This window comes from Phyllobates terribilis, unplaced genomic scaffold, assembly GCF_046119375.1.
Source record: "Phyllobates terribilis strain yellow unplaced genomic scaffold, ASM4611937v1 Scaffold_3__8_contigs__length_932513732, whole genome shotgun sequence".
Lineage (NCBI taxonomy): Eukaryota > Metazoa > Chordata > Amphibia > Anura > Dendrobatidae > Phyllobates > Phyllobates terribilis.
In genome coordinates, this window is record NW_027362763.1 from 668,214,729 (window position 1) to 668,339,923 (window position 125,195).

The window sequence follows — 125,195 nt, forward strand, 5'->3', positions numbered from 1 at the left end:
CACGGGTTAGCTCATGCTAAATTTATTTTAATATAATAGCTTTTCTAATACGGGTTAATTAAAAAGTCCCTTCCCTCTGTAATCTGATGAGACTAAATTTGGGAACACCCAGTGCATGCTGGGATCCTCCAAACAGGAGGTCATCAGGGGGGGGAGAGGCTGCGAACACTGAAACCCTATATCCTGACAGACAATATTTTTTATGGACACATTGGAAAACCATAATAAATGGTTATGAGATAAGTGATCCGTGTTCATGATCAGAATTCTGATATCAGACCTCAGCTGCAGTCGCTGTAAACTGTACAATGATCGTGACAGTCAAAATAATCTGTACAACCTTCTTCAGCTTCAAAAAATATCACGAGCACCTTAAATATTTTTACAGACTGGGCAAAAAAAAAGGGCATTATTTTTACGGACAGTCCTGGAATTTCTGGGCTGTTGGCAACCGCTTTTCTCCAGGCGGCTCCCACCCGTAAACGGTTCCAGGCTGCTCTGCTGGAGGAGAGTCGCATCGCTCTGCATTGTACGCTTTACACGCTCTGCATTGTACGCTTTACACGCTCTGCATTGTACGCTTTACACGCTCTGCATTGTACGCTTTACACGCTCTGCTCTCCATTCTGGACACCATGGTGATAGGACGGTGCACACCGGTGGAGAAGGGAGGTCCTGCAAGACACAACTCTATGTGGAAGGAGGCTGCACTGACTTCTCGGGACATGTTGTATCCCGGCAACTGCAGGACCTGTGGTGATGTCATGGTCATGTGATCAGTCATATGAGGGAGGAGTAAAGTTCTGGAGCTCTTACATTGTGCAGCACTTCCTGTCATGTGACCAGTGTGAAGTTCTACTGTAGCCGCTAAGATCTACCATCTCTATCCCCTTTGTAACTGATCACATGACTGTGACATCACTAGAGGTCCTAAGAGGTCACATCTGATCAGTGACCGGTCAGGGTATGTGCGACCTCTCTCAGTCCTGTATAATTCCCAATTCGTGAGACCCTGTACTTTATTTTAATAGTCGATGGTCCTTTCCATCAGCGACCCCCCGAGGATGGAGCAGGACAGAGACCACATGGCGGCTCGGATATTAGACCTCACCCTGGAGATAATCTACTGGATCACTGGAGAGGTGAGAGCTTCACATCACATCACTCTGATCTCTAGTAACCCTTAGCGATTGTCACCGTACATGTATGGCGGACATGCGCTCTCGCTGTATGGAGCGGGCTCAGGAGCCATGTTACATACCAGCACCCTGGAGTAACTGATTCTATCGATGCCGACTCTGATCACATTAGTTTCACCTCTTACGTGTCACTCTCAAGGAGTCTTCAACATGGCGGCCGTCACCCCACGTGACTGAATCGCAGTCTTCCGTTTGTTTAGCATGTCAGCTGGAGGTCTTCAGCCTGCCAAGCGAAATCTCCTATGAAGCCAATCACTGAGCGTCATAGAAGACCAGCGATTTTACAATACTCCGCAATACTACAGTACTGTAGTAAAAATTTTAAAAAAACTAAAATATTTTAGGAAAAAAAATATAAATAATATAAAATGGAATCCTAATATAAAAAATTAAATAAAGGTAAACATTTGCCATTGGCACGTACTTAATCGCCAGAACTAATAACGTATAAAACTATCCAATATTGTTGAATGGCAAAACTGGAAGAAAAAAAATCGAATTGGTAGAATTGTTTTTTTTTTTAGGTGCCACAATTGCTCTAAATAATGCAATGAGAAGTGATAAAAACATTATATTTACCTCTATTGCATCAGCGCAGCGTGCAAAAAACGAGCCCTCGCACACGTGCATTGACATAAATTTTTAAAAAGTTACGTCTCAGATAATGATGACACAAACCAGATTTTTTTTCTTTGCAATGTTCTGAATTTTTTTAATCACTAAAATATATAAAAATAAAACCTTAACTTGATAAAGCCGTAATGGTACTGAACTGGAGAATCTTATTACTGGGTCATTTTTAGCACACAACAATCACCGTAAGAATCAGAATTTTTTTCCACTATTTTCCACTATTTCATCCACTTTGGTGTAATTCAAAATTACAATTCATCCCAGCAAAAAACATACGGCCATTATCTCGAGCGAAAAATATAATTTCTGGCTCTTGGAAAAAGGGGATGATAAAACGAAAGCATAAAAACCAAAAAAAATCGCCCAATTTTTAAGGGGTTGATAAAACTGGGAAAGGTGAAGGATTCTCGGCCTCTGTGTAGTGATCGGCGTCTCCCCATACACAGGATCACACAGTAGTGAAGACGTCGTCTGGGGAGTGTGTGACCCCCCGTGTGTCAGGAGGGCGGAGCAGGACCCCCAGTGCCATCACCGAGCCTCCACCTCATTCACTGATACATGAGCAGAAGATCCTAGAACTGACCACCAGGATCACTGAGCTGCTGAGCAGAGAGGTGAGCGCTGCCGGGAATGCTGGGACATTGTACAATAACGCCGGGGGAGGGGTCTGCTAATGACGGGTCATTGTGTGTGTCAGGTTCCTATAAGGTGTCAGGACGTCACCGTCTATTTCTCCATGGAGGAGTGGGAGTATCTAGAAGGACACAAGGATCTGTACAAGGACGTCATGGTGGAGAATCACCCGTCCATCACATCTCCGGGTAAGAGGAGACCTTCCCGGGTTGTAGAGGAGAGAACAGGTCTGAGAGTCGTCTAGATTCCCCATCATCTGCTCATCACATATAGACAATGTATTCAGACACTGCGGTTATTTCCTATAGATGGATCCAGTCCGAGAAATCCCCCGGAGAGATGTCCCAGTCCTCTATATTCCCTGGAGTGTTTAAAAAAAGAGGAAGATGTCCTCCAGGATCACGAGGTAAGATGAGATGAGATTCCTAAAAATCCTCTATAGACTGATCTAGAAGCATCTACTAATCTCCAGCCGCCGTGCTGTGCACTATGGGCTTTATTCCATTTAAGCTTTCAGTAGTAGCTACATGATAAAATGTGCAAAAAATTAAAATAATACCATGAGCAGCTTTTCTCTTTTTCGTCACCACAAAGGACTGTAATATCTGCATAGTCAAATCTCTCGAAGTGATAAAAGGCGTCTTTATTGTAAGAGCAATGACTGCGCTGAATGATCTAGAACTGGTGTTACTGAGCACAGCAGCAGTAGACTTACCAGGCGGGTTCGCGCACACGACCGTAAAAATCTGAGTGCTATCAGTCATTTTGACGTATAGCTGTTATCCTTATGTTATTCTGTAGCCCTATCGCCAACGCCCTTGCATGGTGTCCCCTTCTCCCTCCATTCAGGGACGCCGGCTTACTCATCGCCCCGGCCCTCGGCGAGGTCCCCGGCGTGCTCTTGCTTCCTGGTATGCACGCCACTCTTTGTTCCGGTTCCGCACGTTCCCCTGCTCTTAAAGGGGCAGTGCACACATTTGCAGAATGCTCCCAGCTGTCAGTTGGGGGGCATTTTAGTTAAAGTCCTCACCTGCAATGTGTTTCACAGCCAATAGCTGGGAGACATTTTGTATAAAAGGCACCCTCCCCAATAGGGAGGTGCCTGAGCAACCCCTATAGTTCTGTTTAGGTGGTTTGGTGTATGCAACTGTATGTTGCCAGGTCCCCCGTCCCTAGTCTGTTATAGTTTCCCGTATCCTGTGTCCTGTCCCTTTTAGTCCAGTATAGTTGTCCTTGTTCCTGTTACCGCTTCTGTGGAGTCTGTATCCTGAAACCATATTGACGGTAACTGTCTGCCACCATGGGGGCTGAGTGCCCAGGCCAGAACCCTGAACCTGAAACTCCCTCAGCGGCATCTGTACCCCCTGGCCGCATCGGCAGTACCTGCCTACTATCTCGAGACCTATGTCTGAACCTGTCCCAGTGGTGATCCTGTCTACACTGTGTGAACCTGTCCCAGGGGCCATCCTGTCTGCACAGTGTGAACCTGTCCCAGGGGCCATCCTGTCTACACTGTGTGAACCTGTCCCAGGGGCCATCCTGTCTGCACAGTGTGAACCTGTCTGCACAGTGTTAACCTGTCCCAGGGGCCATCCTGTGTGCACAGTGTGAACCTGTTCTGGGGGCCATCCTGTCTGCACAGTGTGAACCTGTCCCAGTGGCGATCCTGTCTGCACAGTGTGAACCTGTTTTGGGGGCCATCCTATCTGCACAGTGTGAACCTGTTTTGGGGGCCATCCTATCTGCACAGTGTGAACCTGTTTTGGGGGCCATCCTGTCTGCACAGTGTGAACCTGTCCCGGGGGCCATCCTGTCTGCACAGTGTGAACCTGTCCCGGGGGCCATCCTGTCTGCACAGTGTGAACCTGTCCCGGGGGCCATCCTGTCTGCACAGTGTGAACCTGTCCCGGGGGCCATCCTGTCTGCACAGTGTGAACCTGTCCCGGGGGCCATCCTGTCTGCACAGTGTGAACCTGTCCCGGGGGCCATCCTGTCTGCACAGTGTGAACCTGTTCTGGGGGCCATTCTGTCTGCACAGTGTGAACCTGTCCCAGGGGCCATCCTGTCTGCACAGTGTAAACCTGTCCCTGGGGCCATCCTGTCTGCACAGTGTGAACTTGTCCCAGGGGCCATCCTGTCTGCACAGTGTGAACCTGTTCTGGGGGCCATCCTGTCTGCACAGTGTGAACCTGTCCCAGGGGCCATCCTGTCTGCACAGTGTGAACCTGTCCCAGGGGCCATCCTGTCTGTGACTCGCCCAGGGGGATATGGGGGAAACTCGGCATCCGGGCCTTTACCTTCTCTTTGTAGGATGTCACGGCAGTCGGCTCCCGGGCCCGTCCTCTGGGGTCACTCTTTAAAAGGGGGTTTTTGTTAACAGTTTGTCTCATGACGCCACCTGTGGTTTCTGGTAATAGGTACCAGCGCTGCTGCAGACCTCCGGGGGTGATGGGATGGCAGCTGGGATGTTTCTGCTCCCCACAGGCGGAGCGGGCCCCCGGGGCAGGGTTGATGAAAGGGATGCAGCTGAGAGGTGGCCCAGCCGGGCCATGGGAGAATAACAGACACGCACACAGGGGGGTTCGCTTCAGTACCTTTACTGGTGTAGATGGCAGGTACGGTCCAGGGTACTTGATAGGAAGGGTGCACTTCTGGACTCTCCCCAGTGAGCGGGTATAAGGCCTCCTGATCCGTTTCTTCCTCTCACTCTGAAGCATCTGACCAGCCTGGAACTAGGCCTAGCTTCTGTACGCTTTCACTCTCCTAACCTGTATGCTTGGTAGTAAGAACTTTTCTCTGGCTACCACTATCCCTGGACGCTGGGGCCTTCATGGTTCCTAGTTCTTTAGATAATTGTAGCTTCAGATTGACCAGGGGTTTAGAATCCTCCTGGTATACCGGTTGTTCCTACTGGGCGTAGAGGACCCTGTTGTCACGCTGTCTCTGTATACTGGAGGTAGGAGGCCTAAGCTGACCCTAAGCTGGGGCCCTGACTAATCCCTCAACCTGGAGGTACTGTTAAAGGTACAGAGGTCCAGGCCGCCAGCGTAACCCCTACCTCCTGAAGATCCCTGCACCTCAGTAATCTAGTCCTGAGAAGGACCCCGATCACAACCAAAGGGAACAAGAAATAATATGCCCAAACACAGTATTCAGACGAACGAGACAGTACAAGGGAAAAACCAAAACCACCTTGCATACAAACAACTTCTCAACTACAACAGAGGGAAAACCAACGGGAAAGGAGATAAATGATAAAGCGAGGAAAGGGAAAAAACACTTCCAAATACACTTATCTCAGCAACTCCAAACACCACGATCCGCTCTGTCAGTCTGAATGAAATGCTTTCACCGACACCTCCCAAACAGACCAGCAGGTATATGAAGGAGTCTAACTACAGAAGTATTGATTGCAGCTGGGCGAGGCTGGACCTCATCTAGCCCAGAGAGAGAGAGAGAATTAACTCCCTCACTGCCGAGAAACACAAAGCACCAACAAGTCAGCTGCGAGAAGTCAGGCTGTGTACTCGTGACGATCTTCGTGGCAACACACCCGTGACAGTACCCCCCCTTCTACGAGGGGCCTCCGGACCCTCAGGGCCAGGTTTATCCGGGTGAGTCGTGTGGAAGGCCCGAACTAATCGGTCAGCGTTAATATCCGACGCAGGAACCCACATCCTCTCCTCAGGACCATACCCCTTCCAATGAACCAGGTACTGAAGGGACCGGCGATTAAAGCGTGAATCAATGACCCTCGATACCTGGAACTCCAAGTTACCATTGACAACCACTGGAGGGGGAGGTAAAAGTGACGGTACCACCGGCGCCACATACCTCTTAAGTAATGATCTGTGAAACACGTTGTGAATTTTAAACGTAGGGGGGAGGTCAAGACGGAATGCCACCGGATTAATAATAGAACTGATTCTGTACGGCCCGATGAACCTGGGACCCAGTTTCCAGGAGGGAACCTTAAGTTTTATATTCCTGGTAGACAACCATACCCGATCGTTCACACTAAGGTCCGGACCAGACACTCTCCTCCTATCAGCCATACGTTTGTATCGGTTCCCCATAGTATTCAGACTCTTCAGCACCCCTCTCCATACTGAAGCGAGTGATGAGGAAAATCGTTCCTCCTCAGGAACCCCCGAAGAGCCCCCCCCACTGAAAGTACAAAACTGGGGGTGAAAACCATATGCCCCAAAAAACGGGGACTTACCAGTGGACTCGCTCCGCCTATTATTAAGAGCAAACTCTGCCAGAGGTAAGAAAGAAGCCCAGTCCTCCTGGTTCTCTGACACAAAACACCGGAGATATGTCTCCAAGCTCTGGTTCATACGTTCCGTCTGACCATTGGTCTGAGGATGAAAAGCCGATGAGAATGCCAACTGCATCCCCCGCCGTGCACAAAACGCCTTCCAGAACTTAGACACAAACTGAGACCCCCGATCAGACACCACCTCGGAGGGTACCCCGTGAAGCCTCACAATCTCCCCAATGAACACCTGCGCAAGAGTTTTAGCATTAGGGAGAGCCGGAAGAGCGATAAAATGTGCCATCTTGCTGAACCTGTCCACTACAACAAGTATGACCGTTTTACCCGAAGACGGAGGGAGGTCCGTAATAAAGTCCATAGACAGATGAGTCCAAGGACGCCCCGGGATCTTCAAAGGTAAGAGGGCCCCAGACGGACGGGTATGTGAGGTCTTAGAGCGCGCACAAACCCCACAGGACGCGACAAAAGTTACCACCTCCTTATGTAAGTTAGGCCACCAAAACCGACGCGAGAGGAGATCCACAGTTGCTTTACTCCCCGGGTGTCCTGCAAAAACTGAGTTATGGTGTGCCTCGATCACCTTCTGTCGCAACTGATCTGGAACAAACAGTCTCCCTGGAGGTCCAACAGGGGCGTCCCCCTGAGCCTCCAATACCTCCTCCTCCAGCTCAGAGCATACTGCCGAGACCACCACCCCCTCCTGAAGGATAGGAATCGGGTCGTCCGTATTCCCGGCCCCAGGGAAACTACGAGATAAGGCATCCGCCTTTACATTTTTTGACCCAGGACGATATGTAACGACAAAATTAAACCTGGTAAAAAACAATGACCACCTAGCTTGTCTGGGATTCAGACGTTTCGCGGACTCCAGATATAGCAGGTTCTTGTGATCGGTGATGACGGTGACCGGATGAACTGCCCCCTCCAAAAAATGGCGCCACTCCTCAAAAGCTAACTTAATGGCCAAGAGTTCCCTATTGCCGACATCGTAATTCCTCTCAGCGGACGACAATTTTTTAGAGAAAAAGGCGCACGGATGCCACTTACCAGGGGACGAACCCTGTGACAATACTGCTCCCACCCCTACCTCGGAAGCGTCTACCTCTACAATGAATGGCTGAGACGCATCAGGTTGAATGAGTATGGGCGCCGAGGCAAAACATTTTTTCAAAGAGGAGAATGCTTGACAAGCCTTGTCAGACCACCTAGAAAAATCCGTACCCTTTTTAGTCATGTCAGTGAGAGGCTTAACCATGGACGAGAAATTACGAATGAACTTTCGGTAATAATTAGCAAACCCCAGGAAACGTTGTAGTGCCTTAAGATTCTCTGGCCGATCCCACTCAAGAACTGCCCGCACTTTCCCAGGGTCCATACGAAAACCGGACGCTGAAACCAGGAAGCCTAAAAACTGGAGTTCCTGTACGGCGAACACACACTTTTCCCACTTGGCATACAGTTTATTATCCCGCAAAATCTGTAACACCTGCCTAACGTGCTCCTGATGAGACACCAGATCCGGCGAGTAAATTAGGATATCATCCAGATATATGACAACAATTCTTTATGTATTGCCCCCACTTGAAGTTTTACGTCATGCACAGCTTGCAAAAAACTTCCCTGCCCGAGAGGCCTGGCATCGATCGAGAATATGGGAATGGGTTTAGCCAACTCACTCAACCGCATACCTTGAACCCGGGCAAACCGAGCATCAACCAGATTAGCCCCGGCCCCACTATCCAGAAGAACAGATATCCTCTCAGTTCTCGTACCTACCACCACCTCCGCCGGTACGAGAAACTGAGACGAACCTAGGGACGAAATACCTACTCCCAGATTGCCGTCCACCACACAACCTGGGATCAACAGTTTTCTGACGACTCTTCACTCTGCAAGGGACGGGATGGACACCCCCCAATAAAATGTCCCTTTCTCCCGCAGAAGAAACACCTTCCTGCCTTATGGCGCACCACCGGTCCCCTCCCCCGAAATGATGTCCCTCCTAATTGCATAGGCTCCTCAGGACTGACCAGGGGAACCACCATATGAGGGGACCTTGTAGGAGGTGGAGTCATCACAGGGGGTAGAGTTATCCCGCACCTCTCCCGAAGCCGTCTGTCCACGCGAATAGCAAGGGCCATAGCGGCTTCCAGAGACACGGGAGAGTCATACTGTGCCAACACATCCTGCAATTTGTCGGATAAACCATGACAAAACTGGCTCCTAAGAGCCGGGTCATTCCACTGGGTGTCCGTGGCCCACCTACGGAACTCCGAACAGAATTCCTCCGCCGGACGATCTCCCTGCTGGATCCTACGTAACTTAGACTCAGCAAGGGAGATCCGATCTGGGTCATCATATACGAGTCCCAGGGCAGCGAAAAACCTATCCACTGACTGGAGAGCCGGGGAACCCGGGGGAAGAGAGAACGCCCAAGATTGTGGGTCCCCTTGTAGGAGCGAGATGACAATTCCCACCCTTTGTTCTTCACTCCCCGATGACCGAGGCCGCAGCCGAAAGTACAATTTACATGCCTCCCGGAAAACAAAAAACTTGTCCCGCCCCCCAGTGAACCTATCAGGGAGAGCTACTTTAGGTTCTGGTCCGGCTTGCTCCTGAGGATGCCAAACCTTGGACCTAACGTCCGCCAGCTCCATGGACAAACTCTGCAATTGCTGAGCTAGACCGGCTACTGGATCCATGGTAGCTGGAGAAAAACTAAGCGGGTCGGTGAAAATGTCACGCTGTCTCTGTATACTGGAGGTAGGAGGCCTAAGCTGACCCTAAGCTGGGGCCCTGACTAATCCCTCAACCTGGAGGTACTGTTAAAGGTACAGAGGTCCAGGCCGCCAGCGTAACCCCTACCTCCTGAAGATCCCTGCACCTCAGTAATCTAGTCCTGAGAAGGACCCCGATCACAACCAAAGGGAACAAGAAATAATATGCCCAAACACAGTATTTAGACGAACGAGACAGTACAAGGGAAAAACCAAAACCACCTTGCATACAAACAACTTCTCAACTACAACAGAGGGAAAACCAACGGGAAAGGAGATAAATGATAAAGCGAGGAAAGGGAAAAAACACTTCCAAATACACTTATCTCAGCAACTCCAAACACCACGATCCGCTCTGTCAGTCTGAATGAAATGCTTTCACCGACACCTCCCAAACAGACCAGCAGGTATATGAAGGAGTCTAACTACAGAAGTATTGATTGCAGCTGGGCGAGGCTGGACCTCATCTAGCCCAGAGAGAGAGAGAGAATTAACTCCCTCACTGCCGAGAAACACAAAGCACCAACAAGTCAGCTGCGAGAAGTCAGGCTGTGTACTCGTGACGATCTTCGTGGCAACACACCCGTGACACCTGTAGGCGCGGACCCGGTGTCCGGCTTGTGTTCTGGGGAGAGCCTAAGATGCTCCTCTGCCCCCATAACTCCTCTCACTCTTCTCCTTGCCTCCGGCTCCACTCTAGGCCCCCAGGGCTTCAGCACGTGCTTTAGGCCCTGGCTGGCCCTCAGCACAGCAGCTCACATGCTGCTTCTTCACTGAACTCTGTGCCAGCACACACACTGACTGCCTAACTCCACCCTCCAGTATATATATCCCTAACAGGCTCCCTCTGGTGGTATGAGGTGGAAGGGTGGAGGTGTCTGCTATGTAATGAGGGCCTCTTGTGGAGAAGTCCATCCATGCACCCTTTTGGGTCCTGTGGCACCTGTGGTAGCAGGGTGCCACAACTGCACAGTGTGAACCTGTCCCAGGGGCCATCCTGTCTGCACAGTGTGAACCTGTCCCAGGGGCCATCCTGTCTGCACAGTGTGAACCTGTCCCAGGGGCCATCCTGTCTGCACAGTGTGAACCTGTCCCAGGGGCCATCCTGTCTGCACAGTGTGAACCTGTCCCAGGGGCCATCCTGTCTGCACAGTGTGCACCTGTCCCAGGGGCCATCCTGTCTGCACAGTGTGAACCTGTCCCAGGGGCCATCCTGTCTGCACAGTGTGAACCTGTCCCAGGGGCCATCCTGTCTGCACAGCGTGAACCTGTCCCAGGGGCCATCCTGTCTGCACAGCGTGAACCTGTCCCAGGGGCCATCCTGTCTGCACAGCGTGAACCTGTCCCAGGGGCCATCCTGTCTGCACAGCGTGAACCTGTCCCAGGGGCCATCCTGTCTGCACAGCGTGAACCTGTCCCAGGGGCCATCCTGTCTGCACAGCGTGAACCTGTCCCAGGGGCCATCCTGTCTGCACAGCGTGAACCTGTCCCAGGGGCCATCCTGTCTGCACAGCGTGAACCTGTCCCAGGGGCCATCCTGGCTGCACAGCGTGAACCTGTCCCAGGGGCCATCCTGGCTGCACAGCGTGAACCTGTCCCAGGGGCCATCCTGTCTGCACAGCGTGAACCTGTCCCAGGGGCCATCCTGTCTGCACAGCGTGAACCTGTCCCAGGGGCCATCCTGTCTGCACAGCGTGAACCTGTCCCAGGGGCCATCCTGTCTGCACAGCGTGAACCTGTCCCAGGGGCCATCCTGTCTGCACAGCGTGAACCTGTCCCAGGGGCCATCCTGTCTGCACAGCGTGAACCTGTCCCAGGGCCATCCTGTCTGCACAAAGTGAACCTGTCCCAGTGGCTGTCCTATCCGCACAGCTTGAACTTGTCTCAAGTGGCCATCCTGCCCTGTTGAGAATCTGAACTAACGTCTCTACCCTTTGGAGTCAGCAGCTACTGCCGGACGTCGCCCTGGAGTGGCACTTAGCAGCTACCTGCGTCACAAGCATGACCTCACTACTAGAGTCTCCAGCGAACACCAAGGTAGCTGCTTAGTCACGCCCATCCAGTGTAAGTCCGCTCTGTGGCTCAGTGACTCCACGAACCACGTGTGCCACCTAGGAACATAACATATTGTATGGAGCCATACACACGTCGTTCCTCAGATCGAGTCGGTGTAACGTGGCGTGGGGCGGTAGCCATGGGTGAGGTACTCGTCTGTTGCGCCCTAGCACGTTACATGAAGGTGGTGCACCACATACATGACTGTTGGGTTTGTTGTCACTGCCGGCAGCCCTGTGGAAACCTCACTCTCAGCTCCCAATTTTTTTATGGAGCTGCAGGAGCTTGGGACCGCTGCCCTGGCTCCCTCCTCTACGTAAGCCCCCAAACATGGGGGAATCAGGACCATTCGGATAGATTCTTCCACGCGATGTGTCACTGCTGCAGACTGTCTCGGGCTCCATCTTTACTCGAGAGACAGCCCCCGCAAACCACCCCCTCGGACCGTCTTCCTTCAGAAATTGCACCCACTCTCCGGGTTGCAAACTCTGAGCATAGTATGGAAAGGGGCCATATGTAGGGACAGAACGGGTGTTGAGACAGTCAGTATGTTTGGTGCATTCTTTTTCTAGGAAGCCGTGCCCCCGATTGCTGTCAAAGCACAGGACCACCTGCTCGTCATTTGTTGGGCCAGGTCCTCAACTCCAGGACCGTTCAGCTGGGCCCATACCTGTCCCTCTGTTTTCTTTTTATTTCATATCACGTCCGTGACCCCCCGCGCTTTGGTAGCAAGAGGCACTTGTCTAGGAGTGGGGACCACTTCCGGGTTAGTTGGGGAACCCAGCAGCATTTGGGCCCCAAAGGCTTCCAGGCGCTTGGCCCGTCCTCGGGCTATGAACCAGGCTGTTGTCAGAGGCTCAGCTTCCTGCTCGTACCCAACCTACGTCTCCTCCATAAGACAGCCCGGCCTCACTTCTGTCTCCATCATCGCCATCAGTTGGCAGAACCGTCCTCGCACAATCCTCTCCTCGACCGGCTCACTCTGTGCCTGACCTCCCTTCACTATCAAAAACTCCCACTCTGCCATCACACCACATTGCTCTTCCTTCCCCGATTTATAACTCAGAAATGTGGCTGTCTTTTTTGACGCTGGTGCCTGTCACTGCTTCGCCTTTCGCTGGGTGGGGTTTTCTCTTGCTCACCATCCCATTTCACTAACTCCTCAGCCTGTTCTCTGGAGTCACACCTTACTGGGCGGGTCTTTTCCTTCCACTTCGTTTTCCTACAATGGCCACTCCTCATTGTCGGCCGGCACTTCCAGTTCCAATACTCCCTCTGGTAGATGTAACCTCTTAAGGGCTGGACACCGCTTCGTGCACTTTCATTACTTCTACACCCACAATGGACGGGACCTTCTTGATATTCTGCGCAACTAACCACCTTTACAAAGTTCATGTTCGGCGCCATCTTAACCCATGTAACGGTCGCCATCCTCTACGTAACTATAGTGTTCCCCACATCACTCTGTACTTCTAGTTGCAAGATTCGATCCTGCCAAGTACGCCAAGTGTAACGTGGTGCGTGACAGTAGCCGTGGGTGAGGTACTAGTCTCTTGAGTTAAGGCGTGTTACATGAAGGTAGGGGTCCTGGCTGGGTGTGTGGACTTATGCTGTGAGGGCGCTACACCCATGAAGTCCACATGTAACTGATGATGCTGGTTTGCTAGGATCATTAAACTTTTTACTGAACAGAAACTTAGGTAGGAATGGTACACAGTAGATAGCGGGTCCACAACGTTATGAATATTTCCTTCACAATACGGAACATTTTCCACACACAGTTTCAATTCCTTCCTCTCTACTGACTTATTCTCTATCTTTACCGTTCCTCTTCACTTCACCACAACCCAGCACGGTACTACAGTCCAGTTTGTAAGAGTCTTATGCACAACCTGCGTTTCTTTTTCCTTTTCGCCTTAAGAAATCTACTTTGCCAGTATGGCCGGTACTTATCTCTTCTGTCTCTGTCTCTCTAGAACTCCCGCCCGAGACACTCTCCTCGTTTTGCGTACTCTGTACTTTTTAGGCCTGTTACCTCTATGAGTTATAAACTCTAGGCCGTACTGCTAGGCGTTCTGACCCAGGACGCATCTCCAATCAGTCTTTTCCTTCTCTTCTGCTTCTCTGCTACTGGATCTCACTATCCTCTGTCTTGGTCTCCTCTCTTGGTAGGGACACCCACGCCATGATGTACTGCTCACACTAGACCTTAGGTCTTTCTTCTATGCACTCTGGACTCTGGGCCCTTACTGACTTTCTGACAGGAAGGTCTCTGGTCCCTTCAGCTTAGCCCCACCCATTCTGGGCTAGCCCCAAACATTAACCCTTGCTATCCCTACTGTCAGCAATTCACAATATCAACATCATTAACGCACATCACACTTTACATTACAATAACGCTTGTTTCTTCAAGGGGGAACGTGGGCAATATGTCCAATTCCTTAAATTGGTCCGAGGAAAAAAATCGAGTTATATCCGAATAACGGGTCGTACTCAGCCATTCATGTCTATGGGTCCATAGAAAAAAATCAGACTGCGTTTGGATGACAGGTGCAGTGCAATTTTCACGGACAGACTGAATGGAGAAGACGGAGACATTTTTTTTTTCTCTTCATCTGCAAAAATTGGGTTACATTCTGATCAAACTCTGATCAGAGTGTGATTAGCATAATTGGCCTGATTTTCTCGGATCAGGAGAAAAATGGTCATGTGACCCTACCCATAAACTGAGATAATTTCATGCCGAAAAATTTCTGTCTGTAAAATACTTCAGTGATGGTTCTTTTTTTCTCATGTCTATACTGTGGGATTCTTGCAGGAAAGTTTTGGTGGAATAATGAGTGGATTTGAAAACCCCACATCAGTGCCAGTGACCGGTAAGAGCCACTCATGAACCATTTATTACTACTTTTATTGTTAATAATTCATTTAGTGCCATGTTATTCCGTCATATTTTTTTTTGCACTGGTACAATGTGATACAATATGGAGAGACGCAATTAGAACGTCAAGGAAGATTTTAGTGCAAATAGCGATTCATAGTGAAGGTTACATGATACCATAAGCCTAGGTTATTATTTGCTGTTTATGGATCCCATGGGGCATGAAACCAGATTGTGGGTTTCCTGAGACTTATGGTCCTATTGGACTGGATATATGCAATGACAGATATGTTATGAACCTTTAAAAGAAGATTTCAACAAATAGACACGAATATTGCTGGTTCCTGCTTTGGATTTTTGCAAGTATACAGGATTTCCGATGTCGTGTATGCACCAGATAGGTCCGCAGACTGCATATATTGTTTCATTGGTTGCAGTATGTCCTAACTGGTTGTCCAGCTGCCTGATGATTTTTTTGGTCAGTTAATGTTATGGATTTAGTGAATGCTAACAATTCATGTCCAGTTGGACCGGCCCTTCCTTTGCGCAATATGGATGTGATGCTGAGTCACTTCTCACAGACCAGCCGTGAGCCGGTATAGTCAAGGAGTCCGAGGTCAGAAGTCAGGAGGGTACGTCATAAACCGAGGGAAGAGACAAAGGCATAGTCAGGTAATGGTCTGAGGTCAAAATACCAGGAAGATAGCAGATCAGAACAAAGGGGTTAAACAGACGGATGGTCAGAACGAGGTGCAAGGTCAGGCAGAGATACATCAATAAAGAAAATACAAGGCACCGAGAAAACCAACCACACTTAGCTGAAGCAACGTCTGGCAGAGGTCTGGGACTAACATTCCAGTTAAGTAGCCGGGCAATCACCTGGGACAATCAACATCTGGAGACAGTAAGTACCTACCAGTCTCAGGACGGCCGAGCTGTCAATCAAAACACTGACCACTCAGCTAGCCCCTGCACCAGACTGGACATTGAGCTGTCAATCAAACTACTGACAGCTTCAGCACGCCCCTGTACCGGATTAAACGGCTGATCCGTCAGTAACTAAATCCCAGACGCACTGAGGGGTGGAATTGTGACAATCAATGAGTATTCTGCTCGTATGATCCTATTGATGGAAATGTTTGAGTGCAAAGGAAATTGCAATTAAATGGGAATGAAAAGGCATCTGTCAGCGCAAAATAACTATTCAAGCCAAGCACAAGCGCTTGGAGCTTCCTTTGCATGGACAAACTGTTAAGTGAAGTTTTTCATTTATCTCCAGCTCACTCTTCTTTGATTCATTTTAAAGCTCCCATCGATCCCCCGCTGAGCATTTCAGCCGGGAACCTGTGGAAGGCCCCTGTTGTTGCCATCTTGGTACTCCTCTGAAGTTCAGCCACAGACTGAGCTTCATTGGAGACCTAAATTTGAACTACTATAGAAAATACTGTATGTTACACGCACGCCGCTAGGTTCAGATAGGGCAAGACAGGTTTCATGAATTCTTTGGAATCCTGGCGGAACCGTTACTCAGGGCGACCATAGGCTGCAACTTCTCTCAGGTACTCAATAGATTCAATTGCTGACCAGACACATCTGACAAGAGTCTTTTTCAACAGTTTAACAGTGGAATTTAATCTGAAGCACGGGCAGTGCAATTCAGGGATATTGCAGCAACAATCTTCATTACAGTACAGTCTCATAAAGCAAGCACAGTAACATCAGTCTCGTAAGTAGCATAATTCACAGATTAGATCTCTTGGCAGCACACTTCTTTGCATAAAAAGCAGGCTTCTCCTTCACAAGGCATCCCAGGACCTTAGGTATCCATGGTTACGTCCACCGATAAAGTGTCAGATAGTTAGCTAGATGCTAGTGGTCGTAACCATGGATACCTAAGGTCCTGCGATGCCTGCACATGAGGTAAGAGACATAGCGAATCAAAAATAATATACTACATTTCTAATTGGAGGTATTTGCTAATATTATTTTTATTACACCTACTACATATTGGGATAGGATCTTGGAGATGGGAATACCCCTTTAACTAGCTTGTTCAATGGATGATTACAATGATACCTTTTTCTGCAAAATGTGAATCAAGTGTAAGATCACTGCCCATCAGCACTACTTCACAGAGGCGGCCTACCGGAGGATTCTCCTGTCCTCCTGTGGGACAGTCCAAGCCTGTACACAACCTGTACAGTACATCTGTATGCACAAATATTAAGCATATGGCAATATGTTGGGATTACATTCTGAGGTATATTATAATAAAGGGGGAATAAGAGGAGCAATGTTTTATTAAAGGGAATCCGTAAGCAGCTTTTGGCTATGTAATCTGAGGACAGCATGAGGTAGGGGTTACAACAATTCAGTGTATCTTATTAGGCTGTGTGGTGTTGTTTACGTTACTTACAATGAAGGTTTTATTACTAGGACATTATCATTGTTCAGACTAGCTGCCTTCTGTCCAGCCATCTTTCAACGCCCCCTCCTGTGATACGCAGCTCACTGTCCATAGCCAGGGTAAACAGAAAGCTGTGGTGTAGGCAGGGTTAGCTTTCTGAGAACTCTCTGATCACCACCATTGCACCCAGTAAACTAAGTGACGCATCGTTGGAATCAGGGTCTATTTTCCTACATTATGTTGCTCTCAGATTGAGGGAACAAAAACCTGTGACAGATTTCCTTTAAAAACTGTGATTTCAAGTCTTTACGGCAAGTGTAAAACGGTATATGGTGAGTACTAATCTCCCTTTGGTAGCAAATTCCAGAAAACTGGTGCAGCTCGAAGAAGTAAATATTAAATATGGGATCTTTAGATTACGGTCGTAAATCCTTAGCAGAACAGAGAGCAAGGGAAGGGTGGTACACAGAGATGAACAAGGAGATAGCGGGTGAGGCATCACAGAGGAGAGCTTGTGGAAGAGATTACGAAGTCTGAAGTGTATTATATAGTGGATGACCAATCAGTAAACGAAAATTGTACATGATCCTGTTTTCTTGCATGTGCATTTTACTTTGTTTTCTTGTTTTGTTTTCATTTGCTAATGAGTTTCTAGATCAAGCTTGATCGATTTATAACTATTATGTATTTTTTTTAATTTTTTTATTTTATTCACTTATCTAGCGCCATTAACTCCACAGCACTTTAAAGACATCATTATAACTGATATTTTTTTATTTTTTGGGAAAATAAGAAATGTTACTTTATTTTCTATTTCCAGTTGAAGACTGGATGACACCCTTCTATGAACAATCTTTTTTATCTCCTTATGAAGAAGTAGAAGAAAACTATAGCACACAAGCGAATTCTATATCTCAGAATGTCCCCGTTGTCTTTCACAGCGGAGATCTGTCCACCCAACTCGTTAGTCACAAGAAATCTTCATGTAATAAATCACCGAATGGCAAACAAAGAACTGAACATAAACAGGGCAAAACATTCCCATCTGGGAAACGTCCTTACAAGAAGTCTAAACTTTCTATGCAAGAGAGAATGAACAAAGACGATAGGCCATTTACATGTTTAGAATGTGGGAGATGTTTTGGCTATAAATCAGTATTTCTTGAACATCAGAGAACTCACACAGGGGAGAAGCCATTTTCATGTCCCGAATGTGGGAAATGTTTTGGTCAAAAATCATATCTTGTGGATCATCTAAGATCTCACACAGGGGAGAAGCCATTTTCATGTTTAGAATGTGGGAAATGTTTTGGTAAGAAATCAATTCTTCGGGAACATCGAAGAACTCACACAGGGGAGAAGCCATTTTCATGTTCAGAATGTGGGAAATGTTTTGGCCACAGATCGGATCTTGTTATACATCAAAGAACTCACACAGGGGAGAGGCCATTTGTATGTTCAATTTGTAGTAAATGTTTTGGCAACAAATCGGGTCTTATTAAACATCAGAAAACTCACACAGGAGAGAGGCCATTTTCATGTTCAGTTTGTGGGAAATGTTTTTGCCAGAAATCAGGTCTTGTATATCATCAGAGAGCTCACTCAGGGGAGAAGCCATTTTCATGTTCTGAATGTGGGAAATGTTTTGGACAGAAGGTAAGTCTAGTGGGACATCTAAGAATTCATACAGGCGAGAAGCCGTTTTCCTGTTCAGAATGTGGGAAATGTTTTAGCCAGAAATCAAGTCTTATAAATCATCAAAGAATTCATTCAGGAGAGAAGCCATTTTCATGTCCTGAATGTTGGAAAAGTTTTGGACAGAAATCATATCTTGTGGAACATCTAAAGATTCACTCAGGTGAGAAATCATTATAACGTTCAGAATGTGGATATGTTGCGGTTTTGGAGATTCATTGTAGGACCTGCTACCTAGTAATGTCTCCTGATGAAGAACTTAAGACTTAGAGGACCCATGTCAGAGAATCTGTGGTAAAATCTTACGATGCTCTATACATATGGCCAAAGCCAATTACTAAATTGGTGTTAGAAGGGGCAAGAAATGATTGGGTCTCATTTACACTTCAACATGGAAATATTGAAACAAACTCTGTTAAAAAAACCCCACTAATCTCATCTAATGACTTTGCCACATTGACTACATGTACAAAACAGTTGGAACATATTCCCTAATCATTGAATATATACGTTTTTATTTTCAGTCCCATTGGCACAGGTGTATAAAATCCAGCCCCTAGCCGTGCAGTCTGCTTTTACAAACGTATGTGAAAAAATAGGTTTTCTAAGGAGCTCGTTGTATTTGAGGATGGTACTGTAACAGGATGTCTCCGTAAGTCAGTGACGTGTCCGCCATCATTAATATTCTATCATCGACTGTAAGTTGTTTTATTGAAAAGTTTAAGAATTTAGGATCGACAGCAACTGAGCCACAAATTGGCAGAATATTCAATATTACAGAGTGAGGTCGCCAAGTGCTGAGGCGCAAGGTGCATAAAAGTTGCTAATGTTTTCCTGACTCAGTAACTACAGAATTCCAGTTTTGCCTCACCACATGTCCACTTCACCCTAACCCATCTCATCTCTAACCTTACTATAGTATTTATCTCATCTCTAATATAGTTCTTTAATTTATCATTAACCACTGGAGTCTTCTAGTGGTGCAACCGTCCCTCAACCAGTCCTCTTTGTCTAGCTTTCACCCCATCTCATTTACTCTCGTTTGCCCCTAAACTCATTTGGTATCATGTCCACCTTGTACTCTCTTACCACCTCTTATCCTATTTGAGCAGCTACAATTAAGCTTCCGACTTCACCACTCTACTGAAACTGCCTTAAGGAAAAATGCCAACAAGCTGATAACTGCTAAACCTAAGCAACGTTAGTCTGTAGTCCTCATCCTAAACCTGTCCTCTGTCTTCAACACAGTCGACCACTCCCTCCTGTTAAATATCCTTTCATCTCTTGACGCTACCGATTTTACCCTCTTCTGGCTCACTTCATACATCACCAACCACACATTTAGTGTCTCCCACTACCACCGCAGCCCAACCTCTCTCTGTTGGTGTCCCTCAAGGTTTTGTCATAGCGACCTTACTCTTCTTCATTTACACCTTTTGCCTTGGGACATTTCATAGGCTTCCAGTAGCATGTCTATTCTGAGGAAACTAAAATAATACTCTCTGGGCCATACGTCATCTCGTCTATGTCTACAATTTTAAAGTGTCTTTTGGCTATATCCACTGTCTTCTCCTGCTTTCTTAAACTCAACGTGTATAAAACTGAATTTATTATTCTTCTACCACTTCGAACAAAACCCCCATCAGATTTTACATTTATTGCAAACGACTCAACAATTTTTCCAGTCTCCAGTAACCCTTGACTCTGCTCTGTCCTTCTCACATACAAACACTTATCACGCCTGCTGCCTCCAACTTAAAAACATTTATTGAATCCACTCTCAAATTTGAATCAGAAAAAATGGCTACTGCAACGGCCTTTTCTGTAGCCTCTAACACTCTGTTTCCCTCCAATCCATCCTTAATTCTGCTGCCTAATTAATCCACCTCTTCCCTCACTGCTCTTATACTTCTACCCTCTGGCAATGCCTTCACTGGCTCACTACTGCCAGAAAATGTAGTTCAAAGTGCTATCAATGTCTTACAAGGTCATCCATAATCTCATAGTATACTGTACACGTCTAACCTAATTTAGTGCTACTCCCCCACTCATAATCTTTTGGTCATTGGTCCTCACAAGACCTCCTTCTTTCGTTCTTCTTTTATCTACTTCTCATGCAACATTCGCAAGATTTCTCGAATGCTTCCACCATACTCAGGAACTAGCTACCCCAACCGATCAGACTCTTCCTGACCTTCAAAGCCTTCGTGAGCCTACAACCTGCATTAACCCTGCTGCTACCCCACTATCATATCAGTTGCTTGTACCCTCACTTACTGTATCCTTCGCTTGTAGATTGTAAACCCTCACGGGCAGGTTCTTAACCCCGGTGTACCTGTCACTCATGTTTAGTTGTACTTGCTTTGTATCTTGTTGTGTATTGTTAAATGACATGTACTGTATACCCTGTTTTCATATGTACTGCTCTTATAGAATTAAGGGTGCGATAAAATAAATAATAGGAAGAAGTCGTTTTTGCTTACTGATATTTATCCTTTTACCCCACGATCAGGTGGTATAATAGTGATTATATTATGGTACTGATGCGGGGTGACACCGAGTCTCAAGCTTCTGCATTTGTTGATAATAATAAGCCACTTAACTTAAAATTTACCAGAACTATCAAGGATTTCCATGTTGATAGTACGTGTGGTGGGAACAAGAAGGCGGAAGAAATATCAGTAATTTCAGTAATATACAGTAATTTAATTCTGAAAGCTCCATCTTATTATCAATACCATGGAATTAAGACTATTCCAGTAGAAGAATTTATCAAGATTAAGAGCAATAGTTCTTATGAAAAACAAAATGTGTAACAGACTAAAGATGGATATTCCACTTGGTCCCTCAATAGAGCCAACGCTATTGTATCATTGCTTTAAACTGCAATAACGGGCGATCAAAACATCGTATTTACCCCAAAATGATGTCATTAAAAACATCAGCTCAGCACACAAAAATAAGCCCTCACCCGGCCCCAGATCACGAAAAATGGAGACGCTACGGGTCTCGGAAAATGGCAACTTTTTTTTTTTTTACAAACTTTGGATTTTTTTTTCACAACTTAAATAAAAAAGAACCTCCACATGTTTCATATCTAAGAACTCATAATGACCTGGAAAATCATAATGGCAGGCCAGGTTTAGCATTTAGTGAACATGGTAAATAAAAGAAAAAAAAAACAATTGTGGAATTGCACTTTTTTTGCAATTTCACCGCACTTGGAATTTTTTTACCGTTTTCCAGTACACGGTATGGTAAACACAAAGGAGTCGTTCAAAAGTACAACTCGTCCCGCAGAAAAACAACCCCTCACACGGCCATATTGACAGAAAAATAAAAAAGTTATGGCTCTGGGAAGAAGGGGAGCAAAAAACGAAAATGCAAAAATGGAAAAACCCAAGGTGGTGAAGCACGTATTAGAGATATTTGCCTTTGTTACATCAGGATGAAAAGTCTTACAGGTGAAATTATACTTCTAAAAGAACATCTACTGTTGGCTCAATTTTCTCTCTTATCATGTTTTTTTTTAGTGAAAAGATATATAGTAGAGATAAATAGTTGACTACAATAGAGTTGTTTTTTTTTTAATTGTAAATTTTTATTGAAAAGAGATTCCAATTTTTTACAGAATATAAAACATAAAGAGAATATGATTACTGGTGAACATGTATATGATAGGTTACATTGAAAAAACAACTTGAACCAGCTATATGGTTTTAATTCTGGGGGGTACTATTTTAAGATGGATAAAGACATACAAGACTTACAACGGATGAGGAAAGGAAGACGGTAGAGTGGGGAGGAATGTAGAAGGGTGTGAGAAGAATTGATTGAGTTTAAGAGTTTGGTAGTCAGATATTCACAGTGGTCCCAAGGAGCCCAGATTAGGTTGAATTTTTCTATTTTATTTCCATTCATAGCATAACGGTATTCATAGTTTCTAACATCTCTAATTCTCGTGTACAGATCCAACAAAGAGGGCGGGGGGGTATTTGCTTCCATTTTGCCACAATTAAACATTTTGCAGCTGTTAGAATATTTAAAATGAGTTTAATAGTTTTTGTTTTAACCTGTGGAAATAGGTAGTGCAAGAAAATCTGAGGCTCAAGTGGTTGGGTCAAACCAAAAATTTGGTTAACTATAGATTGAACGTTGGCCCAAAAGGGAGCAACAAGAGGGAAATCCCAGAAAACATGGAAGGTTGTACCCCTATTTAATTTACATCTCCAGCATAGTGGAGAAATGGTTGGATTTATTTTATTTAGCTGTTGTGGAGTACAATAGAGTTTTGTGGATGTGAATATATCCAATGCAAAACTTGTAATAATATACAGTGGATATAAAAAGTCTGCACACACCCGTTAAAATGCCATGTTTTTGTCATACAAAAAATCCTACTAAGAAGAATAATTTCAGAACGTTTTCCATCTTTAACGTCACCATAATCTGTACAAATCCATTGAGAAACAAACTGAAATCATTTTGAAGAAGCAAATAAAAATAACGAATCTAAAATAATTTGAATCTTATAATCCTCTTAAAATTGAGGATGTGCTTGTATTCAGAATTAGCCAATCACATTTCAATTCATGTTAAATATTAGTCGGTTCACAGCTGCCGTTATTTACAGAGATTTTAATTAATCCCATAAAAAGTTTTGTTGTTCTAGAAGGATTTTCCTGCATTTTACAGTAGAATCCAGGCTACATAAACAGCTGACAACATAACAAAGGGATCTCACTAATGAAAGTTATCAGGAGAAGGACAGAAAAACATTTCGAGGGCATTAGATCTACCATGGTCACTGTGAAAATATCATCAGGTAGTGGTTTTAATTTTGCACAACAGTGACATTACGTTGAACTGCACGTCCCTCAAAAATTAATGAAATGAAAAGAAAAAAATTGGTCCGGGAGGCTGCCAAGAGGCCGACAGCAAAGAGCTGCAGGAATTTCTGTTAAGTACTAGTTTTGTACTGAATGTGACATCAATCTCCTATAGTCCTTATATGTCTGGCCTGTGGGGTATTGTGGCAAGATGGAATCCTTTTCTTATAAAGTAAAACATCCAAGCCCAGCTATGTTTTGCCACAACCTACATCAAGTCTGCCAAAAGCATGTGGGAAACATGTTAGGGTCTGATAAGACCAGGGTTGACCTTTTTGGGCATTATTCCAAACACTGTGTAGCATCGGCGTCTCTGCCCCTTGCTAGACAGAGACGCCGTCCCTCTCACCTCCCCGTTCCCGGCGCGGCGTCCTCCAGCGCTTCTCTCCCCGCTGCTTCCGGCGCGCGCTCCTTCCCCGGCAGTGTGCTCCCCCTCTCTTAAAGGGGCCGCGCGCGCCGTCCTAAGGAGTCCCCGGCCAATTGCCGGAGGACCTCCCATATATAAGGCACCTCCTCCAAAATGGAGGTGCCCGATCAAAGTTGTTTGCACTGTGTCTGATCTTTGCTTCAGCCCTCAGGCCCCGCTGCTAGCCTGACTCCTCGTCCTGCCTGCCAGCCTGTTATCTGCTCGTTACCTGCCGAGCCTGCCAGCCTGCTCACCTGGAGCGCTCACCTGTTACCTGCCTTGGCTGTCTGTCCGCTCACCTGGGAGCACCCGCCTGTTATCTGCTGTGTCCGTCAGCCCGCTCACCTGGGAGCACCCACCAGTTACCTACCAGTTACCTGCCTAGTCTGTCTGCCCGCTCACCTGGGAACGCCCACCAGTTTCCTGCCAGTTACCTGCCTCGTCTGTCTGCCCGCTCACCTGGGAGCACCCGCCTGTTACCTGCTGTGTCCGTCAGCCCGCTCACCTGGGAGCGCCCACCAGTTACCTGCCAGTTACCTGCTTCGTCTGCCTACCCGCTCACCTGGGAGCGCCCACCAGTTACCTGCCAGTTACCTGCCTCGTCTGTCTGCCCGCTCACCTGGGAGCACCCGCCTGTTTCCTGCCAGCCTGCCTGGAGACCTTGCCGTCACTTGCTGTGACCACCTTCCTGGTAAACCTAAAGACTGCTACTTGCCCGGCTTTCTCGAACTGTGACCACCTGTCGGCTACCAGAGACTTCCGCCTGCTTGCCGTGTCCATCTGCCATACCGGTCAGTCCCAGCCATCTGACTCGTGGGAGCCACCTGCTCTCTTACAAGGTCGTCCCCAGAGTAGCACCTGGTCCCTCAGCCCGGATCCTCCCTGGTCACGGTGTCGTTTGCTGCCATACGACCAGGGTCGGTTCGGGTGGATACTTAGCCACGCCCCTCTGGGTCTCTCCTTGCACCTCGGCACAGAGGTTCCACCACCCGGACCCGTAACAGTTTGCTCGGGCCATGGAACCCGATGGCACCCAAGCTCCCTCGCTCTCTGACCTATACCATGAAGTCTCCCGTCAGAGATCCCAGCAGGAGTCCATCCTGAACCACCTGCAGAATGTCAACTCCCGCCTGGACACACTGACTGCTCAACCAGCAACCACCGCTAGTTGCACGACTCGCACCCCGGCAGCGCCGCAGCCCACCAATACCATGGCATCCTGCCCCGGACCCCGGCTTTCTGCACCTCCTCTTTTCGGAGGCGACCCCGCTCAAGCTCGGGGCTTCATAAACCAGTGCACCCTGCACTTTGAACTCTTGGCTCATCAGTTTATCTCCGACCGGGCCAAAGTGGCATTCATCATGTCCCATCTCACTGGGGAGGCACTGGCATGGCTTAACCCCCTGTGGGAGAGAGGGGATCCCCTGGTGTCCAACCTGCCGTCTTTCCTCACTGCTTTCCGGAGAGTCTTCGATGAACCGGGACGTAAGACCTCATCTGCCTCCTCTCTGCTACGTCTCCGCCAAGGGAGTCTCACCGTGGGCCAATATGCCATACGGTTCCGCACCCTCGCTTCTGAGCTTGCCTGGGATAACGAGGCCCTGGTGTTCGTCTTCTGGGAGGGTCTTTCCGGTCGGATTAAAGATGAGCTCGCTGGTCGGGACATTCCTACCATCCTGGATGACCAGGTGTCGCTGGCTACCCGGATTGACATCCGGTTTCAAGAGCGCACCAAAGAGACCACCCGTGAGAGAAAGTTTCCCCGCTTTACTCCTACTTTCCAGAGACCTGTCTCCTCTTCTGTCATTCCCTGGGCGCGCTCACCCGAGCCCATGCAGATAGACCAGACCAAGATGGTCAAATCTCGCCAAGAGTCACGCCGAGCCGAGGGGAGCTGTTTCTATTGTGGCAGTAAGGAGCACCTGATCCTTTCCTGTCCGGAGAGGCCGGGAAACTCCAGTGTCTAGGACCACTCGGAGAGGTCGCCCTAGACAAAAGTAAGTCCTCTCCAACCCTGACTTTGTCTGTCTCTATCTCCTGGGGAGAGAACCGTCACTTTGAACTCGCCCACCTGGATTCTGGATCCGCTGGAAACCTCATCTCCCAGTCTCTGGTTGAGAAATACCGTATTCCCACCAAGTCTCTGGCTGAACCATTGTCAGTCGCCTCCGTGGATGGAAGACTCCTTCCGGTGACCATCCTGCTCGTCACGGAACCCATAACCCTGCAGGTGGGAATGCTGCACTCTGAGGTAATCTCCTTCCATGTGCTACCCGGGCTCTCCCACTCCCTATTGCTAGGTCTACCTTGGCTCCAGACACATGAACCCGTGTTGAACTGGCTTTCCGGTGAAGTACTCCTGTGGGGGCCGACCTGCCAAAAGACCTGCCTGGTTCCGGTTCATCCGGTTCGTCCACCACCTACCCCAGCTAATTTACCCGGTCTTCCGGCTCCTTACTGGCCCTATGCTGACGTCTTCGGTAAAAAGGAAGCAGAGACATTGCCACCTCATAGGCCATATGATTGCCCGATCGACCTGGTACCTGGCGCCACTCCCCCCGTGGGCGTATTTATCCGTTATCTGCGGCTGAAACCCGGACCATGTCCGAGTACATAGAGGAGAATCTGGCTAGGGGATTCATTCGGAAGTCTACTTCCCCGGCTGGAGTCGGATTCTTCTTTGTCAAAAAAAAGGATGGCTCGCTACGCCCCTGTATTGACTATAGAGGACTCAATCAGATCACGGTTAAAAATAAATACCCCCTTCCGCTCATCTCCGAGTTATTTGATCACCTTAAAGGCGCCAGGATCTTCTCCAAGCTGCATCTACGTGGAGCGTATAGCCTGGTCCGTATCCGTCAAGGAGACGAGTGGAAGACGGCATTTAATACCCGGGACGGACACTATGAGTACCGTGTGATGCCCTTCGGCCTCTGCAATGCTCCCGCCGTCTTCCAAGAACTGGTCAACGACATCTTCTGTGACCTTCTTTACTCCTGCGTGGTGGTATACCTGGACGACACCTTGGTCTTCTCTCCGGATCTTCCCACACACCGGAGGGATGTTCATCAGGTCCTGCTTAGGCTCAGGCAGAATCACCTCTATGCCAAATACGAGAAGTGCCTATTTGAGCAGACCTCTCTTCCATTCCTGGGCTATGTTATCTCCCAGACAGGCTTGCGAATGGATCCCGAGAAGCTCTCTGCTGTCCTAAAGTGGCCCCGTCCAGAGGGGTTGAAGGCGATACAGCGATTCCTGGGCTTCGCTAATTACTATCGTCTCTTCATTCCACACTTCTCGTCTCGGACTGCTCCCATATCTGCGCTCACCCGTAAGGGAGCAAATCCCAAGGTATGGCCACCCGAAGCTGAGGAGGCCTTCCTTTCCCTGAAGCAAGCCTTCTCCTCTGCCCCTGTGCTGCACCGTCCGGACTGCAACAAACAGTTCTACCTGGAGGTTGATGCTTCCTCCTCTGGAGCCGGAGCGGTGCTCACCCAAAAGTCTTCATCCGGGAGAATGGTAACCTGCGGCTTTTTCTCCAAAATCTTCTCCTCTTCTGAGCGCAATTATTCCATAGGAGACCGAGAACTGCTGGCCATCAAATTGGCGCTGGAAGAGTGGCGCTATCTGCTTGAAGGGGCTCTATACCCGGTGATCATCTACACGGATCACAAAAATCTGGCATATCTCCAAAATGCCCAGAGACTTAATCCACGTCAGGCCCAGTGGTCTTTGTTTTTTGCCCGCTTCGATTTCATCCTTCATTTCCGCCCGGCGGACAAGAATGTCAAAGCTGATGCCTTGTCTCGGTCCTTCCTGTCCTCCGACCAAGAGGAGGAGCCTATGCACATTATCGACCCCTCCAAGGTGATGAATGTGGCCCCCTTGGATTTGACTCGTCTTCCACTCGGCAAGACGTTCGTGGCGGTTCCTGACCGTGAGAAGGTTCTTCGCTGCGGTCGTTCTTCTAAACTAGCTGGCCATGCCGGCCAAAAGAAGACCTTCCTGCTCATTTCCCGGCATTACTGGTGGTCAATCCTGCGTAAGGATGTGGTAGACTTCGTCTCTGCCTGTTCATCTTGTGGCCGCAACAAAGTTCCCAGACACTTACCAGCCGGTCATCTCCTGCCACGTCCCGTACCTGTTGCCCCGTGGCAACACATCGCTATGGACTTCATTACCGATCTCCCTGTTTCTGCCGGGTGTACTGTCATTTGGGTGGTCGCGGACCGTTTTTCTAAAATGGCTCACTTCATTCCCCTGCCTGGTCTCCCGTCTGCACCTGAGCTGGCTAAAGACTTTATCCGCCATATCTTCCGTCTCCATGGACTACCCATCCACATCGTGTCGGATCGAGGGGTTCAGTTCACCTCACGCTTCTGGAGAGCCACATGTAAACTGCTGGACGTCATCCTGGATTTCTCCTCCGCTTACCACCCTCAGTCCAATGGTCAAGTGGAGCAGATCAATCAGATCCTTACCAGCTACCTCCGGCACTTTGTTAATGCCCACCATTCTGATTGGGTGGACCTCCTTCCTTGGGCGGAATTCTCTTATAATAACCACGAGAGCGAATCCTCTTCCAAGTCCCCGTTCTTTATTATCTATGGTCAACACCCCCGGATTCCGTTTCCCGTCTCCGCTTCTGTGGACAATCCTGCCGCGGAGTCTCTTGTCAGCGAGTTTTCTACCATTTGGGAGAGTACTAGGTCCGCACTTCTTCAGTCCTCCGAGCGGATGAAGAGATATGCTGATAAGAGACGTCTGGATCCGCCTCAATTCCGTCCGGGAGACAAGGTTTGGCTCTCCTCCAAACATGTGCGGCTCAAGATACCCTCCTACAAGTTAGGTCCTCGCTTCATCGGCCCTTTCGAAATCCTCAAGCAAATTAATCCAGTGGCCTACAAATTAAAACTCCCGGCCACCCTACGGATTCCCAACTCCTTCCACGTGTCTCTCCTCAAACCCGTTGTCTTTAACTCTTTTTCCAACAATCCAGGTGCTCCCCCTGCTCCGGTTTTCGCTGAAGACGTCTTTGAGGTAGAGAGTATTCTGGCCACCAAGAGGGTAAGAGGAAAGACATTTTTTCTGGTAGATTGGAAGGGGTTTGGTCCTGAGGAGAGAACTTGGGAACCCAGGGAGAACATCAACGCCCCTCTTCTCCTTGAAAAATTTATTTCTGGCCAAAAAAAGAGGGGGCCTAAAGGGGGGGGGGTACTGTTGCATCGGCGTCTCTGCCCCTTCCTAGGCAGAGACGCCGTCCCTCTCACCTCCCCGCTCCTGGCGCGGCGTCCTCCATCGCTTCTCTCCCCGCTGCTTCCGGCGCGCGCTCCTTCCCCGGCAGTGTGCTTAGGGCGCGCGTGCGCGCTCCCCCTCTCTTAAAGGGACCGCGCGCGCCGTCCTAAGGAGTCCCCGGCCAATTGCCAGAGGACCTCCCATATATAAGACACCTCCTCCAAAATGGAGGTGCCCGAGCAAAGTTGTTTGCACTGTGTCTGATCTTTGCTTCAGCCCTCAGGCCCCGCTGCTAGCCTGACTCCTTGTCCTGCCTGCCAGCCTGTTATCTGCCCGTTACCTGCCGAGCCTGCCAGCCTGCTCACCTGTTACCTGCCTTGGCTGTCTGTCCGCTCACCTGGGAGCACCCGCCTGTTATCTGATGTGTCCGTCAGCCCGCTCACCTGGGAGCGCCTACCAGTTACTTGCCAGTTACCTGCCTCGTCTGTCTGCCCGCTCACCTGGGAGCGCCCACCAGTTACCTGCCAGTTACCTGCCTCGTCTGTCTGCCCGCTCACCTGGGAGCACCCGCCTGTTACCTGCTGTATCCGTCAGCCCGCTCACCTGGGATCGCCCACCTGTTACCTGCCAGTTACCTGCCTCGTCTGTCTGCCCACTCACCTAGGAGCGCCCACCAGTTACCTGCCAGTTAACTGCCTCGTTTGTCTGCCCGCTCACCTGGGAGCACCCGCCTGTTTCCTGCCAGCCTGCCTGGAGACCCTGCCGTCACTTGCTGTGACCACCTTCCTGGCAAACCTAAAGACTGCTACTTGCCCGGCTTTCTCGAACTGTGACCACCTGTCGGCTACCAGAGACTTCCGCCTGCTTGCCGTGTCCATCCGCCATACCGGTCAGTCCCAGCCATCTGACCCTTGGGAGCCACCTGCTCTCTTACAAGGTCGTCCCCAGAGTAGCACCTGGTCCCTCAGCCCGGATCCTCCCTGGTGTCATTTGCTGCCGTACGACCAGGGTCGGTTCGGGTGGATACTTAGTCACGCCCCTCTGGGTCCCTCCTTGCACCTCGGCACAGAGGTTCCACCACCCGGACCCGTAACACACTGCATATTACAAGAAGAATACCACACCCACAGTGAAGCATGGTGCAGTCAGCCTCATGCTTCGGGGTGTTTTTCAGCAGCTATTTCATCAAAGCTTAAGAGGAATTTCACCTTTCACCATGACTATGACCCTAAACAACCTCCAAATCAACAAAATAATGGCTTTTCCAGAAGAAGATGGAAGTTCTGGAATGGTCCAGCAAAAGCCCAGATCTGAATCCAATTGAAAATTTGTGGGTTGACTTGAAGATGATGCCCCCACAATTTAACAGACATGAAGCTACTGAAAGGAAGAGTAGGCAAAGATTGCCAATTCTAGATGTGCCATGTGACAGCCTACCCACACAGACTGAATGCTGACAAATTTAAAGGGTACTTCAACGAAGTTTGTGTCAGGGTGTGCAGATTTATGCAATCACATTACTTTAATTCTTTATCTTACTTTTTCCACCTGAAAAGATTTAATTTTATTTTTCCAATGAATTTGTACAGATTCTGGGTTACCATTAAAGGAGGAAAAAGATCTGAAATGATTCTTCTTGGTAAGGGTATATGGACACTGTCCGGAGCTGCTTGCGGCCCTGACACAGCGGAATAGACTGCGTCGGCTTCCGCTCATTTTATGCAAATAAGCGGCGCCAGTTTTTATTTATTCGCCTGGGGACTTTCCTCATAGAGATTAGGTTTATGGTGAAAGTCCGCATGCAGACCCACTGGAGAAATTGACATGCTGTGGTTTGGAAAGACACGCCGCATGTCCGTTTCCACGGGTCAGACGCATAGTGGATATGGGATTTCTAGAAATCCCACCCACTATGCTGTAACATATGACTGCTGCATGTTTGACGCTGCATAACACGCAGCTTCAACCCCGTAGCGGCTCCTGACCGTGTGCACATACCCTTAGAAATGTTTTACATGTAAAAAAAAAAACCTGTCATTTTAACAGGGGATATAGACTGTTGATATTCACTTGTCCACAATGTCTTGTGCTGAAGTATTAAGATTTCCCTTCACTGGAATTAAGGGGCTGAGGTTGACCAATAAAAAACTAGCCCATAGCATTATCCTCCTCCACCATCTGTACAGCGGCACAATGCAGTCAGGGGGAACGTCCTCCTGGAATCACCAAACCCAGACTCCTCTATCAGAGAAGTGCGATCCGTCACTGCACAGAACACATCTCCTCCACAGTCCAGTGGTGGCGACTTTGCACCACTCCATCCGACGCTCAGCATTGTGCTTGGTGATGTACGGCTTCCCGGCGGGGGTGCAGTGTTTATACCAGAGGAGGTCTGGATTCTGCAGTTATGCGGTCAGCGGAGCGGTGGTGACTTTTCTGCCCTCTGCTCCTCAGCATTCGGCCCGCCGCTCTGTAACATTACGGGGTCTCCACTTTGTGGCTGAGTTGCTGCGGTTTCTTCCACTTCTCAATAATGCCACTCACAGGAGATAGTGTAAAATTTAGGAGAAAGAAATGTCATGGACAGACTCGTTACCCCGGTGGTTCCTATTACAGGATCGTGGTATCAATGAGCTCCGCACCACCGGCCATTCTGTCACATGTTAGTAAAGGCAGACGGCAGAATAGGAGGGCCGTATTTTATATACTGGTTGCAATGCAGACACATGTTATATTCACTGGGGGAAACAGGGCCAGATTTTATACTCTGGGGCAATGGGACCGGCTGTTAGACATGGGGCGCATACAAAGGGCGCAAACACAGTGGACGTGTGTGACACACTGGGCACATACACAGAGCTGGACGAGGTTAGGGAAGCACCTTAGCATAAAGTAGTAATAATCATAATTTATTTCTATAGCGCCAACATATTCCGCAGCACTTTACATTTTAGAGGGGGTTGTACGGACAATAAAAGAAACTCTAGAATACAGGGTGGGGGATTTATATGGATATACCTAAATTAAATGGGAATGGTTGGTGATATCAACTTCCTGTTTGTGGCACATTAGTATATGGGAGGGGGGAAAACTTTTCCAGATGGGTGGTGACCATGGCGGGCATTTTGAAGTCGGCCATTTTGGATCCAACTTTATTTTTTTCAATGGGAAGAGGGTCATGTGACACATCAATCTTATTGAGAATTTCCTAAGAAAAACAATGGTGTGCTTAGTTTTGACGTAACTTTAGTCTTTCATGAGATTTTTACAAGTTTATGACCACTTATAAAATGTGTTCAAAGTGCTGCCCATTGTGTTGGATTGTCAATGCCGCCCTCTTCTCCCACTCTTGACACACTGATAGCAACACCGCAGAAGAAATGCTAGCATAGGCTTCCGGTATCCGTTGTTTCAGATGCTGCACATCTCGTATTTTCACAGCATAGACAATTACCTTCAGATGACCCCAAAGATAAAAGTCTGTACAGATACAGTGAAGGAACGGTCAGGGAGGTAGGAGGAAACCAGGAGAGAGCGGTATATTTGAGGCCAATAGTGCGGAGCATAGTGAGGAGGAGCTGGTAATCCACAGTGTCAAATGCTGCAGAGAGATCCAGGAGATCAGCAGGGAGCAGCGACCATTAGATTTAGCTGTTAGTAGATCATTAGAGACTTTAGTGAGGGCAGTTTCAGTGGAGTGTAAGGAACGGAAACCAGATTGTAAAGGGTCAAGAAGAGAGTTATCTGAGAGAGAGCGGATTAGACCGGAGTGAACCAAGCGTTCCAGGAGTTTAGAGATGAAGGGAAGATTAGACACCGGTCTGTAGTTACCAGCACAGTTTTGGTCGAGGGATGTTTTTATTTTAGTAATGCTGGAGTGTTTAAATGAGGAGGGAAAGATACCAGATGAGAGAGAGAGATTACATATTTTAGTTAGGTGAGTGTTGACAACCAGGGAAAGGGACTGAAGGAGATGTAAGGGAATAGGGTCACTGTTGCAGGTAGTAGAGCGAGAAGATTCAAGGAGCCTGATCACTTCTTCCATGACTGTTTCAGAGACAGAGAGTGAGCTAGATGCAATGGGGGAGGGAGGACCGTGCATGGTATTAGGGGATTGGGAGAAAATTTCCTGTCAAATATGGTCAATTTTTTCTTTGAAATAGCCAGATCGTCAGCGCTGAGGTCAGTGGTCAGGACCTGCACTCTTGGATTGAGGAGGGAATGAAAAGTCTCAAAAAGATGTTTAGGATTGTTGGATAGTGCAGTAATGAGGGTGTTGAAGTAGGTTTGTTTGGTGAGGTGGATAGCGGAGTTGTATGTTTTAAGTGTAAACTTATAATGGATGAAATCTTCCGCCATATTGGATTTTCTCAACAGATTTTCGCCGCACCTGGAGTACCTCCTGTAGGAATCGTGTTTGCAGCGTGTGCCAGTAAAAATTGCCGCTGTGCAATATGTGTGCCTTTGTCAAAGTTGCCTGGAATAATATGTCATCTCTCAGGCTGTGTGCCCACTATGCGTTTTTTAAGCGTTTTGGCAGCAGCAATTCCACTGCAGAAACGCTTAAAAAACGCTTGGTAGAAGGTCTGCCATGTTCCCCAATGATAATCCGCATGTGCTGTGCTCATGCTGCGGAAATTTCCGCTGCGGATTATCATTGCGGAAAAATCCGCAGCACTACCAATTATTTTGCGGAATTGCGGCGTTTTCGCCGCCATTGACTTGCATTGAATCGCTTAATATCCGCATCACTACATGTGCACATGCGGATATTAAGCGATTCAATGTGCGGATGCTACCCGGGTCTGGAGAAGAGGAGACTCTCATCCAAACCCGGGTACCATTGTACCTGTAAAAAAAAAGAATAAAATAAAAAATAAACATTATACTCACCTTCTGATGGCTCCCGGTCTCCATAGTGATGCGTCCTGGCTCTCCGGCAGCTCGTGATAGTCTAAAAGGTCCTGCCATGACGTCATTTAGTCATGTGACAGGTCACGCGACCGCTGACATCGGCGGTCGCGTGACCTGTCACATGACTAACTGACATCATGGAAGGTTCTTTTACACAACTGCGAGACACCGGGAAAACTGGACGCATCGGATAAGGAGACCGGGGGCCATGGGAAGGTGAGTATATATATATATATATATATATATATATATATATGTACAATCTGCATGTACAATCCGCATGTATAATCTGCATGTACAATCCGCATGCCTTTTTTCTGCCAGGGAGATGCAGAAATGATCGGGAAAAATCCTGAGCATTTCTGCATCGTGTGTGTAGCACCCTGAGGATTCGGCTGCTACAGGGGTATTGCACCTCAACCCAGAGGTGTGGTATTCCACTCCCGGGTAAGGATGGAGTGTGGAACTGAGCTAGTAGGCTGCATGCACTACACACATCCCATTTCCGGGGGACAGACCGACGGTACTCCCACTTAATAAATGTGCAGGTACGACCGAGTCTGTCCTTGGCTGGAGTGGGAGGGGGGGTGGAACATCCCAGTAGTGTAGGGGCAGATAGGGGGAGCAGCCTGGGTAAAGCTAGGAGCTCATTGGGTGCTGGTCACCTGAGCTCACACATAGAGGGAGTATATAAGGTGGGAACCATCTTAGATCAGGGTCAGTCTGTGAGACGTCAGTCAGTCAGTCAGTTGTCAGTCAGCCAGTCAGACAGTCTGTCTGAGAGCCTGAGAAGCAGAGCAGAGGAGAAGGAAGAGGGACCCAGAGGCGCAGGAAGAGGGGACCCCAAGAGCCCATAAGAGAGCTAATAGGGTGAAGGGTCGGCAACAGGGTACCGGATCCCAAGCTGGTGGAGGCTACAGCACTAATCCTCAGCCAGAGACCGGAGGTCGTGGGCAGGATCTGCCACGACCACCCACTAAATCCACCCGGAAGGCAGACCAAGAATAGGGTCAGGGAACCCAGAGACAAGGGTTTACCAACAAGAGGCCCGAGGGAGCCGGACTTAGGTGGATCCCTGGTGGGAACGGCCAGAAGAAGGGAGAGTCAGAAAGGAGCTCAGGACCACACTCCGGAGTTGCCTGGGAGTTGACCGAGTCCAGGACCTGGTGGACGCAGCACGGCTCGGGTGGTCACTGCTGTACACAGTGACCCGAGCAACACCAGTAAGTAAAACCCTGGAACTGCATTTTATGCCTCTGAGTCTCTTTGCTGCACCTTCACAACCACCATCCTCCACGGCTGACCCCCTGAGGCTATACCCCTCCCGTTGGGGGTTATACTACCCAAAGCTGCACACACACCACCAGCCTCAGCGGACCCTGCTGCAGCGGCGGCCGTAGTGACCGCAAATCAACGGGTGGCGTAGTCGACATAAAAGAACATCTAGTAACATCTATAAGGACTGCCACACACTGAGTTTGACACCCTGGGCACGGACCGGGTCACAGCCACTCGGAGACTACAACCCCCATCTGATCCGGCTCCGGGTATCCCTAACAGCACTGGCCCAGGGGGCGCGTCAACTTTGGCGTAGTCGGCAGGATAACGTGCCCGCAACAACCGGGTACTGCGTGCCTGAAGAAAAGTTCACCGTTACCTCAAAAAGAAGTCTCCCGCCGGTTCCGGAGGGTCCCCGCCAACGGACCCCATCACAGGTCGTTTCCCGCCGGTTGTCCGCCATTTGCAGCTTTTTCCCGCCATCCATGGAGTTTCCCGCCACTGGGAGACGATTCTCGCCATTTCCAAAGATTTCCCGCCTTGGAAGAGCGGACGCCATTATAGGCGTGCCAGAGGGTGGCAAGAGGCCACCTCCCATCGTGGGCCAGGTCGAAGAATGGCGCCAAAAGCGGAAACCGCGCCCACCAACAGAGACTGTGATGCTGGAAGTGTCCATCAGCGTAAGAGAACTGCCCCTGGAACTGACAATCACTAAGTTGCCCCGGGACCACCCTCAATGTGGGCGGAGACAGAACAAGAGAACAAAGATGGGTGTCGCCTGGAGCAGTCTGGAGAGAGCGCACCCGGAGACAAGACGTCTGGAAGAGAGTCCAGAGAGAGCCTACCCGGAGATGGAGGGAGAGTCAGGCAGCACCGACCCAGTGGTCAGGAGCCTGTTGCAGGTCGCCACTCCAGAAGGCCTGCTGGAGATCCTGGCGCAGCTCCCCGGAGATCGGGAGCGTGCACAGACCGCGCTGGAGGGCCTAGCACGGAGGATGGCCCGGGTGCAGCAGGAAACACTGGCGGAGTGGACTCGAGAGATGGCCCAGCAAGCCGGAGCCCGCCAGCGAAGCATGCCACCCGCAGCGGGGAGCAAGTCCACCTCTGAGGACGGCGAAGGAGGGACGACGGCCGGAGACGGCGCCGCGGAGGGAGCCGAAGAGATGAAGGCAGGTAATGGGGACGACAGCATCCCGTGCCCAGAAGCCGTAAACCTGCCCCAGCTCCCCGTCGCAGAGCCCGAAGCCCCACTCACCGTTCCCGTAGCCGCTGCGTCATCGCTCCAAGCTAGGCCTCAAGCGGCCGGAGCCGCGGCCACGCCCCCTGCTATGTCACGTGCCTCAATCCAGAGCGCGGCCAAGCAGGAGAAGCCACCGACCTGGTCGCAAGGCCGAGTGCCCCCGGGCGCCGCAGTACCAACAGCGCCCTCCACCTCTGCCGAGCCGCCGGCCTGGTCGAAAGGCCAGGAACACCCGGGCGCCGCCGTCTTCACGGTGCCCTTCACATTCAGGGTGCCCCAAGCCTGGTCGCAAGGCCTGGTAAACCTGGGCGCCGCTACCACCACAGCGCCCTCAACCTCTAGAGCGCCGCACCTGGGTGAAGACCTGTTCGCCCAGCATACGTGCCCGGATGGGCAGCCCTTTGTGTGGCCTCCGGAGTTCGTCAATCCCCGACTCCGGAGGGAACGGCCTCTGGATGAGCCCCTGATACCGCCTCCGGCGCCTGTCAAGATGACCCCGCTCCCGCTGGAAGAAGCGCAGTTCGAGTGGGACCCCACCGGAGGAGACCTCATGGGGTTCACTCAGGAAACAAGGGCAGCCGCAGCTGAGCGTGCGGAGTGCTGCCGCCAGCAGTTGGAAGTCTTTGACAGGGAAAGGAGAGAGAGGCGGGTCCGTGAGCAGCGGCTGCAAATACAGAGCGCTGAACAGAAGAGCCGGACCCGGAGGAACCCCCGTGCAGCTCATGGTCCCCGCACCATCGGGACTGTGATTAAGTTCAACCTGCAGCATGGGTGGGGCTTCATTAGAGACCATCATACCCCCGGCGACGTCTTTGTGACCCGCAGAGACGTAGAAAGCCATCTGCCGGAGGGACACAGAGGTCGTGACCTGTATCTAGGGGACGAGGTCACCTTCACCCGGCACAAGTGTGCCAAAGGACCCTACGCCCTCCATGTGCATCGCCTGATGGAGGAGGAGCTGCGGTGTGAGGAGGAGCAAGAGGACCCGGACGGGTCTGAAATAGAAACTGAATCCAAAGAAAGAGCAGGAGGACGCCGTCGTTGAGTACGGTAGAGAAGAGACTGTATATAGTTGCCCGTAGGGGTACCAAAAAACTGTTGCTGCTTAAAATATGTTCCCCGTTGGGACAAAAGAGTGAACTGTACCCGTGTGTCCCCATCCCTTAACAGGCTGAGGACTGTGAACAGCCGTCCTTAATCCCACTGGTCGAGGACTGAGAGCGGCCATATCCCATTTGTATATAGTTGCGCTTCCTAAGGCGCCCTCTACCGGTTTTATAGGAAACTGTTTTCTTCCAAGAGAGACTGTCGCACTTTACTCGGTCACAAGTTGCACAGTGACCGGAGGAACCAGAAGCAAGAATGTTATTTATGAAAAGTTTTATATGAAAAGTTTATTACTGATGATAATATATATGATGTTTTATATGTTGATGTTTATGAAAAAAAAAAAAAAAATTTGTATGTTTTTGGATGTTTATTCTTTTACAGCCCGAGGACATGCTGTGGTTTACCAGGGGGGAATGTAGCACCCTGAGGATTCGGCTGCTACAGGGGTATTGCACCTCAACCCAGAGGTGTGGTATTCCACTCCCGGGTAAGGATGGAGTGTGGAACTGAGCTAGTAGGCTGCATGCACTACACACATCCCATTTCCGGGGGACAGACCGACGGTACTCCCACTTAATAAATGTGCAGGTACGACCGAGTCTGTCCTTGGCTGGAGTGGGAGGGGGGGTGGAACATCCCAGTAGTGTAGGGGCAGATAGGGGGAGCAGCCTGGGTAAAGCTAGGAGCTCATTGGGTGCTGGTCACCTGAGCTCACACATAGAGGGAGTATATAAGGTGGGAACCATCTTAGATCAGGGTCAGTCTGTGAGACGTCAGTCAGTCAGTCAGTTGTCAGTCAGCCAGTCAGACAGTCTGTCTGAGAGCCTGAGAAGCAGAGCAGAGGAGAAGGAAGAGGGACCCAGAGGCGCAGGAAGAGGGGACCCCAAGAGCCCATAAGAGAGCTAATAGGGTGAAGGGTCGGCAACAGGGTACCGGATCCCAAGCTGGTGGAGGCTACAGCACTAATCCTCAGCCAGAGACCGGAGGTCGTGGGCAGGATCTGCCACGACCACCCACTAAATCCACCCGGAAGGCAGACCAAGAATAGGGTCAGGGAACCCAGAGACAAGGGTTTACCAACAAGAGGCCTGAGGGAGCCGGACTTAGGTGGATCCCTGGTGGGAACGGCCAGAAGAAGGGAGAGTCAGAAAGGAGCTCAGGAACACACTCCGGAGTTGCCTGGGAGTTGACCGAGTCCAGGACCTGGTGGACGCAGCACGGCTCGGGTGGTCACTGCTGTACACAGTGACCCGAGCAACACCAGTAAGTAAAACCCTGGAACTGCATTTTATGCCTCTGAGTCTCTTTGCTGCACCTTCACAACCACCATCCTCCACGGCTGACCCCCTGAGGCTATACCCCTCCCGTTGGGGGTTATACTACCCAAAGCTGCACACACACCACCAGCCTCAGCGGACCCTGCTGCAGCGGCGGCCGTAGTGACCGCAAATCAACGGGTGGCGTAGTCGACATAAAAGAACATCTAGTAACATCTATAAGGACTGCCACACACTGAGCTTGACACCCTGGGCACGGACCGGGTCACAGCCACTCGGAGACTACAACCCCCATCTGATCCGGCTCCGGGTATCCCTAACAGCACTGGCCCAGGGGGCGCGTCATGTGCACATAGCCTAATACTGTAATTGTTTGTCCATGATCCATTCGGAATTGTATAGTAATTAAGAGGTATCGTAGTAACTACAGGACCTTTGATGATGTCATGGTCATGTGATCAGTCACATAGGGAAGGAGTAACTGATCACATGCCTGTGACATCATCAAAGGTCCTGTAGTCTCTAAAATGTACGTCTTCCCCATGTATACAGGACTCTCACAGGTAACATTTCCCTTTATTAGCTGATGGTCCTTTCCATCAGTGACCCCCCGAGGATGGAGCAGGACAGAGACCACATGGCGGCTCGGATATTAGACCTCACCCTGGAGATAATCTACTGGATCACTGGAGAGGTGAGAGCTTCACATCACATCACTCTGATCTCTAGTAATAAAGCCGGAAATGACGGGAAAGGTGAAGGATTCTCGTCCTCTGTGTAGTGATCGGCGTCTCCCCATACACAGGATCACACAGTAGTGAAGACGTCGTCTGGGGAGTGTGTGACCCCCCGTGTGTCAGGAGGGCGGAGCAGGACCCCCAGTGACATCACCGAGCCTCCACCTCATTCACTGATACATGAGCAGAAGATCATAGAACTGACCACCAGGATCACTGAGCTGCTGAGCGGAGAGGTGAGCGCTGCCGGGAATGCTGGGACATTGTACAATAACGCCGGGGGAGGGGTCTGCTAATGACAGGTCATTGTGTGTGTCAGGTTCCTATAAGGTGTCAGGACGTCACCGTCTATTTCTCCATGGAGGAGTGGGAGTATCTAGAAGGACACAAGGATCTGTACAAGGAGGTCATGGTGGAGAATCACCCGTCCATCACATCTCCGGGTAAGAGGAGACCTTCCTGGGTTGTGGAGGAGAGAACAGGTCTGAGAGTCGTCTAGATTCCTCTTCATCTGCTCATCACTAGACATGAGCAAACTTGTTCAGAAAACGTTCGCCAATCTCAAAGTCGGCGCAAACATTGCACATTCAGATTCCCGAGCATTTTCCTCAAAATAGCCAAAATTTGGCCAAAGTTCAGTAAATGATCGAGTTTCCACTAATGCTTTTGTTAGGACTTTGGCTAGAATAGTGGTGCTGTAAGATGAGTGGGGGCACGTGTTTGATGAGGGGAGGGGGTGAGGAGAGGTCAGAGGAAGGCGGACTATTATTATTATTTTTTTATTAACTTAATGTGTGGAAATTCCGGCAGCCAATCAGGGCACAGAAACCATCCTCATCATCCAGACACAATGGCTTGTGTTATTGGCTGCCGAAGTCACATGTCCCTCTCCATATATAAAGCGCACATGTGGCTTCGGGGCCATTTTGTCAGAGTAACAGCTTAGAGATGCTGCTGCTGCAAGTAGTCAGCTAGTTAGCTAGGCGGTTTATTGTCAGATAGATCAGATAGCTAGGATCCTGTGTCAAATCGACCTTCCAATCCTTTGTGCTAATTGTGTAGTCCCGCCGCCAGTCCACATTTCAGCATCTAAATCCTTTGTGCTAATTGTGTTTACCTGCTACAGTCGGGGTGAGTGAGAGCCCATCAGCTATTACGGAAGTGGACATTCCTGGTGTTTTTGACCGATTTCAGACACTGAGCACACCACATCTTTCTCAATCCACCATAATATCTCCGCCTGCACCTCACTCACAGTCCAGCAGTTTGTTGTTTTCACCCTACTCCACCCTCTCTCAGCACTGCAGCCAGCCCTCGGTCCCGCAGTTGTGGTCACGTAAAAGATTGTTTCCTCCTGCACATGACAAAGATAAGAGGTTGAACTTCATATTTTCCAATCTGTTGGCCATGGAAATGCTGCCTTTCCACCTGGTGGATACAGACAGTTTCCGAAAGCTGATGGCTGTCGCAGTCCCCCAGTACCAGTTGCCTATTTGCCATTACTTCTCTAAGAAAGCTGTGCCTGCGCTACACCACCCGTTCCTTGAAAAAATCTATGTCTGACAGGGTGTTCAGACCTTCATTGGGGGCCCAAAAGCTGCCCAAACAGTTCAAATTAGGGGCAGACATCAGGGAAAAGTGGCATCAATTGACCCAGAGTACAAATGGTATAATTGCACAGCATGGATGCATGGGACAGGGCCTGGGACAGGACTTGGACCAGCATTTTCAGCTTAAACATTGATCAGTAACAGGTGGATGAGTGACAGGTGTAGGCCTGGTGCTCTGAGAGCCCTGCCAAATTCAGGCAACACATATGAAGGAGACCCAACTTGGAGTCCAAACATTTCCAAAAAATTAGGGGCAGACACGAGATAAAATGGCATCAATTGACCCACAGTAGAAATTTTATAATGGCAGCAGTCAGGCATGGACCATTCACGAGAGAGGATCTGGGCCAGCATTTACAGCTTTAAATTTAAGTTCAAATTAAGAGGTGGGTGAAGGTCCAGTGTAGTCCTGCTGTGTTGGGAGCCTTGATACCTCATGCAACAGCCCAAACTGCTTTTCTGCTCAGCCACACTCAGGTGGCACAAATATCAGCTTCGTAGACTGCAATAACTCGAGATCAATGCAGCACGCTAAAAACTAGGCCTCAAGATACTCCTTCACCATCCTCTCCAGTCGCTCACTACGTGTCAGACTTGTAAGCTGTTCTGCTGGTGCACAGACTGGTCTAAAAAATGTGTGAAACGACTCACAGAAATTGCTTCTGCCAGTTACACTGCTGCTGCTAATGTTTTTGTGTTGACGACTTGACGTTCCTGGGGTTGGAAGTCTAGAACTGTGATGCACACTGTGTGCCTCACTGCTGTTTTGGGGAAGACCACTGTTAAGATTGTCTACAAGCGTGTTTCGATACTCCAGCATGAGAGCGTCCCTTTCTTGGGGAAGAAGCAAATTTACTCTTGTATAGTGGATCTAACAGAGTGGCAACACAGTAGTGAGCACTATTTCTAATCCTAACAAAACGCGCATAATGTTGCAGATAGTGCAGCAAGAAGGCGCTCATGTGTCTGATGCTTCCATGAGGTCCAAGTCCATGGTGTGTTGGTGGTAGAGCAACACTCAAGCTTGCTTCATCCGTCCCCTCCCCTCCCGCCAACCATGGACAACAGAGAGGGGATCATTATCCTCTTCATCTCCTGACTGTTGCGCACCCATCACTTCTTCCTCCTCGTTTTCGTCCATTTGTTCCTCGGCTCCTGCACCTTCAATAACAGTTTGTCTGGTACCATGAGCCCCCCCCCGATCGCTGTACTCCACCCTCCCATGGCACCCGACGACAGTCCGGAACTTAGAGATATTGTTATCCCTTCTGCATCCTCCTCTGCTTCCTCGTCTTCCTCTGGGACCACCACCTCCTCCTGCAGACTATTCAAAGTGTGCTCCAGCATATAGATGACTGGAATAGTGATGCTGATGATGGCATCATCAGCGCTAACCATTTTAGTAGCCATTTCGAAAAAAGGTTGCAGAAGGGTGCTTAATCTGTGCCCACTCCGCAAGCGTGATTTGCACCACGGTCGTACTATGTTGGCCCAAGTTATGGAAAATGACATACTGCACCAGGACTCACCTCTGCTGCCACAGTCGCTGCAACATGTGCAGAGTGGAATTCCACCTTGTCAGCACATCGCACATCAACCGGTAGGCCGAAAGACCTCTGTAGCGATGCAATTCGATGACCTGCAGGTGTGCAAACGGCGGAAGTGAGCACACAGCGACCGTGCTTTCTGCAGCACCGCATCCAGGCCGGGATAGTTGCAGAGAAATTGCTGTACCACCAGGTTGAGGATGTGAGCCATGCAAGGCTCATGTGTGAGGTTGCCCCGACATGGAGCGGCCACCAGGTTTCCACCGTTATCACACACGGCCTTCCCTGGCTCAAGGTTCAGTGGAGACGGCCATTGCTCAAACTTGGCCTGGATAACTGTCCACAACTCTTGATCTGTGTGACTGCGATCTCCAAGACATATTAATTTAAACACTGCCTTACTGCAGTGAGCCCTGGTTGAGCAGTACGGAGGTGGGGGGATTCTCTCTGTACTGTTGGAATGTGTGTCTCATTAAGGGAGAGATTGAGGGCACAGGTGGAGGCCCTAGAAGAGGTGGAGGAGGCAGAAGCTGTGGAAGAAGTGTTAGATACAGAGGTTTGTCCCGCAAGACTTGGTGTCTAGTGGTTTAGTTCACTATCCCTTGGCGGGTAGTGGTTTAGTTCTCCAACCCCTGGTGTGTAGTGGTTTAGTACTGCATTCCCTGGTGTCTAGTGGTTTAGTTCTCCATCCTGTGGTGTGTAGTGGTTTAGATCTCAATGTATCTAGTGGTTTAGTTCCCCACTCCCTGTTGTCTACTGGTTTTCTTCTCCATCCCCTGGTGTGCTGGGGTTTATTTCTCTATCCTTTGGTGTGTAGTGGTTTAGTTCTCCATCCCCTGGTGTGCAGGGGTTTATTTCTCTATCCTTTGGTGTGTAGTAGTTTAGTTCTCCATGCCCAAGCGCCCTGTACTTTTTGTACAACATAATTTTTAATTATATTGCAATAAAATAAAATTTTTATTATTCTTTGAGTCGTTAATACTCCTTGTTTTCTCCTGAGTCATTACAATTACATATGGAGTTTGACTGTGGGTTTGCTAAGGGCAACTGTGCCTCTTGGTTTCCCTACTATATATAATCTGCCACATCTGGGGTTATATTTACTTACCTTTGGTGTGTAGTAGTTTAGTTCTCCATCCCCAAGCGCCCTGCGAACTGCAGACCCACAGCCAGAGTTGTGGCTGAGGATGCCGTGCTTGTCATGGTTGCATCGCTCCGTGTCTGTGTGGGAAGCTGCAACATAACCTCCTCGACTTCTTCCTCCTCCACCTCCTCTGCTGAGCTACTCAGCTGCATGCCTATGGGTTCACACCAAGTGGGATCTACAACCTCATCATCATCCTCTCTGTTCTCCCATCCCTCGCCCTGAGAGTCATTCTCCTCCTCTTCCTGCCCTGACAGCACAGTACAGTCCACGTGAGCCTCAGGTATTTGAGTCTCATCAGGATCACCTCCACCCTTGGGGGTTAACGTCTGGTGACGAGGGTCTGGATTCTGCTTGGACCCTACTTCGTCCAGCCCCAGATCCAACTGAAAAAAAATTTGGGTATCTGTCTTGAGCCTGTGAATCTTTGGATCAGACCTCTGATGCCCTGGAATAGAATGTGTGAACAGCTCTCCAGACTCTCCCATCTGTGGTTCCCCACAGTCAGTTGGACTGTTGTAGAGTTGTGACACGGGGGAAAACAAGGGTAATTGGGGTGCCACCTCTGAGGACTGTACTGTTTGTGATGTTAAGGTGGAGGAAGAGGAGGAGAGGCCACTTGATGCAGCGTTTGCCATCCATTGGAGCACCTGCTCTTTCTGGCCTTCATTTACAAGGCGTATCGCTGCCAAAGAAAGGGAGTCGAGTAGCCCGTCCAGTAACAGAAGTTGTCAAAATGCTGAACAATTCTACTATTTGTACTCTGGGTCAATTGATGCCACTTTTCCTGTTGTCTGCCCCTAATTTAAGCTGTTTTGGCAACTTTTGGACCCCCCTGAATGTGTTGTCCATGCGTTTGATTTTGTCTCCCATTGAATTCAGTGGGATTCGGATATGTTCGGGGAACATCGAAACTTTCACAGAACCGATCCTTGAAAGGTTCCCTCCTCTCTACTTATCACATATAGACAATGTATTCAGAGACTGCAGTTATTTCCTATAGATGGATCCAGTCCAAGAAATCCACCGGAGAGATGTCCCAGTCTTCTAATCAATGACCAATAATGAACCCAAAGACCCATACTAAAAAAAAAATAAAAAATTTGTTAATAAACTTTATTGGAGTCCCCAAAATACTGATATAAACCTATAATTAACTCACCAAAAGAATACTATACTAATAAATGAAAGAATACTAAAAAATTACAAATGAATACAAAAAAATGCATAAATAAATACAATTTTATTAACTACAATTAATTATATACACAAAAATGAAAGAAAATAAAACTAAAAACACCCCATTAAACCCCCCCAAAATGGAAAAGGCAGTGTGGTCAATGGTATATCGCAACATGGCAACAAAATTAATAAAAAATTATATCTATAATAAAAATCCAAGAAAGAGGAGGAGGGATTAAAGTCACTACACAAAGATAGAATCAAACGCGATTATAATCAGGGGACCAAATTTTGGGGTGGAAGGCAGGGTCCTTCCGGAAGCCGGTGCTCCAGCAATGAGGAGTTGCAGTGGTGGAGCGGGATTTCAGGGCCCTCCATTCCCCTCCTTTAGGAACCTGGCGGCTGAGGCCCGGTGCCTGGGGCTGATGTCTGACTGGGGGCCGGGGCCTGGGGCTGGTGTCTGGCTGGGGGCCGTGGCCGGTGTCTGGCTGGGGGCCAGTGAGCGGCGTGTGTGGCTTTCCGCTATGCGCGGCCATCTTTCTGAAGCTGTGATCTACAGGAAAATGGCCGCCCGCGCTACCAGTCAGCGCATGCACCGGCTCAAGCGCGCACACCGGAAAGCCGCACACGTCGCTCACCGGCCCCCAGCCAGACACCGGCCGCGGCCCCCAGCCAGACACCGGCCTGCAGCATCTCACCTATTCTGCTGCCGCTGCCACCGCCGGGTTCCTGAAGGAGGGAGGGAACGGAGGGCCCCGCTATCCCGCTCCACCTCAACTATCAGGTAATCTCTACGTTCGGACCATGAGAAGCACCCCCCATTTTCCTCCAAAATTTTTGGGGAAAAAAGTGTGTGTTATGGTCCGAAAAATACGGTATATAATTCATTGCAGTTAATAAAATTCTACTGATTTCTGCATATTTTTTTTTGTATTGTTTCATTTATTAGAATAGTATTCTTTTTGTGAGTTAATTATACGTTTCTGTAAAGAAGGATAATCACCCGGCTTTGGGGCTGTTCTATATGTTCAGCTTCTAGTTAAAAATTCCAACCTGTCCTATCCGTTTCAGGGACATAGAGGAATACTTTATTGTTTGGAATTTGAAAAAAATTAAAATATTTTGTTAGGGAAAATAAAAAATGTTTGTTTCTTTTTCCAGGTGAATATTGGATGAGAGGCTTCAATGGACATTACCATGTATCTCCCTATTATGAAGTAAAAGATAACAATACCACACAAGATAATTCAGGAGATCAAAATGTGTCCATAGTCTTTCAGAACAAAGATCTGTCCAGTGATACCGCTGATCACAAGAAGCCTTCATTTAATCAATCATTGATTGGCAAACGAAGAACTAGACATCAACAGAATGAAATATTTCCACGTGACAAACATTTAAAAAAGAAATCTAATCTTTCTTGGCAAGAGGCAATTTTCAAAGAAGAACGTCCATTTTTATGTTCGGAATGTGGCAAGTGTTTTAGAAAGAAGTCAGCTCTTACAGAACATATAAGAATTCACACCGGGTACAAGCCGTTTTCATGTTCAGAATGTGGGAAATGTTTTTGCCAGCAAACGGGTCTTGTTAAACATAAAAGGACTCACACAGGGGAGAAGCCATTTCCATGCTCTGAATGTGAGAAAACTTTCAGTCATAAAACAGTTCTTATGGAACATCTAAGAATTCACACAGGAGAGAAACCATTTTCATGTTCAGAATGTGGGAAATGTTTTGGCAAGAAATCAGTTCTTATGGCACATCTAAAAAGTCACACAGGGGAAAAGCCGTATTCATGTTCAGAATGTGAGAAATGTTATAGCAACAAATCCGGTCTTGTTAAACATCAGAGAACTCACACAGGAGAGAAGCCATTTTCATGCCCTGAATGCAGGAAGTATTTTAGTACCAAATCATATCTTTCAGACCATTTAAGAATTCACACAGGAGAGAAACCATTTACATGTTCAGAATGTGGAAAATATTTCGGCCAGAAATCTGCTCTTTCTAGACATAATCTGTTGACTCACACAGCTGAAAAGCAATTTTCATGTCTTGAATGTGGGAAGTATTTTAGTTACAAGTCATATCTTGTGGAGCATCTAAGAACTCATACAGGGGAGAAGCCATTTTCATGTTCAGAATGTGGGAAATGTTATAGCAACAAATCTGGTCTTGCTCAACATCATCATATAACTCACATCGCGGAGAAACCATTTTCATGTTCAGAATGTGGAAAATGTTACAGCCACAAATCTGATCTTGCTCAACATCGTAAGATAACACACTCAGGGGAGAAGCCATTCTCATGCTCAGAATGTGGGAAATGTTTTGTCCACAAATTTGATCTTGTTAGACATCAGAGAAGTCACACAGGGAAGAAACCATTTACATGTTTTGAATGTGGAAAATGCTTTCTCCACAAATTTGGTCTTGTTAGACATCAGAAAACTCACACAGGGGAGAAGCCATTCTCATGTTCTGAATGTGGGAAACGTTTTGTCCACAAATCAGATCTGGTTAGACATCACAGAATTCACAAATTGGAGAAAACGTTTTAATGTTCAGCTTGTGGGAAAAATTTGCATCAGCTATACTACTGTTGCTTATCTCCAACAAAGCAGATAGGTCATCTCCATCATTCGAATGCTGCAACTAGAGTGCATTACTGGACAGAAGGGAAAGTAAAGAATAAGAATGACTTCACAATAAGAGATGGAACATAACCATGCTTTTTTAACTTGCTTTAAAAACGTGTCCTCTTCTACCTAGTCATTAAAGAAAAATCTTTAGACAACATAGCCCCCAATTAGTCTGCATTAAAGGAAATTCATCCAGTAGGAAGGCTGTAGTGGGACATGAGATGAGCGTCACATGCACTAAACCCTCTCCATATGCATGTTTTTGTACCGTTAAGGTGGACAGTCAGATCATTTGTGGTCACAATAACTGGGATAGAAGTTACTAGTATTTAACATGTAGATATGTTAAAAGAAAGAGTGGCTCTAAGTGTTAAATTTTTGGTCGAAAAATGTTTAAAGTCCATAAAGCTAAAGAGGAGTTGAACAATCCATGGATGTTTTACGACAGTGTCCAGTAGTGTTGTCTCTGTTTTTCAATTAAAGGAACCTAACAGCTCATACATGCTACCCGATCCGCGGGCAGCATGTAACATACACTGACTGTCGTTTCAGCCATGCATGTTTGACTCTGAAACGCTGCGGTATTTCAGAGAAAAACATACCTTATAAGCTTCTGTTTCCCCAGGAGCATATGACTACCCACTCCTGTTAAGCGACACGTCTCTCCCTGTGTGCATAGAGAGACCTGTCAATCATTGGCTGAGGGTTCTGAGAAACTGTGGTGGACCCAACATTTTGACAAATCACTTGAGCAATTCGATCTACTTATAACTTTTAACCCCTTTACGACCTTGGACGTATAGGTACGTCCAAGGTCGTCTCCCTGCATTTGATGCGGCTCCGGCGCTGAGCCCGCATTTTTCCCCGCAGATGACAGCTGATCTGATCATGTGCCTCTAACAGCCGCAGGTGGATTCGTGATCCACCAGCGGATGTTAACATATTAAATGCCGCTGACAATCTCTGACAGTGACATTTAACTCGCACGAGCCGGAAACAACATCACAAGAGACGCCCATCGGAGACTCTGTCATATGATCGCGGGGCATCCATGGTTTGTCATGACAGCCGGTGGTCTGCAGAAGACCACCGTGCCTGTCACTGTAAATCACGGGCCGGCTTTCATAGGAGATTGTGATTTATGCAAAACATAGCAGAGCTGAAGCCCTGTCATGTGTATCACATGTGACCAGACGATCACAGCTTCAAGTCTCCTACTGAAGCAAGTAAAAAATAAAAATGCGTAAAAAAAAGCATAAAAGTTCAAATCACCCCCCTTTTGCCCCATTCAAAATCAAAACAATAAAAAAATACACATATTTGGTATCATCGCGTTGAGAAACGCCCGATCTATCAAAATATAAAGTAAATTAATCCGATCGGTAAATGGCGTAACAAAAAAAAAAATCGAAAACGCCAGAATTACGATTTTTTTTGGTCGCCGCAACATTGCAATAACGGGTGATCAAAACATCGTTTCTATCCCAAATTGGTATTAACAAAAACGTCAGCTCGGCACACAAAATATAAGCCCTCACCGGGCCCCAGATCCCGAAAAATGGAGATGCTAAGGGTCTTGGAAAATTACAACTTTTTTTTTTTTTTACAAAATTTGGATTTTTTTTCACCACTAAAATAAAAAAAGAACCTATAAATTTCACTGCACTTGGAATTTTTTTCCCCGTTTTCCAGTACACTATGTCATAAAATTAATGGTGTCATTCAAAAGTACAACTCATCCCACAAAAAACAAGCCCTCATATAGCCATATTAACAGAATAGTAAAAAAGTTGTGGCTCTGGGAAGAAGCAGAGCAAAAAAACGCAAAATCGCAAGATGGTGAAGGAGTTAAATTATGGGGGTTTTTTTTGAAACCCCACAGTGTTTCAGAGTGAAACATACAGTATATGGCTTAAATCATATAGCTAATGAATCATACACGCCACTGTTTTCAGCCATTTTTCGATGTCCTGGTCAGTGGACTAGATCGGAGCAGCCAAAAAAAACAGATGTGGTTAGTGGGCAACAGTTTTCCCAGGTCTGGTGTCAAGTCCCCCCTGGGAGACCATGATTTAGAACAGGGTTCCCCAACTCCAGTCCTCAAGGCCCACCAACAGGTCATGTTTTCAGGATTTCCTTAGTATTGCACAGGTGATGGAATTATTGCCTGTGCAATACTAAGGAAATCCTGAAAACATGACCTATTGGTGAGCCTTGAGGACTGGAGTTGGGGAGCCCTGATTTAGAAGGTCACAACAGGTAATGAATCGCAGGTCCTCTTTAGAAAAGGTGTGATTCCTGTCCTATGCTAATAGATTTAATTTCCATCAGCGCTGAAGGGGTTAAGGATAGTGTTGAGCGAGTATGTTCTATTAACAATTTCGGCGAGTATGCTCGGGCCGAGCTCCGAGTATTTACAGCTGCTCGGTGATATGGTTGAATCGCTCCCGTGTGCATGATTTGCAACTGTTTGACAGCTTTATTACATGTGAGGAATGTCTATTTCTTACACATCCCTCACATGTAATAAAGCTGTCAAACAGTTGCAAATCATGCAGACGGGAGCGATTCAACCATATCACCGAGCAGCTGTAAATACTCGGAGCTCGGCCCGAGCATACTCGGACAGAACATACTCGCTCAACACTAGTTAAGGACTCTTTCCATGCTGGCTGGGAATATTCAACTTTATGCTCACAGCTTTTGCTGCTGCTAATCATCTCCACTCCCTACATATACTAGCTCTGGGCATTTGTACCTAGCTGGGGAAAGATTCCTCTTCCTATGCTAAGTGCTAAGCAGTGGAGTTGGAGTAATAGTTGTAGGGATCTCTAGTGTGCTGTAGTACGTGTTTCTCTCCTAGTCCTTGTTCCTACCTTTCCCTATCCTCCTCCTTATTTTTGGTGAGTGTCTTTATATGAAAGTGGTTTCAGTTATCCCAGTGTGGTTTCCCTTATATTTCTGTCCCATGCCTCATGGGGTGGGGTAGGGGACAGAATAGGGTTTAACAGGAGCATAGCAAAGTCAAAGACCCAGTCCTCTCTATCATCAGGAGTACCCCTGGGACAGGGATAGTCAGGATCCCAGTTCCAGGGACAGTTTTAGGCCCCTCTCTCTTATTTAACCCCTTAATAACATCTGACGTACTAATACGCGTCTGTGCCCTGGGACTTAAGAGCCAGACCCGTATTAGTACGTCATCGCGATCGCGCGCGCACACAGGCTGTGCGGGCGCGATCGCCGCCGGGTGTCAGCTGATTGTCACAGCTGACACCCGATACTATGTGCAGGGAGCGGTCCTGCACCGCTCCCAGCACATTAACCCCCGCGATGCTGCGATCGAAGTCGATCGCGGCATTGCGGGGGCAAGGGGAGGTGATCGGCGATACTCACCTCCTCTTCCGGCTTCCAGCGCAGTCTGCAAAGGCTTCCCGGGTGTTGCCATGACGACCCGATGTCGTCATGACAACATCCGGGTCACCAGAGAGCAGGAAGATTGCTTGGACATGCGCAGTGCATCTCCAAGCAATCTTCACACTGTGCATTTCTGACAGCCTTCATGGCATAGGGATGGTGCTCCATTCCTGTGCCATGCAGGCGATCAGAAAAAAAAAAGTGAAAGTCCCAGAGTGGGACAAAGTAATAAAGTGTATAAACTGTGTGAAAGTGGGAAAAAAAAAAAAAAATGTGCAAAAATATTATAAAAAAATAAAAAAAATAATACACCAAAAATAAAAATATAATGTACCCATCAATAAATATTATTATAAAAAAAATAAAAAAAAAACAATAAAAGTACACATATTTGGTATCGCCGCGTCCGGAAAAACCTGACCTATAAAACTGTCCCACTATTTAACCCCTTCAGTGAACACGGTAAAAAAAAAAAAAAAAAAACGAAGTAAAAAACAATGCTTTATCACCATACCGCCAAACAAAAAATGGAATAACACGCGATCAAAAAGACGCATATAAATAAAAATGATACCGCTGAAAACGTCATCTCGTCCCGCAAAAAACAAGCCACCATACAGCTCCATCAGCTGAAAAATAAAAAAGTTATAGCTCTCAGAATAAAGCGATACTAAAAAATATTTTTTTCTATAAAATAGCTTTTATTGTGTATAAGCGCCAAAACATAGAAAAATGATACAAATGTGGTACCGCTGTAAACGTACTGACCCGAAGAATAAAGCTACCTCATCAATTTTACCACACGCGGAACAGAATAATAAAAAAAAAAAAAAAACAATTCCTGAATTGTTGGTTTTTGTTTATTCTGCCTCCCAAAAATCGGAATAGAAAGCGATCAAAAAATGTCACGTGCCTGAAAATGGCACCAATAACAACGTCAAGTCATCCCGCAAAAAACGAGCCGTCACATGACTGTCTGCCAAAATCTGGAAAAATTATAGCTCTCAAAATATGGTGATGCAAAAACTAGATTTTTAAAAAAATGCGTCTTTTAGTGTGTGACAGCTGTCAATCATAAAAACCCCATATGATTCTGGCATTGCTGCAATCACACCGACCCGAAGAATAAAGTCGTCTAATCACTTATACCGCACAAGGAACGGCGTCAAAAATAAACTCTTGGGTTAGGATTGGGCTAGGGTTAGGGCTGGGTTTGGGGCTAGGGTTGTGCTGGGGCTAGGGTTGTGCTGGGGCTAGGGTTGTGCTGGGGCTAGGGTTGTGCTGGGGCTAGGGTTGTGCTAGGGTTAGGGCTGGGGTTGGGATTTTTTTCAAAAGTAAGAAAAAAAGATGACGATATGGCGACTAGTGTTGAGAGCAAGTGCTCGCTACTTGAGTTTGCATCGGGTGCTCTGGTATGCATTGAGTATCGTGGGTATTTGAGTGACATACTCGAGTCTCTGCCCCATATGCTTCGCGGCCAAAAAACTTTACGGGGATTGCCTGCCATGCACGAGCGATCCCCGCATGTTTTTTTTGGGGTGTCTAATAACCGTGAAACATGCGGAGCAGGGACTCGAGCATGTCACTCGAGCACACGCTGTACATGGTGCATACCTGAGTACCCGATGCAAACTCAAGTAGCGAGCACTTGCGCTCAAGAATAATGACAACTTATTCAATATGATGACCTAATGTAAACAAATTCTGTGCCGTACCTCTGGGTTCAAAATGTTCACTATACACCTTAATAAAATCCTTGAGGGGTATAGTTTCCAAAATGGGGACACTTGTGGGGGAGCTCCACTGTTTAGGCACATCACGGGCTCTCCAAACGCGACATGGTGTCCGCTAACAAATTGAATGGAAAATCGGCTCAAATTGTTAGCGGACGCCATGTTGCGTTTGGAGAGCCCCTGTGTGCCCAAACATTGGAGCTCCCCCACAAGTGACCCCATTTTGGAAACTAGACCCCCCAAGGCACCTATCTAGATGCATAGTGAGCACTTGGAATCCCCAGGTGCTTCACAAATTGATTCGTAAAAATGAAAAAGTGAAAAAAAAAAACACTTTTTCATTTTTATGAATCAATTTGTGAAGCACCTGGGGTTCCAAGTGCTCACTATGAATCTAGATAGGTGCCTTGGGGGGTCTAGTTTCCAAAATGGGGTCACTTGTGGGGGAGCTCCAATGTTTGGGCACGCAGGGACTCTCTAAATGCAACATGGTATCCGCTAACAAATTGAATGGAAAATCGGCTCAAATTGTTAGCGGACACCACATTGCGTTTGGAGAGCCCCTCTGTGCCCAAACTTTGGAGCTCCCCCACAAGTGACCCCATTTTGGAAACTAGACCCCCCAAGGCACCTTTCTAGATGCATAGTGAGCACTTGGAACCCCCAGGTGCTTCACAAATTGATTCGTAATAATGAAAAAGTGAAAAAAAAAACACTTTTTCATTTTTATGAATCAATTTGTAAAGCACCTGGGGTTCCAAGTGCTCACTATGAATCTAGATAGGTGCCTTGGGGGGTCTAGTTTCCACAATGGGGTCACTTGTGGGGGAGCTCCAATGTTTGGGCACACAGGGACTCTCCAAATGCAACATGATATCCGCTAACAATTTGAGCCGACAATTTGTTAGCGGATATCATGTTGCATTTGGAGAGTCCCTGTGTGCCCAAACATTGGAGCTCCCCCACAAGTGACCCCATTTTGGAAACTAGACCCCCCAAGGCACCTATCTAGATTCATAGTGAGCACTTGGAACCCCAGGTGCTTTACAAATTGATTCATAAAAATGAAAAAGTGTTTTTTTTTTCACTTTTTTATTATTACGAATCAATTTGTGAAGCACCTGGGGGTTCCAAGTGCTCACTATGCATCTAGAAAGGTGCCTTGGGGGGTCTAGTTTCCAAAATGGGGTCACTTGTGGGGGAGCTCCAAAGTTTGGGCACAGAGGGGCTCTCCAAACGCAATGTGGTGTCCGCTAACAATTTGAGCCGATTTTCCATTCAATTTGTTAGCGGATACCATGTTGCATTTAGAGAGTCCCTGTGTGCCCAAACATTGGAGCTCCCCCACAAGTGACCCCATTTTGGAAACTAGACCCCCCAAGGCACCTATCTAGATGCATAGTGAGCACTTGGAACCCCTAGGTGCTTCACAAATTGATTCGTAAAATGAAAAAGTGTTTTTTTTTTCACTTTTTCATTATTACGAATCAATTTGTGAAGCACCTGGGGGTTCCAAGTGCTCACTATGCATCTAGAAAGGTGCCTTGGGGGGTCTAGTTTCCAAAATGGGGTCACTTGTGGGGGAACTCCAAAGTTTGGGCACAGAGGGGCTCTCCAAACGCAATGTGGTGTCCGCTAACAATTTGAGCCGATTTTCCATTCAATTTGTTAGCGGATACCATGTTGCATTTAGAGAGTCCCTGTGTGCCCAAACATTGGAGCTCCCCCACAAGTGACCCCATTTTGGAAACTAGACCCCCCAAGGAACCTATCTAGATGCATAGTGAGCAGTTGGAACCCCCAGGTGCTTCACAAATTGATTCATAACAATGAAAAAGTGTTTTTTTTTTCACTTTTTCATTTTTACGAATCAATTTGTGAAGCACCTGGGGGTTGCAACTGCTCACTATGCATCTAGATAGGTGCCTTGGGGGGTCTAGTTTCCAAAATGGGGTCACTTGTGGGGGAGCTCCAATGTTTGGGCACACAGGGGCTCTCTAAACGCAACATGGTGTCCGCTAATTATTCAAGCAAATTTTACAATCAAAAAGTCAAATGGCGCTCCTTCCCTTCCGAGCCCTACAGTGCGCCCAAACAGTGTTTTTTCCCCAAATATTGGGTATCTGCGTGCCCAGGGGAAATTGCACAACAAATTTTGCGGTCCATTTTTTCTTGTTACCCCTGTGAAAATAAAAAAAATTGGGTCTAAAGTAACATTTTTGTGAAAAAAGTTAAATGTTCATTTTTTTCTTCCACATTCAAAAAATTCCTATGAAGCACCTGAAGGGTTAATAAAGTTCTTGAATGTGGTTTTGAGCACCTTGAGGGGTGCAGTTTTTAGAATGGTGTCACTTTTTGGTATTTTCTGTCATAAAGACCCCTCAAAGTGACTTCAAATATGATGTGGTCCCTAAAAAAATGGTTTTGTAAATTTTGTTGGAAAAATGAGAAATCGCTGGTCAACTTTTAACCCTTATAGCTCCCTAGCAAAAAAAAATTTTGGTTCCAAAATTGTGCTGATGTAAAGTAGACATGTGGGAAATGTTATTTATTAACTCTTTTGTGTGACATATCGCTTTGATTTCAGGGCTTAAAAATTCAAATTTTGAAAATTGCAAAATTTTCTAAATTTTCGCCAAATTTCCGTTTTTTTCACAAATAAACGCAAGTGATATCGAAGAAATTTTTCCACAATCATGAAGTACAATATGTCACGAAAAAACAATCTCAGAATCAGGGGGATCCGTTGAAGCGTTCCAGAGTAATTACCTCATAAAGTGACAGTGGTCAGAATTGTAAAAATTGGCCCGGTCATTAACGTGCAAACCACCCGCGGGGCTTAAGGGGTTAAAGGTGTTTTTCCACAAACAAAAGTTGATTTTAATCAATAGATCTTGGAATAATAATAAATTCCACAATTGGATGTGATTAAAAATAATGTTCCTGTGCCGAGATAATCTTATAAATGTGCCCCTGCCGTGTACTGTGTAATGGCTGTGTCTGACTGTACAGGGACATGGTATGATCATACCACATATCCTGGGCATGGGAGGACACAAAAGAGAGTATACAGAGAGGACAGCAGGGGATCGCAGCTGATTCTCTTTGTGAGGTAAAACATTTCCCTGTCTGTTTTTAAACAATGTTTTAATTCAAAGAAAGAATAATTTGCTCTCCCATGCTGTAATGTCTGTATAGTCTTTTGCGTCCTCCCCCGCCCAGGAGCTTTGGTATGATCAGACCATGTTCCTGTACGGTCAGACACAGCCATTACACAGTACACAGCAGGGGCACATTTATAAGATTATCTCAGTACAGGAACATTTTATTTAAACACATCCAATTGTGGAAGTTATTATTATTCCAAGATCTATTGAATGAAATGAGCTTTTGTTTGTGGGAAAACCCCTTTAAGTCCGTCACAGCGTGACATCTGGTCTAATTGGTTTGTGAAAATTCAATTCGCAGCACATACATGCATTCAAGTTCTTGTGTGTTTCTGTTGCAGATTCCTTCTTTTATTCAGTTCTCCTTCTTTTCACAATTTTGTATTCAGTTTTCCAATGCAATGATCACTCTTTTGTTCATGCAAGATGAGGATAACGTTTTTAGGAAATATTAAAAGTGACTGTGGAGACACAGGAGTCTCCCGTGGGCAGAATACTATTCAACACAAGGTGAGGGTAAAACAGTGTGACAATACTTTATTGAACCACCAAAAGACAATAACATATAGAACAGTCCCAGCAAAATACTTAAGATGGTGCAAAATTACAGAGTCTCACCCTTCCTCTGACTCGCCAGGATTAGTGCAGCTGTGACTCAGGGGCTTCCAGGGCCGACTACCCCCACCAGTGGTACCCCGCTGTTGGCGGGCACCCACAGAAAGGAGGTAACAAGCTTAGGAAGCTGACAGTTCATTGAGGTACGTGTCCAGATGACCAGATGGTCCCAACCTGGCTTCTCCAAACGTCTCCATGGGGCCAGGCGACCAGATGGTCCCAACCTGGCTTCTCCGAATGTATCCATGGGACCAGGTGACCAGATGATCCTAACTTGGCTTCTCCAAATGTACTTATGGGGCCAGGTGACCAGAGGGTCATAATCCTGGTGACCAGAGGGTCATAATCCTGGCTTCGCCTAACATATCCATGGGGCCAGGTGACCGGAGGGTCACAATCCTGGCTTCCCCAAATGTATCCATGGTTCCAGTAATGGTCAATGGAGCAGATCTGTGTTCTTCCAGCTGCTGAAGTGGTAAGCTCCTAAGCTGACATCCTGTAGAGTCAAATCTGTGTCCCTCTTGATGGATCCATGTTTCCAGGTTCCTGTTCTGAAAAGTCTCTCTTGGCTGTGATTTTGTAAAGTCCCTCTCAAAAGGATAGGGGTCCAAACATCTGTGGTCAGGGGGAAGGTGGGATTAGTTTAACTCTTATTGTTTGAGCATTTAATCAATCTGTATAGTTCGTCCTTTTCTGTTTTGTGGATCAACAAGCCACAGGGCTCACACAATGGTCAATCAACATATTTAGCAAACATCTATTGTTCAATGACCCTGCGCCCCTGTCTTGCAAAGTTAGCAGACAATAAGTTACAGTAAATATCAACTCAAGTATCAACATCCAGGCTTATGCAAACAATAGTCTGTGTTTCTTGACCAACCAAAGAAAAACACAAATTCAAAAGTCAATATAAAGATAATAGTGTTAGTAGCTGTTTCTCTATAACTATGATTAAATTGAAGTATTGATTGAAAGTCTGATGGAAGACTGGAATCTATGGCAAAGGACAAGGACTTGTAACCACGACCAGGTGGCATTTGTTTCAGAAACGTCCTCTATGTCTCAAGCTTGATCATAAAAAACTGAATTCAGATCCAAGAGGTAGTGAAGATTAGAGATATAAAAAATCGGGACAACCTGCCAAATAGGCCCATAGGAGGAAAGGTCTGCAAAGGTGCATGGGACTTTCACCTGTTTTGATAGGGAACTGGAAGCACAAAGTCACAACAATAATTGAGGCTTTTGTATTGCAATCTAGTAAACATTTTTTTATGATCTGATCATAGCATAGGGGAAAGGTTCCATTAAACTATAGGAGGTCAGGACAAGAAAACCGGTTGAAAAAGTCTTTCAAATTTTTAACTTTTTGTGGTAGGATTGCAGAAGAGGCATCTACCTTCAGGAAGAATCGGTCTATTGGGATCTGGTCCATGGAGAACTATGGTGGAAAGAAAGGCCCTTTTTAACTCTTGAAAGGCTGTTTCAGCTTGAGAAGTCCAGTTTTTGAATTTGACACCTTTCTTTGTTAGCGTTGAGAAGCCATGAGAGACGAAAAATGGGTAAAAATAAAAATTAGGAGTTGTTCATGAACCTCAGAAAACCTTGAAAAGCTTGAATGCTTTGAGAACGTCCCCACTGTAGTACATCAGAGAGTTTCTCTGAGTTCATCCGTGGACCCTGGTCAGATATCACCTATCGAAGAAAGGGCAGCTGAATCTTTTCAAAGAGACACTTCAACTTAGCATGGAGAGTATTCTCTAAGCTACTACAGAGCAAAATGGATATCTCCAAATGGAACATAAGCCAGTAGAATGTTTGTCAAGATACAACACTACACAAAAATAAAGGAGGCCACAAAAATGTCATTTGCAAATTCCTGGATGATAGCTGGGATAATACTTCGACCAAAGGTCATCACTAGATGCTCAAAATGTCTATAACAAGCATTCAAATTAACTCTCTTGCAGAATGAAAGAAGCTATCTCGCAGTGGACATAGCTAAGTAAAGCCAATATCCAATCCTTTGCTAAGAATTACAAAATGAGATATTGAGTGTTGAAAGCCTTCATCCATTCATTGCTCTCACAGATACAAATCAAGTTGTATCTAAAACGTTCGCCCCTTGTATCCTGACAGGTTTGGATATCTGAGGAAGCAGGTACTTGTTTTTAACGAGAATTGGATGTTTCGCCCTCGCACGTGCGGGGGCGAAACTTCCTGGGGGCGAAATGATAGGGGCGAAATGTGCGGGGGGCGAAATGTACCTGGGAGCAAACAGATGGGGGCCAACTGCTGGGGGCGAAACTTCCTATAACCGTTTTTAACAGTGATTTTATTTTACCTTCGGAAATCGATTCAGTCTTCCACTGAACAAAGAAGAATCCAGTTCAATGAAATTATCCTCCTTTTAAAATAAAAAACGTATTCATCTTAAGATAATAATGCTAATGTGAGAAACTTAGGAAGAAGGAAATCTCATTTGCTCTTCAGTCTAACCTGAAAACTACTCTTTTTTTTTCCTGATATTCTGCAATAAATTTGAGAAGATTCTGAATAAAGTCTCCTTTGACATTGTTCTTCTTGTCCTGGAAAAAAAAAAACACAGGAGAAATTAGTGGAGACAAGGAAAAATATCAAGACCTTGGTGGAAAAGCTGTTCCCGACATTAACTACAGACCAACTTAATCTTACATGAGAATTAGAAAAAAAAATCCCATAGGCATAATTAGTTATTCGAAATTAGATCATTATAGATCATTAGTGCATATAACAGGTATTCAAATACTACTTAAGAAATGTATATTGACAGGAGGAACAACAGGAGTAGTTTAAAAATATCAACTTTATTAAATGCAGTTTAAAACTAGAAAGAAGTGGACAGGAAATAGACTACATGGAAAAAATCCCAGGTACAGACCAAAAATCCCAATCAATATAATTAAATGGTAATCACTCAGAATGATATAATTATGGGGCAGGTAAAAGGGTGCAAGCATAGATCTTTAATCAATTTTGCCCTGTATTCCCAGGATAGTATTTGCACCCATATTTACCACAAGTTTCAATAGGAGTGATCCTTACCCATAGTGGCAGGGAGAGTCGGTGTTATGTTCTGCTACCAAAGCTAAGGAAAGAGAGGAGATCTGTCCCTACTATAAGACTCAGCTGAATCCCTACGATGTAACAGGGAACCTGATCCTGCGATCAGACCTGCTAAAGTCCTAATCTAGTCTGTACGGAGACCTATAGATGTGAGGAGGGAATCCCTACAAGTACTAAGGACTGGGAGGAATATGGGACACCTCCTAACAGAAATAGTAGCAGACAGACGAACAAACAAAATAGATAGAACATAGAGGTCCGTAGACCAAGCAAACTAACAGAGTTAGATACAGAGCACAGGCTAGCTAGAAAGTAGATATACAATGAAGTCCAGCAAAGCCAGAAGGGCGGAGCAGGATTAAATAGGCCAACAAGGTCATGTGACCAGCAAAGGAAAAAAAACCTAACAGCAAGGTTCTAACAGTACCCCCCCTTCTAAGAGGATCCTCCGGATCCCCTAGGACCAGGCTTATCAGGAAATCTCCTGTGAAACGCTCTGATAAGTCTGGACGCGGAAACATCATCTGACCTCACCCAAGAGTTATCCTCGGGTCCGAAACCTTTCCAGGCCACAAGATACTGCAAACTACCTCTATACCGTCTAGAGTCAAGGATGCGAGAAATTTCATATTCCCCGTCCTCCACCACCGGAGGAACAGAGGCAGAGGCGTCACCATCCGACACAACAGCTTTTTTTAACAGAGAGACATGAAAGACCGGATTAATTCTCCAGGAGGTAGGAACCTCCAACCTAACAGCAGATTGGTTGACAACCTGAAGCACCTTAAAGGGCCCTACAAACTTGGGACCCAATTTCTTAGAAGGAATCCTCAACCGCAGATTCCTAGAGGACAACCAAACCATGTCACCAACAGCGAACAAAACCTCCTGTCGTTTCCTATCAAAGTAGTCTTTAGATTTTCTGTTGGCCTCCTGAAGATTACCACGCACATCCGTCCAAACTCTTTCCAAATCACCGGAAAAATTCTCCTCCTCAGGCACGGCAGATCCCAACTTGGAGAACGACCCAAACGACGGATGTCTCCCAGAACAACAAAAAAAAGGCGAACAACCAGCAGAAGAAGATGTATGATTGTTCAGAGCAAATTCGGCAAGTGGCAGAAACTCAGACCACCCCTCTTGATTGTCTGCCACAAAACAACGCAAGAACTGCTCAACATCCTGGTTTTTCCTTTCTGTCTGGCCATTAGATTCAGGATGATATCCGGACGAAAACGACAAATGAATTCTCAACCTGTCACAAAAGGCACGCCAAAAACGAGCCACGAACTGAGGACCCCTATCAGAAACAATGTCAGTAGGAACGCCATGAAGTCTGACAATTTCCTTGACAAAGGCCTTAGCGAGAGTTTTAGCGCAGGGCAGTTTGACGAAGGGAACCAAGTGACACATCTTGCTAAAACGGTCCACGACCACCCAGATGACAGTAAAACCCTCAGAGGAGGGAAGGTCAGTTATAAAGTCCATAGCCAAATGTGTCCAAGGAGCACTGGGGACCTCCAAAGGACAAAGCAACCCCGCAGCAGGAGTATGTGAGGACTTAGATCTAGCACATATAGTACATTGGCGCACCCACTTAATGACTTCCTTCTGCCATCCAGGCCACCAAAAACTGCGACCCACCAGTCTCTTGGTCTCAGAGATTCCGGGATGACCTGCCAACCGAGATTCGTGACACTCAACAAACAAATCTCTCCTAAAGGTCCCAGGCACAAACAACCTCCCATGAGGAGTGTTAGATGGGGCATTCTCCTGAGCTTTAAGAATCTCATCTTCCAAAACGGAGTCTAAAGCAGCTATCACAACACCTTCTTGTAAAATGTTTTCCTCTTTCTCAGCACCGACTATGGGAGAAAAACTGCGAGACAAGGCATCCGCCTTAACATTCTTAGTACCAGGGATGTAAGTAACGGAGAAATTAAACCGCGAGAAAAACAGTGCCCACCTAGCCTGACGGGCATTCAGGCGCTTGGCAGCATCAAGATATATCAGATTTTTATGATCCGTAAGAACCTGAACGGGAAATTCCGCACCTTCCAAGAAGTGGCGCCAGTGTTCAAATGCGAGTTTAATAGCCAATAATTCCCGATTACCAATATCGTAATTCAGTTCAGTCTCCGAAAATTTTTTTGAAAAAAAGGCACAGGGATGTAATCCATCCCCGTTATCCTGAGACAATACTGCGCCAACCCCCACAGAGGAAGCATCAACCTCAACCAAAAACGGCCTAGTAACATCAGGCTGCATAAGGATGGGAGCAGAGGTGAACCTCTCCTTGAGATACACAAAAGCTTCAATAGCCTCAGAAGACCACTGAACCGCATCAGCACCTTTCCTGGTGAGATCAGTCAGAGGTTTGACAATACTAGAAAATTTTTTTATGAATTTTCTGTAGTAATTGGCGAAACCCAAAAACCTCTGTATCGATTTCAAACCAATAGGCCTAGGCCATTCCTGCACAGCCTGAACCTTAACCGGATCCATCTCAAAACCTTTGCTGGAGATAATGTAGCCCAAAAAACTAATTCTCTGTACAGCGAACTCACATTTCTCCAGCTTAGCAAAAAGCGAATTGTCCATTAATAACTGTAATACCTCACGCACGCTCCGCCAATGAGACTCCAGATCTGGCGAATAAATCAAAATGTCATCCAAATACACAACCACATTTTTACCGATCAAAGGTCTAAGGATGTCATTAATCAGATTCTGAAAAAATGCAGGAGCATTAGTAAGACCAAAAGGCATAACCAGATTCTCAAAATGACCCACAGGAGTGTTAAAAGCAGTCTTCCATTCATCACCCTCCTTCATGCGCAACAGATTGTATGCCCCCTTAAGGTCAATTTTAGAGAACCACTTGGCCCCCAATAACTGGTTAAACAGATCAGGAATCAATGGCAGTGGGTAAGGATTGCGTACCGTAATTTTGTTAATCTCACGAAAATCCAGACAAGGACGTAAACCGCCGTCCTTTTTTTTTACAAAAAAAAATCCAACCGCCACAGGAGACTTAGAGGGCCTAATGTGACCGGCGGCCAAACTTGTCTGTATGTATTCCTCCAAAGCCTTCCTCTCAGGAATGGTAAGGTTAAATAAACGACTTTTAGGAAGAGTCGCTCCAGGGACAAATTCAATAGAACAATCATAGTCTCTATGGGGAGGCAAAACCTGCGATTCCTTCTCAGAAAAAACTCTCCAAAAATCCTGAATAGGAACAGGCAATTCTCCCCTATCCACAGCTGCAATACGCCCGTTACAACACTTGTCATAACATTTATGGCTCCAGGATTTAATTTCACTGGTAGACCAATCCAGTACAGGATTGTGAAATTTTAACCAGGGCAAACCCAATATTACTGGAGAAGGCAAGTTATTCAACACTACCAAATCCAATTTCTCATGGTGAACACCATTAATAGTGAGAGGAAATTCACTGACCTTGAGAGTAATATTCTTCAAAGGGGAGCCATCCACAGAAACCACAGCAATGGGGGATGATAAAGGTTCAGGTTTTAAATTGAGTTTTTCCACGAATCCCCCATCAATTACATTCAGTGTAGACCCGCAATCAACAAACACCCGAAATTCCATTAATTTTTCCTGAGCAATCGTGGAAGCAGCTAAAAATATACCCTTGGAATTTAAACAGGCAATACGGGCGTGACTGACCATTTTTTTTTTCTTTCTTCATACGAAGCTCACAGCCTTTAATCAAATGACCAGATTTTCCGCAATAGAAACACAAGCCTTCTGAAAAACGACGGTCTTTTTCTTGAGAGCGAGGTGCCACCGATCCAATCTCCATCGGTTCACCACTGTTAGTACACACATTATCATAACCAGAAACTGACATAGCAGAGGATTTGCTCTCATTAACCCTAGCACGCAGTCTTCTATCCACCCGTATAGCTAATTGCATAGCCTGTTGCAAATCCTCAGGTGTAGGATAAGCAATTAGCAGGTCTTTAACCCTTTCACTGAGCCCAGCAAGAAATAGACTTTTCAGAGCAGAATCGTTCCAACCTGTTTGAGTGGACCAACGACGAAAATGAGTACAATATTTTTCGACATTACCTGATCCTTGTTTTAAACGTCTCAACTCAGTCTCAGCTGATGCCACACGGTCAGGATCATCATATAATAGTCCTAAAGCAGAAAAAAAACTATCCACTGATCTGAAGCATGTATCACTAGGTTGCAAAGAAAAGGCCCACTCCTGAGGCTCTTTGCGCAAAAGTGACATTATGAACCCTACGCGCTGGGATTCATCCCCAGAGGACTTGGGTCTCAAACGAAAATACAATAAGCAAGCATTTTTAAATGAAAAAAATTCTCGATGTTCACCAAAAAATAAATCCGGCAAACATACCTTAGGCTCCAAGAAATATGCTCCAGGACAGTTACTCACGTGCTGACGGAGCTCGGCCACTTCCAGAGAGAGTCCCTGCAGGTGTTTAGCCAAATCCTGAACCGACACCATGATGGAACAAAAAAAAAAAAAAATAAAAAATAAAAAATCTTTCCTTAGAGAATTTGCAGGCTGGACTTACTGTTATGTTCTGCTACCAAAGCTAAGGAAAGAGAGGAGATCTGTCCCTACTATAAGACTCAGCTGAATCCCTACGATGTAACAGGGAACCTGATCCTGCGATCAGACCTGCTAAAGTCCTAATCTAGTCTGTACGGAGACCTATAGATGTGAGGAGGGAATCCCTACAAGTACTAAGGACTGGGAGGAATATGGGACACCTCCTAACAGAAATAGTAGCAGACAGACGAACAAACAAAATAGATAGAACATAGAGGTCCGTAGACCAAGCAAACTAACAGAGTTAGATACAGAGCACAGGCTAGCTAGAAAGTAGATATACAATGAAGTCCAGCAAAGCCAGAAGGGCGGAGCAGGATTAAATAGGCCAACAAGGTCATGTGACCAGCAAAGGAAAAAAAACCTAACAGCAAGGTTCTAACAGTCGGACCTGGGATGCGGAGGCTGAAAGTGCTGCGCCCCTACGCACGTTTCGCGTGCCAATCGCACGCTTTTTCAAGGAGAAGGTCAGAGAGACTGTATGAACGAGTATGTCTGTATGTGTGACGCCTCTACTCGTAAAGCCCTTTTCTTTACCCTGGGAGATGGGGGACTCGGAGTCGGGTCCTGTGATGGAGAGATGGGGTGCAGCCGTGGCCCGGACCCGACCCGTGCTCAGGGCCATCACATTAAAAAGGATGGTGTGGGCTTATCCGGGTTGAGTGGCTGATTAACGACTACACCACCTGTGGTACCTAGTGAAGGGCCACCAGCGCCGCTGCAGTCCGCTGAGGCATGGTGTTATGGCGGCCAGAGTTATTACTACTCCCTACAGGCGGAGCAAGGCCTCAGGGTAGAGGGACAGGATGGAGGGGGTAGTAGTAGAGGAGAACGGATGCAGCGTCGTGCGGTGTGGTCCGGAGGCCATAGGGGTGAACTTCCAAGGCTTTACTCACTTTAGAGTTGGCAGAAGGAAGGCGACCCCCTGCTCCCCGCGGAGTCCTGCGGTCACCAGAGACGGGGGTCCGACAACCTCCGAGTAAGTCCAGCGTTCAGTCGGGACCCTACACCAGAGTGTTCCTGAACTACAGACCGAATCCTTTCCTGTCCGTGTGTGTGCGAATAGGCCGGGTCTCCCTCTGAGCTCCTCTCAGAACAAGGGCACGTGTGGCAGTTCCGCTCCGTCCGATACCCGGTGGGATCCTCAGGGCCTACCGGGCTTTTCCGACCAGGACATGGAGTAGCAATATTCGGGTGTCGGGGGCCGGTACCCCTCTTGCAGCCGGACTCCCTCTGAATAGATCAGGTTGGTGAGGACAGGTGGCGTATACCGCTCCGTCTGCATCCTCCCTGGGATCCATTTGCTGTGGAGCTACACTCCTAAGCTCCGAGCCTTCTTGGTCATGGTCCTTGACCGGGTTGAGACATTCCTTGACTACAACCTGTCCCTCGACCCAAGGCTAAGGTACGAGGGCTGTGTCTCCATCCGCTGCAGACCCACACAGGATCTACGCTCCGGGAGGGAGATCACACTACCACTCAGTAATTGACAGCACAAAAGACCAAAACCAAAGATGGCTTTTTATTAAATATGAAATTTACAGTGTCACTAAATTGTGAGTCCTCCACCCTCACCCACTAACTGGTTCCCCTAACTCTTGGTTCCCCAGTCTCCCTTTAACCAGGGGAGCAGCACCTAGTGCATACTAGCTCCCTCTGGTGGAGAAATGTGGTGTTGGATGCAAAGGTTGGGTCACGACTATCACACTGTTCTTACCTCAGAGGAGGAACACTACACTCCATTAGAGAAGTGCAGCATCCCTGTGGCGGTCGAACCCTCAGGGGCGCCACATATGTACAAGTTGAATTGTGTTTGCCAGGGTTTATACAAACACAACCGTTTTTCTACAGGGATAGTCAACCATCCTCATCACTCTGAATATTCTCATTATTCAGTATCCAGCAGCAAGTCATCTGGCTATTCTTTTCACGGGTATCAATATATCTTCCCGCAGAATAAGCGGAACAAGGGGAAGCGGACGAGGAGAGGCAGGAAACAGACTAGAGGACAACACAGCCCGACACATAATGATCAGGTCCCAGACACAAAACAGTATAGAATCTGGTGATCAACATCTCTAACCGAATGCTCTCTTCAGCGGAAATCTCCCTCTTTAAGAAGGGATTCTCTTTTTTTTCCCCACCACTCATTCTTTTACATTAGAACAAGATTTAGAGAAATTCTTCAGAAGATTAAGACTCAAGACACTAATGGAGGAAGTGAAATCGGACTGGACCGGTGACTCCTTGATTTGTGATGACTTTACCTTCTTCTCCCATATTGCACAATACAGACCGGTGAGTACGGTACATTTGTTCCTTCCAAGAAATGCACTTGTGTCAAGAACCTTTACACGACTAGTGAGACGGGATCTTCCTGTGGTTTGAGGTATACTCAGACCAGATCAAAAACCCTGTAAGAATCTGTCAAAAAGCAGAATGTGACGAACTACGATCTCTCTCTACACTCTCTGAGCTTTCAATTACAAAGGCTCGGGAAGAATCAATTTTCAGATTGTCAAAGATTATAAACAATGGAACTTTGAACCAACTGAAAGACAATGTCTACAAGCCGATCTCCGTTGACCATACTGGGAACTGAAAGACAATGTCTACAAGCCGATCCCCATTGACCATACTGGGAACTGAAAGACAATGTCTACAAGCCGATCCCCATTGACCATACTGGGACCCTGATGACAGAACTCAAGAGCCTCATAAGTGAGGCCCTAGAGGCTGGGATCATTTCCCAAGCATTCCCAGAGCTCTGCACACTACCTAAAGTTGTCATGTTCCTCCAGGTTGACCCATAGTATTCAGAACTCATTAATTATTCCAATCAACAGTTAAAGTTTTGGAGACTGTGTTACATCCCTATGCTGAGAGGGTTTCCCTTCTATTTTAGCGACTCCATTGGCTTTATTATCAAACCTGCCTGTATCCTAAAATTCTACAAAGTGCTATTATCCGCATGGAGGTTGTGTAACCAGATGCTACAAGGGACCAGATTTGGGAGAAAATTTTTGGAAGGGCAAAGCGGGAGTAGTTACATAAGTGGGGTGAGGTGATAGGCCAATCTAAAAAAGTTTATTTTTAGGACACACGTAAAGAGAACCTGTCAGCAGGAATATCCATGTTAAATTAAATGTATGGGCAGAATGGCGCTGTCATACTGATTTAATACATACATTTAGTGTAAAAAATCTGCAGCCTGGTTTTCATTAAATCGTGATAATTGTAGGTTTCCTCATCTATTTGAGCTTTGGGTAGGGCTTCCGGCTCAGAGGGCTCAGCCACGGCCCCTCCGCTGCCTCTGTTATAATTCATCATCTTCGTAAGTTAAATTTTGAACTGGCGCTGTCCTAGCTGTGGGCACTCTCTCGCAGATTCAGCTGGTGGCGGTCTTCATGAAAATGGTGCTGATACATGCGCAGATAGACCCCCGGCGGTCTTCAGGAAAATGACGCAGGGAGGCGCATTCATTGAACCAAGATCTCATTCTGCGCATGCGCCACCTCCGGTATGTATTAAATCAGAATGACAGCGCCATTCTGCCCATACCTTTAGTTTAACATGGATGTTTCTGCTGACAGGTTCTCTTTAAAACTGCAGGTATTGGGAAGTAATCAAAGTGTCTTGGGTAGTGCATTCCAGAGAATTGGTGCAGCTCGTGAGAAGTCCTGGAGTCAGGAGTGGGAGGTTCAGATTATTGAGGATGTTAGTCTTAGTTCATTAGTGGAACGGAGGGCATGGGCAGGGTGATAAGACAGGGATGAGGGAGGAGATTTAAGGCGGTGCAGAACCGTGGAGCGCTTTGTGGGAGAGAGTGATGAGATTATATTGGATTCTGTGGCAGATGGGTAACCAGTCCAATTGCATCGGTGCATTTCCGCAGGCTTAAAGTACACAACCGTGACCAGATCACATCAGACTGTTAGATTTTGTCTAATAATTATTTTCTTTTTGGGTCTTAGTATCATCAACAAATGTCAGGCACCACAACGGGTTATAATCCTGCACCAACTTTTGCTGTTATTTTCATGAAATTTTTGAAAGTGAATTTGTTTCTTCAAATATCATGTTTGAACAGTATGTTGGTGTTTGGTACTGCTATATTGAATAGGTTTATATCACCTGGCAGAGCACAAGCAAGGACCTAAAGGACTTCCAATCTCAGCTTAATTCTTGACTTCCTTCTATCAAGTTCTCTCTTGAGTCTGACAAAACATCCATTTCCTTGATGTATAGGTAAAGGTAATCAATGACCGCCTCACATTTGACCTTTACGTGAAGTCCACTTAGATAAAATAGTCTACTGAGATATGTCATTGGCTCATCCTTCAGGAAGGTCATCCTCGTGTGTTTAAGGAACCCCCATTGATGTCATATTGAAGGAAAAGAAATGTCCGTGATACACTAATCCATGCTGACATTGGCACCCCTTCCAGATCCATCCAGACTACAATTATGGGGAGTTAAAATCCTGGTACCTTCCCCTGCTTTTCATATGCTCAATGCAACAATGGCGGAAAAGGCCCCTTGTTGTCACATCTCCGCAATGGAAAAACATTTCAGATCCGGGTCACTTTACATGTGACTTCAATTAGGTGGTATATTTTATCAAGTGTCTTGGATATGTAGGAGGACCACAATGAGAATCAAAGATAGGATTTCAAAATATAAATCCATTGTAAGAAACGGTCAGCTAGAACTCCCCATACCGGCTAACTGTGGTGCCATGAAACAGAACTTCACCGACTCAAAACTCATGTTATCGATGAGATGAGCAGGAGCAGAATCTCTATCCCGAAACACCGAGAAATGCAGTGGTCCATAGGTTGGATACACTCCATCTGAGGGGGCTTAATAGAAAATACTCTCTCTTCATATGACTCCTGACAGGACATTAGGACCTCACGATTGGGCCAACAATATTCTGACTTTGTTGTATATTTTTACTTTGTATTATTCTTATTTTCCTCACCTCTTCATTGTCTTACAGGTTTTATACAACTTTTCCCTATTGAGATTGTATTATTCCCCGTCTGGGAGATGTCACGGAGATGTCCGGCACAAGGCACGGATAAAACGGGATGATATAGGGGGGAGGAAGGCCCTAACGATAGGGAGCGAGGGATGGGACACCTCCTGACTCCAACCTGTGTCTGTCCCTAAGCTCTCCTAACAACCTATGTGGGTCCTTCCCAACGCCACCGTCACGTGCCTAATCCCTGACTGTCACCTCAACATACCCTAGCTAGTTAACTAGCCGACAAGGACGCTAGCCTTATCACTACTGGTAATGTAACACAAGGTAAGATGACAAACAAGGGACTGGCAGCAAGAAAAAACAACTTAACTTATAAACAGCAGCAAAGCTCCGAATCTACAGCAAAAGCTCCAATAACGGCACTAGGGTACAGAACTCCTACAGAGTCTCCACACGTCCAGCTGGTCTGCATAGAAATGAACTCTATAACCGATGGTCAGCTGATGGATCATGTGGCTATTTAGAGGAAAGTGGGAGTGGTTCCAACCAACACCAGCTGACAGGCCTCAAAAACCGGCCAGCAAGAGACTAACATTTACCCTTGCTGGACCAAAGGAAAAAAAAACTACAATTTAAATTCCAGCATAACCAGAGCTGCCACAAATCCCCTAATGATTCATGACAGGGGACATGGCCTTTAGGCAAATCCTATTTTGGTGGGTGGATAAATGAGACCTTATGTATGCAGGCATATGTGTGTGAACCAGTGTTTTTACGGATTTATGTGTGTTAGTGCATTTATATATGTGGGTACATGTGTGTGTCTACTTGCAGATGTATTGTACTAACCTGCATAGTAAGGCATTCGGTACATTTACTACTGGTTCACAGGAAAGCTTCTCATTATTCGTTCATCGATGTCCCTTCTTCTCTCTTCTTCTATCATGTCTTTTACACCTCTGTAATCATGCTCTTCAATTCTACATTCTTTTTCCAATATGATTGTGATTAGTGGAAATAAATTGCAAATTTATAGCATCTCTCCGCGCCTCTTGGGGAGGAAGTTCCTTCCTCCTATCCGCTGTAGTTTTACAGGAGCTCAGTGGTTGGTTCCAAAGGAACTAGCACCTTCTAGAATCTACACTGTTTCTAAGGCTGTGCCGCCTTCCATATTGATGATTTGACATCTTCAGCTTCCTCTGCAAAAACTCGACTACCAGAGGAAACGCAAACTTAGACCTTCATTTGCTACTACCCGCCGGATGGCTGGTGCCGACAGCGCTGCTGCTACCTACGTACATTCTTCCTGGCAGATGAAGAGGCACATATATTTCTTTTACCCCATCCATTTCCAGTAGATATATGGGTTATTGAGTGCCGAGCCTCACTAATTTGCAACAGACTGACCTAGAATAGACTTGTGTGTGACTTTTAAATGTTAGCAGTTTGTCGCAGAAAATAATGCAATATTGGGTGCAGCCAATGAAAAAAATGCACAGGTGCAGATAATGAGTGTCATGAAAGAGCAGACTGAGTGAATTTCAGTAGCTCAGTGTCACAGTGACTCCTATCTCTCTGTATTCTGTGTACTATATTCTCTGATTGATCTCTGAGGTTCTCTCTCCTTTCCACGTTGCATGGCAGCATCATTTCCTGCTTGGACTTTTATAGTGGCTATGAGTCGTCAATGGCTTCTGTCTTGTAGTCCCTCATGACTGGCTTTATTATAGAGTGTGGGGTAACTGACATGCATTATGGACAAAACTGCTGGGCTGTGTCCAAGGTCTTGCGAAACCTTCTTTTCTGTTTTATTCTATCTGTGACACGGCGGCAGCCAATTTAGGAAAGTCGTCCAAATCAATTTGAGAATCATTGGTATTCAGAAACATCAAACGAGTGCAGAATCAATTTGCTCGTCTGTATTAGTTACTATGTAAATGTATCATCCGATAGCAGCATGTAAAGAGAGTGACATCAATTTTTGCATATTACAAGGATTACTTCTTCTAAACAGGCTGGGTACTTTCTACATGTCACTGAAAAAAAAGGCCAAGCTTTCTAATACATTGCTAAAATACCAGATCCATATAGCCCCAATCATACAGTATATAATGGTGCAAAATATGGTGACCATCAATTCACACGTCATTCATCCATGAGAGGGTCGTATACTCAAATTAAACTATTTTTTTATTGGGAAAACTGAGAGTTGGATTTTTTTTTTTACATTTCTATTTAAAGTACTCAAGCATTTTTTTCATTGCTAGTCCTATAATATGAACATACGATTCATTGATTGCATAGATTATATGCTACACTACTGCATGCCACGTCTTGTAAGTGGCACCTGATGGAACATGGTCCAAATTAGGCACTCTCCAATCAAAAGACTGCAAAAAAAAAACTTCAGGGGAAAAAAATGTCAAATATGCCTGAAAAACTCCTCAAAGAAATTTCCTGAAGTGGTTACCATTATAAAATGCGTTGGTTTTGACTGCCTCAAAAAAAAACTGTGTACACATACCCTTACACTATTGGGAAGAGGTTCTCCCCTGTGTGAGTTCTCTGATGTTTAACAATACTTGACCTGTGGGAAAAACATTTCCCACATACTGAACATGAGAATGGTTTCTCCCTTGTGTGAGTTCTCTGATGTTTAACAAGACCTGACCTCTGGGGAAAACATTTCCCACATACTGAACACGAGAATGGCTTTTCTCCTGTGTGAATTCTCTGATGTTTAACGAGACCTGACTTCTGGGTAAAACATTTCCCACATACTGAACATGAGAATGGCTTCTCCCCTGTATGAGTTCTCTGATGTTTAACGAGACCTGACTTGCTGGTAAAACATTTCCCACATACTGAACATGAGAACGGCTTTTCCCCTGTGTGAGTTCTCTGGTGTTTAACAAGACCTGATCTGTGGCCAAAACATTTGCCACATTCAAAACATGTAAATGGTTTCTCCCCTGTGTGAATTTGTCGATGTTCTATAAGAAATGATTTCTTACCAAAACATTTCCCACATTCCGAACATGAATATGGCTTCTCCCCTGTGTGAGTTTTTTTATGTTCCCTAAGAATTGATTTCTTGCCAAAATATTTCCCACATTCTGTACATGCAAATGGTTTCTCCCCTGTGTGAGTTCTTTGATGTTCCTCAAGAATTGACTTCATGATAAAACATTTCCCACATTCTGAACATGAATATGGCTTCTCCCCTGTGTGAGTTCTTAGATGTCCCGAAAGATTTGATTTCTGACTAAAATATTTTCCACATTCCGAACATGAAAATGGCTTCTCCCCCGTGTGAATTCGCTCATGTACAACAAGAGATGATTTAGAGCGGAAACATCTGCCACATTCCGAACATGAAAATGGCTTCTCCCCTGTGTGACATCTCTGATGTTTTTCAAGACCTGATTTGTAGCGGAAACAGCTCCCACACTCTGAACATGAAAATGGTCTTTCATATTTGGGAATTCTTTCTTGCATAGTAAGATCAGATTTTTTGTTAAATTGTTTCCCAGGTGGAATTGATTTATCCTGCGTATGTAAAGTTGTTTGTTTGGCTATCAGTGAATCATTAGATGAAGGCATCTTGTGATCAGCAGTACCAGTGGACAGATCTGTGTTGTAAAGTATTAGATACATATTAGGAGTTATGGAATTAGTTTGCGTGGTATTATCTTCTGTTTCATGATATGGAGAACTGAGATGATTTCCATCGGAGCCTCTCATCATATCTTCACCTGGAAAAAGAAACACTGGTTGGTCAACCATTATCAAATGCAATTCATACATGTAAATCTCCCCAAAAAACTCTCCAAAGTGATACATCACCCTATATCTTCTTCTTACGTCTACAACCCTACACCTGCTCTCCTCTCCGTTCTGCTAAGAATCTAAGACCAACATCCAGGGCCGGTTTTAGGCAAAGTGGGGCCCTAAGCAAAAGTTTAAAGTGGGGCCCCCCCAATGCTCACATATTGCCCCATCACACAGAAACATTTCGGTTGTATTTACATACGCTGAGTTCAGGCAGTTAAACGAGCGCAATCGACAGTATTGAAGTTGTTCAGTGCTTGTTTCCCCGGCCCCTTTACACCGGCTGAGGAAGAATGATGGGGACAGAACAATCACTACAAGATCAATCTGTCCCCATACAGTATCATGTCATCAGCAGCACATCTGCAGCTTACACCGGACGATGGGCTGCTAAGAACAATGATTTGTGTTCGGGTATAAACAATCCAATCACTCGATGAATAGGCAGCTTTGTGCTCGTTTAGTATAATGCACCCCATAGTCCTCCATATAATATAATGCGCCCTATAGTCCTCCATACATTATAATACACTCCTCATAGTCCTCCATACAGTATAATGCACCCCCCATAGGCCTCCATACAGTTTAATGCACCCCCATAGTCCTCCGTACATTATAATGCACCCCCATAGTCCTCCATACAGAATAATTGGCCCCACATAGTTCTCCATATAGTATAATGTGCCCTATAGTCCTCCATATAGTATAATGCGCCCTATAGTCCTCCATACATTATAATACACTCCTCATAGTCCTCCATACAGTATAATGCACCCCCATAGTCCTCCATACAGTTTAATGCACCCCCATAGTCCTCCATACAGTATAATTCACCTCCATAGTCCTCCATACAGAATAATGGGCCCCACATAGTCCTCCATATAGTATAATGCGCCCTATAGTCCTCCATACAGTATAATGCACCCCCATATTCCTCCATACAGTATAATGCACCCCCATAGTCCTCCATACAGTATAATGCACCCCCATAGTCCTCCATATAGTATAATGCACCCTCCATAGTCCTCCATACAAAATAATGGCCCCCCCATAGTCCTCCATACAGAATAATGGGCCCCACATAGTCCTCCATATAGTATAATGCTCCCTATAGTCTTCCATACAGTATAATGCACTACCCATAGTCCTCTATACAGTATAATGCAGCCCCCATATAATACATACAGTATAATACACAGCCTATAGTTCTTGATAGAGTATAGTGCCGCCCCCACAAAGTATGGTGTCGCCCCCACAGAGTATAGTACAGCCCCCACAGGGTATAATGCAGCCCCCATAGAGTATAATGTAGGCCCCATAGAGTATAATGCAGCCCCCCCCATATAGTATTATGTAGCCCCCATACAGTATAATGCAGCTCCATATAATAAAATGTAGCCCCCACATAGTATAATGCATTCCCATATAATATAATGTAGCCCCCATAAGGCAGCCTCCCCATCTATTATAATGCATGCATGTACAGGTGCTTCTCACAAAATTAGAATATCATTAAAAAGTTAATTTATTTCAGTTCTTCAATACAAAAAGTGAAACTCCTATATTATATAGAGTCATTACACACAGAGTGATCTATTTCAAGTATAGTATAGCCTCATATAGTATATTGCAGCCCCCCATACAGTATAATGCAGGCCCATATAATATAATGTAGCCCCCATATAGTATAATGCGACCACCCCCCCATACAGTATATGTAGCCCCCATATAGTATAATGCAGCCGCAGCCCCATACAGTATAATGCAAACCCATATAATATAATGTAGCCCCCATATAGTATAATGCAACCACCCCCCCATACAGTATAATGTAGCCCCCATATAGTATAATGTAGCCGCAGCCCCATACAGAATAATGCAAACCCATATAATATAATGTAGCCCCCATATAGTATAATGCAGCCACCCCCCATACAGTATAATGTAGCCCCCATATAATATAATGCAGCCGCAGCCCCATACAGTATAATGTAGCCCCCCTATAGTATAATCGAGCCGCAGGCCCATACAGTATAATGCAAACCCATATAATATAATGTAGCCCCCATATAGTATAATGCAGCCACCCCCCATACAGTATAATGTAGCCCCCATATAATATAATGCAGCCGCAGCCCCATACAGTATAATTTAGCCCCCCTATAGTATAATGCAGCCGCAGCCCCATACAGAATAATGCAAACCCATATAATATAATGTAGCCCCCATATAGTTTAATGCAGCCACCCCCCATACAGTATAATGTAGCCCCCATATAGTATAATGCAGCCGCAGCCCCATACAGTATAACGCAAAGCCATACAATATAATGTAGCCCCCATATAGTATAATGCAGTTACCCCCCATACAGTATAATGTAGCCCCCATAAAGTATAATGCAGCCGCAGCCCCATATAGTATAAATCAAACCCATATAATATAATGTAGCCCCCATATAGTATAATGCAGTTACCCCCCATACAGTATAATGTAGCCCCCATAAAGTATAATGCAGCCGCAGCCCCACACAGTATAACGCAAAGCCATACAATATAATGTAGCCCCCATATAGTATAATGCAGTTACCCCCCATACAGTATAATGTAGCCCCCATATAGTATAATGCAGCCGCAGCCCCATATAGTATAACGCAAAGCCATACAATATAATGTAGCCCCCATATAGTATAATGCAGCCGCAGCCCCATATAGTATAAATCAAACCCATATAATATAATGTAGCCCCCATATAGTATAATGCAGGCCCATATGCCCCCATCTAGTATAATGTAGGCCCACAGTCCTGCAGTATTATGGCCGCCATTTACTCACTGATGTAAATACATACATTCTTACCTCTCCTCGCTCCTCCGGTCTCTGCAGAGCGTCTCAGCAGCTCCGCTGCCCGGCGCGGCGTGATGAAGTGACATCATCGTGCCGCTGCGTCAGAGGCAGAGAGGGAATGATGGGAGAGGGAGCGTCACATGACACGCTCTCTTCCATCAATGCTTTCAACTGTACCGGCATCTATGATGCTGATACAGTTGAATACACGATGCAGGGGAGGGGCGCGGCGCTGGCATTGGCCCCCGCTGACTCATGGGCCCCGTAGCTGCCGCGTGGTGTTCCGCTATTAGCCCTGGGAGAGCGGGGGCCCTATGTACATGCCTAGTCTGCCTACCCCTAACGCTGGCCCTGCCAACATCTTCCATAATCCTTTTTTATATGCAAATTGTCTCCTCGGAGAGGAAGAGGACTTGAACTCCAGCGCCACCTATTGGAAGTAACAATCCTACAATTCAATATGGACCCTTTAATGAGCCTCGCAATATGACTTATGATAAAAGCCAAACCAGAATCCCAATTTGCAGACACAGTGTTTCGGGGTATTGCCCTTCATCAGGACAAAGTATGAGATCTGATTTGGCTAGGTGGGATCTAAGGGGTTAGGTTTCTGCTTGTGGAGAGTGACAAGCCAGGTCTGGAATGCCAGTATGAAGAGACTTAAACGCCTTGCATGCTCCTCTGGGAAATCTTATGCACGCACTTGTTTTTTTTTCACCCATAGAAAGCAATGAGAAAGTGCAAAAAAATGCTGCAAAAAAAGAAACAAAGCAACAGGTTTTGCTATGTTTTTTTGCTACATTTTTATTGAATAAAACTTCAATTTAATTCCACTCTATTCACTCATCTCTAATTATGACTCCTCTCCTGGCACAGAAAGGAAGAATGTAAAAGAAGAGTCATTTATAGAAATCTTGGAGCAAATCATCCAAAACCCCAAGGCCACATATTTGTGGAGAGAGGATCCTAGAGAACTGAATATGAGTAGGCATGAAGAGGACTGTTTCCGACCAGAATGGGGAGAGCTTGGGACAGGACTTGGGACAGGACTTGGGACAGGCATGTGTAAATGTCTCTTGATCTACTCCACATCAAAAGTAAAGGTCCAAACCATTTTCTGAAGCTGAACTTTAGTGGGGTTGTCGTAGACTCTAGATAAGAATTCTATATTGTATAAGAAGATCTTTTGAGCTGCCCACCGAAAAGAAAAGGGAGTCACCAACTTCTCCCCAATGACCATTCTCAAGTTCCGGTATGTTCCCCCTCCACTTAACCAGGGCACTATCAAAGAGTTTAAAAGTAGATGTACAGTGGTTTGCAAAAGTATTCACCCCCTCGACATTTTTCGTGTCTTGCTACCTCACAACCTGAAATTTCACAGGTTTTTGTTTGAGGGTTTACATCAGTCCATGTAAAGAATATGTCTACAACTGTGAACATTTGGTTTTCTGTTTAATGCGAAGCAAACAACAAATAGGACAAAATAACTGAAAACTTCAATGTGCATAACTATTCATTCCCCCTAAAGTCAGTACTTTGTAGAGCCTCTTTTTGCGGCGATTACAGATGCAAGTTGCTTTGGCTAAGTCTCTATGAGCTTTCAACATCTTGCACTGGGATTGTTGCACATTCCTCAAAGCAAAATTGATCCAGCTCCTTCAGGTTAGATGGTTTCCTCTGGTGAACAGCAATCTTCACGTCTGCCAAAGATTCTCCATTGGATTAAGGTCTGGATTTTGACTAGGGCACTCCAAAACATTTACACCTTTTCCCTTACACCATTCGAGTGTTGCCTTAGCAGTATGATTTAGGTCATTGTCTTGTTGGAAGATGAACCTCCATCCCAGTATCAAATCACTGACAGACTGAAACAGGTTTTGCTCAAGAATATCCCTGTATTTAGCACCATCCATCTTCCCCTCATTTCTGACCATTTTCCCTGTCCCTGCTGCCTAAAAACATCCCCAGAGTTTATGCGGCCACCACCATGTTGTCACTGTGGGGATGGTGTTCTTGGGGTGATGAGCAGTGTTGGTTTTGCGCCAGACATAGCGTTTACCTTGGTGGCCAAAAAAGTTCAATTTTGGTCTCATATGACCACAGTACCTTCCTCCAAACATTTGGGGAATTTCCCACGTCTTTTGGCAAACTCAAAACGAGCCTTACAATTTTTGTCTGTAAGTAAAGGCTTTTTTCTGCCCACTCTTCCATAAAGGCCACCTCTTTGGACTGTATGGCTCATTGTGGTCGTATTGACAAATGCTCCAGTCTCTGCTTGGGAACTCTGCAGCTCCTTCAGGGTTACTTTTGGTCTCTGTGCTGTCTCTCTGCTTAATGCCCTCCTTGCCCGGGCTGAGAGTTTTGGTGGCGCCCTCTTTTGGCAGGTTTGTTGTGGTATCATGTTCTTTCCATTTAATGATAATGGATTTGATGGTGCTCCGTGGGATCATCAGAGATTGGGATATATTTTTTATAACCCAATCCTGACTTGTACTTCTCAAGAACTTTGTCCCTGAGTTGTTTGGAGATCTCCTTGGTCTTCATGGTGTTGTTTGGAGATCTCCTTGGTCTTCATGGTGTTGTTTAGAGATCTCCTTGGTCTTCATGGTGTTGTTTAGAGATCTCCTTGGTCTTCATGGTGTTGTTTGGAGATCTCCTTGGTCTTCATGGTGTTGTTTGGAGATCTCCTTGGTCTTCATGGTGTTGTTTAGAGATCTTGGTCTTCATGGTGTTGTTTAGAGATCTCCTTGGTCTTCATGATGTTGTTTGGAGATCTCCTTGGTCTTCATGGTGTTGTTTAGAGATCTCCTTGGTCTTCATGGTGTTGTTTAGAGATCTCCTTGGTCTTCATTGTGTTGTTTGGAGATCTCCTTGGTCTTCATGGTGTTGTTTGGAGATCTCCTTGGTCTTCATGGTGTTGTTTAGAGATCTCTTTGGTCTTCATGGTGTTTTTTGGAGATCTCCTTGGTCTTCATGGTGTTGTTTGGAGATCTCCTTGGTCTTCATGGTGTTGTAAAGTGTATATACTGACAGACATGTGACACTTTGATTGCACACAGGTGGACTTCCTGTCACTAAGCATATGACTTATGAAGGGATTTTTTTGCACCAGAAAGGTGCAAGAAGGGTGAATACATATGCACATGCAAATTTTTAGTTATTTGATCCCACAAATTTAATATATGCCTATAATTTTCTCACTTCACCAACTTAGATTATTTAATGATGATGCATCACACACAAATCGGATTACAAAAATATTTACATACAGGTTGTAATGTAACAAAATAGGTAAAAAGCCAATGGGGGTGAATACTTTCGTAAGCCACTGTAGATAACAAATTATATATACACACCTTAAAGTTTTAGCCAGGTCTGTTAACCTCAACAACGATTCTAACTTAGTGCAACCTAATTGTATTTGATTGGAGCCAAATTGTGTGGTAATGACGTGCCTGAGTTGAAGACATTGAAAAAATGCCGGGTCAGGCAAGTCACAACGAGATTTCAGAGAATCAAAGGTGGGAAAGTGGGTGAGTTAATGAATAGTTGGCCCAGGTAATGAAGGCCAACCATTGCCCCGAGTACACTTGTAAAGCGATGTAGCAGGTGAAGCAGATGGCTGTTGTGCGACATGGGAGTATAAGGGGAGATATCAATGATGTCAGAGTAAATAATGGTTCTGGCCACCACCCATGTCTGAGCCACCGTTTTGAGGGGCAAAAGTTTAGAGACACGCATTTTTACATCCATACATCAAGTTAGATAAACTTTTGTAGGAGCAAAGGACGGCCCTATATAAAGTTGGGGCTGTGTCACATATGTCTAAGTCTAGCCACTAGTTTGCATACATTATTTGTGCTGCCATAATTATACATATGAGGAGCCGCTAGAACTTCGGACTCCTTAGGGCCTGCAAGGTCATCATTTTGAATCTAGGCAATCTGCCCTGCCAGTAGAATGTGTGCAAAATGTTATCAAGGCAATGGAAAAACTCCATCGAGAGAAAAATGGGGCAAGCATGAAATAAATAAAGAAATTTGGGAAGACATAATTTGAAAGAGAATTTGTCAGTAGGATCAACAATAATCAACAATATTTTTCCCACAATTTTAGTAAATTACGTGTTTTTACCATGACTGCTGCGAAAAAAACGCAATGTAGCTACAACCTCTGAATGCAGACTTAGACAGGTCAATAATTGGCAAATCTAATGAGAGCTTGCTCCAGGTAATTGGCCCATTTGGCTAAACAACATTATGGGCAGCACATTGTCCTGTGCGTATTAATGACTATTCTGCTCCTATGACTTTTTTTGGCAGCTAAACAAGCAAGAAAAACTTGTTTAGTCAATCAGTAGTCTTTAAATGTCCTGAATTGGTCTTCATAAGGCCCAGCGTGCAGTGGAAGCAGATCTATGGTTTGACCAGCAAGGAGAGCCACATGGGTGTCCCTGAAGTAAGAGGAGACCAAGGCAACGGATAGCGTGATCCAGAGTAGAGATGAAGAAAAGTGAGAGAAGCTGTGAGTGATTTTCTGGAAAAGGATCCGGGGCAGGAGGTCTAGTGGGATGGTCCCAAGTTCACAGCAGAAAAGGTAACAGGACGAATGAGAGCAGGGAACACGAGATGAAGACAGTGCCCCGGGCGGTAATTCCAAGGTGTCGGCAAAGAGAGAATCTAAGTAACGGCCATAGAGGCACAAGTAGCATATCTCAAGAGAAAAGGATGCGGAATGCGGGTTCAGAATTAGGATTCTGGCTTATTGAACTGTAGTGTCATTATTGGGGACAGGGGAAGCTCCCAAAGCACTGTGCTGGGTTGTGGTGAAGGCAGAGGAACTGACTGAGGCATAATCGTGTGAATTTAGGAAGTAAAGAAAGAAGGTGTATAAAAATGTTCCATGTGTTAAGAGAATTGTCCATGAAGATTTGCATCCACTATCCACTGTACATCCTCCTCCCTACATTGTGGTTCAGTAAAAAACAGTTTGTTTTTAAATGGTGGTCTCCCTCATTGAACTCTATGACATCTGGTCCTGGTCATCCTAAGTTAACGGTACCATACGACCTGCAAGGGCAAAGCACCTCCGTAGTTAAAGTCCACACACCCAGCCAGAACCTCCATTTTCATGTAGAGTGCCGGGGTGTGAAACACGAGTATCTTGCCCAAGGTTGCCGCCCTGAGCTGCGTTAAAGGTAGATATCAGACTCATCTCTCAATTTTGTACTTTTCAGTGATAAGGATTAATTACGAGAGTACGAGAAATATTGAGCAATATGTTTTATATTGAGGGAAGGTTTTTATATTTTCAATGTTTAAGTAGATACAGTATGATCATTAAATTAGAAACAAGATGACTTAGTTCTTATATCATGTGTTAAATAAGAGGGATTTAAACAACAGGAAGAATTGCAGAGGTAATGCCCTGAGAAGAAGCCAAGATAGCGAAACTCTGAGTTGGGAGGGCATGAATTTATTTAATGCAATTTTTCAGGCAATTTTTGTGAGAATAAATAGGTTTTTTTTTTCAGAAGAAGTGTTGCTGTAGTGGTTCACTATTGAAGCACCAGTCCTCATTTATTTATGGGAAGAAGGGCTTATTCCAAGCACACTGGGATTATCAATGTGGTGTGGAAAGTCTAGACTGCTTTACCTATAGAGAGAACTGCAGTCAGTCCCATTGGTTTGAACTGAAAGGTAGTTTCCCTTCCGTGCTGAAGAATGTGAAGGTGCTGCAAACACTTTATTCTCAGGATATGTGAGGGTCTCAGAGTTTAGACCCCCACCAATAATAAAGTAATGACGTATCCAAGCACCTTCAGTCTCCAAAATCACAGTACGAGAAGAGTTCAATTACCCCTTCTAGAGATATGACATGTTCACTAAGGAGTCCACATACTTGTTGACTAATTAGACTTAAGGTATCATGTAACCTTCATTTCAGCATTTACACTTTTGTGATTGTATTTGTGTCCGTGTTGTATCACATAAGTGTCAGGGAATATGATGGACAAATATTGCACTAAATTAATAATAATTATGAATTAAGAGTAAGACATTTTTCCAGAATATCCTATCAGCGATTCCATTACTAATACACATGTGGTCAAAATTGTTGGCACCCCTCGTTTAATGAAATAAAACCCCACAATGGTCACAGAAATAACTTGAATCTGACAAAAGTAATAATAAATTAAAAATCTATGAAAATGAACAAATGAAGGTCAGACATTGCTTTTCTGCTTCCACAGAATTGAAAAAAAAATTAAACTCATGAAATCGGCCTGGACAGAAATGATGGTTCTTCTTAACGTAGTATTTTGTTGAACGATTCCTGTAACTGTCAATGAGACTTCTGTACCTCTCGACAGGTATTTTGGCCGATTCCTCATGAGCAAACTGCTCCAGTTGTCTCATGTGTGAAGGTTGCCTTTTCCAGACTGTTTCAGCTCTTTCCAAAGATGCTCAATAGGATTTAGGTCAGGGCTCATAGAAGCCACTTCAGAATAGTCCAATGTTTTCCTCCTAGCCAGTCTTGGGTGTTTTTAGCTGTGTGTTTTGGGTCATTATCCTGTTGCAAGACCCATGACCTGCGACTGAGACCAAGCTTTCTGACACTGGGCAGCACATTTCTCTCTAGAATCCCTTGATAGTCTTGAGATTTCATTGTACCCTGCTCAGATTCAAGACACCCTGTGCCAGATGCAGCAAAGCAGCCCCAGAACATAACAGAGCCTCCGCCATGTTTCACAGTAGGGACAGTGTTCTTTTCTTGATATGCTTCATTTTTCCATCTGTGAACATAGAGCTGATGTGACTTGCCAAAAACTTACATTTTTGTCTCATCTGTCTATAGGACATTCTCCCAGAAGCTTTGTGACTTGTCAACATGTAGTTTGGCAAATTCCTGTCTGGCTTTTTATGATTTTTTTTCAACAATGGTGTTCTCCTTGGTCGTCTCCCATGAAGTCCACTTTGCATCAAACAACGACGGATGGTGCGATCTGACACTGATGTTCCTTGAGCTTGAAGTTCACCTTTAATCTCTTTAGAAGTTATCCTGGGCTCTTTTGTTACCATTCGTATTATCCGTCTCTTTGATTTGTCATCAATTTTCCTCCTGCGGCCACGTCCAGGGAGGTTGGCTACAGTCCCGTGGATCTTAAATTTCTGAATAATATGTGCAACTGTAGTCACAGGAACATCAAGCTGCTTGGAGATGGTCTTATAACCTTTACCTTTAACATGCTTGTCTATAATTTTCTTTCTAATCTCCTGAGACAACTCTTTCCTTTGCTTCCTCTGGTCCATGTTGAGTGTGGTACACACCATGTCACCAAACAGCACAGTGAGTATCTGTAGCCCTATATACAGGCCCACTGACTTGATTACAAGATTGTAGACACCTGTGATGCTAATTAGTGGACACAACTTGATTTAACATGTCCCTTTTGTCACATTATTTTCAGGGGTACAATCATTTCTGTCCAGGCCGATTTCAGGAGTTTAATTTTTTTTTAAATGCTGTGGAAGCAGAAAAGCAATGTCTGACCTTCAATTGTTCATTTTCATAGATTTTTAATTTATTATTACTTTTGTCAGATTCAAGTTATTTCTGTGATTATTGTGGGTTTTTATTTCATTAAACGAGGGGTGCCAACAATTTTAACCACTTGTGTATATACATACAATAAAGACATGTACAGTAAAAAAGATTTATGAGGGGCTCTTACCAGTCACTGACACTGAGGTGGGTTTTACAAGTCCACACTTTGTTCCACAAGAACTTTCCTACAATATTCCCAAATTATAGACATGAGAAAACAAAAGAAAAAAGAAAGAAGCATAGTGTAGTTTAAGTAAGTTACACATTATATCTCTGCATTACATGATCTCTGTCCAGTATGAAGTGGACGCTGCGATCAGTAACGCCATTTCTTACACTATTCAGCACTATCACTGCTTTTACAGTAAAGAAGCCTTTTATTATCACTGAGGAAGATTAAACCTTCTTTCCTGCAGTCAGAGAGCAGCACTCGTTCTTATCCTTTGTGGTGAACTTAAAGTGAAAAGTATTATCTGGAAATTTCTACATGGCGGCCGGAGGAGGTTAGAGGAAGCCTCATTACATCAATCTACAGAGGATTTACAGAAATCTCATCTCATCTACCTGATGATCCCGGGGGACATTTTCCTCCTTTTCTGGCCGATCCTGGGAATATACAGGACTGGGACATCTCTCCGGGGGATTTCTCGGACTGGATCCATCTATAGGAAATAACCGCAGTGTCTGAATACATTGTCTATATGTGATGAGCAGATGATGGGGAATCTAGACGACTCTCAGACCTGTTCTCTCCTCTACAACCCAGGAAGGTCTCCTCTTACCCAGAGATGTGATGGACGGGTGATTCTCCACCATGACGTCCTTGTACAGATCCTTGTGTCCTTCTAGATACTCCCACTCCTCCATGGAGAAATAGACGGTGACGTCCTGACACCTTATAGGAACCTGACACACACAATGACCCGTCATTAGCAGACCCCTCCCCCGGCGTTATTGTATAATGTCCCAGCATTCCCGGCAGCGCTCACCTCTCCGCTCAGCAGCTCAGTGATCCTGGTGGTCAGTTCTAGGATCTTCTGCTCATGTATCAGTGAATGAGGTGGAGGCTCGGTGATGTCACTGGGGGTCCTGCTCCGCCCTCCTGACACACGGGGGGTCACACACTCCCCAGACGACGTCTTCACTACTGTGTGATCCTGTGTATGGGGAGACGCCGATCACTACACAGAGGCCGAGAATCCTTCACCTTTCCCGTCATTTCCGGCTTTATTACTAGAGATCAGAGTGATGTGATGTGAAGCTCTCACCTCTCCAGTGATCCAGTAGATTATCTCCAGGGTGAGGTCTAATATCCGAGCCGCCATGTGGTCTCTGTCCTGCTCCATCCTCGGGGGGTCACTGATGGAAAGGACCATCGTCTATTAAAGGGAAAGAGTCCTGTAAACAAAAAACCTGAGGAAACAATGAAGACTGAGCGTATTCTCATATTTGGAAGAACATAGATGATGTACAGAGTCTCAGGATTGGGAATTATACAGGACTGAGAGAAGTCGCACGTACCCTGACCGGTCACTGATCAGATGTGACCTCTTAGGACCTGTGGTGATGTCACGGTCATGTGATCAGTTATATAAATGTTAGAGGATACAGAATACATTAATATAGTCACATGCGAGCAAGTGTTGTACAGTGTAAGACCTCCACAGCTGTACTCCTCCCCCTCATGTGACTGATCACATGATCATGACATCACCACAGGTCCTGCAGTTGCCGGGATACAACATGTCTCGAGAAGTCAGTGCAGCCTCCTCCCCCATAGAGTTGTGTCTTGCAGGACCTCCCTTCTCCACCAGTGTGCACCGTCCTATCACCATGGTGTCCAGAATGTAGAGTTATAAAGCGTACAATGCGACTTTCCTCTGGCAGCAATGCCCGGAGCCTTGTAAGGGGGAAGCCTAGATGTGAGCGGACCCCATATAGACTGTGCGTCCTATGGCTGTTCTGAGTCATAGTGAGGGGTCTGCCCTATACCTGTCCCTTTATGCGATGATGTGTTTTGTGTCCTACCTAGTGATGATCGAGCACGAAAATGCTCAGTACTCGAATCTAGCAGGTCGGATGCTCGGACGGGGTCTACTCGAGTAACGAGTATTATGGAAGTCAATGGGAAACTCGAGCATTTTTCCGGAAGACCCTAACAGGAGAGCTGGGGGGACAGGAGAAAAAAAAAAAATCGCTGAAATGGATAGAAACAGCGCTCCAATGTAATTGGAACAACATGGGGGAGACGCCTGGACGCATCTCTGACTTCCAGCTCGCTGCTGGGAACAATGTTGTCACAGTATTACGCCACTTTTACGGACTAATAATAATAATCTTTTTATTTATATAGCGCCAACATATTCCACAGCGCTTTACAATTCAGACAATTTACAGACATTATGGGCACTGTCCCCATTGGGGCTCACAATCTACATCCCCTATCAGTATGTTTTTGGAGTGACAATAAAACTTACAAAACCGAAGATAAAACAGATTTTACTGGAAAAAAAATGTTAGGAAACATTCTTTCTTGTTTAATGACTTGTATATAATATAAGGCAAAATAAGAGGGAAAACAAAGCCTCCTCCACCCCTTAATAGCCGGGCCATCTCTCTCTATTTCCCTGTCGCCTATGACTACAGTAGATGACATAGTAGAGCAAGAAATAAAACTACACCCACCAGTAGTCACCGGTAAATGTTAATTTTAACATTTTACTACCTTATCTGGGCGTGTGGTGTGTGTGCAATGGTCAGAAACATCCCGTTTAATTCATGTAGGAGGGACTCTGAAACTCGAAAAGCTTTTGCAGACAATGCAAGAACTACCAAAAATTAGAAGCAATAGGGACTCCGATACACCCTTTATTAGACATAAAGGAGGGCCTCATACACATTGTTAAAATTGATAGGTCGTGGGACTTTTAGACTCATAAAGCCTATGCACTAAGTGCAAGGGATGCCAAAAATTAGAAGGAGGGACTGCAATACCCCCTGGGAGACAAAAATTTTGAATGAGTGCCGGATGGTGACTTTCTAAAAATTTGGAGAGAATGACGAATATGACCTTCTAAAAATTGGGAGACAGTGACACATAATGATCCTCTAAAAAGGGCCGCCCGATGACCCTTAAAGATTTTGAATGAGGGCCGCCTGATGACCCTATAAAGATTTTGAGTGCGGGCCCCTGTTGACTCTAAAGATTTTGAGTGAGAGCCGCCTGTTGACCCTATAAAAATTTTGAGTGAGGGCAGCCTGTTGACCCTATAAAGATTTTGAGTGAGGGCAGTCTGTTGACTCTATAAAGATTTTGAGTGAGGGCTATCTGATGACCCTCCAAAGATTTTGAGTGAGAGCTGCCTGTTGACCCTATAAAGATTTTGAGTGAGGGCTGTCTGATGACCCTCCAAAGATTTTGAGTGAGGGCAGCCTGTTGACCCTATAAAGAGTTTGAGTGAGGGCAGCCTGTTGACCCTATAAAGAGTTTGAGTGAGGGCAGCCTGTTGACCCTATAAAGATTTTGAGTGAGGGCAGCTTGTTGACTCTATAAAGATTTTTAATGAGGGCCACCTGATGACCCTGTTGATATGGTGGAGGAGGAGGAGGACAAGAAAAAGAAGAAACCATGACTCGTATACATTTTTTTTGGTGGGAAGGTGTGCATGAGAATACACCAGAAAAAAAAGGTAGATTTGAATTGGCTTTATGTTCCGCTGCTATCATTCGGTGGTGTCGAGAAGTCTGGCCCAATCCAGCCCTTGTTCATTTTTATAAGAGTCAGCCTGTCAGCATTTTCAGTTGACAGGCGGATGCACCTATCGGTTATTATGCCCCCTAAACACATAAATTCTATATTTTTATTGAAGTGATTACACAAGAATATCAGTTTATTGATGATATGAAACATTTTTCTACATTGCAATATGTCTAACATGAGCTTTATTAAAAGTCTGTTAAAATACAACCTTTACTGGGTATTCTTTACAAAATGAACGAGCACAACAAAAAACAATAAACAACATAAACCTATACAAAAATATATATAAGAAAAACAATATAAACCTATACAAAAATATATAAAAGAAGAGTATTATACAGTATGTGGTTCCCTTAATCACAAAGGTGTCAATTGGATATTGTATCAAAATAATGGCGTTTTAACCCCTTTAAAGCCCATGACATATTAATATGCGTCTGTGCCCTGGGCTTTAAGAGCCTGACACGTATAAGTACGTCATGGCGATCGCATGCGCACACAGGCTGTGCGGGCGCGATCGCCGCCAGGTGTCAGCTGATTGTCACAGCTGACACCCGGTGTTATGTGCAGGGAGCAGTCCCGCACTACTCCCGGCACATTAACCCCCGCAATGCTGCGATCGAAGTCGATCGCAGCATTGCGGTGGCAAGGGGAGGTGATCGGGATACTCACCTCCTCTTCCGGCCTCCAGCGCTGTCTGCCGCGGCTTCCCAGATGTTGCCATGACGACCCGATGTCATCATGACAACATCCGGGTCACCAGACAGCAGGAAGATTTTTTGGTCATGCGCAGTGCATGACCAAACTATCTTCTCACTGTACAGCGCTGACAGCCTGCACGGCACAGGGATGGTGCTCCATTCCTGTGCTATGAGGCGATCAGAGTAAAAAAAAAGTGAAAGTCCCAGAGTGGGACAAAGTATAAAAGTAAAAAAACTGTCAGAAAGTGGAAAAAAAAATTGTAAAAATATAAAAAAAAATAAAAAAAATTATCCACTAAGAATAAAAATATAATGTACCCATCAATAAATATTATTATTAAAAAAAAAAACAAACAAACAATAAAAGTGCACATATTTGGTATCGCCGCGTCCGGAATGACCTGACCTATAAAACTGTCCCACTAGTTAACCCCTTCAATGAACACAGTAAAAAATAAAAATAAAAAACGAAGCAAAAAACAATGCTTTATCATCATATCGCCAAAAAAAAAATGGAATAGCACGCGATCAAAAAGACGAATATAAATAAAAATGGTACCGCTGAAAACGTCATCTCGTCCCGCAAAAAACAAGCTGCCATACAACTCCATCAGCCGAAAGATAAAAAAGTTATAGCTCTCAGAATAAAGCGATGCAAAAAAATAATTTTTTGTATAAAATTGCTTTTATTGTGTAAAAGCGCCAAAACATAGAAAAACAATATAAATGTGGTACCGCTGTAAACATACTGACCCGAAGAATAAAGCTGCCTTATCAATTTTACCACACGCGGAACAGAATAAAAAAATTAAAAAAACAAACAATTCCTGAATTGTTGTTTTTTGTTCATTCTGCCTCCCAAAAATTGGAATAGAAAGCGATCAAAAAATGTCATGTGCCTGAAAATGGCACCAATAAAAACGTCAACTCATCCCGCAAAAAACAAGCCATCACTTGACTCTGTCGGCCAAAATATGGAAAAATAATAGCTCTCAAAATATGACGATGCAAAAACTAGATTTTACAAAAAAATGCATCTTTTAGTGTGTGACAGCTGTCAATCATAAAAACCCGATATCATTCTGGTATCTCTGTAGTCGCACCGACCCGAAGAATAAATTTGCCTAATCACTTATACCGCATGAGGAACGGCGTAAAAAATAAACTCTTGGGTTAGGGTTGTGCTAGGGTTAGGGTTGGGCTAGGGTTAGGGTTGTGCTAGGGTTAGGGTTAGGGTTGGGGTTAGGGTTGGGATTTTTTTCAAAAGTAAAAAAAAAAATAAAGATGACAATATGGCAACTAATGTTGAGCGCAAGTGCTCGCTATTTGAGTTTGCATCGGGTGCTCGGGTATGCTCTGAGTATCGTGGGTGCTCGAGTGACATGCTCGAATCTCCTCCCCATATGCTTCGTGGCCAAGAAAACCTTGCGGGGATTGCCTGCCATGCACGAGCGATCCCCGCATATTTTTTTGGGTGTCTAATAACCGTGAAACATGCGGGCGGGGACTCGAGCACCCGCGATACATGGTGCATACCTGAGTACCCGATGCAAACTCAAGTAGCGAGCACTTGCGCTCAAGACTAATGACAACTTATTCAATATGATGACCTAATGTTATCAAATTCTGTGTCGTACCTCTGGGTTCAAAATGTTCACTATACCCCTTGATAAAATCCTTGAGGGGTGTAGTTTCCAAAATGAGGTCACTTGTGGGGGGTTTCTACTATTTAGGCACATCAGGGGCTATCTAAACTCAACATGGCGTCCACTCTCGATTCCAGCAGATTTTGCGTTCAAAAAGTCACACAGTGCTCCTTCCCTTCTGAACTCTGCCGTTCGCCCAAACACTGTATTTTCCCAACATATGGGGTATTGGCGTACTCAAGAGAAATTGCACAAAAGTTTTTGGGGTCCATTTTCTCCTCTTACCCTTTTGAAAATAAAAAAATTGGGGCTAAAACATAATTTTTGCGGAAAAAGTTTGATTTTTTTATTTTCACGGCTCCATGTTATAAACTTCTGTAAAGGACTTGGGCGTTCAGGATGCTCACCACACATCTAGATAAGTTCCTTGAGGGGTCTAGTTTCCAAAATGGTGTCACTTGTGGGGGGTTTCCACTGTTTAGGCACATCAGGGGCACATCCGCTAATTATTCAAGCAAATTTTACATTCAGAAAGTCAAATGGTGCTCCTTCCCTTCCGAACCCTGCCGTATGCCCAAGCAGTGGTTTTCCCCCATATATGGAGTATCTGTTTACTCAGGAGAAATTGCACAACAAATTGCATGGTGCAATTTCTCCTGTTACCCTTATGAAAATGCCAAATTGGGGGCTGAAAAACATTTTTGTGGGAAAAATGTGAAAATTTTATTTTTTACGACTCAATGTTATAAACTTCTGTGAAGCACCTGGGGGTTCAATGTGCTCACCACACATCTAGATAAGTTCCCTGAGGGGTCTAGTTTCCAGAATGATGTCACTTGTGGAGGGTTTCCATTGTTTAGGCACATCACGGGCTCTCCAAACGCAACATGGCGTCCGCTAATTATTCAAGCAAATTTTACATTCAAAAAGTCAAATGGCGCTCCTTCCCTTCCGAGCCCTGCCGTGCGCCCAAACAGTGTTTTTTCCCCACATATGGGGTATCTGCATGCCCAGGGGAAACAAACAACAAATTTTGGGTCCATTTTTTCCTGTTACCCCTGAAAAAATAAAAAAAATTGGGTCTAAAGTAACATTTTTGTGAAAAAAGTTAAATGTTCATTTTTTTCTTCCACATTCCAAAAATTCCTGTGAAGCACCTAAAGGGTTAATAAAGTTATTGAATGTGGTTTTGAGCACCTTGAGGGGTGCAGTTTTTAGAATGGTGTCACTTTTGGGTATTTTCTGTCATAAAGACCCCTCAAAGTGACTTCAAATATGATGTGGTCCCTAAAAAAATGTTTTTGTAAATTTTGTTGGAAAAATGAGAAATCGCTGGTCAACTTTTAACCCTTATAGCTCCCTAATAAAAAAAAAAATTGGTTCCAAAATTGTGCTGATGTAAAGTACACATGTGGGAAACGTTATTTATTAACTCTTTTGTGTGACATATCTCTCTGATTTAAGGGCATAAAAATTCAAATTTTGAAAATTGCAAAATTTTGCCAAATTTCCTTTTTTTTTTCACAAATAAACGCAAGTGATATCAAAGAAATTTTACCACAATCATAAAGTACAAGATGTCACGAAAAAACCTTTTTCATCACAAGATGATATGGAGTCTGGTGTAAAATGAACCCCATCTTCTCTCAAGGTAATATGGGCAGTAATAAATGATACATAAATAAACCTATCTCCTCTCAAGGTGGTAGGAAGTATAGTGTGAACTACTCTCAAGATAGGCTCACATCATATTAAATACTATTTCCCATAAAGGTAATTTGAAATATGGTATTAAATAAACCACTGATGAGCAAAGGTGTAACAATGTTCTGATCTTTTGACTTTCAGGCTCCATATCTCACCATGCTTTGAAAATGAGACCCCATCAATCATCTTGGCTATCTCATATATAAATCTGACTTGCAGCTATTTTGCATGTGATTATTTATGCAGATTCTTGTCATGTCACTGCATTGTTACTAAATATCTAATTTTTTTTTAATTATTTTGTTAGTATTTTGTAAATCCACCTTTGGCTTTCATCGCTGCCTGAATCCTTCTGGACATGCTCTCAATCGGATTCACACGTGTCTCAACTGAAATCTGATCCCAGGTCTCTTCTACATGTTCCCAAAGTTGGTACATACTGGTCGCTTTCACTTGGGTATGTATATAGCATTTTCTTCACCTCTTCCCACAAGAGTTGGATTGGGTTGAGGTCTGGGGACTGTGAGGGCCAATCCAGCACCTCTACTTCATTGTCATTGAATTATTTCTTTGCCAATCTCGCCATGTTCTTCGGGTCGTTGTCCTGCTGGAACACTGTATCGTCCTTTTCATAGCCATAGTACTCGAGTATATGAAGAAACTCGTCTTGCAGGATACTCACATATCATACAGCATTGAGACCACCATCGATCTTGGTCATGTAGCCAACGCCTTTGGCTGTGAAACAACCCTATATCATCCGGCTTCCTCCACCAAACTTGTCGGTTCCTTCAGTTTCTCGATTCGTTAGCCCCTTTCCCCTTGTTTCTTCCAGAACCATTTGCACCCATCAGAGCCTCGTCTATTGACCCTTGTCTCATCGCTCCAAATCACCTGTTCCCAATTTTCTATTTTTTTGCAATCTCTTATGACGATTTTGAAGTCAATGCTCCTTCACCTTTTTTTCAGGCCACAATTCAAGACTTTTTTTTTTTTAACCTAGATAAAAAAGAAAATATCCCCAAAACATAACCATTTAACTATGTGCAATGTAAAGCACTATTCAAGTAGACAGAACATAAGATGCAAAAAAGAAGCTACTTGAAAAAAGGTAGATAGACAAAGTATTTCACGTTAATAACAATTTTATTCGAGACACCAAAATACAACAAAACTAGTTAAAAAAACACAAAACTACAAGATACTGTATAACACAAAAACACATGTAATTAAAAAGAAGAAGCAGAGCAGCAAAAACAGTGCTACTAGTTTATAAATATATATTTTTCTGGCTATTATAAAGTGCAAGTGCGTGAAAAAAGTCGCGGCCTCGTTCATCACTCATGAGTCAATTGCGTAACTGTCCTGGCGAGGCGTCGGAGTGTTGCTTCTTGACAAATTGGTGGCAGCGGTAGGATATCTGTAATTCCACTGCTCTTTCTCTGACAATAACCAGTAGGGTATCACCATTAAAAAATCTTTTTTTGCAGGCAACTTGCTTTGAAATGATATCATCAACAATCCCTGACAGATTCACTTCCAGAGGATGAATGACAAACTTTTCTGGACCTTTTACAACCCCTCCAAGAAAATGAGAACACTACCGGTAAAAAGACATTTCCTTTTTCGTTGGCCATCAAAGGCTTCCCCCTCTTTTTGTCATTTTTCCTGCCCTAAAGATTTTTTTATTAGACTGACTATAGTGACATTCAAAATCTAAAACTAGTAATAATGTCATGCTACAAGAATATAAGGCCCTCAATACTTTTAAGAAAAATTATTCTTTCCAGACCAAAGAGATGGATAAGGGGGGGGCAACATAGTGATCTGGCCTGTCGTAATTATATCTTAAGAAGGCTAAAAGACAACTGTCCAATACCTTTTGTTATCTTGCTCCCCTCTCAGACCCAACCTCCATTTTCAAGACTAAATTGGATAGACTTATACAGTCATCATGGCAGTATGGCATACTTTCCAAGAGAGAAAAACTCTTTTTGCTAAAAGATCATCCCACCATTTCCACCTTTTACATGCTACCCAAGGTCCACAAGTCCACCCAGGATCTTAATAGTAGACCAATTGTTTCTGGCTTTTGTAGTCTGAATGAACAGCCATGTATTTATTTAGACAATTAATTAAAACCTTTTTTTCTCTATCTTTTTTTTTTGTCTGTGATGATTCTCATCTAATTATATAACTAGAAAATCTTACCATCCCACCCAGAACTATTCTGGTGACAATCAACGTGGAGGTCCTTTAGACCAGCGCTGACCATGAATTGGGTCTGACTGCTGTTTTATAGTTTTTGGATCGCCACACTACAGGTGACAGGAGACATGACTCTTTCATTCTCGATCTACTACACTTTGTCTTATAGTCCACCAGGAATTTTACAGACAGGATTTCACTTGTGGATTTCACTTGTGAATGGTATAGGACCCCCCCAGGGGGCACTCCTGTAACGGTGGTGTCTGGGTGCAGGTTTTGGGGGGCACTCCTGTAGCGGTGGTGTCTGGGTGCAGGTTTTGGGGGGCACTCCTGTAACGGTGGTGTCTCGGTGCAGGTTTTGGGGGGCACTCCTGTAGCGGTGGTGTCTGGGTGCAGGTTTTGGGGGGCACTCCTGTAGCGGTGGTGTCTGGGTGCAGGTTTTGGGGGGCACTCCTGTAGCGGTGGTGTCTGGGTGCAGGTTTTGGAGTGCCCGTGATGTTTGTGCAATCTCAAGCAGCCAGACACGCAGGTGAACTTGTAAACCTAACAATTTTACTGAATGAGGTAACGGGGTACAGTCTCTCTTACAGGCAAAGTTCACAGTATATTGCGCATATGAAAGTAATGGTTTCCTCCTCGTGAGACAAGCATTGTTATGGCCTCTCAGGGCGGCTGGAGCAGAGTTCTCTTCACTTGCTAGTACAGGAAATGCTATGTGCCGTCCAAGAAATATTACACTGATGGAGGGACCTTCACAGTTTGGCTCTCTGTGGAAACACACTACTCACATTTTTTAGCCCACCGTTCCCTCTCGCAGGGGGCAGGTTTAAGCAAAGTTGGCGGCGTGGCAGCCACGTGGATCTGGTCCTGGCTAGAAGCAAAACAGGATAACCAGAGAGCAGGAGAGTCCATGTACAGCGTTATCTCTCCTGACTTAGAAGACACTTCACTCTTTTTGTGAAGGAGATTATGTGAGGAAAAATGTCCCCTCAGCGTAGACTGGCATTGAAAACTCTTCTCTGAGAGAATAACGTCTCTCCTATATCTTCCTTAGGCAGCTTGAACCACCCACACATGGTTTGTACCAGTGCTTTAGTCAGAGAGCCCTGAGCTGGGTGGCTCCTCTCAGCCATTGCTAAGGCCACCTGTTGTGAGCAGAATAATGGTTACTTTCCTACAAACTCCTGCCTGTTTACTTTTGATACCTTCTGGTCACATGACTACTCATGTGACCAACTTGGGGCGTACATATTAAGGTCTTACAAACTCCTGCTTGTTCACTTTTGATACCTTCTGATCACATGACTGCTCATGTGACCAATTTGGGGCGTATATATTAAGGTCCTACAAACTCTTATGCACACTTCCTCTTGAGAAAGCTGTCCTGTGACAGCGAAACGTGCGTCGAGGTGTGCCTGCTACCCTGAGGCTCCCCCCTTCCCTGTGTTCCCATCCACTTTGCGGTAAGTATAGTATCGGCGTCTCTGCCCCCTGACAGGCAGAGACGCCGTCCCTCTTACCGCCGCACTCCCCGCCCCGGCGTCTTCCGGCGATCCTGCTTCTGCTGCTGCCGGCGCGCGCAGCTTCCCGGGCACTGTGCTTAGGGTGCGCGCGCGCTCCCTCCCTCTTAAAGGGGCCGCGCGCGTCATCCTAAGAAGTCCCCGGCCACTGGCCAGATAACCTGTCATATAAAAGGCACCTCCTCCAAAATGGAGGTGCCCGAGCAAGGTTGTAGCTTTGTGTGTTAAACTCTGCTTCAGCCCTCAGGTCCCGCTGCTTGCCTGACTACCAGTCCAGTCCGCCAGCCTGACTACCAGTCCACTCCGCCAGCCTGACTACAAGTCCAGTCCGCCAGCCTGACTACAAGTCCAGTCCGCCAGCCTGACTACAAGTCCAGTCCGCCAGCCTGACTACAAGTCCAGTCCGCCAGCCTGACTACAAGTCCAGTCCGCCAGCCTGACTACCAGCCCAGTCCGCCAGCCTGACGTCCAGTCCGCCAGCCTGACTACAAGTCCAGTTCGCCAGCCTGACTACCAGTCCAGTCCACCAGCCTGACTACCAGTCCAGTCCGCCAGCCTGACTACCAGTCCAGTCCGCCAGCCTGACTACCAGTCCAGTCCGCCAGCCTGACTACAAGTCCAGTCCGCCAGCCTGACTACCAGCCCAGTCCGCCAGCCAGACTACCAGCCCAGTCCGCCAGCCTGACTACCAGCCCAGTCCGCCAGCCTGACTACCAGCCCAGTCCGCCAGCCTGACTACCAGTCCAGTCCGCCAGCCTGACTACCAGCCCAGCCCGCCAGCCTGACTACCAGCCCAGTCCGCCAGCCTGACTACCAGCCCAGTTCGCCAGCCTGACTACCAGCCCAGTCCGCCAGCCTGACTACCAGTCCAGTCCGCCAGCATGACTACCAGCCCAGTCTGCCAGCTTGTCTACTCTCCTGCCCGACAGTCTGTCTACAGTCCAGTCTGCTAGTCTGTCTATGGGCCCTGCCCGCCTGCTTACCTGGAAGCACCTGCCTGTTACCTGCCGTGCCTGCCAGCCCGCTTACCTGAAAGCACCTGCTTGTTACCTGCCATGCCTTCCAGCCAGCCTACCTGGAGGCTCCTGCTTGTTACTTGCCGTGTCTGCCAGTCCGTCTACTCGGATCACCCGTCAGCCTGCCTGCCGTGCTCATCTGCTGTACCGGTCAGTTCCTGCCTTCTGACCCATGGGAGTCACCTGCTCTCATACAAGGTCTGGCCCAGAGTAGCACCTGGTCCCTCTGCTTGGTCCTTCCCTGGTCACGGAGTCGATTGAGCCGCCGTACGACCTTGGTCAGTCCGAGTTGATACCTAGTTACGCCCCTCTGGTCCCTCCTTGCACCGCAGCACAGAGGTTCCACCACCCGGGTCCGTAACAGTTTGCACGGGCCATAGAACCCAGTGGCCCCCAGGCCCCTTCGCTTGCTGACCTGTACCAGGAGGTTTCTCATCAGAGATCCCAACAGTAAACCATCCTGACCTACCTGCGGTCTGTCAACTCTCGCCTGGACACGCTGTCTGTCCCACCCTGGCCTGCCTCGAGTCGAACGACACCCGCTCCGGCAGCGTCGCTGCCTACCAATACCACGGCATCCAGCTTAGGACCCCGGCTTTCTGCGCCTCCTCGTTTTGGAGGTGACCCCGTCTTATGTTGGGGCTTTCTGAACCAGTGCACGCTGCACTTTGAACTTCTGGCACATCAATTTCCCTCCGACCAGGCCAAGGTGGCTTTCATCATGTCTCACCTCACCGGGGAAGCATTGGCATGGCTAAACCCTCTATGGGAGAGAGGGGATTCCCTGGTGTCCGATCTTCTGGCTTTCCTCACTGCCTTCCAGAGGGTCTTCGATGAACCCGGACGAAGGATTTCTACTGCCTCCTCATTGCTCCGTCTCCGCCAAGGGAGTCTCACCGTGGGCCAGTATGCCATACGGTTCCGTACCCTTGCTTCTGAGCTTGCCTGGGACAAAGAGGCCCTGGTGTCCACCTTCTGGGAGTGTCTTTCCGGTCGAATTAAGGACGAGTTAGCCGACCGGGAGATTTCTACCACCCTGGATGACCTGGTGTCACTAGCTACCTGGATTGACATCCGTTTCCTAGAACGTGCTAAGGAGACTACCCGGGAGAGAAGATTTCCTCGTCTTGCTCCTGTTTTCCAGAAACCGACTGCCCAACCAGCAACTCCCCGGGCACGCTCGCCCGAACCTATGCAGATCGACCAGACCAAGATGGTCAAGTCTCACCAAGAAACACGCCGAGCCGAGGGGAGCTGTTTCTACTGTGGTAGTAAGGAGCATCTGATCCGTTCCTGTCTGGTTAATCCTGGAAACTCCAGTGTCTAGGACCGCTCGGAGAGGTCATCCTAGGCAAGAGTAAATCCTCTCCGTTCTTGACTTTGTCCGTCTCTATCTCCTGTGGAGAGAACCGCTTCTTTGAAACCGCACATCTGGATTCCAGAGCCGTTGGGAATCTCATTTCTCAGTCCCTTGTGGAGAAGTATCAGATTCCCACCAAACCTCTGGCTGAACCATTGGCAGTCACTTCCATGGATGGAAGACTCCTTCCGGTGACCATCTTGCTCGTCACAGAACCCGTAACCCTGCAGGTGGGAATGCTGCACTCAGAGAGGATCTCCTTCCATGTGCTTTCCGGACTCTCTCACTCCCTTTTACTTGGTCTACCCTGGCTACAGAGACATGAACCCGTTCTGAATTGGCAATCCGGTGAGGTGCTCCGTTGGGGGCAGGATTGCCACGAGACCTGCCTGGTCCCGGTTCGCCCTGTTCGACCTCTGTCTACTCCGGCTAATTTACCTGGTCTACCGGCACCATACTGGTTCTATGTAGATGTCTTCGGCAAAAAGGAAGCAGAGACACTGCCACCTCATAGGCCATATGATTGTCCTATCGACCTGGTACCCGGTGCCACTCCACCCCGTGGGCGAATTTATCCGTTGTCGTTGGCCGAGACCCGGGCCATGTCGGAGTACATCGAAGAAAATCTGGCTAGGGGATTCTTCTTCGTAAAAAAGAAAGACTGTTCACTACGCCCCTGTATTGATTATAGAGGACACAACCAGATAACTATCAAAAACAAATACCCCCTGCCGCTCATCTCTGAGCTGTTCGACTGCCTTAAAGGCGCGAAGATCTTCTCCAAGCTCGATCTTCGTGGGGCGTATAACTTGGTCCAGATCCGCCAAGGAGACGAGTGGAAGACGGCATTCAATACCCGGGACGGCCACTCTGAATACCGTATGATGCCCTTCGGTCTCTGTAATGCTCCAGCCGTCTTCCTAGAATTAGTTAACGACATCTTCCGTGACCTCTTATATTCTTGCGTGGTGGTGTACCTGGAAGACATCTTGGTCTTCTCTCCGGATCTTCCCACACACAGGAGGGATGTTCGTCAGGTCCTGCTTAGGCTCAGGCAGAACACCTATATGCAAAATTTGAGAAATGCCTCTTCGAGCAGACCTCTCTTTCATTCCTGGACTATATTATCTCTAAGACTAGTCTACAGATGGATCCCGAGAAGGTCTCTGCCGTCTTAAAGTGGCCCCGTCCGGAGGGGTTGAAGGCGATTCAGCGATTCCTGGGCTTCGCCAATTATTACCGTCTCTTCATCCCACATTTCTCTTCCCGGACTGCTCCCATCTCTGCGCTCACCCCCCGAAAGGGAGCAAATCCAAGGGAATGGCCGTCTGAAGCGGAGGATGCCTTCCTCTCCTTAAAACAAGCCTTCTCTTCTGCCCCAGTGTTGCACCGTCCGGATAGCAACAAACAGTTCTTTCTGGAGGTTGATGCCTGCTCTTCCGGAGCCGGAGCAGTGCTCACCCAGAAATCTCCGTCCGGGAGAATGGTAACCTGCAGCTTCTTCCCCAAACTCTTCTCCTCGTCCGAGCGCAACTACTCCATAGGAGACCGAGAACTGCTAGCCATCAAATTGGCGCTGGAGGAGTGGCGTTACCTACTTGAAGGGTCTCTGCACCCGGTGGTCATCTACACTACAGGCCAAAAGTTTGGACACACCTTCTCATTTAAAGATTTTTCTGTATTTTCATGACTATGAAAATTGTACATTCACACTGAAGGCATCAAAACTATGAATTAACACATGTGGAATTATATACTTAACAAAAAAGTGTGAAACAACTGAAAATATGTCTTATATTCTAGGTTCTTCAAAGTAGCCACCTTTTGCTTTGATGACTGCTTTGCACACTCTTGGCATTCTCTTGATGAACTTTAAGAGGTAGTCAACGGAAATGGTTTTCACTTCACAGGTGTGCCCTGTCAGGTTTAATAAGTGGGATTTCTTGCCTTATAAATAGGGTTGGGACCATCAGTTGTGTTGTGCAGAAGTCTGGTGGATACACAGCTGATAGTCCTACTGAATAGACTGTTAGAATTTGTATTATGGCAAGAAAAAAGCAGCTAAGTAAAGAAAAACGAGTGGCCATCATTACTTTAAGAAATTAAGGTCTGTCAGTCCGAAAAATTGGGAAAACTTTGAAAGTGTCCCCAAGTGCAGTTGCAAAAAACATCAAGCGCTACAAAGAAACTGGCTCACATGAGGACTGCCCCAAGAAAGGAAGACCAGAAAGGAAGACCAGAAGACCTCTGCTTCTGAGGATAAGTTTATCCGAGTCACCAGCCTCAGAAATCGCAGGTTAACAGCAGCTCAGATTAGAGACCAGGTCAATGCCACACAGAGTTCTAGCAGCAGACACATCTCTACAACAACTGTTAAGAGGAGACTTTGTGCAGCAGGCCTTCATGGTAAAATAGCTGCTAGGAAACCACTGCTAAGGACAGGCAACAAGCAGAAGAGACTTGTTTGGGCTAAAGAACACAAGGAATGGACATTAGACCAGTGGAAATCTGTGCTTTGCTCTGATGAGTCCAAATTTGAGATCTTTGGTTCCAACCACCGTGTCTTTGTGCGACGCAGAAAAGGTGAACGGATGGACTCTACATGCCTGGTTCCCACCGTGAAGCATGGAGGAGGTGTGATGGTGTGGGGGTGCTTTGCTGGTGACACTGCTGGGGATTTATTCAAAATTGGAGGCATACTGTACCAGCATGGCTACCACAGCATCTTGCAGCGGCATGCTATTCCATCCGGTTTGCGTTTAGTTGGACCATCATTTATTTTTCAACAGGACAATGACCCCAAACACACCTCCAGGCTGTGTAAGGGCTATTTGACCAAGAAGGAGAGTGATGGGGTGCTACGCCAGATGACCAGGCCTCCACTTTCACCAGACCTGAACCCAATCGAGATGGTTTGGGGTGAGCTGGACCGCAGAGTGAAGGCAAAAGGGCCAACAAGTGCTAAGCATCTCTGGGAACTCCTTCAAGATTGTTGGAAGACCATTTCCGGTGACTACCTTTTGAAGCTCATCAAGAGAATGTCAAGAGTGTGCAAAGCAGTCATCAAAGCAAAAGGCGGCTACTTTGAAGAACCTAGAATATAAGACATATTTTCAGTTGTTTCACACCTTTTTGTTAAGTATTTAATTCCACATGTGTTAATTCATAGTTTTGATGCCTTCAGTGTGAATGTACAATTTTCATAGTCATGAAAATACAGAAAAATCTTTAAATGAGAAGGTGTGTCCAAACTTTTGGTCTGTACTGTATACTGACCACAAAAACCTGGCATATCTACAGAATGCCCAAAGACTCAATCCGTGTCAGGCCCGGTGGTCTTTGTTCTTCGCCTGCTTCAACTTTACCCTACATTACTGCCCGGCGGAGAAGAACGTTAAAGCCGACGCCTTGTCCCGATCCTTCCTGTCTTCCGATCAAGAGGAGGAGCCTATGCATATCATCGATCCCTCCAAAGTGATGAATGTGGCCCCCTTGGACCTGCGTCATCTCCCACCCGGTAAGACGTTTGTAGCGGTTCCGGATCGTAAGAAGGTTCTTCACTGGGGTCATTCATCTAAACTAGCCGGCCATGCTAGCCAGAAGAAGACCTTCCTGCTCATTACCCGGCATTACTGGTGGCCTACCCTGCGCAAGGATGTGGTAGACTTCGTCATGGCATGTTCGTCCTGTGCCCGCAACAAGGTTCCCAGACATCTTCCAGCCGGTCGTCTCCTGCCTCTTCCCGTATCTGCTGCCCCGTGGAAACACACTGCTATGGACTTTATTACTGATCTCCCTGTTTCTGCCGGTTGTACGGTCATTTGGGTGGTCGCTGAACGCTTTTCTAAAATGGCCCACTTCATCCCTCTGCCTGGTCTCCCGTCTGCATCTGTGCTGGCTAAGGACTTCATACATCACATCTTTCGTCTCCACGGCCTACCCCTCCACATTGTGTCTGATCAAGGGGCCCAGTTCACTTCGCGCTTCTGGAGAGCTACGCGCAAGTTGCTGGATGTGACCCTGGATTTCTCCTCTGCTTACCATCCGCAGTCCAATGGCCAAGTGGAATGTATCAACCAGATCCTTACCAGCTTCCTCCGGCACTTTGTCAACGCTCACCATACCGATTGGGTGGAGCTCCTACCATGGGCCGAGTTCTCCTATAACAACCATGAGAGCGAATCTTCTTCCAAGTCCCCGTTCTTTCTGGTCTACGGTCAACATCCCCGGATTCCGTTTCCCGTTTCCGCTTCAGTGGACAACCCAGCCACGGAGTCTCTGGTCAGCGAATTTTCCACTATTTGGGAGGACACTAGATCTGCACTTCTTCAATCCTCCGAGCGGATGAAGAAACATGCTGATAAGAGACGTCTGGATCCGCCTCAATTCCGTCCGGGAGACAAGGTTCGTCTCAAAATACCCTCCTATAAGTTGGGTCCACGGTTCATCGGTCCATTTGAAGTTCTCAAGCAAATCAACCCAGTAGCCTACAAGTTAAAACTCCCGGCCACCTTACGGATTCCCAACTCCTTCCACATATCTCTCCTCAAACCAGTTGTGCTTAATTCTTTTTCCGACAATCCAGGTACCTCCCCAGCTCCGGTCTCCGCTGAGGACGTCTATGAGGTAGAGAACATTCTGGCCACTAAGAGGGTAAGGGGAAAAACCTTTTTTTGGTGGATTGGAAGGGGTTTGGCCCAGAGGAGAGAACTTGGGAACCCAGGGAGAACATCCACATCCCGCTTCTCCTTAAAAAATTTCTTTCAGGCCTAAAAAAGAGGGGGCGTAAAGGGGGGGGTACTGTAGTATCGGCGTCTCTGCCCCCTGACAGGCAGAGACGCCGTCCCTCTTACCGCCGCTCTCCCCGTCCGGCGTCCTCCGGTGCTCCTGCTTCTGCTGCTGCCGGCGCGCGCAGATTCCCGGGCACCGTGCTTAGGGCGCGCGCTCCCTCTTAAAGGGGTCGCGCACGTCGTCCTAAGGAGTCCCCGGCCAATGGCCGGAGGACCTGTCATATAAAAGGCTCCTCCTCCAAAATGGAGGTGCCCGTGCAAGGTTGTAGCTTTGTGTGTTAAACTCTGCTTCAGCCCTCAGGTCCCGCTGCTAGCCTGACTACCAGTCCAGCCCGCCAGCCTGACTACAAGTCCAGTCCGCCAGCCTGACTACTAGTCCAGTCCGCCAGCCTGACTACAAGTCCAGTCCGCCAGCTTGTCTACTCTCCAGTCCGCCAGTCTGTCTACAGTCCAGTCCGCCAGTCTTTCTATGGGCCCTGCCTGGAAGCACCTGCCTGTTACCTGCCGTGCCTGCCAACCCGCTTACCTGAAAGCACCTGCCTGTTACCTGCCGTGCCTACCAGCCAGCCTACCTGGAGGCTCCTGCTTGTTACCTGCCGTGTTTGCCAGTCCGTCTACTTGGATCACCCGTCAGCCTGCCTGCCGTGCTCATCTGCTGTACCGGTCAGTTCCTGCCTTCTGACCCGTGGGAGTCACCTGCTCTCATACAAGTTCTGGCCCAGAGTCGCACCTGGTCCCTCTGCTCGGTCCTTCCCTGGTCACAGAGTCGATTGAGCCGCCGTACGACCTTGGTCAGTCCGAGTTGATACCTAGTTACGCCCCTTTGGTCCCTCCTTGCACCGCAGCACAGAGGTTCCACCACCCGGGTCCGTAACAGTAAGTATATACTGTTTCCTATCTGGCAAGTGGGGTTTTCCCACATCCATTTGGGCCACTACTGCAGTGGTGAGTGTGGCTTGAAATTTTGATGGCCGCAACTTCCTCAGCATTTCGGATGGGATGCAGTGAACTTTTGGGGACCTTGGTTTAGACACTTTGCACTTTTTTTCCCCTTCTCCTACATTTATGATATTTAAAATTTATTTTTGTACTGTATACGGTATTTATCTATTAATAAACAATCTTCTTTTTTAAGCCATTTATACTCCTAGTCAGTTTGGTTTTATATATGCTGTGAGTAGGCTGTCTGGGTAAGGCCCGGTTATCCGGGATTCTAACCTGTTTTTATTTTGGTTATTTGACTTGTTGGCTGCTGTTTATAAACTGTTGTGTTTCTGTGTTTTCACAGTTAATTTTTGGCTGACGATGGACTTTCGTGCCCGGGATACTTCCTGGCTCACTCAATTTAATGAAATTTCGGGTGACAATAGTGCAAGTGGTCTGGGGGGTGACCCGGACGTGCGGGAGAACATTGTAAAATTTAAAAACCTTCTCAGACGTAGAACTCGGACGTGGTGGAATCACGCCTTTCTTGCGAAATATATTGACCAGTCTCTCATTCCAAGAGGTTTGAGGGTCCAAATCTTTCCATCTTTTTCTATTGAGAGCAATGATTTTAAAATGAAATGGGAATCCTTGGCGGATACCTGTTCTCTGGGATTTCTTAAGCTTCTGAGAGAGTCTAATGCTACCGCTCTTAAAGAAATGGAGTCTGAGATTGAGACACTTCAGACTGTCCTCAAAAAAGAGCTAAATAATGATGAATTGAGTAAATTAAATGAAGAGGTAGATCTTGAATCTCAGAAGCTTGTTAAAGATATTCAAGCCAATAAAATTAAAAAATTTCAACGAGATGTTCGTGATAGGCAAACGAATACTATGTATAGATGGAAATTTGCTTCTGTGAGGTCCAGATCAAGATCAAGACATGCCTCCATCTCTAGATCTACATCCATTGCATCTATTACTTCAAATGAGGATAATGCTCCGTTAGAGGGCCGAGGGTCGGGCCCTATAACCCAGAACCTTTCATTGCCTAAAGTTCAATCAAGACCTAATACACGCAGGAAGGGTAACAATTTATCCCAGGTTAGTGTCGCTCGGGGGGGGGGCTCTGTGTCATTAACCTCTCTACTCATGTTCTGACTGAGACACAGATGGAGGTCCTGGGCTTGGGCTTATCCTTTGCCCCAACTAATGGATTTGATTTTTTTCATTGCCCTTAAGGACCTCCATCTGTTCGCTTGCAAATTAATTCTAAAAAAACTTCACTCTAGGTCACGAGGTGAGGATGCCGGGCTGACGCTGGCAGAGAGGGAGGCCGTGCAAAATTTGGAGGATCTTCTTATGGAACAAGAACCTGCCCCCTCAGGTGGGTCACTTACCCCTTGGAACCCTAGGTCCACTAGATTTCCCCCCTTGTTTCTCTGCCCAGCAGTGGAGATTTTTGTCCACCTGGTGACGGAAGATCTTAGACTCCTGTCTGGGCACAGGAGAGGCGACAATCTCTCCCGAGATTAACGTCTGGCGATAGAACAACTTAGAACCTACAAAGATATTGTGATTAAACAGGCTGACAAGGGGGGTAATATTGTTGTGTGGCCCTGTGCGATGTATGAGAGGGAGGCCCTGCGTCAACTAAGAGATCGGGATACCTATTATCATATAATCCCACAGTCTCCTTCTCCGCCACTTTGCAGGGTATCCTCGCCCGTGCCTGTGATCAGGACATAATTGATAAGAAAACTGTTGAGGCTCTGACTGTTCGCTCCCCAAAGACGGCTACATTTTATCTCTTGCCCAAAATCCACAAGGACGCCCTCAGCCCACCTGGACGTCCGATCGTGTCCGGTTTGGGTGGCTTATGTGAACCAATCTGGCGTTATATTGACAGCCACCTTAAACCTTTGGTGGCCACATTGCCATCTTACATAAAAGACACGACCGACATCCTTACACGGGTTGATGGCGTCCTTGTGGATGATGATACTCTCATGGTCACGGCTGATGTGGAAAGTCTTTACACAGGCATCAGCCATGATCTTGGCCTGTCTGCGGTGCGCCTCTTCCTTGGGATGTCCGACCTGGGCGGCCCTTCGTGTGAGTTTATCCTCGAGCATCTCAGCTTTGTCCTGTCACATAATTATTTTTTATTTAAGGATAGTGTGCGCGCCCTCCTACGCCAACCTCTTCCTGGGTGCTTGGGAGTTGGAGTTGTTTGGTGATGGGGGAGCACGGGGTGCCTCATAGGTCGTGTCGTGGCTCAGATACATTGATGACATTTTATTTTTTTGGCGGGGGACGGTGGGGGAGCTCGAGGACTTTATGGTACAGCTGAATTCCAACGATTGGGGCATTAAACTTACATACACCTACCATCCTAAACGCATGGAATTCCTGGACATCCTTTTGGAGGTGGATTCATCTTCCTTCCTCCAGACCGATGTCTTTAGGAAACCCACCGCGGTTAATGCCCTTCTACATGCCAAATCGGCCCATAATCTCTCCATGATTCGGGCCGTTCCGGTCGGCCAGTTCCTGAGGATGAGGCGCATTTGCTCTACAGAATCTTCTTTTGAGAGACAGGCCACTGATCTGGCTGTACGTTTTCGTCATCGTGGCTACAGTAATAGATCCATCAGGCGTGGCTACGGGAGGGCAAGGAAAACCCCTCGGGACCGCCTCCTCTACCCCCCCCCCCAGAGCGGGGCTGTACCAGAGAGGGTCCGTTACATTTCAACCTATAACCAGCAATGGGGGGCGATGCGGGAAATATTTGCCAAACACTGGTGGGTTCTTGGTACGGAGCCCTCCCTGCGTGACTGCCTTGGAGCATACCCGCTGATGATGGCCCGACGGGCAAAAAATCTCAGTGACCTGCTTGTGTCAAGCCATTGTATCCCTCCCTCACAAAATACTTTTGGGTCCCGTGGACCCACAGTGGGCTGTTATCCATGTGGCCATTGTATGGCTTGCACGAATGTCTTTCGCAGTGCTTCCTTCCTCTCCTCTGATGGCTCCCGTGAATTTAAAATTCTTAAGTATATGTCGTGCGGTTCGACCCACTTTATATACTATGCCACCTGCGGCTGCCAACTAATCTATGTTGGTTTGACCACAAGGGAGCTCAGGGTGAGAGTTCGGGAGCACGTGCATGACATTCGTGGTGCAAATACGGTCGCTGACCCCCGGGAGCTGAGGATGCTCCCACGCCATTTCCATAAGTATCACGGCTGCAACCCAAGTTTTCTGAGGGTACGCGGCATATACATTTTACACTTGGGCTCCCGCAGTGGGAATGCCAAACAGATTTTGGCCCAAAAAGAGGCCAGATGGATTTCAACACTAGATATGGTGTCTCCACTGGGCCTGAATGAGAGCTTGGTTTTCTCATCGTTTCTGTAGTGATAGAATGTTCTCCCGCTCCTCTGGGAGCCCCTATTTTTCTAATGGTTAGCATGACGCTTTTTGTGCTTTTAATTCTTATCCCCCTTTTTTGGGTTCCTTTTTAACTAATTGGTTTTAATAATGTTTTTCTACTTTTTCTTCTTTTCCCTATAGAAGATGTTTCAATATTCTGGTGTTTTGCTCTGCCCCTGGAGGGTTTTCATGTGGACCATATGGGTGCCTTGGATGCTCCGGTGTAGTGTCATTCAGGATGAATATATGGAAATTTCTATGGACACTATAATTATACACAGTGATATATTTACATATACAGTACAGACCAAAAGTTTGGACACACATTCTCATTTAAAGATTTTTCTGTATTTTCATGACTATGAAAATTGTACATTCACACTGAAGGCATCAAAACTATGAATTAACACATGTGGAATTATATACTTAACAAAAAAAGTGTGAAACAACTGAAAATATGTCTTATATTCTAGGTTCTTCAAAGTAGCCACCTTTTGCTTTGATGACTGCTTTGCACACTCTTGGCATTCTCTTGATGAGCTTCAAGAGGTAGTCACCGGAAATGGTCTTCCAACAATCTTGAAGGAGTTCCCAGAGATGCTTAGCACTTGTTGGCCCTTTTGCCTTCACTCTGCGGTCCAGCTCACCCCAAACCATCTCGATTGGGTTCAGGTCTCGTGACTGTGGAGGCACAGTCATCTGGCGTAGCACCCCATCACTCTCCTTCTTGGTCAAATAGCCCTTACACAGCCTGGAGGTATGTTTGGGGTCATTGTCCTGTTGAAAAATAAATGATGGTCCAACTAAACGCAAACCAGATGGAAAAGCATGCCGCAGCAAGATGCTGTGGTAGCCATGCTGGGTCAGTATGCCTTCAATTTTGAATAAATCCCCAACAGTGTCACCAGCAAAGCACCCCCACACCATCACATCTCCTCCTCCATGCTTCACGGTGGGAACCAGGCATGTAGAGTCCATCCGTTCACCTTTTCTGCGTCGCACAAAGACACGGTGGTTGGAACCAAAGATCTCATATTTGGACTCATCAGACCAAAGCACAGATTTCTACTGGTCTAATGTCCATTCCTTGTGTTCTTTAGCCCAAACAAGTCTCTTCTGCTTGTCGCCTGTCCTTAGCAGTGGTTTCCTAGCAGCTATTTTACCATGAAGGCCTGCTGCACAAAGTCTCCTCTTAACAGTTGTTGAAGAGATGTGTCTGCTGCTAGAACTCTGTGTGGCATTGACCTGGTCTCTAATCTGAGCTGCTGTTAACCTGCAATTTCTGAGGCTGGTGACTCGGATAAACTTATCCTCAGAAGCAGAGGTGACTCTTGGTCTTCCTTTCGTGGTGCGGTCCTCATGTGAGCCAGTTTCTTTGTAGCGCTTGATGGCTTTTGCAACTGCACTTGGGGACACTTTCAAAGTTTGCCCAATTTTTCGGACTGACTGACCTTCATTTCTTAAAGTAATGATGGCCACTCATTTTTCTTTACTTAGCTGCTTTTTTCTTGCCATGATACAAATTCTAACAGTCTATTTAGTAGGACTATCAGCTGTGTATCCACCTGATTTCTGCACAACACAACTGATGGTCCCAACCCCATTTATAAGGCAAGAAATCCCACTTATTAAACCTGACAGGGCACACCTGTGAAGTGAAGACCATTTCCGGTGACTACCTCTTGAAGCTCATCAAGAGAATGCCAAGAGTGTGCAAAGCAGTCATCAAAGCAAAAGGTGGCTACTTTGAAGAACCTAGAATATAAGACATATTTTCAGTTGTTTCACACTTTTTTGTTAAGTATATAATTCCACATGTGTTAATTCATAGTTTTGATGCCTTCAGTGTGAATGTACAATTTTCAAAGTCATGAAAATACAGAAAAATCTTTAAATGAGAAGGTGTGTCCAAACTTTTGGTCTGTACTGTAAATATTATTGTAATATGTGCTATTTCTGTATGCATGTTCTAATTATACATTTGGGGGTAATGGTGGCTAGTTCTTCCTACCCTCTGTAGGGTTAGTCTGGATGGGCCTTTACATCTAGGAGCATTGATGAGGCGCAGTGACCACTGTGCGCATGCGCCGCGGCTTCCGGGTCCCGGGCGTTGATCCGCTGTCAGTATCCTCCTTGCACTAACTCTGGACCCTTCCATGTAAGGGGTGATGTGCTAGGGGGCGTGATGGCTGGGGTCCACGCTCGGGATGTCGGCACTGCCACGCATGCGCCACCGCAGGTCCTGCTTGTTTACTTTTGGTCACATGACTATCCATGTGACCAATTTGGGGCGTATGTATTAAGGTCCTACAAACTCCTGCCTGTTTACTTTTGATACCTTCTGGTCACATTGACTCGCCCCCTGGGCCAGTGCTGTAGTGCGGCGCGCGTGCGCGCGGGGGATACCCGGAGCCGGATCCGATGTGGGTAGTAGTCTTCGTGTGGCGGTGACCCGGTCCGCGCCCAGGGTGGTCAAACTAAGTGGCAGTTATTGGTATGATGGTATTAGTGTCCGACTACGCCACCCGTTGAATGCGGTTATGAAACCGCCGCTGCAGGGCAGACCGCTGAGGCCGGTGGTATAGGTGTGCAGCAATGTTGATATAACCCCCAACGGGAGAGGTATGGCCTCAGGGCAGCGGATGTGGGTGATGTTGGGAGTGATGGTGTGGATGTTCCAGCACTAACGGTGCGACAAGGAAGCACGGAGACGCGAGGGTACAGTTCAGGGCCTTTACTGATGGTACAAGGCAAATTCCCCCGGGAGTACTGGCTAGTAGTTGGGGCCTGGTTAGTCTGCGAGTAAGCCGGAGTTCCCCTGGCCAGGTGGAGTTGTAGGCCTTCCCGTTAGTCTGTACCCTTCCTGGCTACCCTGCTTTCAGCGGTTACAAGTAGCCCACGTCCCTGGGTATACCGTGTGGTGCTCACCCGTATGGCTGGTGACCTGGGGCCTCCTGTTAGCCTCCGCTCCGGGATGGCGGTGCTGGTCCCTTCGTTGTGACTGAGCCTCCGGGCTTTTATGGCCAGAGGACCTGGAATCCCCTGCCGGATGGATTCTGCTGCTGGGTATATCTTAGTCCCCACAGCCTCGGACTCCTGTGTCCGGTTTTAGTACCTTCTCCCAGGGCGAGCTCTGCACGGCTCCAGCCCCTGGCGCTTCTCCTTGGCTCCTACAGAGCTCCTGATGTCTATCTGTCCCTTTTTCTGCGTGTCCAGACCAGACTCCGTCTCTGTCTGGAACTCCTCTCTCTAACCCTGCCTCAGCCCCAGTTTATGTAGGGGAAGTTCTTCCCCTCCCAGGACTGGGCAGGAGGTGTGGCATGCTTAGGATTCCTGCCCAGGAGACCTCCCACCTGCTCACAGACGTAATACTGCTATTACTGTGGAAACCAGACCCCTGGGGTGCCACATTCCCCCCTAGTGAAATTTAGTACTCCCGGACTAAACATATATATATATTTTTTTTTTAAAAACATAACAGGGTATAAACAATAACAATTAAATACATGAGATGGTCACGGCGTGTCCGTAACCGGGAAGCAATAAGGGTGTCCATTTCACCAAAGAACAGGGAGCCGTAACCAGGTAGGGGTCTGTCCTGCCCCGAGTCTTCAACAGTCTTAGTCCATTCCTGGGTTACGCTCCAAACATATTTACAACAGAGTTCCGGTTACTCACTGTCCATAACCTGTCAGTCCATATAAAGAAATCTGTAACTGAAAAACATAATTAGCAACGGCTACAACAAAACAGGTAAACATAAAATAGTTAAAGCAACTAGCCAACTTAGATTCTCCAACGTACGGGCATCTGGCCTCTGGTAACCCTAGTGGACCTACGGAGCTCACTAACTGGTCCTGCACTACAGGGTGTAGGAGGTGTTATGGGCAGGCTGGGCAGCTTTCTGCGCACTCTTTGGCTCACTAGGGGCACGGCAGGCTCACTACTAGCAGAGGGTTGATCCTCCTGTACTGCTGGCGTGGACTCTTCTGCCTCTTGGGCCGGCTGCTTTCCAGTTCTACTGGTTCCTCTGTAGGCACTTGCGGGGCTGGCTGGAGAAAGGTGAGGACGGGTACCACGACAGCACCGTTTACTTGTGTCCAAGACCGGGGGAAGTCTCCGAGTACAGTCCTGATCATTTCTTCCCTTTCCTCTGCGGGTCGAGGGTTTTCTTGATCTTCTTCTTCAGGGTTTTGCAGCTGTTCGGGACACTTCTTCAGGTGGTCTCTGGAGACAACGGCTGTGGTTTCTCCTCCATCCTTACTGATCACGCAAATCTTTGGGTTCTCATGGCTTGATGGCAGTACGGTGTACGGGTCCTTCTCCCACTGGTCGTCCAACTTGTGGAGCCGTCTTTTCCTCTTCAAGACCTGCTCTCCAGGTACCAGGGGAACAGCAGGAGCATACTGATTATAAGCCTTCTCTTGCCTTTCTCTAGCTTGAGACAGACTTCGCTCCACGCTCTCCTGCACTTTCCGATACTGCTGCTGCCGTCCTGTATCCCAGTCTGCCTCTGGCGAGGTGTCCTCGGGCGTCAGGACTCCCATATCCAGGTCGATAGGCAGCTTACCAGGCCTCGCTCTCATTAGGTAAGCCGGGTTACAGTTGGTAGAACCTACTGGGATGTGGTTGTATAGGTCCACCAGATCAGGCAGCTTCTCAGGCCACAGACTGCGTTCTTCCAGGGGCAATGTTTTCAGGAGGTCTATCACCACCTGGTTCATCTTCTCGCAGAGTCCATTAGTTTGTGGGTGATAGGGCGTTGTTCTTATCTTCGTGCAGCCATACAGGTTGCAGAACTCCTGGAAGACTTCCGCTTCGAAGGCTGGCCCTTGGTCTGTCAGCACTTGGTCCGGGTACCCGTGTGGACGGCAGAAGTGCTGCTGGAAGGCTCTAGCTGCTGTTTGAGCCGTTAAGTCCTTGACCGGGACCACCACCAGGAACCGGGAGTAATGATCTACGATTGTGAGGGCGTAGACATACCCAGATCTGCTTGGAGCCAGTTTCACATGGTCCAGGGCTACCAGTTCCAGTGGCTGTCGGGTGATGATGGGCTGCAAGGGAGTCTTCTGGCTGGCACGGTCCTTCCTTCTTAGGTGGCACGGTCCACAGTCTCTGCACCACCTCTCGATGGCTCCTCTCATGCCTACCCAGTAGAACCGCTCACGCAATAAGAACTCCAGCTTCTTCCACCCGAAATGTCCTGCTCCGTTGTGGTACGCCTCCAGAATCATAGCCGCGTCTCGTCTGGGGACCACTACCTGCCAGGTCAACTGATGTGTTCGAGAGTTAACCATTCTCCGGCACAACTTCTCCCTGTAGATGAACAGCCTACTTTTCTCCTTCCACAGTTGCTTAGTCTCCTCTGGGGCGTCTGGGTCCAGACTGGCATCGGCTTGGGTCAGCATTTCCTTCACCAGACGGACTGCAGGATCACTGTCTTGCGTCTCCGCCCAGTTGTAGTGGGGCAAGGGATTGAACGTCGCGGAGCGCCTGTCCTTCACACGGTGGGAATACAGGGTAATCCCATGACGGTGGAACGCAGGGAGCTCAACTTCTTCCAGATCTTCTGGATCTTCCCCTATGTCCGGTAAGTTCGGCATTCTAGACAGGGCATCCGCGTTGGCATTTGAGCGTCCTGCCCGGTATTTGATGGTGAATTCAAAGTTGGACAGGCGAGCCATCCATCTCTGTTCCAGAGCACCGAGCCTTGCAGTGTCCAGGTGTGTCAACGGGTTGTTATCCGTGTACACGATGAATTTGGAGGAGGCAAGGTAATGCTTGAAACGTTCGGTCACTGCCCACACTACTGCCAGGAACTCCAGCTTGAATGAGCTATAATTCTCAGGGTTCCTCTCGGTGGGTCGTAGCTTTCGGCTAGCGTAAGCGATTACCCGTTCTTTTCCTTGCTGGATCTGGGACAGCACGGCTCCTAGCCCGATGTTACTTGCGTCCGTGTGGAGGATAAAGGGCTGGCTGTAGTCTGGATATGCCAGGATTTCTTCCCCCGTGAGGGCCATCTTCAGCTGGCTAAAGGACTCCTCTTCCAGCTTTTCCCACCTGAAGGGCGGCTTCTGGTTTTTGGCTTTTCGAGATTGACCTATCAGGAGGTCCTGCATAGGGGCTGCCATTTTGGTGAAACCGGGAATGAATCTTCGGTAGTAGCCTACCAACCCGAGGAACTGCCGCACTTCCTTTATGCTGGAGGGTCTTGGCCAGTCCTTAATCACGGTGATCTTATCAGGGTCAGGAGCCACTCCGTCAGCACTCACCACGTGTCCCAGGTATTGCACCTTTGGTTTCAGGAGGTGACACTTGGAGGGTTTCACCTTTAGGCCGTAATTCGCCAGAGCTTCGAACACTTCTGCCAGGTGTTTCAGGTGGTCCTCGTTGGTCTTGGAATAGACGATGACATCGTCCAGGTATAACAGGACCGTCTCGAAGTTCCGGTGTCCCAGACAGCATTCCATCAACCGTTGGAAGGTTCCTGGTGCGTTGCAGAGCCCGAACGGCATACAGTTAAATTCGCTGAGGCCCATCAGGGTGGTGAATGCGGTCTTCTCCCGGTCCGCCTCTGCTACAGGAACCTGCCAGTACCCGCTAGTGAGATCCAAAGTAGAGAAGAAGTTAGCAGATTTTAATGCAGCTAAGGACTCTTCTATCCTTGGTAACGGGTACGCATCTTTGTGTGTGATACGGTTGACCTTCCTGTAGTCTACACACATTCTCATAGTGTTGTCCTTCTTTTTCACTAAGACTAGTGGAGCTGCCCAGGGGCTACAGCTGTCCCTGATTACCCCAGCCTCCTTCATGTCTCTAAGCATCCCCTTGGCGTGTTGGTAGTGTGCAGGGGGTACGGGTCGGTATCTCTCCTTTATGGGAGGATGGTCTCCCGTGGGGATGTGGTGTTCTACCCCCTTTACTTGCCCGAAGTCTAGCGGGTGTTTACTAAACACTCTCTCGTACTCTCGAACCACCCGATAGACTCCCTGTTTCTGGTGTGAGGGAGTGGAGTCAGTACCCAAATGCAGTTGCTGACACCAGTCCTCCACTGGTTTCTTAGAGCCGTTACCTTCCTCTGGTTGAGATGGAGGCAAGGGTTCCACGGCCTGTACAGAATTCTGGTTTATGGTGAACAATTTGGCTAGCGTGGCATACCGGGGCAGGTGTACTTCTCTCTCACCGATATTTATGATGCGAACGGGCACCCTCCCATGGCGTACATCGACCACCCCCCGTGCTGTCAAAATGGTGGGCCTACTGTCTGAGTAGACGGGTTCTACCATTGCTTGGTAGTCTCTACCTCTTAGACCAATAGCTGCCCGGCACCAAATCATCATCTCACTTTTTGGGGGCATGGCAATAGGGAACGGGTCACACATTCTCACGCTACCTATCTCACCACCAGATAGTTCCACCTGTTGCCGCTTCATCAGTGCCCGGATCTCTTTTTGGAGCACACGCTGCTGGCCGAAACTGGCGTTCTTGGCAACCTGCTGTAAAATGAGAATCACCTCTGCAAGACAATTTTCAATTACATTGGTTCCCAAGGTTATTCTAGGGTGACTCTCATGACGGTCTATGTCCACTATTATCAGTCCTTGTGCCGCCAGTTCGACTTTACCGATCTTAATGGTCACCTCTTTGAATCCCACCTGCGGCACGGGCTGACCATTGCTGGCGATGATACTTAGGTCGTCATCTGGGTAGCGGGTTATGTCCGAGTCATTCCAGTACTGCTTGAAGAGCACGTACGGGATGGTGGTGACCTGTGACCCAGTGTCTAGTAGGGCACTCATAGGAATGCCATCCAGTACCACAGGCAAGATTGGACGTCCCCCTACGTATTTATCACGCCAGTTTGATGGGCCTGATGGTCTTATGCCTGGGGGTTGGCCCTCTACCCCAGGTTGTGCCCGTTTAAATGACAGTACCTTGCCACATGTCCGGGTTGATTGCAGCGGCGGCAGATGGGTCGTCCGTCCTCGTTGTATCTGTCGCTGGGTCTTCCTCTGGCCGGTGGGGTCCTCCTCAGTCGGCGCCACGGGACGTCCTCCGGTCCGGATGCCAGCTGGATCTTTCCTGGAGAAGAGACCTGTAAAGACTGCACAGTTCTGGATAGCGCGGCAACGCTCTTAGTCAGCTCTTGGACCTGATGGTGCAGGTCTGTAGCCGGGTCACTGTTTAAAGCCTGCGCATCAGCTCCCACAGGCCCTGCAGACAAGGGCGCCGTCTCCTGGTGGTAAGTGATAGTAGGGCGCCTGTGGGTCACAGCGCCACCTGGTGCCGGTTCTCGGAGCACCCGGATGGCTCTGTCCTTGAACTGTGCAAAGTCCAGGTCAGGGTCCTGTAAGGCCATTGCCCGCAACTGGGTTCGATGGGCATTGCACAGTAGACCCTCTATAAATTGTTCAGTCAACAGCTTATCTTCATTTCCCACGCTGTCAGGGTCTGCCTGCTTAATGGCTCTCAGGGCCTCTTGTAGGTTTAGCGCATAGTCTCTTATACTCTCATGTGCCCGTTGTTTGCACCCATAAAATCTTAGTTTTATTTCGGCTGAGGTGCGGGTGTCAAATGTGTCTTTCAGCCGGGTTAGTATGTCTCTGACAGTCCTCTTCATCCCAGGTGGCCAGGACTTTACCTCCCTTTGGGCTGCCCCGATTAATTGGGCCACCAGGATGCTCACTTTTTGCGCCTCCGTGAGGGGATACACCTGGAAGAGGCTATCCAGCCTTTCTCTGAAGTCATTTAGGGTATGTGACTCCCCTGAGTACTGGGGTAGCCAGGCTGCCCCCGGGATATAGGGCATGGTGAAAGGCATGACCGCAGCAGCGGTGGCGCTGGCGGCGGCTGTGGCGGTGAAGCTCTCCTCCGTATCCGACATCCTCCTCCCCCCTAGTGGACCGTGGCCTACCTTGCGATGATCCTCTTCCGTAGGCTGCGGCTCCGCAGTGGATCGTCAGGGTTGAGGACCTTCCGTCGCGCTCCTGTGACGTCGGCGTCTGCTGGGCTCCTTCCAGGACCTTACGCAACGTCCGGACGTGAGGCGGGGCTTCAGTTCTCGCGGGCTTTCGGAGTCCACGCCCCTCTTCTTCCCGCGCGGCGCCCTCAGGATGGCGTCCAATGGCGGGAAAACTCCACGGATGGCGGGAAGAAGGCAGAAGATGGCGTCGGATGGCGGGAATCGGCTCCAGATGGCGGGAAACGACTCCGGACGGCGGGAAACTTCACCACAGGTAAGTATAAAAGTCTCTTTTTTCAGGCACGCAGCACCCGGTGGTTCGGGCACGCAATCCTGCCGACTACGCCAAAGTTGACTCGCCCCCTGGGCCAGTGCTGTAGTGCGGCGCGCGTGCGCGCGGGGGATACCCGGATCCGATGGGGGTAGTAGCCTTCGTGTGGCGGTGACCCGGTCCGCGCCCAGGGTGGTCAAACTAAGTGGCAGTTATTTGTATGATGGTATTAGTGTCCGACTACGCCACCCGTTGAATGCGGTTATGAAAGCGCCGCTGCAGGGCAGACCGCTGAGGCCGGTGGTATAGGTGTGCAGCAATGTTGATATAACCCCCAACGGGAGAGGTATGGCCTCAGGGCAGCGGATGTGGGTGATGTTGGGAGTGATGGTGTGGATGTCCCAGCACTAACGGTGCGACAAGGAAGCACGGAGACGCGAGGGTACAGTTCAGGGCCTTTACTGATGGTACAAGGCAAATTCCCCCGGGAGTACTGGCTAGTAGTTGGGGCCTGGTTAGTCTGCGAGTAAGCCGGAGTTCCCCTGGCCAGGTGGAGTTGTAGGCCTTCCCGTTAGTCTGTACCCTTCCTGGCTACCCTGCTTTCAGCGGTTACAAGTAGCCCACGTCCCTGGGTATACCGTGTGGTGCTCACCCGTATGGCTGGTGACCTGGGGCCTCCTGTTAGCCTCCGCTCCGGGATGGCGGTGCTGGTCCCTTCGTTGTGACTGAGCCTCCGGGCTTTTATGGCCAGAGGACCTGGAATCCCCTACCGGATGGATTCTGCTGCTGGGTATATCTTAGTCCCCACAGCCTCGGACTCCTGTGTCCGGTTTTAGTACCTTCTCCCAGGGCGAGCTCTGCACGGCTCCAGCCCCTGGCGCTTCTCCTTGGCTCCTACAGAGCTCCTGATGTCTATCTGTCCCTGTTTCTGCGTGTCCAGACCAGACTCCGTCTCTGTCTGGAACTCCTCTCTCTAACCCTGCCTCAGCCCCAGTTTATGTAGGGGAAGTTCTTCCCCTCCCAGGACTGGGCAGGAGGTGTGGCATGCTTAGGATTCCTGCCCAGGAGACCTCCCACCTGCTCACAGACGTAATACTGCTATTACTGTGGAAACCAGACCCCTGGGGTGCCACAACATGACTACTCATGTGACCAACTTGGGGCGTACATATTAAGGTCCTACAAAATCCAGCTTGTTCACTTTTGATACCTTCTGGTCACATGACTGCTCATGTGACCAATTTGGGGCGTATATATTAAGGTCCTACAAACTCTTATGCACACTTCCTCTTGAGAAAGCTGTCCTGTGACAGCGAAACGTGCGTCGAGGTGCGCCTTCTACCCTGAGGTTCCCCCCTTCCCTGCGTTCCCATCCACTTTGCGGTAAGTATATACTGTTTCCTATCTTGCAAGTGGGGTTTTCCCACATCCATTTGGGCCAGTGGTGAGTGTGGCTTGAAATTTTGATGGCCGCAACTTCCTCAGCATTTCGGATGGGATGCAGTGAACTTTTGGGGACCTTGGTTTAGACACTTTGCACTTTTTTTCCTCTTCTCCTACATTTATGATATTTAAAATGTATTTTTGTACTGTATATTTATCTATTAATAAACAATCTTCTTTTGTAAGCCATTTATACTCCTAGTCTCTGTTTGGTTTTATATATGCTGTGAGTAGGCTGTCTGGGTAAGGCCTGGTTATCCGGGATTCTAACCTGCTTTTTTTTGGTTATTTGACATGTTGGCTGCTGTTTATAAACTTTAGTCAGAGAGCCCTGAGCTGGGAGGCTCCCAGCTATTGCTATGGCCACATGTTGTGAGCAGAATAATCGTTATTTCATATACACACATTGGCCAGCAGATGGCAGGAAAGTACAATTTACAATGCAATGTATTATATCCCCTAACTCAGTGCACACAATGGAACAAATCTACTACCACACTACAACTGTCTCATTTAGCAGCAGTAGAACGGGAACCGGGATGCCACAAACTTCCCCTCTTAAGAAAAGCTGTCCTCGGCGAACAGTTGGAGGGTGAAGCCTTGTACAAATGACAAAGTTGATACAGAGGAAAAAGTGTTATACATAAGTGCATGGCAAAATGGAATAATTACTAGTAAAACCAAAGTAGGATGTGAACATGAGAAATATTCAGAAACATCGTTGGGAATAGAGTCTCTAGGCATTTGATGTAAATGTCCATAGCTAGGAAAAGTGCAATAGTAGATAAACATGAGCATAAACAACATTTTTAGTAATGTTACATGTAAATGGGGTTATGGGGTTAATGAAGTTTAGGATTTTTTGGCTTTGTGAGCCAGGCACAGTCCTTGAACTGTTATATTAACAAAAAAAAAGAACACATATTAATCTGGTAAATCTGGGTATGTAAATGCTAAGAGGGCATATCATTCAAGAAGGATAAATGGTGAAGTAACTAGTCCCTCTGCCGAGCAGGTAGGATACTTTTGGTAATCCGCTCAGAGCACCTCAACGGAACTGTCCACTGGCTGGAGATTAGTTCAGGTTCTGTGGTTTCTTCAGGTGGAAGAAAAGTATTCTCTGTTGAGGTAGGAATGAACTGGCAATAGCCAGGAAATGCAAATTGTGGAGCAAAGATAAGTTCAGCGAGGCTCGGCAGTCTTTCTGATGAATCTGTAGGATTCTGTGTTCCAATCAAAGTTGACTTGGGTAGTGGTGACTCTCTCAGGAGTTCTTCCTTGAGACACAGTTTTAGGCGGTTTCTGTGTACCGTCTGGGGTTTCCAACCAATTTTTGGATATCTCGTACACATCAGACGATGGAAAGATATAGCAGTTATTGTGTACGGTTCAACTTACCAAAGTGGACCCAAATTTCCAGTCCGATGGTTGTTTTGGAGCCAGACTTGGTCGCCAATTTGTAGGGGCCTGGCATGCTTGGCAAGCTTCTTCGTGCTTCTTCCATGCGAGAATCAACAATTTCCTTGGCTTCTGCCATGCGTCTGCGGTGTTCAATCATCCAGTCCATTTTTGGAAAAGGATTAATGGTGTCAGGTACTTGTACACCTAGAGCCAAGTCTGAAGGCAACTGAACTTGTCGGCAGAACATCAGATAAAATGGAGTAAGACCAGTTGAGCAATGGGTGGTGATATTGTAGATATGGACAAGATTTTCAGAATCTCAGGCCACTCAGTTCCCTTGGTGGAAGAAGCAGTGTGCAGCATACTGATGATGACTTGGTTCACTCTTTCACATAGTCCATTACCTTGGGGATGGTAAGCAGTGATACGCAGTTTCTTGCAATCTCTGTACTTGCACAGCTATTGGAAAAGTTGAGATTCAAAGGCAGGTCTGCGATCAGTGAGGATGTGGTCTGGACATCCATAGTGTTGGATGAACTCGGTATAGAAGACTTCAGCTGCAGTTTTGGCTGTAAGATCTTTCACAGGAGCAATAGCGGCAAGCTTTGTGTAATGGTCCACCATTGTGAGGGCATATATATAGCCAGAGTGAGTTGGGCCCAATTTCACATGTTCAAGAGCAACAATTTCTCCTCTTTTTTGTGACTTGATAGGGTGTAGGGGGCGCGTTTTGATCTCTGTATCCATCTTTTGTGATGATACATGCGGGACATTCTTGGCACCAACTTTCAATGTCTCCTCTCATACAGACCCAGTAGAACCTTCGGCGGATGGTAGCTTCAGTTTTCTGGACACCGAAATGGCCAGAGCTATCATGATAGGCTTCAAGGATGTCCTGTGCATCTCTCCTGGGAATGACTATTTGGTGAAGTCTGTCGCCTGAGACAGGGTTCAAAGTGTTTCTCATTATGAGCCCTTGGTGGATAAATAGGCGTTTTCTCTGTCTCCAGAGGTGGGTAAGTTCCACATCACGATGAACTTGTCATAGCCGGGCTGGAACTCTTCCAGTAGTAAGGAAGTCATGGAGTTCTCCCATGACTCTGTTCTCTTCTTGTAACTTCTTCCACAGGGAAGGTTTTTGAAGAGGTTCAACAGGTGGCTTGGAATGAGATTCTCCCTTTTCAGCAAAGGCAGTGATGACACTCTGTTGGGCAAACCTTGAGTAGAAAGGAGGCATTTCTACCTCTTCCCAGATGTCATCTCGGGGTGGTTCTTCTCCAACAGGCAGCCAGGACAACGCATCGGCATTGACATTTGATTTGCCACTGCGGTATTTGACTGTGACTTTGTAGTTCGCTAGGCGTGAAGCCCACCGTTGTTCCATGGCTCCTAACCGGGCAGTATCCAGGTGCGCTAGCGGATTATTGTCTGTGTAGACAGTAAAGGGCGTGGCAGCCAGGTAATCCTTGAAATTTTCTGCAACTGCCAAGACAAGTGCAAGCAGTTCAAGCTTGAACGAACTGTAGATGCTGTCATTCTTCTCAGTTGCTCTGAGGCTGCGGCTGGCATAAGCAATCACACTCTCCTTATTGTCCTGGACCTGGGTCAAAACAGCACCTAGCCCTTGGAGGCTAGCATTTATATACAAAAGGAATGGCTGAGTGTAATCAGGATAGGCCAGGATAGGTGGCTGGGTAAGAAGGGCTTTCAGTGTTTGGAATGCTTGCTCTTGACGATTTGTCCAGTCTACTGGAAGCCTTCGGTTGTAATTCTCTTGGGGACATCCCCGTAGCAACTCAGTGGTTCAGACACTTGAGCAAAGTGAGGAATAAAGTGGCGATAGTAGCCTGCAAATCCCAAAAAGCTTTGGACTTCTTTGACGGTAGTGGACGTTCTCTAGTTTTGAACTGCAGCAATTTTGTCGTGGTCAGGTTGTACCCCTTCCGCGCTTACCAGATGTCCATGGTAGTTGACTTGTGATTTTAGCAAGTGGCATTTGGAGGGTTGATTTTGAGGCCATGTTGGCTTAGTACCTTGAAGACTTCAGACAGATGGTGATTGTGGTCTTCATATGTCTGGGAATAGATAATGACATCATCAAGGTAAAGGAGGACACTCTGGTATTTTTTGTGGCCAAGACATCTCTCCATTAGCCTTTGGAACGTAGCAAGGGCATGGCAAAGCCCGAAAGGCATAAAGTTAAATTTAAAAATCCCCATTGATGTGTTAAAGGCAGTCTTCTCTCTGTCTTCTGGCGCCATGGGAACTTGCCAGTATCCGCAGGTTAAGTCAAGAGTAGAAAAGTAGGAGGCACATCCAAGAGCAGTCAGGGTCTCTTCAATTCGTGGCAAGGGATAGGCATCCTTGTGTGTGATGTTGTTCAATTTGCGGTAATCCACGCAGAAACGGATGGAGCCATCTTTTTTTCTTTTCACAAGGACCAGCGGTGTGGCCCAAGGGCTTTGACTTTCACATATGACATCACCCTCTTTCATGTCTTGAAGCATTTTCTTGACATGCTGGTACTTCACAGGTGGTATGGGACGATGTCGCTCCTTGATGGGAGGATGATCACCTGTTAGGATTCAAGGCTGAATCAGAGTACTCTTACCGAAATCCAATGGGTGCTTAATGAATGCTTGATAATATTGTTTGGCAATGTTCAGAACTCCATTTATTCTCTCTACTGGAGTAGTGACATCTCCCACATTCAGCTCAGTCCACCAGGGGTCTGAAGTAACTTCTTACTGTCTTGGGCAGCTTGGGTAGAATGTTGATTAGCGGTTACTTCACTTGAGATGATGTCTTCTGGTGAGAGTTGAGACAACTGCGCTACTGGATGAAATTTGTGAAGGTTAACAGGTGCGCCACTTAAGTTAATCAGTCGAACTGGCACTCTTCCGTTAGAGACAGTTACAAGGCTGCGAGCAGCTTTCACTAATGGTTGTCCTTCCAGCAGGATTGGTTCGAGGAGAGCCTGATAGTCTTGATTTTCAATACCTGGTCGGACACGACACCATACCATGGTTTCTGAACTAGGCTGTAGAATCACCGGTCGGGTGTCTCGGATACGGACACGACAAATTTCACCCTTGCTATTTGCAAACTTCTGCTGGGCGACAAGCATACGGATGGCATGCTGAATGGTCCGCTGCTCAGATGTAGCTCTAGGGAGAGAGGCAGGAAAGGCAGACAACACTTCTGGAAAATAATTTCTAAGAACATTCATGCCTAGCACTGTTACAGTAAAACCCTAATCCTCCTCTACATCAGTTACAATGACACCCTGTTTTTGGAGCTTAATGTCCCCAATCCAAATAGTGGGCTCCCAGTAACCCTGGTGAGGTATGGGTTGACCATTACTAGCTATAATGTTCATCCAGACATCTGGAGGGTTATTTAAGTCACTAAAGTCTCAATGTTCAAGATATGCTCGCTTCTGTAAAGTAGTTACCTGTGAGTCAATGTCGACGAGAGCTTCCAGAGGGACACCGTTTACCAGGACAGTTATGTGCGGGCAGGGCGAGATGAAGCGAGGCACCCACATGGATTCTCCCTTTGGACCTTTTCTTCTTCCTCCCGAGGGGAGGTCCTCAGCCTCAGGGGTGGCCCGTTTAACTGATAGCACTGGACCTCGGTGTGTCCATATCTGTGGCAGTGCTGACAGAAAGGTCTCTTACGGCGAGCAGCTTTGCCTGGAGGTAGACTTCTTGGTGGAGGCTCAGGAGAGAGAATTCTCTCCTTGGGTTGTTCCCTGGAGCACAAAGGTGAAATAATCAGATTTTTGATCTGCTGAGAGACTTGTTTGAGTCCTCTGGCAAAGTCATCTACATGTAACTCAAGGGATGCCTTGGAGTCCACAGGAGGAGTCTGCGCAGCTTGTGTAGCTCGCATAATACCTGGCAATGTCATCTGTAAAGAATCTCATCTTCACCTCAGAGATGGATGTAACCTCAAAGGCATCCTTCAGTTTCGCAAGGATTTTCTCAGGCGTTTTCTTCTCTGTTGAGGGCCAGGATCGAACTTCCCTGGAAGCAGCACCCTGAGGCTGACCCATCAGGATCTGCACTTGCTGTTCTGGAGAGAGGGAGTAAAACAGAAAGAAAGCCAGCAACTTGTCACGGAAGTCCCTGAAGGTGTGCGGCTCCCCCTTGTAGCGTGGCAACCAGGGTGTTCCAGGATAAAATGGGACAGAGAGCGGCATGTTGCACGCGATTGGCACAGCAGGGCTGCTAGCACCAACTTGGCTGTTGTCGCTGGCTTCACTCACGATATAGATGCTGCGGTGACTGCTCACAATCGGACAGAGTCTCTGGTACAGGCACACAGATGAATCCTGTGCGTGACGCCACAAATTGTGGTGGGCCACTGTGGAGGCGCCAGATGTAGAAGGGCCAGCTGGGGTGTGTAGTCTCACTGGCATCAGATAATGATGTCACGGTAGGTGAAGTGGGTCGCTGGACGCTTCAACACTTCCCTCATGTCCACAACAATTTCAAAAGCGGGAGGTGGCACTTGGATGGTATAGGACCCCCCGGGGGCAGTCCTGTAGCGGGGGTGTCGGGGTGCAGGTTTTGGAGTACCCGTGATGTTTGTGCAATCTCAAGCAGCCAGACACGCAGGTGAACTTGTAAACCTGACAATTTTACTGAATGAGGTAACGGGGTACAGTCTCTCTTACTGGCAAAGTTCACAGTATATTGCGCATATGAAAGTAATGGTTTCCTCCTCGTGAGACAAGCATTGTTATTGTCCAGGGCGGCTGGAGCAGAGTTCTCTTCACTTGCTAGTACAGGAAATGCTATGCACAGTCCAAGAAATATTACACTGATGGAGGGACCTTCACAGTTTGGCTCTCTGTGGACAACACACTACTCACAGTTTTTAGCCCACCGTTCCCTCTCGCAGGGGGCAGGTTTAAGCAAAGTCGGTGGCGTGGCAGCCACATGGATCTGGTCCAGGCTAGAAGCAAAACAGGATAACCAGAGAGCAGGAGAGTCCATGTACAGCGTTATCTCTCCTGACTAGAAGACACTTCACTCTTATTGTGAAGGAGATTATGTGAGGAAAAATGTCCCCTCAGCGTAGACTGGCATTGAAAACTTTTCTCTGAGAGAATAACGTCTCTCCTATATCTTCCCTAGGCAGCTTGAACCACCCACACATGGTTTGTACCAGTGCTTTAGTCAGAGAGCCCTGAGCTGGGAGGCTCCTCCCAGCCATTGCTAAGGCCACCTGTTGTGAGGAGAATAATCGTTACTTCATATACACACATTGGCCGGCAGATGGCAGGAAAGTACAATTTACAATGCAATGTATTATATCCCCTAACTCAGTACACACAATGGAACAAATCTACTACCACACTACAACTGTCTTATTTAGCAGCAGTAGGACGGGTACCGGGATGCCACATATATACCAGTATGGGGGATATTAGTACAGAATTGGGGGACATTACCCCTATAACAATATCAGCACTCAGCAGCAGACCCCCTCCCCCCATAACAGTGCATCATGATCACATTTTTTGCTATCATTTTTTTTTTCTATTTTCCTCCTCTAAAACCTAGGCGAGTATTATGGTCCGTCTTATAGTCCGAAGAACACGGTAGTTGTTTTGTAACGACTGATTGTCGGCTTTTTGGTGAGATAAATTATTTTGGTCAAAGCACCAGTCGGTCATGTCTCCTTTTTTGGGTTGCTTCTTCAACTGAAAAAACTAACATCGCCACTGCAATCGGAGATGCTTTCTTTTTACTGCCGATAAATAGATCCTTCTTATCCCATCATATGTTTATCAGTGGGCGGCCTTTACATGGGGGCTCATTGAAATGAATGCAGTCACAAAGCTTCTGCGTACCAGACCGCAAACAAAGAGTTACATGAAGAAATTATTTCTGACCATACTTCAAATCCACCATGTTTGTGCCCACTGTCTTGTTTCACATGAGTCTGCTGATGGTGTATACATATATGACTTGCCAAGATCAACTGTACTTAATAATAGTGTAAGAAAAACAACAAATAATACATGTGACTATTTTTTTAAAAGGTGAATACTCATTCAGTGTATGGCGGAAAGTGCTGTGGTCAGATGAGACCAAAACTGAACTTTTAGCCACCAAGGTAAACACTATGTCTGGTGCCAAACCAACACAGCTCATCATTCCAAGAACACCATCCCCACAGTGAAACATGGTGATGGCAGCATCATGCTGTGTGGAAGTTTTTCGGCAGCAAGGACAGGGAAAATGGTTTGAGTCGAAGGGAAGATGAATAGTGCGAAATACAGGGATATTCTTAAGCAAAATCTGTTTCAGTCTGTTAGTGATTTGAGGCTGGGATAGAGGTTCACCTTCCAAC

At 46.8% G+C, this 125,195-nt stretch overlaps 2 protein-coding genes across 3 annotated transcripts; one reads left to right on the forward strand and one right to left on the reverse strand.

Annotated features, from left to right (window-relative positions):
• The first annotated feature begins 825 nt into the window (after positions 1–825).
• LOC141257319 (uncharacterized) lies at positions 826–49,859 on the forward strand. Its single transcript, XM_073671759.1, has 7 exons — positions 826–1,142; positions 2,279–2,446; positions 2,530–2,653; positions 2,774–2,871; positions 14,395–14,452; positions 17,685–18,722; positions 46,572–49,859. Exons 1-7 carry the CDS (start codon positions 1,035–1,037, stop codon positions 47,687–47,689), a joined length of 2,712 nt encoding a protein of 903 aa, XP_073527860.1. The 5' UTR covers positions 826–1,034; the 3' UTR covers positions 47,690–49,859.
• Positions 49,860–71,637: 21,778 nt separating this feature from the next.
• Positions 71,638–85,394, reverse strand: LOC141257312 (uncharacterized). Of its 2 annotated transcripts, none has more exons than XM_073671744.1 (7): positions 85,207–85,394; positions 84,954–85,064; positions 84,675–84,842; positions 84,468–84,591; positions 84,250–84,347; positions 83,813–83,870; positions 71,638–73,158 (listed from the first exon to the last, which is right to left on the reverse strand). In XM_073671744.1, the coding sequence occupies exons 2-7, from the start codon at positions 85,059–85,061 to the stop codon at positions 71,930–71,932; spliced, it is 1,785 nt and encodes a 594-aa protein (XP_073527845.1). In that variant the 5' UTR covers positions 85,062–85,064; positions 85,207–85,394; the 3' UTR covers positions 71,638–71,929. The 2 variants fall into 2 exon arrangements, with proteins under 2 accessions (XP_073527845.1, XP_073527844.1); XM_073671743.1 differs by having other exon boundaries at positions 84,954–85,098.
• Between the last annotated feature and the right edge of the window lie 39,801 nt (positions 85,395–125,195).

Coding starts and splice junctions, on each gene's coding strand:
- LOC141257312 (XM_073671744.1), bottom strand. CDS start 85,061: ATGGTCCTTTCCATCAGTGACCCCCCGAGGATGGAGCAGGACAGAGAC. Junction 84,843..84,953: donor TCTACTGGATCACTGGAGAG/GTGAGAGCTTCA, acceptor CCCCATACACAG/GATCACACAGTAGTGAAGAC. Junction 73,159..83,812: donor CACCTCAGTGTCAGTGACTG/GTAAGAGCCCCT, acceptor TTCTTTTTCCAG/GTGAAGATATGATGAGAGGC.
- LOC141257319 (XM_073671759.1), top strand. CDS start 1,035: ATGGTCCTTTCCATCAGCGACCCCCCGAGGATGGAGCAGGACAGAGAC. Junction 1,143..2,278: donor TCTACTGGATCACTGGAGAG/GTGAGAGCTTCA, acceptor CCCCATACACAG/GATCACACAGTAGTGAAGAC. Junction 18,723..46,571: donor ACATCTAAAGATTCACTCAG/GTGAGAAATCAT, acceptor CAATTTTCAAAG/AAGAACGTCCATTTTTATGT.